At 30.2% G+C, this 144,179-nt stretch overlaps 3 protein-coding genes and 1 long non-coding RNA gene across 4 annotated transcripts; 3 read left to right on the forward strand and 1 right to left on the reverse strand.

Moving 5' to 3' along the window:
- Positions 1 to 13,706: 13,706 nt before the first annotated feature.
- On the forward strand, positions 13,707 to 103,330 carry LOC136979485 (glutamate receptor ionotropic, kainate glr-3-like). Its single transcript, XM_067275493.1, has 8 exons — positions 13,707 to 13,988; positions 23,925 to 24,028; positions 24,101 to 24,191; positions 24,271 to 24,429; positions 25,055 to 25,206; positions 27,379 to 27,604; positions 99,822 to 100,078; positions 103,135 to 103,330. The coding sequence occupies exons 1-8, from the start codon at positions 13,707 to 13,709 to the stop codon at positions 103,328 to 103,330; spliced, it is 1,467 nt and encodes a 488-aa protein (XP_067131594.1).
- LOC136979579 (uncharacterized) lies at positions 96,161 to 97,451 on the forward strand. Its single transcript, XR_010881405.1, has 4 exons — positions 96,161 to 96,263; positions 96,336 to 96,426; positions 96,521 to 96,679; positions 97,296 to 97,451. It is a non-coding gene; the product is annotated as an uncharacterized lncRNA (long non-coding RNA).
- Positions 103,331 to 108,410: 5,080 nt separating the features above from the next.
- Positions 108,411 to 111,309, reverse strand: LOC136979532 (uncharacterized). The gene is made up of 6 exons (XM_067275536.1): positions 110,980 to 111,309; positions 110,701 to 110,901; positions 109,165 to 109,272; positions 108,824 to 109,087; positions 108,638 to 108,758; positions 108,411 to 108,566 (listed from the first exon to the last, which is right to left on the reverse strand). Exons 1-6 carry the CDS (start codon positions 111,148 to 111,150, stop codon positions 108,430 to 108,432), a joined length of 1,002 nt encoding a protein of 333 aa, XP_067131637.1. The 5' UTR covers positions 111,151 to 111,309; the 3' UTR covers positions 108,411 to 108,429.
- A 3,055-nt stretch (positions 111,310 to 114,364) lies between these two features.
- LOC136979486 (uncharacterized) lies at positions 114,365 to 119,221 on the forward strand. Its single transcript, XM_067275494.1, has 6 exons — positions 114,365 to 114,625; positions 114,716 to 114,913; positions 118,303 to 118,407; positions 118,482 to 118,742; positions 118,805 to 118,922; positions 119,004 to 119,221. The coding sequence occupies exons 1-6, from the start codon at positions 114,365 to 114,367 to the stop codon at positions 119,135 to 119,137; spliced, it is 1,077 nt and encodes a 358-aa protein (XP_067131595.1). The 3' UTR covers positions 119,138 to 119,221.
- Positions 119,222 to 144,179: the final 24,958 nt, after the last annotated feature.

The raw sequence follows: 144,179 nt of genomic DNA on the forward strand, positions 1-144,179 counted from the left end.
TTATGTAAATTAACATATGTAAACTTGCTAATACAAAATGTAAAAGTAAAAATATATTGAAAAAATTTACCATCATTATTTTCTCGTAAGCCGAATCTGCTAGAGTTCCACAAGAATATTCATGATTCTTAACTGCATTTGAGAGTTCTTCAATTGTTCTCGGTACTTTTTCATAAGCGGGATAAGTCATGTAGGAAAAGAAAACACGACTGTATGCTGATATAAGCACAGTTGTTACCAGTAGCCAAATTCCAATAATAATTCATAAAAAATTGTATTTATCTTGATTTATTTCACGTCCTAGGAAAAAATTAATCTGAAGAATGTCATTTATAAATAACATTGAAGGTATGAAATGTGCAATAATGCACTTTTTGTATTTTTTTCTTATTTTTTATAATTTTGTCATAATATATTCGTTATATAATTATAAAAGTTAACAGAAAATAAGTTTAAACTCTAATGACTATCACACATTGTAGTTATTAGAGAAATTCAAGTCGGTTATCTAATAACAATTGACGAAGGAATCAAGTATCGGTAAAAAAAAAAGAATATTTTAAAGGTATACGAAGAACATGACCATTTATAGTAGAGCTTGAGAACTTCACAATCGGATTTTGACTTTCTGCACGTGATTGGAAAGTGTGCAGAAGATATCCTTCCATATTTCTGTGAATATTTCTTTTAGCACCACTCGAAGTATCTTATTTTTTTCTTTTTCCTACCTACTCTAATTTTATAAACTAGAATTTACTGTTTAAATGATATAAAACTCTTAATTTAATTTTATCATATTTGTTAATCATGTACAATTTAATTCTTTTTCTGTACAATTCGCATAAAAATTAAATTTGAATGATCCGTTATTAATCTTATTGTATTATTGTAAATATGAGAAAAGTAACATTGTGTAAAAATGTTTTACACAATGATTTTTGCATTTTCACATGACAGATTTTCTGGTTAAAATGGCCTTTTTAACTTTTAAATAAATGTATATCAATACGTTTCATGTAAGATGTGTAAAGTTTTATAAAGTGAATCATAATACTTTACATATTTGTATGGAATGAAGCAAAATTTATTATAATAACCTTTATTCTTAGTAAGGAGACCTTGTTACAGGGGGGAATTGGTTAATGTACAAGAAAAAAAAACATTGAGTACAAATGTTAAGTTAGTTGCATGAATATTGATAAATAGACCATATAAACATATAATAATTTCGTATAATGGACATTCAATTCGTTAATAATATGAGTAAAAAAATTAACAATTTTGTACATATTCATTTTTGTTAGATTGCCCAGCGTGGATCTATAATTTAGTTCATTATTTGTAGAAAATAGGACTGGTGTTTGGAATTTTTGTTGATAATTTTTCAAAGCAGTAGTCTCTGAGAAGGTGAAGTGCAGAAAAAGAATTAGAGTTACACCAATAATATAATCTTGAAAAGTCAATATATGAATTGTTTACAATTAAGGAGTGATGGTTAAGTCTCAGTCGAAGTAGTAAACGTTTAATATTTAAAGTTGTATCCATTGTGATAATGTTCGATTGAGCAGGTAGGCTTAGAATATGTAAATACCAAGGGTGGTATGTTGAATTAAGTATTGAGTTTTGATCACCAATCATCGAATGAGAAAACGCTGAGTCTATCATCATAGTATAGGCATATTTCCAATTGTCAGTATAGTTGTGAATTAGGGAGATAGATACTCCAAATGACTGTAAAACTTTATTAAACTTATAGCTCCATGTTATTTTGTTGATATTGTCGTTATTCATTTGAGTATTCATAATATGAAGTAAAAGTTTAATATTATCATCTGTTGTGTTCAATAATCGGTAATAGAATTTTATTAGTCTTTTTATAAAGAAGGGGAAAAGTTGACATCTGTTGGTTTCTGCACGTATTGCATATCCTGAGACAGTACGTTCGAGTTTAAATAGTTTACGTAAAAATATGATGTGAAATTTTTTCAAGTCATAGAATATATCTACGGCCCAAATTGGACTGGCATATAAAATAGCTGGCATTATTATTGAGTTAAACAGTCTCATATAAAGTTTTAAATTCGTAATTTTTAAACTAGCACTTAAATAGAGAGTATTATTAATTAGTTGATTGATTTTTATATTGAGATATTTCAAGCGCATCTTAAATTTACCGTTCCAGTTGAAAATCGTACCTAAGTATTTTATATTATTGACCAGTTCTAAAGGTTGATCATTTATATAAAAAGATTTCTCTAGATTTGCAAGTTTGATATTGTTTCTGAAAATAATTATTTTTGATTTAGCAATGTTAATCGACAAGGATATGGAATTCAGATAGTCATTGATTTTATGAAGCTTATGTCGTAAGGTAAATTTGGTTGGGGCCAATAGAACCAGGTCGTCGGCATATAAAATGTAATGAAATGTTCTTCCGTATATATAAATGCTTTCTGAATCTTTTAAAAATAGCTTATCTATATCGTTAATATAAAAATTAAACAGATAAGAAGACAGTGGCTCACCTTGTAGAATTCCTCGATTTATAGTAATTTCAGGATATCGCTGATTTACGTAAATAGTATTGATTTTATATGAGGAAAAAAGATTCATAATAGTAGTTGCAAATTTATTACCTGCCCTGTAAAGGTCGCTTTTAGCGTCCTAAGTCGAAAAGCCACGCGACAGAGATAATTGGACCCACCTGGCGTTGGGGCCATAAACGGCCGGAAAGATCAAAGGAGTACGGTTTCGTTTAGAGGTCAATGTGTGTGCTACGTGTCGGCCGGCTAAAGAAAAAAATGGTAACAGGGGACAGACGCGAATGTGAGCTATGTCGGCGGGAAATAGGGCGGACGTCTTTGGAAGCTCTCAAAAAAAAGAAGGAACTGATTGTCGCAGGTGGTCGCAGCAGGATCCCTTAAATTGGAAGGGTGGCGAAAAAACGAGGAGAAAGGGCGAGAGACCGGATACGTGGTGGTCTCTGACACTAGGTAAGCCTTTGAGGTGTATAGAGAGAGCGTTCTCCTCTTGGAAAGTCCTCCGGAAAAAGGTTAGTGCAGAGACAGACGGCCACGCGGTTGAGCCATCTCCGGAAAAGCGACTTGAGTTCCCCGAAGTTTAACAGTCCCCAATAGACAAGCCGACGTGCGATACCACATCTTTGTTACATGGCGTATGTATTGGTGTCGAACATTGTACATCTTGTAAATATTTGTTGTGTAAATAAACTGTATATATTTACTTGTTGAGTGTGGAGGTGTAGCTTTCCTCGAACCATCTTACGGACATTCTCGAGTCGCAAAACCCAGCTCGAGACAGAACATCGTAAAGATCGCAACGGATTAATAAGGATCTTCACTTGCCCCCAGCATTTTTAGTTTTTTAACCAAAGAGGGTACGTGTATAGAATCAAAGGCCTTAGTAATATCGATGAATGCGGCAAAAATTTTCCTTCGTTTTTTCCTTAAGTATATTTGAATTAGAGAAGTTAACAAGAATATAGCCGATTTGGTTCCTTTAGATTTGATGAAAGCAAATTGCAATTTCGAATTTAGATTTTGGTTTATAGTCCATTTTTGAATACGTGTTGCTAATATGGATGTGAAACATTTTCTTATAGTCGATAAAAGTGCGATGGGTCTATAATTCTCTGGTGCTATTCTGTTTCCATTTTTTTGTAGATCATAAGTAGATTGGCGGAATTCCATGATGACAGGTAAGCTGAGGAATCGTAAAATTAATTAAAAAGTTCAAGTAGTAGTTGCTTTCCTGACGGAGGTAATAGTTTGATGAATTTATTAGTAATTAAATCTGGTCCCGGCGATGATTTTAGTTTTAATTTCCCAATGGAGTATTCCAGTTCATCATAGGTAATGAGTGGATCAAAAAATTCATTCGTTAGGGTACTTTGGTAGTTGTTTAGTATATTTTCATTAATCCGAAATCTATTGAAATATTGAGACCATGTTGAAAAGTTTATATCTGGTTGACGTTCTGGACGAGTTTTCCGCAATTTTTGAAGTGATGACTAAAAAAGTAGATTATTATTGTCTGCTAGAATACGTTGTTGTAGGTTTTTAAAATAGTTTGATTTTTTTTTTACTTTTAGAAGATTGAAATATGATGTTTTAAGTTGTTTATAATGGTTAAATTGTTAAACTCAGAAGAACAAAGCTCTAAAACAATTTAGAGCTTTGTTCTTCTGAGTTTTAAGCTTGTAACAATCCATATCATACCATGGCTTCTTAAATTTATATGATATATTATATTTTGAATTACGTATCTGTATAAATTCTTTTAATGCTAGTTCAAATTGTAAATATTTTTCTATTCCCTCCGTTGGAGCATGGTTCAATAAATATTTAATTCTGTTACTAATTGAAAGTTGGTAATGTTAATAGTTATAGTTGGTTATTTGATATGATATTGGTTCAATCTTATATAGTTGACTTTTTGAAATTTGAATGGACATTCTTATGGGAAAATGGTCAGAGAGGTCATAATTTAATACTTGAATCTGTGTACATAAATTTTTAATTAATTCTGAACATATCATTAAATCTATTGTTGAACAGCCAGAGTTAGTCAGACAAGTAAATTCAGACAAATAATCATTTTTAATTCTACCATTCAGTATATAAAGTTGTAATTGATCCATATATTCTAGTAGTTGAAATCCTGTTTTGTTATATTTTTTATCTTTTGATTTAAGAGTGTTTTGGATTAATAAATTGGGTCCCTTATATTCCATATCCATTTGTTCTGCAATTCTCGCATTTAAATCGCCTATAATTATAACATAAGGAGTAATGATTTTCGATTGTTCAATGAATTTAAAGACGTCATTTAAAATCTGAAGTTGATCTGGAGGGATATAAATTAATATAATGGCTATCGATCTGTTTACCAAAAAATGAAAGTCTGAATTGGTAATTTGGATTGAGACTGCTATACAGTTATCAAATTTCTGTATATTTTTAATTACTCCTATATTTTTCTTAATGGGTAAGCTTAAACCACCGTACGGACGACCAGGGCCAACTGATTTATGCGCCACGGTTGATATATCACTATATTAAATGTATTTATTTTTTAATCCTTCCTGTGACGAAGTCAACCAGGTTTCCGTTAGTCCCATTATATCAGTATTATGTAATAAATAACTAAATTCAATACTATCAATTTTTTCAATAAGCCATTACAGTTCCAATTTATTATGTTTAGGTAAGATTTTTCTTGATATTTATTATAATCAGTTTCATTATTAAGTATTATTGAAGATTGATGATTATCGAAACTATTCAAGTCGTATAGTCTAAAAAATTCTCTGCATATACCAGCTGATTTATTGAAAAACTATAAGTTACTTTTTTCTGTTTGATTAGGAGTAAATCGTCTCGTAATTTAACCTGTGTATTTCGTTTTTTTAGATCAATGTAGTAAGGTAATAAAGCTTTTCTTCTCTTACGAGAATTAACAACCAAATTTACAGACATGTTTAAATTTTACCATGGTCCCAACGATTTATTTTGTTTTCGTTTATTGAAGGTGATCATAATTTGATTTCGCAATTGATCAGATTTTAAAGTCAAGCATAAGATATTGATTTTTGAGTTAGGAATATTGTGAATTAATTTAATTTCTTCTTTCATTTTGCATGGAATATTTAATGAATGATTCAAGGAATTCAATATGTCCTCTTCATTCCCGTCAGCAAATGTTTTCGAGTAATCATATATTATTAAATTATTATTATTTAATTTATTATGCAGTGCATCAATCTTAAACTGGAGAAACTCATTTTCTTTTCTTAATTTTGTAATTTCAGATTCAAGATTATCATTTCTATCTCTAATAGTCTGAAGTTTACTAGTATAGTCACTAATTTCATTATGGAAAGTAATAATTTCTTTACGGATTACAGAAAATTGATTTTCTATTTTTTCGTTACTAGAAGTAATCAAATCGACTAGCTTCGTCCAAGGAAGTGCAGTTGTAGTGTCCGATAGTTCCATATTTAAAGTTGCACATAAAGGATTCAAAGTAGAGTTTTCACTTACCGGAGTAGTCGATTCCACTCTTTGTGGTTGAGTATACTCGGTAATCAAATTGCTTTCACTTTCAGTTGATTTTGTATTAGAAGAAGATTGTGTAGTTCGGTTTGCTGGTAGTCTACCTCTTTTCGTTGGAGTTTTTTGAAGAGGACCTGGGTTCGGCTCGATATCGGACATCAGTAGTAGTAATTGAGTCAATTTTAAATCAAACAGTGTTGAGACATAAAGAGAAAAAGTGAAATGGGTAGAATATTTTTCGACGAAACAAGGTGCAATGAAAATCTCACCAGACGCCATGACGAACGGAGCGCCCCCCTCTACCCGGATAATAAAAATTTATTATTGAAATAAAATTATTACTTTTCTTGTAATTAGCCACACATCCGAAAAGTTGTTTGAAAATAAATACATTTTTATAATGATTAGTTGGGTAAGTAGATTATGCTGCTCGGATTGCAGGTGCACTTCTTGGTAAGCTGCAGTAATTACCATTTTCATCAAACAAGTTTATTTTCTAATTTTGTATATGGTGAAATATATAAACATGTTTCAGCTTCTTTGTAATGATATCAATAACTGTATAATACAGGGGTGGGCAAGCAAGAGTTCAGTGAGAGCCGAAATGTAGGTTTTGCAAAATGCATAGGAGCAGCAGTTCTATATTGTTGTGGCGGATTATGTAAGGCGCGCGATTTTATTATATGTTATAAATATAATATAAAACAAATATAGAATTTTTTTAATAAACATATTTTCACAAAATTATAAAAATGATATTACAAAAATAATAATAAAAAACAGAAATTAACACTTTCAGCAATAGCCGCATGTAACTGAAAAAGAGCCGCATTTGCCCATGCCTGGTATAATATATGAAATAATTTTTTTTCTGCAGCAACAAAAAATTTTAAAATATAATAATTTTAAATTGATTTTCAATGAATTTGAAAAGTTTCTCTTATTTAATATATCTCTGAATGATTAATTTGTGTTTGTTATTATCTAAAATAAACCATCTTGCATAAATTAAAATATTAAAATAATTGTTAAATTATAATTTCTAAGAAATTAAATTGTATATTATCTTATACTAGGATTTAAAATCATTTGATTTATAATCATAGTTTTTACATATCATTACTATTAAAAATAAATAAAAAATAAACCTTACAATAATGAAATGTTATGTTATATTTTAAAAATGTAACCTATATATTTGAAATTATATAAGTTATTTATTAGTTGGTTGTACTTTCTACAAACCGTTTACGAATTAGTATAAAAATTTTAATAAATTAATTAAAAGTAAAAACGAGCATTAGACTTACATAATTTTATGGCTGTTTTAATATTAGTTATGTATTTTTATATAATAAAATTTTTTTTGAAAATAATGTATATGTAATTACTTGCCTTGGGATGTTAAACTGAGAATGAGAAACCAACAAATTTTTTCACGGTCCACGAAGTCATTTGATGGAGAAAATAAACGTTTTCTTTAACAATAAAATCGCAATTGCAGTAACAAATGAAGAAGCAAAAACACAGATCCACACCAACAAAATATATGATAAAAACTAATTAGTAAAAAACGAGCATTTATTTATTGTGACGTCTTGACAATGCTGGGATGCAGTTTTTAATTTAAATGAGTTAAAATATATGCTCTCCATTTCAAATTAGTACTATTGTCGTGCCACTGTACATCATACTTTTCATCAGAAATAGAGTCATTTATCTAACTTATTTCATGATCCGGTCATTTTCTCACACATTTCAAGAAAATAATTTTGAATTGAAATAACGAGACTTCCGGTTTGTACAGGAAATTCCTATATAGTTCGTATGTACGCTTTCATGTCTGTTCTCGAGTTTCATGTGTTTTCATGTGTCTAACACCATTGTCGAGTTAAAATTGCAGCCCAATGAACATAAATAAAGTAAATTTAATAATTATAGTCATGTAAACTTTCCATTAGGTCTCTGATGGAAAGTTTACATTCTGAATGTGTAAATCCGATATTTAATAAAAAAAAACCTAGTAAATAAACAACAGATTGCTAATTAATATTGTAAATTTTCAGATATATAGTCGAGTCTGCATAAATCGTCATAAGTATAACTAGAAACCGCAGGTTAAGTAGTCAGTTTTCTGTGTTCCCAGATGACTTGCACATGCATTAATGTTAAAAAATTTTGGTATACTCGACACCGTTTAACTCATCACCACTGGAGAAATCGAAATACTTTTGATGTCTGTCACATGTTTAGGCGTCTGAGAAGTGATCATCCCTCCTGAAAAAAATGAATTCACACCGCACCGTAAACTATGTGGTGTTAACTCATTTTTTAAGTCGATATATTTATTAATATATACACATTAATAAAAATGCCTTGACATTTGATGTATTTCTATATGTAAAATAATAACATAAACAAAAAATATGCAATTTATAACAACGTCACGGCAGAATCCGATTTTTCATTTTCTCAAGTCATGCGTTGTCTGCAGCATGTTTCACATTTTTGTTCGAAACGTGTCTGAGAGCTAACAACGCTTACGCTGAAGGAAAGATACGAACTGGTGTCTGAATTTGAATGTAAGAAAACTTCGCAAGCCGAAATTGCAAAACGAAAAACCTTCCATGAGCAAAATGAAAGGAAATCCTAAAGAAAAAAATAAAAATTAAAAAACTTTGTCTCGGATTTTCATCATGGCTGTCTCGTAAACGCCAGAGAAATTTGCCGTACAAAGATATGGAAGATGCTCTGATGCGATGGCTAAAGCAAATTCGTTCATCGAATCTTCCTGTTTCGGGACCGATATCGAAAGAAAAAGCGATGGAACTGGCTAGAAAACTTGGAGTAGAAATCAACTGTAATGCCAGTGATGGATGGTCAGACAGATTCATGGCATGTACTGTATAAAGCACTATTCACTTTTCCTAATTTTAGTTTACGCAGTTTTTTCAATTTTCTTTTAATTGTCATACCGGATAACTCGACACATTTCCATTTCACCTTCGGGTGTCGAATTCTGCAGAGTCGACTGTATTCGTGTTATTGGAAAAGTCTAACATTAAATATCTTGTTGTACATCCTTTGCTAAATCGACAATATGAACAATTTTTATTCAAATTTTCGTTGTTTCATCCACACAACAAGAGGAGAAATACGTGGAAAATGACGGTTCCAGATATTTTCGAAATAGTTCACTAAATTGAAAATCCTCAATAAGAAGAATTTTTGATTCTTTCATGAAAAGATTCTTTTTCAGAAAATGAAAAGTTTGTAAACGTAAAAATACGGTAGCATAAGTTTACTCACTTCTAATGAAAATGGCCTTATTGTTGTCGTTAGTTTTGACAGTTGTTTAGATCCAGAAACAAAAAATAGAATTCTAGCAGCACCAACAGGAGAAGTAAATTTCACTACTTCAAATCTATCGTACGACGAAAAAAACAATATTACACCAAGGTTAGCTTCCTTATACACATAAATGAAACATTATAGATAATAATAATTAATTTCACATATTCAATTGAATAGCCTCCATTTATATAGATTATTGTTTAAATTCCAGCATTTCATCAAGCCATTAACGTCACAGCAAACAACCAGATTGTTTTTCTTTTCAAAAAAAGGAAGCAGAAACCTCTGACATTCTCTGTACTATGAGACCTGACATCATGTTGGAGAAAATTACGTTGCTGTTCTCTCGACCCCAGAAGTTCTGTTTTCTCCTTTAAGACAAGTTCAGATCTCGAACGAGATTAATCAATCCGCTTGACTCAGTCTGTGCGGTGTATCATCTTTTACCTCAAAATCAGTCATGGGATGTGGAAAGCTTGTTGGATTCTTATTCTCCCACACTTTCTTCATTTTCTACTACATGCTCATAATGTTGGAGTGATGAAAGAACTGGTAAACTTTCTGAATGTGGAATAGGTCGAATAGCAGAAAGAGGATTTGGGTATTGAACTGTTCCTTTTCTCTTCATTAACAATCCTGCATTTATAGTTGGAGTCAAACAGAAATAGCAATCATCTGTATGACTTATAGGCTCCCACCAAACCATAGGCCCAGAAAAACCCATAGATAGTTTTTTATTTGTTTTTATTTGTTATTCTCGTAGCATAACTGAACAAGAGTTGCAACATATATGTGGAGCCATGACTTATCTTGTTTCCCTACCTTTATATCAAAATAATGGTGACGGGCACTCTTCAGAAGAAGCGTCAGATTGTGTGTTTGTGACAAAATGTTATTTCATCACAAACGTAACAGAAATTGTTTACTAAATTTACACATTTTTGTGGCATTTTGGTATAACCAGTACTACACTTCAAACCAGGAAATATGAAAAAAGAAAAACAGAAGCGATATTAAACTCAATTTCAAAGCTACATTTATTATGTTTATAACCTACAAACTAGGGTTTGGGAAGTCTCGACAATCTCAATGGCCCGGGACACGAGACAACCCACGATCAAAATCCCGGGACGTCCCGGGACTTCGAGACTTCTCAGAATAAAATTAGAATCGAGTTCATTTTTGGTTAGATGTATCAATAAAAAAGCAATTTTAATAAAAATCAACATTTATTGAACATAAAATCAAATCCCAACATTTATAACGTTAATTAAAGTCTAAACAATTCGTATGTTTAATTCTTATAATCATAGATTCATTTTTTGACAGTAAAATCTTATAATTATAAAACCCACTTAGTAATCATACTAATCGTCAATAATCATCACCTAGTCTCTATTCATTAGTCATATAAATAATATAATAAACTATCAATTAAACTTTTTTTCTGATTTAATAAAATAGGCATTTAAAAAAATCAGAGCATTTACAGCTTTGTCTGACAATTTGTTTCTGATTTTTGTAATAATGCCTCCAGACAAGGAGAACTCTCGTTTTCAACAGATGTCGGTTTTATTGTTTTTAAAGTTTTATAAATTAGTTCCAAACTTTCAGTACGTTTTCCGGTTGCATCAAATAACTAAAACTCCTTTTTTAATGTTGCTCTTGATTTTTTTGCAAGAATTTCGTATACATTTTCTTTTATTATTTGATCGCCTGTTCCATTTGACTTTGAAACGACTCATAGGGTTCGTTGTGTACTGTAGAGCTACTAGTATTAGGTTTGGCGTCCATTATTTCCAAATCTGGCGTTTGGATACGAGAGATATTTTAAAAAAGTTTGCAATACAGATCTTCCGCAAAAGCAATAAGTGCAGTTTTATTCAAATTCGAAGTAAAAACTTCCGTATTTTGCGACTGACTCAACATAACCACACACAGCACTTCACCTCATAAAGTGAAATTGACGACTGACTGACTGAGCTGATAGTGCTGACACAGACAGTCACAAATCTCATAAACAAACGTCACAAAATAACAATGTGGCGGCGAACGTATTTATTGTGTACTCATTCAGTAAGTTACGTAGGAGTACCAAGTAATTACTCGTTAAGCTAACAGTTGGCATTCTCAATGACAGAGTTCGGGAAGCTAATAAACTTTATTATGACCTTTTAAAAATAAAATTATTACAATGCATTTTCGACAAGCGTGTCTCGAGTCTTGACCCGAAAGTCCCGGGACCCGAGACAATTAAATTTAGAAAAAGTCCCAGGACTTCGAGACACGAGACGTTCCGGTACCCAAACCCTACTACAAACATATGGAGAACGCGTTATGTTAGATGAGAGGTGTGACAACTTCCAAAAAATAAATTTCTCCCAAAATACAAATGTAAACCCTAAAAACATGACATGTCACTGTATCTCCAAAGCCTTTCAAGTAGTATTAAGATTCGCGATCCCGATCAGTTTTATTAATATTCTTTCTACTAACAGTCACTTGGCACTAACTTCTACATTTAGGTATTCGTGGTAGCACTCAATTATTGGTGTTCGCTACACTCAGGTTTTTTTTAGACCCTTTGGGGACTACAGCCTTGCAGCATAAAAACTGCACCCCAACATCAAACATAAAGGGTACTGTAGCTATATGTATGCCATTCAGAGGGATCCTACCTTTCTCTACTGTCTATCTCCTCTATTGTTTTCTACCAAAAGTTCTGGCAGCTGAAATGGGGCAACAATGCCATTGATTTTCAAATGGACATCATCTCCACCAGTGATCTAAAGAAGTAGGTTTATTTTAAGCATTCTGCAAGTCCCTATACCACAATTAATTATAACGACGTCATTCTGAAGATAGTTACCCCACTGTCTACACTGATGGCTCGAAATGTGACAGGAATGTCGGCGGCAGCTTTGTGGTTTATCAAGACAATGATGAGATCCACAATGAGCAATTTCGGCTTGGCCAAAACTGCTCAGCGAGTTTTGGCCAAGCTGAAACAGGCTGAGCTTTTCAGCCTGTTTCGGCAAAAAGCTGCCGTTTCAGGCTGAGCTTTTTGCCATCTTAAAGGCCATTCAGTGGTGTGAGTTTTCTTTCACAAGCAACAACATTTTTATTGCCACTAACTGTGCCTTAGCATTGTCTTTGGTCAAAAGGGAGAGAACTCTTCATGCCATCGATTCTCAGATTCACAATTGCCTTACTAACTCCAGGAATACATACTATATTAATTGTCGGGAACGAAGTGACGACTAATATTTGACTTCATGCATTCCTTGTCAACAATATAACTCTAGAATGAGTTGTCCGATCTTGATGAAATTTTCTAGAACGACTCATCATCACTGAAGAATGAACTGATTAAAATTTCAACTCTCAAAAATGATCCATTTTTGTAGAACTAGAGATAGGGTCAAAAAAAAGATCGCGTTTTCTTCAGTATGGATCATTTTTGAGAGTTGAAGGATTAATCGGTTCATTCTTCAGTGATGATGAGTCGTTCTAGAAAATTTCATAAAGATCGGACAACTCTTTCTAGAGTTATAATGTGGACAAGGTATGTATGAAGTCAAGTGTTAGTCGCTTCCTGCACGCACGCGTAGAAGCGTCATCTAGTGGGCGGAAAATATGACAAGCATTAAAACGGTAATTTTGAAAGGTAAATGTCATCGCTAACTAGATACACAACAAATATAAAAAATCTTTATAGAATAATAAGTTTAAACAAGTCTTTGTTTTTAAAACGTGTAGCAGCAGCGATCAATATTGATGGCTTTACGATTTATTCTCTCGTTCGTCTTCCTATCGTTAGTACGTAATTTCGATCTCTAAATGAAGCTGCACAGAGATTCCAGATTGAGATGAAGTCGCTCAAATTCGTCATCATCGACGAAATGTCAATGATTGGTGGAAGAATGCTTTACATGATCGAGAGAAGATAGAGGGAGATAAACCCCGAGAAAAATGAGCCGTTTGGTGGATATTTTATTTGTTTGATGATTTTCGTCAGCTTCCTCTTGTTAAAGATACTCCTCTCTACTTGAGTTTTTATTACAGCGTAATGTCCCAACAAGGTACGGACCCTGTTGGGACATTACATTACATTTGCATTTGATTCTTTTGAGAAGTTCATTGAACTTAGTAATTCTCATAGACAAAACAGCTCAAATAGTTTCTTCACAGATGTCTTACAACATCTAGCTTCGGGTAATTTCTCTGATACAGATCTGAACATTCTGACGACAAGAAATCGAGCCTATTTATCCAGAGATGAACTTGATCAGTTCCAAACGGCTATATCCAACAAACGAACAAGTTAAACAAAGAAACGAAGACTACATGCAGTCAACTGGATACCCTCTTGCTCGTATAGCATCTGAAAACACTTCAGATATTGCTCTGCCTTCGTCCAATAATGACTCAGCTCTTGGTCTCTTCAATGGTTCACTAGGAACTATACGCTACATTATATATGCTACTAATGCTCGCCCTCTAGCTCTTCCTCTGTTTATTTTAGGGAATTCGATAGCTATCGGGGGCTTTTCATCTATGGTAATCTGATTCCAAGAATCCCCATAACACGCTTTTCGAACGATGGCAGTATATTGCGATCTTTTAGACAGTTTCCCCCTTATCTTAGCATACTCGATGACTATACATAAATCACAGGGATTAACTCTTCCAAAAATCAAAATAGATATAGGGAGAAAAAAAGACAGCTATCGGTCTTACCTATGTTACATTGAGTCGAGTGAAAAAAATAACTGACTCAGTATTTTTAAAGAGTTACAATAAAGATCGCTACGAATCAATCTGTAAGTCCAAGGCCCGTAGTGAAAGACAGAATTTCGTGAGATGTTGGCATAGCAATTAATTAATGGCTTATTCTGACCTTATATTTGTACCTTTAAATGATCCAATAGAAATCAATTATATTCTTCAGAACGAATGATTCTTTGTTTCTTTTTTCCTCATAATCTAGAAAATAAAGGTGCGAGCAGCTTAGTTCCGACTACACGCTGCTGCAGCGTTATTTAACAAGTTAACTCGATTCGTTCCCATAATGACACTGCTGGTAATGGGAGAACTGAATCTCTGGCCAAGGATGCAGCCAATAACCACTTTCTTCCTGTCGAGTACTCCAAAATCTCTGCCAAGATTCATAAATACATGCTGAGGAAAGACCTTGTTAATAACTGGCTGGCTGACTGGAACAACAATAACTTCATTACCAAACACTTCTTTCCAAATTTACATGGTCTGCTCATCAAGAAGCGGAGGAATCTTAATTACCATAGTGTTCAGTTCATTACCAGTCATTGTAAATTCTATGCTTACCGACACAGATTTTCTCGCAGCAACAATGACCTTTGCCCTATCTGTGATGTTCCTGATGCACTACATCTATACATCTCTATCATTACAAAAGGACACAACTCGAAATCTTCATCAGAAGCAAAAACAAGTTTTGGCCGTATAGTTGCAACGAGCTTACTCACGACAACGACACCTACAATTTATTCCTCAAATTAGTGAAACAAGTAATTTCGGGTTACTCCGATCAATTAATGTAAATCTTTTTGGCTGTACCTTGTCTGTTATCCCGCGTTTATAATTTGTTTTTATTGTAATTATTATACACTGGTACTGTTATGCATTTATACTTACTGTTGCCTTTTATGTAACCACTTTCATTTAGTTGTATAAATTGTACATATCTTAGTTTACTTCTTGTACTAGCATTCAGCATTTTTACCATGTATTGTCATGTAGCTATTGATTTCACTACTTATAAATGTAATCTCATTATATTCTGTCTTGTATTTTCTGCCTGGGTGTGCAGTGCGGTGCCAGGCTATGTAATTTGTTAATTTACGTTAATAAATATATAATAAATAAAGGTCTATCTTCTCTTCCTCCTTCTTCCCCTCCCCTTTCCCTTACCCTCTTTTCTGCTGGTTAAACACTTTGCGTACGGCCGATGTTTTTCTTGTATGTATCTCCAAAGCAAGAGTTAATGGATCCTTTTTATTGTGAATTTTTACTTCAGCAGAAGGAAATACATAAAAATATGCTAAGTTTGACTGAAAATTAGCATATTTTAATTACAGGCTCAAAATTTTTCAGCCTGAAACATTTTCATTGTTGACCAGTGTATTAAGTGTAAATCAGCCTTTTTCCGATTTTTTTAATGTGCGAATAGGGCATGGTAAGTTTACCTGAAAGACGAAAATTGGTGCACATATATTTAATTACAGTATATATGACAAAAGGAGAGTACCGGGACAGCCGAGCAACTCTGTCTCAGACAGCTTGGCTTATCCCGGTTAATAAAATATTGTATGAATACAAATTTATGCAGTTCATAAACATTACCGTATTGCTGTCTACTAATTAGCTCAATTTCACAGGACATGTGGTGAATGTCACTACCATAGTCTCCTTATTATTTTCCATAAGTTATATGTTAGATCTAATACTCAAGCTTCTAACATATTATACAACTGACAAATGTTGTCCGCTGAAGTTTATATTTTCGAGAGTACCGTAAACAATTGCGTGTAAAAATAACATACAGAAAGCAAGGCTCCCTCATTACACAATACATTCACATGTAGCTTATCAGTAAACGCATTTACCGTCTAATCCGATACATTATCTAACCCTGGATAAGCCTATATATACAGTAAACGCATACATAACACTTCATTATAATTCTTTAGATTAGAGAAAATATTTAAAAGAACTATTTTTATTTTAAATAAACAGTTACTATTCAGTTTTGTTTTGTACTCATTCAGTCACGACATCGAAAACCAAGCAATATTGATCGAATAAGATGTGTTTTTCAGCAACAACGACATGGTAAATTTGTAAATTTGAAAACTTGATTTATGTTTATTAATTTACAATAAATTTAATGTATAAGAATAGAACATCGGAATAAAAAATGAAGTGTAAATACTTGCTTGCGCTACATGAAATTGTTTTATTTATTTATATTTAAATTACAATTCGTAAATTGTTTTAAATATATAATGTACAGTCATCGAATTTCAATGAGCTTTATGTAACTGTTAAGTGTTTATGATTTTGGTAAACAGTTATAAAGGCTACATGTAAACAATTCAAAGGTATCATTTTGTATAAGATTTTTAGTTTAAAGCGATTCATATTTTATTAAATTGCAAAACCAAGATAGTTGTGTACATAATTAATTTTATTGTCTAGTTATTGTTATGTTTATTTTTAGTGTTGACTGGAGACAAAAGTTATTAAAATGTACTTTAGTTTAAAATGATTGTGTACACCGCGAACCTGTCATTTGTTCTAAAATCAAATATACGTATTTTGATAAATCGAGTATTGTAATTAAGTGTTTCAAGGAGTTTATGAATCTGTCAAGTGTAAGATAACGCTTGGTTGTCGTTTCAGATTGCGTAAATCATAAAAGAAAACACAAGTAAATATTTCGTGCTGAAAAGAAACAAGTCAATAATTCTGTTTGTGTGTTGGTAAGCTTTGTGTTTTCTATTGGCAAAAGTAATTTATTTCAACTTTAATTTCAAATATTCATTACTTTCAAAACAGGCAATCAACATATATCGAATTTTAAATTATATAGCACTGATATAGAAATTCTAAAAGATGGATTATAATTGCTAAAAAAAATTTAATTTTTCCTTATTATTTTATTTTTAAAATAAAATAATAAAGAAAAATTAAATTTTTTTAGCAATTATAATCCATCTTTTAGAATAAAATAAAATAATAAGGAAAAATTAAATTTTTTTTAGCAATTATAATCCATCTTTTAGAATTTCTATATCAGTGCTATATAATTTAAAATTCGATATATGTTGATTGCCTGTTTTGAAAGTAATGAATATTTGAAATTAAAGTTGAAATAAATTACTTTTGCCAATAGAAAACACAAAGCTTACCAATATTAGAACTGATGAATTTATTGATTTTAATCTTCAGTTCGAAAAGTTTCCAGATAAAAACGTAACAAACCAAAATCATAAAATAAAATATAATTTAGAATGAATAATATAAGCCTTATACGCTCAATACGATTTTTGAGTACTGCACAACCATCACGAAAGATTCAGCTAGGAAAGTGAAATTATCTATATATTTATCTTATACATTAGAGAATCATATTAATAATTTTCTTATTATAAATTAGATTAATTAAAATTAATACGTTTTAATATTTTTTGTAAATTTGTTGATTTATACAGTAGAGACAAGCCGAGATATGACTAGGATTTTGCCGTTTGTGCTGTTGTTCCTCGCAAACAATTTGTTTACTTGTGAAATTTTCGGTGGTAAGTTATATTTTCCTACAATAAACATAGAAATTGACTTAAATCGAAGCTAATAACAAACAATTTTGTGATATATTGAGCCGTGTTATATAAATTTATGTAACATGGAAATTCTGAAATAGTTTTAATATTTTTAGAGAAGAATTTACTATTTTGTTTTTCTTAAATGCTTATACTTAATTTCTGTTATATTCTAAAACTTATATAAAGTAGATGCATGGTAGAAGAGTACATTATAATAGTAACGTTTCTTGTTTAATGAATTAAAGTACTTATTCGAGAGTATTCTTTGGAAATTTAAATATGTGATTTATAGTTACAACCAGGGCAGGATTTACATAAAGGCATTTGGGGCCTGTGCCCAGGGCCCCCACAAAATAGGGGCCCCCACAAAACTAAAAAAAAAATTATGTTTAAACATAATTTTTTTTCTATTACCGCGACAGCCTAGTGTGGCCTAATCATGAGGGCAACAGGCAGAGAAAACCAAACCCGGGGAAAAACCTATGAAACATCGGAAAATTTCGGGAAAAAATTTCACATAGGTAATTTTTAAGTTAAATTAAAATAATTAGTTTTACACAATAAAATATATGTATGTTTACAATAACCTTATTTTTAAATGAAATTTACAACTTCCTAGTTCAAATCTAATTGAAAGTACAGTATTTTGTGTAAATTTTCTAAATCATCAAATTTGCCTACTCTTAAAGAGGGGACCCCCACCGAATTTGTGCCCAGGGCCCCTGGATTGGTAAATCCAGCCCTGGTTACAACACAAACAACAGCAACTGACTACAGCATAAAAATAGTCGTCATTTAGAATTTTTAATTTTTCGATTCATCATAGAATTCAATGTCAATGATATCAAAACAAATAAACTGATTAGTGATATATTTCAATCTGGCTGAACTAGTTACATTCAGTACACAAATTATTGCAAGAACGTACAATTTATTAAAATGTTATCCAATTCAACAACTAGTCGCTTAACTTTTCCTGTAAAGTCTATAAACATAAGTTTAGAACACCAATGTTTCCTGTGAAGCCGCCATTTTTAATCTGTAGTTCCAAGGTCTCGGTATAGATTTCATACTATCTACATGCAGTAAACTGCACGTTCGTTCGAGTTCGAGCCAAAGAATTCCTTTTATAATTTCAAATAAAGTATTTTTTCATGTAAAGGTTACACTGACACATAATTAAAGGGTTTAACAAAGTAGGTTTCAAAATGAAAAGTTGTCAATGGTTCGTAGAATAAAGTACGAGAGTAAATTTATTTAGTTTTGAAATGCAAAATTAGAGAAGAAATTTAGAGATATCTCTAAAAATAAGAATATATTTAGTTTTCTATATCTATATTAAGATGCACTTTTACATTATTACACAAACTTCTAACAGGAGCTCAGATTAAACACTTTTAGAAATTAAAATTAGATGAAATAAAATCCATTCACACAAACAACAAATTATGTAAATTAAACCTTTAAAAGTACTTGCAAAAGATAATAGCTTCCTTTATTTAATAACATTTTTATGCATATAAACTAAATTTATTTTTATAGAAAATTAATAAATATATTTATAAAAATTTATTAAACAGTTGACAAAAAATGAAAATATCTACTTCAACTTTATTTATTTTATAATAAAATGATCACTAAGCAACAATTATTTATTAGAATATGCTATTTGTAGTATATCACTTCCAATTATTATGAAATATTACATTAAATGGTGAAAGTTTTAAGTTTCAATTACTACATTTTATTTAAAATTTTAAAGTGTGTTTTTATTCCACAAATAATATTATAACATTTATTATCTTTAATAAATCTGTAATGTTTCTGTTATTCTGTTTAATAAGTTACATAATGTTGTGATTATTTGGAATCTATCGTGGTATAAGTGAACGTTTTTTATATACTCAATTAGTCACCTCTAACAACGGGTACAAGTTTCTTCTGAAACGCAATATAGCCCACGAGCGTTACACGGAGGACTGAAGAGCCTGGTGACCAGATGTCGAATGACATCATCTCAATTGCTACGTATCCGCCGCCATCCCATAGCCAACTTATAGCCACAACAGTTATACAATCAGTCAAAAAATTAAAACTTTACAACAAACAGTCTATAAACTAGTACTTATCTGAGTATCATGTTTCAATGTAAATTAACGAGGGTTAATTAAAACCATTTAAATGATACATACTGCAAACATTTTAGAATATGTGTTAGATATTAAAGCAGTTTAAATACTGGATTTTTTCTTTCTATCTAACAACATGAAAAATTTAAAAGAAATCTCTATTAGTAAATTGATACTGTTTTTTTCCAATTTCACAAATAATGTTACTTCAGAAAATGGAACATGTTCACAATGAATGACAGTTTATGCAGCAATATGAATTTATAGAAGCGATAATAATTATAAAATTGACTGTACAAGCAATCTTGTATGGCTGTTGTTCTTAATAAAGGAAAACATAAAATAGAAGAGGAAAGTAATTTCCTCTGGTCTTCTAAGCAAATAATTATTTATTATATTACACATTTCACACACAGCAGAAATCTTCACAACAGTTAATAAATATTAATTAGAATTTAATTAACATAAATATTTTAAAAAATAATTGACTACTAAATATTTCATATGATAATTTCATGTAATTCTTGTGATAAATATATATATATATATATATATTTTAAATCTGAAAAAGCAATGTTAAATGTCCTAGAAACATTTGTTTAAAAAAGGTCTAAAATGTAAGCAGATCGTTTTTTCTCAATGTATTGTTCTGTACATTCAGAAAGTGAGTACATGATCAAACAATAAAATGTCACCTTGAGATAAAAATCTTTAAAACAGAATCTTTAAGGCTAAATTTTGATAATGAGTAAAATCGTCATTACATCTGACTCTACTCGAGTTACACACGATCCCCTTTAATCTTTCACCCCTGGACCTTAAACTATCACAATTTGATGCCATTAATCTTAATACAAAATCCTTCATTAAAAATTTAAGACAATTTCCACAAAAGACACAGAAATCGTGAAGCTTCAAACAAGTTGAACAAAACCATGTAACCCACATGCACGCAGTAACATCTACACATACAGAAAAACTCTAGAAAGGTTTTTCTTTCATTTTTGCATTTTTCGACGTTTCAAGGGTCTCAGAGTCCAAAAAACGTAAAAAACTTTAAAGGAGAATTTTTAACCAAACGACACACTCTACTATACGTCTATATAACAGCCAGAACAGAAAGTAACAGTGTAATTTTAAACATCGATTCGAATATTAATTTAAACGAAGTTTAAAATTTTAATCAGACTTACAAACGTAGAATGATTGATCATGAAAATGTTTACGAAAACTTCAAATAACAGAATTTTAATATATTTTAAATATTTGAATAATTGCGATTATACTTATTGATTTTTGGAGACTGTAAATAGGGAATTGTGGAATGACCTCAACTCTATTGTATACATTATTGGAACGTACACATAACATGACTAACTCATTCATTGGGTTATGTGTAAGTAATAATGGGTTAGTGAAAATAGAGGGTGGCATACCCCACTATAACATCACTGAAATGCTTTGCTATTGAACTTATATATGTCCTCAAACTCTTTTCTCGCATTAATAGATTCTTCTTGTACGTGTTAAGTTGCAGTTGCTGAATTTTAAAAACACACAAATTGGGCAATTTGAAAAATTGTAGATTTGTAAATTTCCACTTTTGTTGTCTGTCTGTCTTTCCGGAATCACGAGAACAAAATTAGAAATTTGAGGATTAAATATGGAAACATTTGCAGCAGCTGGCCACATTCAACTATAAAACAATTTTCAATGTAAACCACAAGTAACGTCATTTCAATTTAAAACTTTTTTTCTTGAAAGCACTAAATATATGACCAGCACGACTCTGTTATTAAAGAAAAAGTATGATGTTAAGAACTAAGTTCCTACTAATTTGAGGTGAAAAGCATAAATTTTAGTTAAATAAATTAAAAATAAGATTCAAAATTGCATCTTCGCATTGAGACGATGTCACAATAAATAATTGCTCATTTAATCTAATCTAATGATATTTTAAAAAACATATTTATTTATTTAATACAAGATTTTTTACTCTTTGTATAATGAATAGATCTAGGGAATATATAGTTGGTAATTTACATATCCACTCCGTTATATATAATAACTAGTATACAATATTGAATATATATACAGTAATTAATGCAATAATCAATATACAACAACTAAAAACCAGTAAGAAAACTGTGATGACTTGGTGCTGTAATAATTGATGAACACATTACATAAAAAATACAAGAATTAGTTTGTGTAAAAAGTATAACAACAGCTCTTTACAGCTGGACAACACCAAATTAATGAGAAAAACTGAGTTTCCAAAAAACTGAAATCTCCAAATAAAACTGAATTCAGCATACTTTATAATAATGAGAGATGAAGAAAATTTAAGAGAAAAATTTATAAAAATAGGAAAATAAAATTAAAAAAAAAAAAAACATTCAACACATTAGTAAAAGAATAAGTTATTTTTGGAAATTCATTCTTTGACAATCTAAATTTACTCAATACTGTTTTTGCTCGTTCGAATACTCAGCACAGACACAAACAATATGAAAAGAATTTTCGATTTTCAATTCATCAGAAAATCACAGCATCAAACCACTTGAGATAAAACACCAAATCTCTTCTAACTGACAAACTTTTTAATTAAATTAAACTAAAATCTTACTTTAGATACTATTTGTCACAAAACACATTTTCGCTGATTGATACAATAATTTTCTTTCAGTTAAAGTTTATTTTTAAACCTCTAGTAAAAGGTACAAAAATGAAAAGCATAATTTAATACAGTAAAATCACCATTGAATATAATTAACTATAATTCCATTTTATATATAACAACTATAATGGTAAAAAATACATTTATACCTCGATTTTCGTCGATAATCCATTCGAAAACAATTAGTCGAAAAATAGCATTATATTTAGATTAAACGAGTAATTATTTATTATAACATCGTCTCAATGCCAGGTTGCAATTTTGAATATTATTTTTAATTTATAAATAAAATTTAAATAAAAAAAGCATTAATAAAATTTGTTTTTTTTTATTGATATTAAAGTAAAAAGCATAAATTTTATTTATGCTTTCCACCTCAAATTAGTAATAACTTAGTTCTTAACATCATACGTTTCCTTTAACACAACGAGAAACAACGCCTCGCTAAACAGAAAAACGCTTGAATCGTTCTTTTTTTCGCAAAATTAACCACAAGGTCAGGTAGCACGACAACGAAATCCGAGACAAATTTTTTGCGTAAAGAATCGAGAAAAACTTAATAACCAAAATTTGACAAAAATTTCTAACATTTTTCCGGGTGGTTTATGCATTAGTGATAGTTGTGATAGTAAAATTTGGCAGTTGAAAATCGAAAAATAGAAAGATAGAGGGGTATTCATACAAAAATCTTTCCCGTTTTTTATTTTAATTGAACAATCATAACAAGTTTCATTTTATTTGAAATTATTTAACAATTGCTGAATCATTAGATGTATGTTGCTGTAGTTGGTATTTCCTGTAGGTTACAATAAATAAACATAGCAAAGATGTTATCTCTTTAAATTTCTGTTTATAAAAAGTTGACTTTCTTTTTATTTTCTGTGATTAATTAAATCGTGATTAATATATATCGAATTAGATTTAATCACAATTTTACTCGTTACTAGCATTGACAGTTTTTTTAAAATCAAACTTTACGCTATTCTCAAATTTTGTTTTTGCTACTTCATATTAATTGATATTATAAAAGTTTATTCTAAACAAAATATCACTACCACAAATTTTAATTTTTTTGCCTGGACAGTAACGCAACATTTTCCTTAGTATTTCACATCAGACTTATAACATTCAAATATATATCAATATAATAAAGTAATCATTTAATTAATATTATTTGTTATAGTAGATTTCATGAGGAAATCACTCAATAGAAGAGTAAATAAAATAAAAATCACTGGAACACCTGTAAGTTTAGTTTAATTTTACCTTAAAAATATTGTTAAAAATATCTTATTTATATTTTTTTTTATAAAATATTTAGCTTTCTTCTTATTTAAAAGTAAAGAAAATTAATAACAGAGTAGCATTTGATGGTATCGATTTTAAATTTCTTTGTTCAGTAATTCAGAATTTGAAAAATGTTCAGTAAGTAAATTTATTATATTTATATATAACACTACATGATAATATACAATTTTTATTAAATATTTTACGTAGATATGAAATTATTGAACCCGTTGAAAAAGTATTTGGAATTAAATTAGACAATGGCACGTGGAATGGTGTGATTGGAAGAATACAAAGAAAAGTACGAATAGTAATAATAGTTCAATTGAATTTGTGAAATCAATTATAATTATCTACAGTCTTTCTTTTATGTATTTAAGGAAGCTGATCTTGGTGCAATCTCGTTATACGCAACGTACGACAGATTTCAAGTAGTGAAATTCACAGCTCATGTCAGTGGTAGTAGAGTTATATTTGTCGTTTCTGGGCCTAAACAACTGTCAAAACTAACGACAATAATAAGACCATTTTCATTTGAAGTGAGTAAACTTATGTTATATATTATATTATGTACTTTCGCTAAAATTATGTTTATTAAAAACAATCTTTGCATGAAAGAAACGAAAAATCGTTATTTCAATTCAAGAATTTTTCCTAAAAGGAGTTAGATGACCTTCACGAAAGTATTGTAACAGAAAAAGTATGATGAACAGGTTCAAGACACTTCGGTACAAATTTTAGGTGGAGAGCATTTTTATCATATTTTTAATTTATTTTAAAATATAATAAAAAATTGCAACTTAAGCTGTAAAGATATTACAATAAATAGTTGCTCGTTCTTTTATTTATTAGACTACGTATGATGCTGTTTTTATTATTTTTCTTTTCTGAATTTTACGTATACACGACAAAGAAAAGTACTGAAATCGTGTCAAATTTGATCCTTCTTGAATTGAATATGAAACGATTTGAGGCTGCTTGAATCATAATTTAAAAAAGGCAATAAAAAATTCCGTGAATATGTTTGTATGTGTGTGTGTTGATGTCTATATCACTTACTATTTTACTATTAGGTAAAGATTAATTAAGAAACGAGATTTTGCATGGTTGCTTGTACATAATACTATTGAATTTATGGAACTATATGATTTACATATTTTCTAGGTATGGATCTGTGTTTTTGCTGCTTTATTCGTCACTGCAATTGCGTTTTATTCTATTGTTAAAGGAAACGTTTATTTTCTTCATAAAACGACTTCGTGGACCATGAAAAAAATTTGTTGGTTTTTGATTCGCAGTTTAATATCTCAAGGCAAGTAATTACATATAGAATTTTTAGAAACAACTTTTATTATATAAAAATACATTATTAATATTAAAACAACTATAAAATTATATAAGTCGAATGTCTATCTTTACATTTTTATAAATTTATTAAAATTTTTAACATAAGTCCCATAATTCGTCATTTATAAATTTATTTATTTTGTAATTTATTTTACAATAAAAATGATACGAAAAGAAAGATTATCAATCACATAATTTCAAACATAAGATAGTATATAATACTAAGGTGTATATACTGTACAAATATAAAATTTAATTTCTTACACATTATAATTTAACAACTATTAGTATTTTAATTTATTAAGTATGTTTACTTTATTTAATAAAAACTACAAATTAATGTTTTAGAAATTTATTAAGGAACTAAAACTATTCAGATTAATAGAAAATGTATTTAAAATTTTCATTTTTTGAAATGTTTTCTACCTCCATGGGAGAAGTAAACAAATGTTATACAATTGTAAATATTGAAACCGAGAACCTGACACATGTTTATATATTTCATCATATACAAAATTTAAAAAAAATAAACTTGTATTTCGAGAAAATGGCGAAGAATTGCAACTGAAATTTTTTTGCACGAATTCATGAAAATGATGATTTCATATATTTGGATAAGACATAAAATAAATTTAGAATTATTCGGATATTTAAAATATAATTTTCACTAATAATAAATAAGTATTTCCTTTATTTTGAGTAGAAGAACATATAAAAATTAGTAATTACGAGTAATTTCATCTACATTGTAAGTAATCACACGTAGTTAAGTAACTGTTAATTCATAAAGATATGTTTATTTTCAGATATGCGACTAATTACAAGAAAAGTAATAACTCTATTTTTAAAAAGAAATTTCGATTCATATACATAAAGTATTATGATTCAGTTTATAGATCTTTATACATCTTAAATGAAATATATTAATACTAGCAGGTAGGCCCGGCGTTACTCGGGCAAAAGTAACCATAGCGAAGATTAAGATTGTTACATTATAGTCAACCTTACCCGTTTTCACATAATGCAAGAATTGGGTCCCCCTGTTTCCAGACTAATTAGAGAATTTTTAGATGGATTTAAAAATATGTTCGATTTCCCGCAAAAACGAAAATAATTGCATCTGCGTCTTGCACGTCGCTTTTTCTTAACAATTCCATTGTTACGTAACACTTCCATTGTTGATGGAAGTGTTAAGCCTTAATCCTGTCTCTCTCCCCCGTGGGGAGGAATTTAGAAAAATACCTTCTTAGTGGCGTTCTCGTTACGTACCCTAACTGTGTACCAAATTTCAACTTTCAACTCCTAACCGTTTGGGCTCTGCGCTGATTATTATTATTATTATTATTATTATCAACTTGTCCCGATTATATATACAGATACTTTTGATTAAAATTTTTCAATTTTGAAAAGATCTACAAACTTAAGATTAAATTACCTTTTCACATGAAATAGCAAAACTCTACTCGTGTGGAACTGAAACATTTTTGTCATATCTACAAAAATACAATAGCACCAAAAAATTTAATTCTGATAAGTAATTGTTCAAAAAATTAAATAAATTGTACAACATTAACAAATATGTTAATTAAAATGTAAAAATCACAAACGTGAATAATGAAATCGGAAAATTTTACTTTGTAAAATGGATTGGAGTAGATAGGAAAATGAAAGAAGAAATAAATTATTGCTAGATCCTTAAAGTAGTCCTTCAGTAAATGTTAACAGGAATGTAAACGTAAATTGTTATATGAATTTGTAGTGGCAGGTTCTTTTGCACACTTTCAAATCACTGCAAACAGACAAAATCCAATTGTGAAGTTGTCAAGCATACGACCCTAATATCGGCGTTTTTTTCGTATACCTTTAAAATACATTTTAATCGATACTTCATTCCGTCCGCAAGTGTTATCAAATACAGTATCCAACTTAAATTTTTCTAAAGACTGCAATGTGTCTTATGTGAGTTAAAACTTATTTAGTGTTAACTAAATCACTATCTTACACTGACACAAATGTACGACGAATATATAATGATCAAATTATAAGAACTTACAGAAAATACAAAAGGTGCATCATTGAACTTTTCATATCTTTTATATTGTTTTTTTATAGAATTCTTCATATTAATTTTTTCTAGGAAGTGAAATAAATCAAGATAAAAGCACTTCTTCGAGAATTATTATTGGAATTTGGCTTCTGGTGACAACTGTACTTATATCAGCATACAGTGGTGTTCTCTTTTCCTACATGGCCTATCCCGCTTATGAAAAAGTACCGAGAACAATTGAAGAACTTTCAAATGCAGTTAAAAATCATGAATATTCTTGTGGGTCTTTATCGTTTTCGGCTATGAAGAAAATGATAATGGTATATTAATTCAATATATTTTGACATATATTTTATATTTAAAAGTTTACATACGTTGATTCACATATGTAAGATACATCATTTCGATAGCAAATTGGAGTATCGTGTATAATTTTATTCTATTATGCAATATGACCATATAATGAAAAGAAGCCAGAAATGTTTTGTTTAAAAGATATAATTATTTAATATCAGGCTAATGGAACATGTTTTTATCTATTATAGGATGCCCCCAAAGGTATGGTCAGCATTTTAGGTAATTACATAAGAAATAATCCAGATAAGAGCTTCCCCACTGTAAACAAAGGAATTGAATATAGTTTACAACATAAACATGCATACATTACATCTACGAGTATTGTAAATTCATTATCAATTGAGCAGAAAGGATCATTAGAAATTTCAAAGGAATCGTTTTTATCTTATACACTAGTATATCCTATGAAGAAAAATTTTAAATTTGAAAAACAATTTAATAAAATGTGAGTAGATACTTTTATATCATTAAAATGTTTCGATCAGTTAAATGTAAACTTTTATGTTTAATATTTCACTACTTATTTTTGGACACTAATTTTTTTATAGAATATATTATTACCTCATACATCATTGCTTGTAAGTAATTAAAATTTGATATATTAATTATTTCAATGCAACTAAAGATTTGCGAGATAGAATAGAAATCATCGGTTTACATCTTTCTTATCCATTTTATTCTTTTTTATTAATGGATATTAATAAATTGTTTAAATTGCTTCTGGACAGGCCTCAAATAATATTAATATTATTGGGTGCCTGTTTAGAAGCAATGTGAAAAAATTCAAAAAATTTTATGTTTGCTCACAAAATCGTGACATTCTATTCAGAGAAAAACAGGAAAAAATGTATCAATTCATTTTAAACAGTTAAGAAAATTACTATTTATTAAATATCAGTTAGCAGTGGTGCAAAATTAATTTTTTATTTACTTTTACATCACTTAATAACGCTAAATGCCGAAAAAATACAAGCACATGTAGTAGATGAATCTCAGATTGACGTGGCAGGAAACACGATTGTATGCCAAACAGTATTTTCAGTATATGATAAATAATTTTAAAAATTTAATATAAAAAAACATTCAAAATGCTCAAACAGAAATCATTAGAATTACATTCGTTATCTTCCTTCTGAGTAGTATGTCTTAGGGTGCTTACCGATTAATATTCAGTTTAAAAGTCCAGCAACCATTTGTTAATCTTTTTCGGCATTATTCAATAGCGCAATCTCTTATGATATTTTATTTAAAAATTTATATATTTTTAATAATCATAAAATGTCAAATTTTACAGTAGTTTCGACAGTATAGATGGGTTTTAAATAAATTGAAAATGCTAATGACTAGTAAAATCTTTATAAAATCTAACCGTAATAGAAATACTGACGATCTCTTTTATATCTTCATCTTTATAGAATTTTCACTACTGAAATTTAACAGCATCAATTTTCCAAATGAGCAAACTTCCCTGTAAAATTTCGGGAAATTTTCGATACAAAACACAAGAGTTATTTAGTTTTAAAGAGGGTGCACAAAATCGTGCTACACATACTGCCAGTAATATCTATGCGGTAGACTAATATCCCCTTAAGGTTTTTCGAACAATTGCCATATTTTTTTCTCCGTTGTATGTAACAATAAAAAAAGTGAAAATAACTTTAATAACTACGACATCCACGTACAGATATTTCTTACTTATAAGGTTTTATGAAAATGTTCATTACGAAACAATAATATCTTACATGCCTTTTTGAAACAGTTTATATTTCGTCACTTCATTGTACATGATAATTAGCTAAAGTGGGTTTTCACAGATAAATATAAAATCAGTTTGTAGAGTTTTTCTCTTGAAGCTATTCGTAATTAATATCATAAAAAGAAAGTTTTATTTCTAAAGTTGATTAAAGTGATGGCTTATGACAACGGAATATATGAGCGATCTGACAAAGGGATAGTTCTAAAAAGGACTTTCTATAAGTGAACTGTTCATTATTCCGATATTTAAACAGCTAAAAATAATGCAGAATAATGCTCGTGGCTTGCCTGTTGGTCATGCATGCACCATCACTAAAAACCAGTATTGAGTTGTTTCATACAATCGTCCACTGGTCTGCACCTTCTTGTATTTGTAAACGGACGAATTATTGATTTAAAATTACTATAGAATATATATAATACCGAACGTCATTTATATTTGACATTTGCGAATTCTGCTTTACACAAACGTTGCTAGTTATTGTAGAGATAGCTTTTTGTCCTTAATGTTGTCTTGTATTAAATACGTCTACTTGGGTGTTTTTTCAAAGTCAAGACTTAAACTTATTGTGTGGATTGGAACAAAGAAAACAGTAAGCCGTCTGCTTCAACCGTTTATTTATTTTCCCAAATTTGTCACGTTGTTTTTCATTATATTACATTAAAACTACCTTTTAATGTAAAAAGTAGGTTTAACTTTATTTTTTTTTCTTTTTACAAACTTTTACTTGTGCATTTTTTCCTGTTCAGATTAACGTTCAATTAGATTTATTTCTACCTGAAAGTGTTTAACACATTTCGACAGAACATTAAGACTAAATGCTTATAAAATAGAAGAAAAGTGTACATCCGTTAGTCAAAGTTCTACTGTAATTAAAGGAATTTTTCATTTTTAATACAAATTAAAAATTGTGTAACAATCTTATTTTCTGTATCTTTTAAAACTGTTTTTGAAGAACAGATTATTACCAATCTTTAAAATCATTTTGTATTAGAACATTACTTAAATGACAGCCATTAACAATTATTTTCTTAAATGTATGTTTATCGCTATGTAAGGACAATAAACTTTCATAAATTTTCTACCAAAATTAAATATAAGTTTTAACGATTTAAAAAATAACTTATTAAAAACATTTTGACAAATGGTAAATAATATAGCAGATAATTAAATTGAATTTTAATTTTTGTTTCCATGTAGAATTAGAAGATTAGTAGATAATGGTGTATACGAAAAATTGAAAAGAGACGATATTCCTGCGAAGGGAAACAGCAACAAAAAAACATATCATCCACTTAGTATCGAAGATATTTACAGCGCCTTAATATTATTGCTATGTGGATACTCTATCTCTGTTATAATCTTGCTTGTTGAAAAACTATTAAAAAGAAAATAATTTAAATTATTTTAAGTAAAAATAAGAAAATATCAATATCTGAAAAATTATACACAGTATTATACCGGTTATAATATTGTCTGTTTTGTTCTCGATTTCACTGAAACGACCCCGTGGCACGAAGACTTGTTCAGTCACCTGCACGAATTACTTCAAACATTAATGTTTTATCGTTACATTTATAATTATACTAAGCTTACATTCTTTTATAAATTTCCAATTTTGCTGAGCACATATCTCTATGTGTATGAAGAGGGAATACCTTTCAAAAGGAGTTTGTATAAAAGGCTAGTCTGTATATAAAAGTTGAGAATGTGAAAAAAACTCAGAAAAACTGCATGTGGCCAGCTGTTGCTGAAGTGCAACTCTTATCCTATGTTTAGTGGTTTAATCTATTTGCCACTGATGGATTATTCTGTAGACAAACAAGAGATAGTAAATGTTAATTAACTCTAATATTCTATAGAAATTATTCTTAAAAAATATCTTAACAAACTTCTATTCTCTTGCTTGATATGTTGCTTATAAAACCTTTAACACGCAAAATCAATTATTATATATTTTAGAGAGCATTCTATGTTGGGAACGGTTATACAACTTATAATATTAACTGTATACTATCCAAATGTGATATGTTAAAATTTGTTGGAAATTCAATAAAATTAATTTAATTCAAATCGAATTCTGGTTTTAGAGTAAAATTATCACAAATAAGTGAACAGGAAAAATTTCATTTTTAAATTTTACATTATTCATTTATGGTTTATAGCTTGAAAACTTATAAAACAATTTTATAATTTATTTTTGTAAAAGATACATTATGTTAGTCTGATGTGACTTAAGGGCGTACGCGGCCATAATAAATAAAATTCACACCAAAAAAGAAGCAAATTAACTATAAGCCTTCTATGAAAAATGCAGTGGTTTACTTTTAAATTATATGAAATTTTATAAACGTACATTATTTTTTAAATTTAAAAGTTAATATAAGCTATTTTTAAACAAAACACCTCCCAACAAGAAAGAATTGAGTTTACACGAGTCCTTACACATCAAACCTTGACCTTGACGCTCGAATAACTGACAAAATTTTTAATAAAACCGGAATTTGAAACGTTTTACCCAGGAAGAAACTTCGCAATATATTCGCTAATATTGTTAGATTTTGTGAGAGAAAACATTATTGTCTAAAATACGATCAAAAGTCAAAGTTCCCTCAGCATTTTTCAGTCTAAATCGAGTTTCAGTGACAAGGAAATATCGAAAATCGGCATTTTCCGCAGCTCAACCTTCTCTACTTTTACACAGAAACAAAAACGTAAATAATTTTAGAAAAATGTAGATTCTAGTTATTTTTGTAGAACTTCTTCCCGGGTGATATTACAAACTGCGACATTGTCAGTCATGTGTAGAAAACAATCACGTGACAATACAAATTGCCTCTGACATCACATCGAAAGACACGTGATAACCTACTTTCTACCATGATTTATATTTAAGGAAAAGAATAATTAATAAATTGTTTGTTAGAATAGGTTTATTAGCAACACACATTTAAAAATTGTATGGACTTAATAAGTTCTAGTTATTCGTTTATATCCAATTCAAAAATATTTATGAAAGGAATTGATATTCTTATTTTAAATTCAATCCTTGTGAATTAATTTCCTTTTTACCGAAAATTTCTATACTTCATACTATATTCCATTACAATTTACAAAATAACACGTAAAGCTTTATAATTGAATATGCATGTAAAACATTATTATACACTTTAAGTGGTTTCCATTAATTGCTAAAGTGTATGTCAATAACTGAAATTCATAAATATGGCTGTTAAATAAAATATAGAATATAAATTACTTCTATTAATTTAAAAATTTAATTTAATCATGGACTCATTTATTGAAGGTAAGAAGACTTCAGCAATAATCATTGGTTAAGGAGAAACTTCAGGAAAGAAAATATATATGTTGATGATACCCATACGCTTAGAAATTTCATATAATTAAAATAGTAAAGTAAATAATTAGTGGATTAAGATTATAACTAAACAACTACATTTCACTCATACTTTACTTTAAACATTAACTTTAATTGAACTTCCAAGTTGTATGAAGAAAATCTTTGAATAGAAACAAATTAATCGTATATCTAAAAGATAAATACGTTTTCTATGAATTAATATTGGCGAAACATTTATTCGTTTATCGCACATTTTATATTCAAATAGTATCACTAGTCTCTACTTCACGACTGGGTGCATAGGTAGACACTAGGCACTACATCACTACTTTTATTTAGGAATCACTTACACACCATTAGGTTTCTTGCATACGCTCCTCTTCCCTCGACTACATAACAGAATATGAACGTAGATTTTTTTATTTTACAAACTTTTTATATAATGGTAAATTACAAGAGAAGCCAAGAAGAGCGTTAAAAGGGCGTATGCACGAAACGCTTATCGGTTTGTAAGATATTCCTGAATAAAAAGAGAGATGTTAAAAATTTTTGGGAGTTTTGTTAAGATTAAGAATAATTGAAAAAATTTATAGTTGGGCATGAATTAGGTCTGTATATACATTATTAATATAGGATGTCCGATATTTTCGAAAACTCAGAATCAGAAAGAAAAAGGATTAATCAGAATTATTTACATTTAGTTGTGGAGAGGTATGAAAGTGTTAAACCATCTGTTAGAACAGGATAGATTTAAAGTGTTGCAAAAAAAAAAAAAAAATTAGAATTTGAGGTGGCAATGGGGTATATCAAGGTTTAGCCCATATTTTATTTTATTTATTATTCTTAGGTCAATTTTCAAAAATCGTTTCTATTCTCGCTGTGGAAAAGATTAGTCAGGCAAAGCTTATTTTATATTCTATTGGATGTTGTTTATGACATCAGCAAATTTTGAAATTATACACCCAATATAAGTTTATATTTTGGAATATTTTTGTGGTCCCCATCTATTGAAAGAGTATATCGAAAATTTCGTGACATATTTGAGTTTTTACGGTAACTGTTCGACACCTGTTTAGTCACCAGTCTTTCCCTGAAGTTTTGATGGGAATAACCCACCAACGTTATCAAACAGCTGTTCTCAAAGACATTAAGCTCAGTACACGAAATTGCGTGTCACATGATCCGTTGAGATTTTTTGTTATAAGAAAGATAATTCGTTTCTAAATAATACCTAATAAAGGAAATAAAGTATTATTCTAACATTTTTAGAAATGCATTTCATAAATTGGTGTATTAAAATTTTTAAAAATTTTTTGTGGAAGTTTTTCTGTGAAGCACAAAAAAATAAAGTGAGATTAAGCTTAGCATATTATATAAGAAATAAAATGAAATTAATATAAAAATTATTACAAAATAACGAAATACATTCGAGTATTTACAGTAACTAGTTCAGATAAATGGCCAGATTGCTGAGTGGTCAAGGTTAGCAGCCTGCAACCTTGGGGACCCAGGTTCGAATCCGGACAGGTTGAAAAATCCCCAGAAATTTTTCAGGGGGTGGTCTGTCTGGTTATGTCGTTCCCCTGTCCTTGTTTGGAACAACCTGCCAAAGCTTACAATCAGCTGTTCTCAAGGTCATGCAGCTGTGTATCTGTACTCCAGCAGGTGTCATGTGTCTCCTTGCCAGTTTTGTGTTATATGAAAAATAATAAGTTTCTAGATAATACAAAATAAAATAATTAAATATTTATACTAAAATTTTTAGAGATGTATTTTATTATTGTTTTTTAATATTTAGTACATACACACAGTACATTCATGTTTATTTTATAACATTGTATTTTATAATTATTTTACATTTTTTTTATTACTTGTAATAATTTAAAATATGTCTTTATGTCAATGAATTTATTTTCATTTTATGTTTTGTAATGTTTTTTTTTCGTTTTAAAATTATGTTTGACGAATGGCAGCTTTCCAACACGATGACAACGCATGCAAAGAAGCCACCCGTTGCCCCTGTGGTTCCCTGTAAACCTGGCTATCCAGGAAAGATGCCATTCAGGAACCAATTTTGAAAAATTGAAAAGAAATCGAAAACCACCAATTTTTTAAATTCAAATAGATAATACTTTTCAATAAAGATAAGGGATGGGTTGACGAAAAAAAGTTTTAATTATAGTGGAAAAGGAAGAAAGAGGTTAAAAGTATCTACAGCAGTATCTACGCAGCTACCAGTGTATTATTTCGCCATCTGTTGGCATAAATATAAATTTCAGTGACTTTTTAGTTACTTATTTTTAATATCTTCGTAAATGTGTATAGATTTTCCTATAAATATAATCAGTGAATTTTCTCATCTTATATAAACCTTATCACTCTTTTTTTTTAAATTAAGTGACGGAGTATAAGAACTGTCTCAGATATGGAGTATTGTAAACGGTAGTATTGGTCGGACGCTTTAGTAACAAAATAAATTCGAATAAACAGCTGCATTAACAAACGAACTATATCAACCCGAAGCAGTGTAATTCGTGAAGTACACACCCGCGAATATTTGTCACAAAAGAAATGTTGATTGAAAGAGGAAGGGTTCTTTCTGTCGCAGTATCGCTTCAAACTATAACATAAATATTGCTCTTTTTAATGTTTTAAAATGATAATAATAGCTAATATCTATTTTTTGTAAAATGCAGTGAGTGCTTGTTTACAAATATATATGTTCCAATGACTGTCAACGTGAAAACAATTGATAATCTATATGTATAATAGAGATGGGTTGATAATAATAATAGTAATAAGCGCATAGCCCAAACGCTTAGGAATTGAAAGTTGAAATTTGGTACACGTTTAGGGGATGTTATGAGAATGCACACTAAAAAGAGATTTTTCGAAATTTTCCCACAAGGAAAAGAAGAAAAGGGTTAAGTGTTATCCTCAAGAACTCGGTTTTTACTGCACGATTTTGGATCCGTATTCTTGTGTTTTTGCAGAATATCGAACATATTTTTAGACCCAGTGAAAATCCTTGAATGATCCTCGGAAGAGGCGAAAGCTAATTTCTGCACTCGGTGAAAATGGGTAAAATCAATCTTAATCTTCCAATTCTACCAATCTTAATCTTCGTTATCGTTACTTCTTGCCCGAGCAACTCCGAGCTCATCTGCTAGTAGTATTAATATTACCTTTATTAAATTCAGCTTATTGCCTTTAGAAAAGATAACCAAAAATATTTACGGCAATGTTAATGACAAAAATATAAAATGTCTACGGTTTAAGTGTTTGTAATTTATGGGGTACTATGTCACATAGAATATGATGTAACAATGAAGATTGACCACACTTTACGTTGTCTCTTATCCCTGCGTTATGTTCTTTACATCGGAGCAATGTTCATGTAGAAAATTCAAATAATTTAGAGTTGCAAGTGCCTTTCACAGCCTTATGTTTCACAATTTCTATTGGAGCCAAAGCAGCTACGAGACTTATATTCTTCCCTTTATTTAATCCATACGCGATGGTTCTAAACGGTTTTTTATACTCATGCATAAGTAACAGAATTTAATCTCATAGATACCTTTAAAAATACATTTTATATAAAATGCATTAGTTTGTTGAATTTCCAAGAATTCTGCCAGTGAAACTAAATTTAATTACTAAATATGTACTATATATCTATATTCTCCACTACTGAAAAACATATATCATGATCTGCCTAAACCTAAACTACGTTTAGGTTGTAACTTTTACTGCAGATTAATTGTTTCTAGAATAAATACTTTCAATGCAAAGTGATGCACAATTCCGAGAGATACTTTCAAAAACCATTGTATGACTATATTCTTATAATATGGGTAGAATATTCACCATATTTCTAGATTTCTTGAAAACTAATTAATTCCTATGGAATATTTTAAAAATATTTTCTAAAATTGTTTACGTTACGTGCGATCTTGATGTAATGTAAAAACACAATTAGATAATTAATAATTAGGTAAAAATTATTTATTCTAGTAAACAGATAAATGCGTTTAATTGTAAATTTATTATACGGGAACATACTTATGTCAACAAAGCATATATCATGTACAAATTAAAGTTAAAATTTAAATATGCTTTCATTAAAACAATACTAATGAAAAATTTAATTTATGAGAAACCTTAACTTATATAACTAGCAATTTTTATTAAAGTTTCCATTCAGCTACGTTCCGTAGATTCACACACTGAAGCAACGTGGATTCAAACATTGTAGAGAAAAATTGTATAAACTGTTTTCTTGCACTCTGCTGGACCACATCCCTGATATTTGGTATAGATTCCTAACCTAGATGCATTCTGTAAGTTCCTGTAAATAGCGCAACAGAGGACTTCGATATCTGAAATTCAAAAAAGTTTACATTTTGATGTATTCCATTTGATTTGTTCAATTTATACTCTGGCAAAGTGCTTTTATTTTTTACTCTGGCAAACGATACCTCTTTTCGGTGAATATGCATTGTGTCTTGGATGGAATGACGTATTCACAGGTGATGCGAAATTAAGGAAAATTTGTTTTCTTGTACTAGTTCTTACTTATTAAATCAATTTGACTTTATCAACTGTATGATTAAGACACTAAGGAACAGATATAAAAAAAATGACCATCGAGAATAATGATCTTGTAAAAAAGGTCTAATTATTTGTTTTTCGTTTATTTTTGTATTGTTAATGATAATTTTTTAACTTTTGAATATAAATGTTTATTATTTTGCGTTTGAAAAAACAACACTTTAAATTTGAAGGGATGTTTCGAAATGTTCAGTTTGGATTTGTGAAAAATTTAACTATAGGATGCATATCACGTGGTCTATTGTTAAGTGCCTTATTATTACTTGTTTTCCATAAAGAATTTGAAAAACGTTTTGCGAAATGTCTACGATAAAAAGAACGGAAATTGATTTAAATATATGGACAGTAAGTACATAGAATTGGCATAAATACTAAACAACTATTAACTATATACGAACTCCCAATGCAAACCGAAAGTCACGTTATTTCAATTCAAATACTGTCCTCTGAAAGGTGTTAGATGATTGGTACGACTCAATTACCGACGGAAAAGGATCCTGTACAAGGTCAAGCCACTAGTAATTTCAGGTGGAAAGCGTATACTTTAAATGAAATTAATTATAAATATGATTAAAACACATCTCGGAATTGTGACGTCACAATAAATAATTGCTTGTTTATTACATACATTTGAAATTTATGATTATGATGCCTCGAAGATAAAAAACAATCAGTCTTCTTGGATTAAAAAGATATTACTTCAATTCGGAAATAGCCTTTTTTTTGCTTATTTGTGTCTTACGTGAATAGAATGTTAGGCGAAGATATAAATAGTGAGTTAACTATTTCTTTCAAATATTAGAGTGCCTAAACTACACCCAACCCTACAAAACATTAAAAACATGTAAAAAACAGGGACATATTTCTACATTAAAAGTTAAATACAGTGGTGCCACGTATAACGTACGCCTCGAATAACGGACGCTGCGAACAACGGACTTTCTGTTTGCCCGTTACGTGACTCGAGCAACGGACTTGCTGCGAACAACGGACTTTCCGGCATAATTGGTGACTGCTCCATGGGTGCGTTCTTTAATAGCGGTCGCTCTGCGTCTCCGCTACTACGGGAGTGCGCTGCTGTTTGTAGGCATTTAGGAACGACGGTGAAAGAAAGAAAGATAGCGGCGCCCGCACTATCGATAGTGTCGTAATGGAGGAATCTATAATTCTAAAATATGAGCTTTAAAAGGCAAAAGAAGGGTCCCAATTGTAAAATTTAACCATAAAATGGATTATTTGTTGAAAGAGCATTCGAAATAGCCTCGAAAAAAAATTCGTAAAGACACTTACATCACCACGTGCGCTAACTCGCGCTTTCGCAATTTCTAAATTCTCATTCATAAAACCACATAATGGACCTGGAAACGAAACTATCTGAGCCATGGAGGACGCCATGTTGCTTTCCACCGTAAACTACTGCTACAAGCGGCCGTTTTTGCCGTTCGACGGCGCGCACTCCCGCCGGAATTTAGGAACGCGTTCCGCAGGAATTTTTAAACGGATGTCGCTCGCGCAGAGTTACGCGGAGGAATAAAAGAACACACCCCATTTTCATTTTTTAATGATATAGTACGGTTATTTTATGCTGCGGAACGAATTAGATGTTTTAACATGTGTTTCTATGGAAAAATGCGTTTCGTATAACGGACGTTTCACTTAACGGACGTGCACCTGGAACGGATTAAGTACGTTATATGAGGCACTACTGTATAAGAATTTAGATACCATGTTGAAACGTTCACCTCAATATATTCAATTATTTTGAATTTAAAGAGTTCCATTTCTAAGCTGATGTAGGAAGATTAAGATATGCACTAATTATACCTAAATTGCTTTTTTTCTGTGTTAGGAAGCAGACATTTGGTTTGTTCTTCTATTCATCAATCCTGATCGGTTTGATGCAATGAATATTTCTACAATCCTGTTATTTATACCATCCATTTTCGGAATTAAAGCTCGACAAAAAATTCCAAATTGGAACGCCATGCTGAGTACATTCTCCTTGCAAGTATATAACTACGTTTACAAAATTAATATATATTTTCTATATAATTAATTAACTTCTTTATTACATCTAGATATGGATCTCTTTACGTTTTACCATAATAATTCCTGGTTTTACTTTACACCTGATATTAAAAAAGGAGTTAATTTCGCAGGAGAGTGATACATCTTAGACTAGAAATAAAATATTTTGGAATTTAATATACACTATTTTTTATGAAGGTATTGCGTTTTATTTAATTTTCGATTAAAGTATTAATACATTTTACTATATATATTAACATAAATTTAGGAATATCTCTTGATGCATTTAAAAAAATCCGATCAAGATCATTAATAGGAATATGATTGATAACCGTTCTTATTTTAATATCCAGTTATAGTGTAAGTTTAATGTCTTTCATGACGTATCTTATAGGCATATCTGCTCCAAGAACTTTTGATGAGTTGGCTTTTGCTGTGCAAAATAGTAAATATCTATGCGGTATTTTAGGACGAAAAGGCATATGAAATCAAATTATAGTTAATACAATGTTTTTTTATATCATTTGCATGATCCAATTATATTATTTGGTTATTTTGCATTGAGTTTAAGTATTGATGTAAATGGGCATTTGGATATTCAAATTTAAAATAATATTTAATTAATATTAAGAAAAACTTCTTCTCTTGGAATAATCATAAGAACAATGGTTTTCATCACAGAACTGGCCATATGTTGATTATTTAATCAGAAATTTACAATTGCGATAATATTTCCGTGGAAATGCTGTTTGTAAATTATTATTATTGGCTGTTTTTAAACAGGTTTAGAATTAGAATAAAACTTATTCTATTTAATTAATTTTTTTCTCGAATTATATGATTTTTTTAAATTTCTTCCAGAAACTCGATGCGAAATATCATTTTTAAATGTTTAATGCTCATATATTTACTTTAAACTAAAATATAATTTTTTTCAAGGACTCAAACTCTGACAATATTAAAATCATAAGAGAGCATATAACAATAGCAACTTTTACGATGAATCAAAGGCAATAGAACGAGTGAAGAGAGAATGTTTTGCCTTTATAGGCTGTCTTTATGAAATAATTAAAGCAATCGAAAATGAGAAATGAACTGTATTATTCATTTATACAGATTCAATTGTAACCTTTGTTGTAGCTTATGCCGCTAGGAAAGAATTTCCATTCAAAGAGAAAATGAGTAAACCGTAAAAACACTTTTCATATAACTAAAACATATTTATTTACTATTTAATGATACCCGCATTTACAGAGTAATTCATTTATGCGAATCTGGAATTATTGAGAAGAAAGATAATGCTGAATCTTCGGTATTATTTACAACATCGGAACTCGAACCTTTAATAGTTGATATCCTGATCAGTCCCTTAGTGTTACTTCTCATCGGATATGTTCTATTCTGCATGGCTATAATTGTTTAAATAGTTTATACAAAAGTAATACGGAAACAATTGCAACGTTCAACAATTGAAGTAAAATGAAAGTAATAATTTAAATAATCTTATAATCTCAGCTCAAAGTTATTCCTTCAAATACTGATTGTGAATTTAAGCATTACAGCGTTAAAAAAAATTAAATTTAAAAACTCCAGCAAAAAGTTGCTTAAATTTTACGGTGACATTTAGTGGCGCCATCTATTTAACATCTAAAAATCTATTTTTAGATTTTAGATTTATTTTTAAAATCTTTAGATTTTTAACTATTATAAAATGGCAAAAAGTCTAATGTTCTGGGTTTAGATAGGTTTCATAAAAATTTATAAATAGCCTACTAATAACGAGTAAAATTCTCAAGTCAAACTTTACTGGAGGTACACGCGACCACGTTTATCCCTCTACCTTTAATCATCAAAATATTACAGCATCACTACACTAAACACGCACAGCTCTCCGCAGAATTTCAGAAATTCTGGACAAAAGTTACAAGAGTAATTAAGCTTCAATGAGGGAGAAAAAATCGTGCCTCTTACACACACAAACATCCATACTGAAAAAGTTCACGAATCTTTTTCTATTTTTCGACGTATCAAGGTGTCCTAAGTCCAAAAATGTAAAAATCTTGTGGGAATCATATTTGTCCGATTGCCATTTTTTTTCTTCGTTGTTTATAACAGCTAGGAATGTAAAAACCATAATACAACAAGTAAATAGATAGTTATAGTTATGTATACAGGAGAACTTTGTTAATCCAGCACCCTACAATTTGGAATTCTAGATAATTTGGCACTTTCTGGAAAGATAATCCGAAGTTTTAAAAATCTGATCTGGAAGTATTCCGCAAATCAGAACCGTTTTGCAATTCAGAGTGTTGTGCTAATATACCCCTAAGTCCTGTCGTATAAAAAATACAGGAGAAGTTAGAAAACTTATAATACTTGTAACTTTTTAATAATTATAAGTTATTTTATGCAGTCAAACTTGCATACGAGTAGTAGTTTCTAAAACACTTATACCCTATAACTTGTTACAATTTTGTTATTCAACACAATTTGCGTGTAATTTGTAACTTGTAAAGCCTGTACAAGCTGCAAGGGTTTTATGATGCAAGTCCCTAGTTAAAATATCTACCAGTGTATTTTGTACGGAATTTGAAATTATCATTTTTAGTTTATTGCTGTTATTATTAATCTCTTAATTGCAAGAATGCTGTTTTAAGTAAGCCGAAATTAATACTGTAATTAAATATAATTAACTCAATATAAATATATAGATATAAAAAGTTAAATAAAATAACACCTTGTAATTCTCTCAAACCTAGCTATATGTGTACTGAAGTTATAAATAAAGTGCAAAAAATAGTAACTGCCTTCTGAGAATTATTAATATATAGTGTTTAAAACTGTTTAAACCGGGTATATTTAAAAATTCGCTATGCTAAATATATTTCACGTTTGTAAAGTGCTTCACACGTGTTATGATTAGAAATATATGAATCCTTAGTCTGTATATTAACACTTAATACATTAGCAAATATTATTCGCTTTACATTGATGTAAAACAATAAAAAAATCATTCACATAATAATGTGTAAAGTGCTTGTCCGTTTGCTTTACTAAGAATTGTGACGAAGTATAAACACAATCACAATTCCCGTTCACTTAAGCATAAAGAAGTGTATTTTCCTGACAAATTTATAAAAGGAACAGGCATATACATGAATTAAAAATTTAACACATGCCAATTGGGACTGCTAGTAACCATAAAAAGTAAACAATTTGTAGTTATTAAGAATGAAAATGTTCAATGTGTAAGCCCTGTTTGTTTACTAAGCAGTAAAATGTAAAGTGGTGTGAGAAGCAGTTAATCGAAGAGCTACTGACATGTATAATAATTCATTTCTATTACAGTAATACGGTAAAACCTGTGTAAACCGGAATCGCAATGTATCAAATATGTTTCTGTACAGCAGGTTTCAGTTTTATGTTTTGTTAATAAAAAAAAATAAATATCTTATATTACTTGACTCGATAAGAAAGATCCTAACCGAAAAATAATTAGATTGGAAAAAACGTTTTATAAATCTATCGTGACTACAAGATACACAAGGAATTCTGCTGTCATTAGTAACAATAGAATATAAATGGCACATTAAAATAATTAATGTTTACATCATTAGAATGAAAATATCACATCACGAAACAATACGAGGCCATCTATTAAATTTTTTTTCTGTCAATTTATCAATATGTCTGGAAACGTAAAAATATTATTATAATTTTAAAAATATATTTAAAATTATTAAAATATTACATGTTAAAGTTTTGAAGTGATTTTTGCGTTTTAATTACATTCAGTATTTACATTTAATAATTTAAAATAAAAAATTCATAAATGATTTAATTATTTATTATAATTTTAGATATTTAAAATATGTGTAGGTATATTTTAATATATTTTTCTATTTCACAAATAGAATACTTTTGTAAAACTGTACAATACAAACTTTTTAGTTATGATAATTAAATATTAAATACTTCTTACGATATTTAAGTGGTAGTATATAACGTGCATGTAATAAGAAACTTATATTTTAAAAATCACTGTAACTGTTATTGGGCTGCAATTTGAAGAAAATTGTAGACCTATAAATACCCACTGTTCTCTGTCCGTAATCTCGAAAATGTAGTTTTACAGATAAAAGAGGAAGTCGAATGTGAAACTTTTAGGGGCAGGACCCTCATTAAGTATATACAGTGGTGATATTCAGCGGGTTCGAACAGGTTCGGCCGAACCCGTTAAAATTTTCAGTTTTTCGAACCTTGTTAAACACACGTAACATTTCTCAGTGGTTTTGTTTCTTTTAAAAAATATATTAAAATATACGTATTATATTCTGTAATACTACTAAACCAGAGCCTTATACCCCGTTCGCACCGAGCATTTCAATCTAGATTGTAAGCAAGGTGGGGGACTATGTCTTGGTGCGATCTCTCTCGACCGTTTCAATCTCGACCGAAACGAGGTATAATCGCGATCGATTCAAGAGAGTTCTTGAAACTAGATCCAGTCATAAGAGGGATCCCACAATCTCACGCGCGTGAGATAATATAAGATGGCTGTGGAACACGTGTCGGGCTATGGACAGCGAAATAAAAAGGATATCGTATTACGAGAGATGATGGCATCTGTCTACCATGAGTAGTGCCATTCGAGGTGAAAAATTTCTATGTCTAAAAAAAAAAAAAAAAAAAAAAAAAAAAGAGGTCGACAGCACTAATATAATATTGATATCTGGTCTTCGCCCAGGGCTCGTTACGTTCCAAATATGCCACTGATTATTAGATATATCGCAAGAAAAGTTATTGTATTTATTTCTAGCCAAAACTTCCATTTCGTTTGTCGGTGATTGTCAGGGAAAAATTTTCTGCCAGCGAACCCTTTGTTAAATATTTCGAATATCACCACTGAGTATATACCAGCTTCCAATGCAAAAAACGAAGACACAATATTTCGATTTAAATATTTTTTCTGAAACATATTAAATAGATGACTCTGTTGTTAACAGAAAAGTATAACGTAATTTCAGGTGGAAAGCGTATATTTTAAATTAAATAAATTAAAAATATGATTAAAAATTACAGCACGGAATTATGACGTCGTCGCAATAAATAATTGCATTTCGTATAAACTTGTTTGCTGCTATAATTACAGTGTCTGACATAAAGCCATTGACTAATGTAATATTATATTTCTATTACTGGATTCTTTCTTTTCTATAATATTAATAATTGCTTTAACGATAAACAATTGCATGCAATTTCTTCTCAGAAAATAATACACTTATAATTATTTATTATAGTACTTATAATTATAGTACTTATAATTATTTATTTATTAAAAAAATAAGATTTAGTTTGAGTAAAGAGAAATAATTACGCTTCCATATAATGTAATTATTTAATTTTTAATTTTGTATCGAAATCTTTTGTTTTGATAACATTTTCATGCGAAGTTTCATTTATTGCCCTCATTTGTTCTCCTCGCATATATGTATTAATTCGGGTTAGCAATAAATTAAACTATTTCAGACAACTATGCCATACCTTTCATCTTTTATATGTAACAGCATGGAAAGTAAGAATCGAGAATGTTACATTATTTTTACAAAATTATTCTGTCGTTGACCTGAATTTCTTTTCACAACGTATTGATTACCGTTTGCAGCAACAAATCGATTAATGCACTGAGCTGACATTGATCTAAAATTAGATGTTTACCGACGTTATATATTTATCTAACTTTATTATACTCTCTATGTCTGCATTAAAGCAACTTCGTATTTCCTGATATCATTGAACGTGCTTCACAATATATATTATTGTATCGACCAGGATTAAAGTATTGTTACTTAATTCATTTATTTAAGTAAGTTTGTTTCTAATTATATTTTTTTACATATTTTTATTCTCATTACATTTACGATATGTTATATATTGTATAACAGAGGGAAAGTATGGCGGCCTGTCAAAAATAACCCCCTTAAAGATTTTCACATTTTTGGACTCCGGACACCTTGAAACGTCGAAAAATGCAAAAATCTTGATTTTTTTCTGTACATATTGACGGTAATGTATGCTGGGACATTATTTTGTTCATCCTATTTAAAACTTAATAAGTCCTGTAACTTCTGTCCAAAATTTCTAAAATTTTGCAGAGAGGTTTGTGTATTAGGAGATTGTTGCTGTTAAGTTTTGTGATTAACGGTTCAGAGGGTATGGAGATACAGGGGGTCGTGTGTATATCTAGTAAGATCGGACTTAATAACGGCTTTACATATTATTCGATTTTCCAGTTTTGTAAAAAACACATACCTACCTTCAAAATTAAGATTTTTGTCATTTTCCGTAATAAAAACAGTAAAATGATAATCATCTCATATGATATTTTTCGAATTAAAGATTTTTTTAACATTGAGCATAAGATATATAAATTTCATTCAATTTCATCAATATATAAATATATAAATTTGTATTTATGTAATACATTTATTTTTATTCTTTAACTTTACATATTGTATTCATCGTATAAATAAACACTAATTACTGAATTTAAAGTATCGTAAATAGCGTAAGAAAGAAATATGAAAAAAGTAAACGTATAAAAATAAAAAACATTCATATTATATATAACATTATTACATATAAGACACGGTGTAATAAAATTATACTACACATAAAATTATTACACCGTATGCCATTCATTGAAAGACATTACATTATTCTTAATAAATGACATAAGGTGAATCGACAAAAAATGAAAGGATAGAATTAAAAAATAAGAATATTAGGAGTAATAACACAAATTATCACTAAAAGAAATAAAAAAAAATCCTACAACTAGTTGGTTAACTTTTCTGTCCACATTTGGTGGCGCCATTTTTTATTATAATTTATTTTAAAAGTTTTGTATGTTTAACTATTATAAAATAGCGAAAAGCTTAATTTAGAAAATAGAGATGAGTTTTTATTTTATTTTTTAACTTGTAAATTCTAATAACAAGTAAAATCGTCGTTGATCCTGACTATACAACAGATACACGCGACCCCCCTTTATGTCCCTCTTGATCTTTAATCACCAACTTTTAACAGCATCAATTGCCCTAATAAAGAAACCTCTTTGCGAAATTTCAGAAATTTTCGACAAAATGTACAGGAGTTATAAACTTTATATAAGATGAAAAAAATTGTTTTATACACACACATACACACACACACTAACATCCATACATACATTAAATATCCTCGTAGTTTTTCGCATTTCTTGATGTATCAATGTGTCATAAGTTCAAAAATGTAAAAATCCTCGTGGGTCAAGAAAAGACCTTCGAAGACTTTTACATTTGACTTTTTTTACCCATCGCCATACTTTCACCCTGTTATACATAACACCTGAAAAAGTAAAAATACTGAATGCATTTAGTATGTGACAGAAAGTCTGTTATAAATGTAGTCAAAGCTATTTCTTCAATAAGAAATTCTTATTGATTGATGGACGTAGAAATTTTGACAATATCACCAACATTTGCAATGGCAGAATAATAAGCTAAAACAGACTTTCAACCAATTTAATTCTTATTATTACAACATAAGTACAAACTCAACATTCACCTCTTTCACATATTTGCAGTTAGGTGTGTGCAACTGATTTTGTATTTCTATATTGGCGAAGCTAAAAAATGAAACACGATTAGCCCATCTGTTGCTGAGTGAATAAAACTCCTGAGCATTAGCCATGGATTTCTGGCTAACTAACGTGAAATTTTTCGAAATTTTTTCATATTTCTAACACTTAACGAGCAATTATTCATTGTGACATCGTCACAATACCAGACTGCAATTTTTAATCATATTTTTAATGTATTTAATTAAAAATATATGCTCTCCATTTCAAATTATCGTGTCTTGCCTCTGCCCACCATACTTTCCTGCGAGCAGTAGTGTCGTGCCGGTATTACATCTAACTCCTTTCAGGGGAAATGGTTGATTGAATTAACCTGACTATCAGTACTGTACAACATAAAAGTTCGTGTACAGTTAATCGGGCCCTCCTACCCTTACATTTTCATCTAGTTAACTGCATTCTCGAGATTAAGGACAGACAGGAAGACAATAGTAAGGATTTATAGGTCTAAAACTTTTTCAAATTGCAACCCAATAATTTTGTTATTTAAATTTAAACAGAAATAACATCATCATCTATTGTTTTTATATACTCAATAATAATACGTAATCGAAAAATATAATCACAATAGTCTTTATAGTTCGACACATCCAGTAATATGACACATCGAGTCATATTACTGGATGACACATCCTAATTTAACCAAAAATTTACTGGTTAGAGTACACTAACCTGTAAATTGTTGTATTATTAAGTACGGCGATTTGTACTTGTATGTACTCTACATATATTCTTTTATCAAAATCCAGTAATCGACATTCTCCGGTCTAATATAATCAAATTAAATTACGGGGATTCTACTGTATTTATAATACAATATCAATATTATATGTTATTTAAAATAATTTAATTATAGTATATTTTACGATTTTTTTACCTTCTTTAATAAATTATATTTTAAATTTACTAGTCGAGAACAAGTTTAGAGAAGAGTTTTTTGGATTTAGTTCAATTAGGATTTAAAGGAACTCTGTAATAAATATGCTTAGGCTCAAAGCAATTTTAATAATTTCTGTATGCCAAATATTTACAGAAACAAGTAAGTATAATATAATTTTTTAAATAAAGAGTTTTTCATTACAATGATAATATGTACGTGTATGAATTCATATTCAGTTTGCAGATCGTCTTTTAATTCATTTTCACTTTTGCAGCTGTTACGTATAACAGAGGAAAAGTTTGACGATTGATCAAAAAATGACCCCCTCGCAGGTTTTTATATTTTTAGACTCAGGGAACATTGAAACGTCGGAAAATAAAATAAAATTCGGGGGTAATTTTTGTATGTATAGACGTTCATTTGTGGGAAGGGCAGGGTTTTCTTCACCCTATTTAAAGTTTTGATTATTAGTGCAATTGATGCTGTTTAATTTTGATGACTAAAAGTCGAGGAGGTGAAAAGATAAGAACAGTGTATCTCCAGTAGGGTCATAATTAATTAAGATTTTACTTCTTATTAGCATTTATAAATTTTTATGAAACCCATCTCTATCTTAAAAATTAAGGTGTTTACCATTTTCTAATAGCTAAAATTTTTAAAATTTTTTACATAAAATATGATAACAGATGGGGCTAACAAATGTTGCCAGGAAACGCATTGCTGCATTATTTAAAATAGATGCCAATCTCATAACGCTTTACCGTATAAAATTTCCATTATTCTAGTTTAATAAACTGAAACACATTTTTTACAGTTTTTAAATGACTTTTTATATTATAATGCACAAAACATGTTACTAATCTTTTTTAAAGATTTATTTGTTAATTATTTTTGGGAAATTTTGATTAGGTGGAGCAAAGTGCAAAAATAAAAGCGAAGTAAGAATTGTTGCTGCTGAGGTGCGTGTTATTATTAAATCTTTTGTAATTTAAATGGGTTAATTAATTTTTATGCACGTGTTATAGTTACCAATTTATGTTGAAACGGATGAAGAGAACAATAAAGTTATTGATGGAGTTGACTTTGATACAGTTAAATTAATGTTTGAAAAATTAAAATGTGTTCGGTGAGAAATATAAATCTTGACAGTTATTTCTTTTTAAATTACTATTAATTTAATTTACTTATTATTTATTTTATAAATGATAATGATAATTTGTCAGCTATAAAATACTTCAACCCGTGGAGAAAGTCTTCGGGACAAAACTCGAGAATGGATCCTGGAATGGTTTACTTGGAAAAATACAACAACAAGTAAGGTTATATAACGAAAATGATGATTATCAAACACAATAAAATTAATTTCTCTTTATTGAAGGAAGCTGAATTCAGTTTAAATTCCTTATACGTTACCTACGAATGTTACCAGGCAATGGATTTTACACATTCTTTTGACTCTAATGAAGTTATTTTTATAGTATCTGCTCCTAAAAAAGCTTCTAAATTAACAACAATATTTATACCTTTTACAACTATGGTAGGTATATGAATGATTAAATCTTATAATAAATATATTTTTATTATTTTACAATGATTATTTTTAAATTCGATACTATTTTAATTATAATTTTGTCTTCAGGAACACGTAAATATTAGTAAATTTATTTGTACTTTGTTCATATACAAGAAATCTAATGTAAATTTAATTTCAGGTTTGGTTGTTTGTTTTTGTAAGTATATTTGTAACAGCAATATCACTGCATTTTCTATATTCAAAGAGGAATTGTTATATTCAAGGTAGGAAACGAATATGGTCCATCAAAGAAATATTTTGGTTTCTTTTTGCAACTTTGATGTCTCAAGGTAATAATTATGAAAAGTAATGTATACATATATATATATTACTTTTTCATATATAATGTATAATTCAATATATAATATATATAACTTAATATATTATATATTGAATTATGTATTATATATGAAAAGTAATATATATATGTATATTATATAATATATATATTATTTTAAAATATTTTCACTCAGATAAATATCTTAAATTAAAAGATAATTCTCAAATATGTTATTTTATATTCCTTGGAATGAAAAATATTGATGTAATTTTAATAATTCTACATTTTTGTCGGTAAATAGTACTTTTTCTTAAGAACTTGAGGCCTTGTATATATGATGTATATATGAAAAATTTCAGAGGACACATTTAAACATGTTACTCGTGTAAATAGGTGAAAGCTAGCTGATTTGGTGGAGATAGGAAACTTAAAATCCCATTTCTCTGATACTAGAGTGAGGTTTCTGACTTTTAGGAGTAATCAGTTAATCCTGTGTCAGGAAAGCTAGGGTCGTCCGCCTGTGGTTGATGGTGTCTAAGACAGAAATGACAAATGTTTTGCAAAGGAAGCCGTTTATTGGATTGGAAGGTAACTTACATAACAACAATACGTTCAAGATTGTGACAGTCAATGAGGATCACGTTGACAGGTTTTGGTTACTCGTAGGGAGGTTCTTGTGACGTACTGTACGTCAATATGACGGCCAGTGAAGATTCAAGTCCTGTCAGAATCAACTGGAGGATGGACAGGGGGCCCCGAGGCAGTGTTACGAAACCGACAAAGAGAAAGTTGTGCAAGTCCTTAGTGCACAAAAAACTTCGGTTATCCGAAACGAAACTACTGAGTGGAGGATCTCTCTGGCGCATTGACAAACGGTGTCAGCATTATCCAGAACGTTAATTGATCGAGTGCAAGGCGTGATTCGAGTGATTGTCGGAGAGATTACATCAATTACAGTTCCTTTTTTGCTCATTTTGATCATTCGTTCTCCCTCATTCACGCTTTCCAAGTGGCTAATCCCTTGTTATTAAGTGTAACGGAACTCCTACTTGGATTGCGGGATAGGTCAAACTCGAAGCTGAATTCGATCTTCAATTGGAAATGAACGACTTTTGTTCATATTAAAACTGCGGCGCAGAGTCGTAAATAGACTCTGTTTTAATTAATATGAACAAAAAGTGTCCAACTACAAACATTTTTTTCTAACCTTTCTAAAACAATTAAATATTTTTCTAAATGAACCGAGTTTTCGAGAATTTCGTGACGGCTCAGACCAGTTTGAGATCTCACATAAACAATAATTTAACATATGCCTATAATAATTTATACATATGCCTTTACAAAATTGTAGCTACAAAAATTATTACTAAAAATGTATGAGTACTGAATTCACATGTCAATAGGAAATGTATCTTAAACTACCTGTTTAACTATGAGATTCTTTATGAATGAAAGTAATTAATCTTCTGCATGGAACTTCAGCAATGGTGATAGACCTATATTTGTAAATGTACTGACATTCTCAGAAACCTGTTGTAATTTACGGGATCAGCTAAAGATTTCGGAACAGTATCACTACTGTAATTGAACTATTTAGTATATTTGCATCATTATTGTGATGGTGAACCAAGGCACTGATAGTCTTTATCAGTGCCTTGGTTCACCACCAATGATTTTTTTGTTCTCGCAGAGAACAAATAAAATCATTAGCAGCTTCACGAACTTTAATTCTGTGTTCATTACGAACTGCAGTGCTACCATCTTCTGGACAGTTTGTCAAAACAATATCCAAAAGCTCCCTAAGCTTTCTATAGACAAACGAGATGTCCAGGCCTGAACTCTCAGCTCCTGTGACAAATGAAGTAAATGAAGTTAGGTTAAAGTCTTTTAAACTAACAAAAAGTAACCTACAAATTACCTAACTAATATAAAAAACCTGAGAAACAATTGAAAACGCTAGATAACCAAAAATCCTCGAAAATACTGCAATGCAGTATCGAAGTTATGACACGAACAAAACAAATGAACACTGTTAGTTGAAACTAACAGTGAAAGCTAAACACCTAATATGCTAACAAATTACAAGGAGAAAACTATCTAGAATAAACTAAAGCTGAGAAAAAGCAAACTAACTCAGGAACACCCTAAACACAAAGAAGCTTGACAAATATATAGAAATTAACTTAACCAGTCCTAACTAAATGGCAAACCTGACCAAAAACCCAGGGAATATGGAAAATTCGAAAAATACTGCATTGCAGTAAAATTAGATAAAGTCAATAAACTAAAAAACCGCTACACTTAGATACACCAAAATTACATGGTGAGCTAATAACCTAAATATCTAACTAACTACAAGGATGAAAGTTTCTCCTAATTGAAAGAGAACTTAATTATTAACAACTAATAACTAAGAAGAAAACACCCAAAAAGTAAAAAAAGCCAAAACCAATAAAAACGGAACAGAAAGCGCTAAATAACCTACACAAGAAAACAATACAGGGTGAGGCGCACGTATTCAGCCCAAAACCTGAACGGCTGACAGACGACTATGACAATATTATGACAATTCTATATGGTGAATAATGGCGTTTGCGAGATCTACAATGGCCAGTAGATGGCGATCGGCTTAAACTTCATTTTTTGTGTGTGTGTGTGTGTGTGTTTTGCAGTTAAAATCATGGCGTATTTTATTAAATTAATGATTATTAAACTTAATGATTTAAGCATGTACAAATAATATTGTAAAGAAACAGACGATTTTAGTCCAGAAATTATTTAGTTACTCAATTTTTTAGCAAGTGATGTGAAGTGCCTATAGAATTTACATATATTTGTCTTCATAATAGCTTTTCTTAAGGTAGGTTTGTTCTTCCACCGTATCTTCTACCATCAACAGCGTAATACGTTTGTAAGTTTTCTAAAAATTAATTTTCCGAGCTGCTTTCGAATTTACATAAGCCACTACTTCCCTCGACAAAAGTATGTGGTAGTCCTATCGTCAGATCTTACGGTAGGAGACACAACGCTAATTAAAAATAATTATTTAGTGTTATTAAACATCCTATAAATAATTTTAAACACTTAAACAGTTGTTGAATGTATCGGCCATTTTTTCAACAAATATTCGCGTGAGTCAGTGCTGATGCTGTGCAATGATTCACGTGATGTTATGAACGAGCGTCTTTACTTGGAATTACAACGTAAAACGTGTACTTTTGCTTGCCGTACAAGTTTAACGTTTGTACTTACGCCTCAACCTGTAATATATCAAAAAGAACAGAGAAACTAACTGTTTCTGCTTAGCAAATCCAAAACAGAGACAAAGCTATTTAAGACATAAAAAAACGAAAAATATAGCTATCTGAAAACGGAAAACAGACTCAAAATCGACACAGACTACCAAAACTAATCAAAATGACAGAAAATAGCGCGGAAAAAACACTCAATACAACTGAAAATACGCAAAACTTAACCTCAGCAAAACGTTCACCAACACAGACAAAAAGCAGGCAGAAAAATCAATGCAGCTCTACAGACACTTTTATGGCAAGGCGTACTATCAATGAAGTGATGAATGTAGTTTGGTAAGGTATTCTCTGCCTAGCCACGTCCACTGCAGCATAAATATGATCTATAGATGTGGCGGTGGTCCCTGGTGCACCTTACATTCGACAAGATCCCACAGGTGTTCAAAGGGAAAGAGTTTCGGTGAAACTGTCAGTCAGGATGTAATTCAGTTCAGGCTTCAGTTACTGGATGTAATTCAGTTCAGGCTATTGACAGTTTACCATGTTATGTATGGTTAGGCATTATCTTGATAAAATGCTATATACAGTGTGGCCTGCATCATTGGCCGAATCACAGATCCCACAATTTCTGAAATACTGATATGCTGTCAGAGTACTGGAAATGTGTACCAGGGCTGTCCGCTGATCAAACATGATACTCGGAGTGAGACCGAATGCTGTTCGGCAAAGGCTGGCACATAGCTTACTCCGGGATACTGCCACACATAGTATAATTTCTTCCCAGACAGAAACGGACATCATACGTAAACAATACCAAATGCCGCTCAGTGGTTCAGTTGCAATGATGAAAGCACCAAACTAAACTACAGCCCTGTGTTGAACAGATGCCTTGTGTGCAGCCCAATTTCATGCCACATATCACGTATGGTTTGGATGGACACAGTTGCGTACGTTAAAGCCGTGACATACGAAGCCGATAAGTGTCACGAGCCTTTCAGGTCTCTTCGGACCGTTTAGCGAATCTGCCAATTTGCATGCTCTGTCACGCGCTAGTGCAAGCCACTCGCTCTTCGGCGTATTCGCAAATGTTCTTGGGTCCATCATGACGTCCTGCCAAAAACGTGTGTCACGCATCGAAAATCTTAGGTCGCATGGCTCGAGAATATGGTGTCATTTTCTAGCCGTTAATTGGCGGTATTCAGCTTGCTGTCATATCCGAGGCATTTTTCTATGCTTTTTCAAATGTTTGGGTAGTGATAACAGATAGCATTTGCGGCCTGAGCTGGTTGCTCTTGGTTGTGCCCAGCGGTACCAAGTATGCACTGTATATTATGTGTGTTAAATAAAATGATTGAAAATGATTGAGCTGGTTGTTAAACTTTATAGCCTGCAACTATGAACCACATAATCGGATGCAAACGCACAATTAATCGTTTGCATATCGCTTTAACCTCTACTGGTCATCCAGTCTGCATGTGACTATGCCCATTTCTTTTTGGTGTCGCAATTTTGCTTGTGAGGAGTCCACATTTTCGTTGATAATATTTTAAATAGATTCAATGAACTTAATTATATCAGATACAGATGAAAATAAACTAAATGTTGGATTTTACTTTATATGCAAGTGTGAGAAATAAGTATTTAGTAATTATAATTCATTGGAAGTTCATTGCGAGTAAATATTATCTTTTATTTCCTGGCGTTCAGTCTATGAATAATGAATATACGTTGCTCAGCCATCTGCGTGAAGCTGTATGTCAAAAGCGATTATCATTGAGGAAGGACAAAATTAATTCATTGTCATGACAACTTGTCCGGGTATCAGTCATTCCTTCATCAGTCATTACAGTAATGACATTTCTCATGAATGTCATTACTGTAGGTAAAGTTCGAATCGTATTTTCCGATTTCCGTTCTATGGTCCGGCAAGAAGAACAGCTTACGACTCCTTGAGTTTCAGTTTAGGTCCGTTTATTTGACGATTATTTACATTACACAGCAATACTTCTTACTTTCTTCTTACAACACAATCTTAGGCCAGACTTGTTTCTCCTGGTTCCAACAGTTGCGTTACCTTATGTTTAATTTTTAGATCTGTTGGCCGACAAATCCGGAGCTGAGCTGAGTTGAGAATTCTATCGGGTCCGCCTCCGTTGGTCTACCTGTCTTGACTTGTCCACGATGTCACACCAACCGACCCTTTGCAGAAAACGTGCTCTGACTAGTGAAAACTTGACGTAGATTGTCACTCCTTGATAGGCTTCCTTGGCACTGTGCTTTTCCAAACTCCTTATTTTTCTGATTTTACCTTTGGATTCTTTCATCTGTTTCTTGAAATGTAATGAAAGTCGGAAGGTTACAAGTTTCTGTCTGTTGCAGTAGAATTCTCTTCGACGACAGATCTTAGCAATGCCATTATAAATAGCTTTCGAAATAGTTTGTAATGAAAGAAACTTTCTTTAAAATCGTTGTGTAGTAGATTCCAAGTGAAAGTTAGATTGATCTGTTACTTTAAATCATAACTATATAACAATACTATAAAAAATTAGTAAAGTGTTTCAGTTATTTATATAAAAGAAATATGATCAGTGATATTTAAAAGTTTCTTAAAATAATCAACAGAGATGGAAACAAAATATTTGTGTAAGTTATGTTTAATGAAATAATACTTATTTACTATTAATTGATAATAACAAACACGATGCCGTTACTATTTTAGATATATAACAACAAATCAACATTCCAGTATAATAATTTATAACAATATTTCACAGGCGGTGAAATAAATCACGTCAGAAGTAGTACTACAAGAATAGTCATTGGTACATGGTTATTAATAACAGTAGTTCTTATATCAGGATATTGTGGAGTTCTGTTTTCTTATATGACTTATCCTGTGTATGAAAGCGTGCCTACAACTATCGAAGAACTTGCAGCTTCTGTGAGAAAAAGAGAATATTCCTGTGGAATAATGACTGATACCATCGTTGATAAGTATCTTTTGGTAACATTATTTACAGATTTTAAGATCGATATTTATACAAAATTTTGATTAATCTAGTGAATTCGAGAAAGCCTATATTAAACTAAAATTTTAACAACTAACTTCATTTTCTAATGTATATCTTATATGCACAAATTAGGAATAAAAAATGTTTGCGAAACTCGACACAAACCATACAATATATTTAGTATGAAAACTATTCCGTAGGTTTAAATATATCAGATGAATGCATTAAAGGCTATATACCATTAACTTTTTAAAAATTTAAATGTTGCATATACAGGGTGGTTCTACAAACAACTGGAAGGAGTAGCTTGCACAAAGAAAAATATTAATCATTTAGCAATGCCGAATTGGAAATGCCATTATCATGTGGTAGATAGCGTTGTACGGCTGCAAGACATTTCATACATTATATCAGGATACTGTCATTTGTATATCGCCAACAACGGTAGTAGGATCGCTGAGTTCACGAACACGGAGTTGGCTGATATGCACTTCGCATACGGAGTAGCGGACTGCAAGGGCAGTGCCAACTGTGCAAACTGCTGTACCAGGAAATGTACACGAGGAGAAGAGTGCCAAACCAGCAATTTGCACTATTGCATCAGAGTTTGTGTGACACTAGTTCTTTCCAGAGGCTTGCAAGTTGTCGAAAATGATAAGCAGCTACTCACAATATCAAAGATAATGTTAAAACATGATGTTAAGTCGTGCTAGCAAACGACCAATTGCTCTTCAGCTTGGTTCGTCCCAATCCATCGTATGAAGGTTCTGCACGAAAACCAATTGCATTTATTTCATAAGTAGCATACTCAGACACTAAGGCCTCAGGATTACCTTTAGTACATTGCATTTGCGCAATGGTACTTGCAGAGTTTCGGGTTCTGCCGCACTGGCGGCAGAACTCAAAATTTTCTTCTGTGTTGTTTCACAGACGAAGCCTACTTTACACAAGAAGGTAGCGGCAAAGTACATAACGCGTACGCATGGATGGTGGACAAATCTCATACTATGCGAACACATGCTGCACAAAACCTGTGTTTGCTGGTTTGCTGTGAATGTTTGAGCCAGCATTGTCGAAGATCATTTCATTAGCATATATTTCTTGTTTGGACAGGTATTATCGAATATTTCTGGAGGACGTCTTGCCAAGGTTAATGCCCGAACAATTGGTTTTGTAGTCGCTGCGTCATGCAATATAGTTCCAGCACAATGAGGCTACCACCCATTTCAGCAATGACGTTCGTCATCACTTAAACATGACATTTGGATCGCAGTAGATCAAATGTGATGGTATCGTTCATTGTCCTGCAAAATCGCTGGATTTAACATTACTTTTTGAGGGATCACATTAAATGATTGATGTACGGTACCTCTGTTGAATGTGATAGCATGCATCTCTGTACCTGCTTTGGAAGTCTGAGAGACACGCCAAAAATTTTCCAAAATGTATACGATTCTTTGTGCCTACAATCAAAAGCGCGTTACATGGTCAGTTACATATTACAGTTCATAGTTGCATCTTCCAATACCTGTGACCTCAATGATTTTCACAAATGTCTTGTAAGTGAGGAAAAGCATTTTGTTATCTGACGCACTGTTTTTTTATTCCTTGCCGTCTCTGACGACACTAGCACATGAAGATGGCGTTTTCGACTCGACATAGCTATATGATTCCGATTTCTTTGTGCAACCTACTCCTACGAGAAATTTGTACAGGCTTGGCTAAATCACTTTGTATACTGTATTTAAAACTTCTAAATTTATTTCTTTAAAAAATAATTAAAATGGTTACCTTGGATGCTTCATGCTGTTCCCTCTGGATATATAATACATAAACTTATATAGAAAATATAATGTATTCTAAGTATATTTTAAGTTAACAAATAGTTAGATATTTACGTATATACTACTTTTAAAATTATACGAAAAACTACGTAAATTATTTAAGAAAAGTTTCTTAAAATTGTAAAAAATAGAAATGTTTATACCGTCGACTTTCCCATGCTCAAATCCTTTAAATAATATTGACAAATCATAAATAATTTCGCCGTTTATCATAATGTATTTAACAAATATCAAATATTTTCAGGACATGAATGAAGAATCAGTAAAAACTATAGCAGATTATATCAGAAAAAATTCAGATAAATGGTTCTCTGATATGGATGCCGCTATTCAACTTGTATTAGAAACAAAGTTTGCTTATTTTGCACCGAAAAGTATATTAGAATTCTTGGCAAAGATAAAAGGAGAAGATCGATTTGCACTTTCCAAAGATTATTTAGTTAATTTTATGGTAGCATATCCTATGAAGAAACGATTTGAACTTAAAACTGAATTAAACAAAATGTAAGTTCAATTAAATTTGTGCTTTATGAATTTATGAATTTATTGATATTTTTAAATCTGAACAATTAAGTTGTGTAAATATTGTGTCCGCATTTATAACACTTTAGCCGAACAGATATTTTTTCGAACATTTGAACCAACAACGTTTATCAGGAAAATTTTCTTATATATGTTGCAAATTTCTGCTTTTAAACACAAATTGCTTTGATACATTCACGAATTTATTCGAAAATTTCAAATAAAAATTATAATTTATATATTTTTATTGCAAGAACAATGAATATTTTATCATTGGAATAGCATTACTAGACAGAGAAATCTGCTTTGCTGCCTACGTCGTTCGAACTCCCTTCTTGCTTCATTTGTTTCCAATAAAAAAACTATACATAACAAGCAATTATTTATTGTGACGATATAACAATGCCAGGTCACAATTTATAATCATACTTTTTATTTATTTAATTTAAATTATATGATCTCCCTTCAAAATAATATTGTCTTATCCTTGTACATCATACTTTTCCTGTTTATCATCAGTCATGCCGACAATTCATACTCTTTACACGGGAAAATATCTGAATTGAAATAAAAGGACGTACGAATTTGTAACTGAGGTTTTTGTATAGTTATCCAGGGCATTCTGCCTATGTGCTTTCCATGTCTTTCCTCTGTTTTCATTTATTTAACTAGGTTGTTGAGATTAGGCCTAAACAAAAACAGACAGATGGATAAAAGGACGATGATGACGGTGGAAATTTATAAGTTTGTAATTTTTTCAAATTGCAGCTCTACAAAAATGCCGATAACTCGTGTACTTCTATCTGTCTAATTCCGAGTGAGGATTCCGAAATGCAATCAAATTTTACGCCTATTCGAAATGCACCGTGACATTCACTTTACTTGAAAAAAAAATTTTATTCAAATTACATAAGAATTTTCAAACTTTTTCCATCAAAATCAAACTTGGAAGAATCTTTAGAATTTAACAATTCTTTTCATTCGAATTGTATATCATCACTTTGTTTTGAAAGTTCCATAGAAAAGCAATAGTTTGAAAGTTCCAATTCTATAGTTACATGATTGTCTTCACTCATTCGCCATACGAAATACACTCACATGTTTCTAATATAGACTATTAACAAAAATTCACGATGATTTAAGTCAAGGTAACTTCCGCTCGCTTCTCTTTCTTCTGTCAATCATGCACTAAGTGGTCAGCCTAACCTTTCCTCCTCTGCTCGTTTGATGGCTTTTTCGGCCCAATCCCTTACATCCTTTTTGTTTTGCTTTCCGCTCTCGGGCCAATCCCCTTAATATTGCTCACTTGATGAAAATTTTCTGACGATTTTTAGATATTTGCTGCTGCTGTTTCTGTTTTTTCGTGAGAGGAAAAGTTGTCGTGAAGATTTTAAACATTTTTATATATTGTTTAGTTTTATAATTTTCCGAAGAATGTTTTAAAAACTTTTTGTTTTTATATATCAAAAATATAAATTTAAAAGCGTTGTCGGTGACTGAGTGTACCAAACCATTGTCAGTTGGTCGCGGGATCGCGGCTCATCAACGTGCTAGCCATACCAAGTATTTCGAGCTTTGATGTCAAATACATATAATTCCTCATATTACACATTTTTTCTTCTCTTGGCTGCAGGGACAGTGTTTTGCAATTAGTGTAGTAAAATTTCATTGTATACGTAGAATGTTTGTTTGTATTTTAGCTTTCTGCTTATCTTAACCACACAGTTACTAACCCAGAATTGGTGCCATTTTACTTCTACGGAATCCTGCATGCAGAATCATCTTACTGAAAAATAGCTTTTCTTGTGTTCTGTTTTTGTGCGAAATTACAGCGTTCCAAATTATGCGCAGGTTCAATACAAAAACTTCACCTTAATATTTATTATACAAATTATTTCTTGTTTATTTTCAGAATAGGATGGATAAGAGACACTGGCATTTATATGAAGTTGGAGAAGGATGCTATGCCACCGTCTACAAAAGAGTTCTTTAAACACACTTTCCATTCTTTTTCCATTGAAGATACTTTAAGTTGTTTTATTCTTCTCGTTGTAGGATATGCATTTTCTATTATAGCTTTTATAATTGAACTAATATACAATAGAAAAGTTAAAATATAAAACAGATAATGTCAATCATTTCATCTAACTTTAAAAACAATATAAAGTTGCTATTGTTATTTCTTTCTGAAAGCACTTTAGTGTCTTATGGCAAATAAAACTAGATTCAAGTTTTATTTTGTATAATAAATTAAACTTCGATGAAACTAGAACATTTCAATTTGTCGAATTTAATATTGTATGCATTACATAGTCATTGTATAATATGATAAGATATTATAATATTTATATTACATATAGAAATAAATATTAATAAGTCTATAAGGTTGTTAAATTTTTAGAAATTCCTGAATATGTATCTTATTCTTAATAAAAAAATTGCTTTATTGATGAGTCTAATGTCATTAAATGAAAAGAAATATTTTCATTAAACATTCATTAAACATTTATCAATATTTATACTTAAAAGAAGTTTATTCAATAAAAGCTTAATTATTTAAGTAATTTACTAAATTAAATATTTTAAATGACCGAAGTATACAATAAATATTTGGATAATTAAGATATGAAAAAAAAACTATAGCCCAACCTCTGAAAACATTTTTAAAAAAATATTGTTTTTCAGAAATGGCTGTTATTGAAAGTGTCATTACTCGTATGTTGTTTTACATAGGACTAACAAGTAAAGTTTAACGTATGAGACGGAGTTTTAATCAGTTATGAGATTTATGTTTAAAATGAATGTTAATTATTTTCGTAAATTATATGAATTTCCATACATTAAAATTCAAAATTACATTAATTTAACACATAAAGTATTTAATAAACTACAATTATAACTAACTTAATTCGTTCCTAAAAGTTGTTCGAAAACCGAAACAAACTTTTTCATATATTTCACGTTTAATTATTGATTTTTATTACAATTTATAATGTATTAATGCAAGTAGTCGATTCCTTATAAAACGAATATTCCCAATTAAATAATACAATTATTTTCGCAAATCTGCATGGATAGACTGTTATTTAAAGGTTATTTTAAAAGAATTTTCCTAAAACAATATTTAATTTGTTTAACTGCTTTAAAAAGTTTGCTATACAAGTCTAATACAGTCATACATCTTCATTATGTTTAACGTTGTATGGGAACATATTATAATAACAAGTGTATTAAAACTAAGAACTCTTACATAAAGATTTGTTTTAACTCCAATATAACTAGAAACTCATAATTATACAATGGATCTTTATTGAATTCAATTTGATATATTTTCGTTAAAATCACCCATTTAGCAACAGTCTCTGTTTACAGGAGCCAGAAATTAAAAGTTTTACACTATGAAACAATGAAGCATACATTAGTGTTAAATCGATAAGGTTTAAAGTTTTAAATACATTCTTATATTTATCTAATTAATTTATGACTTAATTAATATATTTTAATTAATTATTATACAGTGTTTAAGTAAAGAAAATGAAAATACGTTATGTAATCTGCAATTTAATTAAATGTATTTAATTTATTAAATAAATATAAAATTGTCAATTTTTTACTGTTCGTGATAAATATTGCTTTATATATGGTTGTATATTGTAATTAAATTTCGAAATACAATATCGAAGACACGAGCTCAAGCTACATATTACACTTAGATTAAAAATTTCATCCTATTTCAATAAATATTTAGAAAAAATTTTATTATTGATAGTTTAACGATGAAAATATTCAATTACATAAATATTATAATTATATTTTCGTGTTGTTTGAATAATTAATTTTCCCAAATTAGATACAAATTAAAAAATATGTAGGCCTATAATAATAAAATTAAAAATATTAATCTTTACAAATTTAAAATGAAACCCTGAAAGAATATAGAAATTATTTAATAAATAACTTAAATTTACTTTAAAAATCTAAATATAAAGTAGTTTGATTTAGCAGGTTAAATAACACACGTTTGTTTCTCGTAAATCATACACGTGTTCTAACTTAAAAACAATTATGTAGATTTACTTTGAATATTTTATAATACTTTAAGATCTATTTTATTAAACAGAAATTAATTATTACAAATTAATATAGAATAAATTAATTTGCAGCGTATTTGTTAAGTTCTTTACGAGAAAATTATCGAATTAATTTCTTACGTAAACATTAATATTTCAAATTTCAAAACTAATGTTTTTGATATTAACAATATGTAGATTTTCATATAGTTTTTTAAAGAAGATTAATAAAGATGAAACTCATGTTTATTCTCTTCTTGCAATTGATGTAGAAAATTCTGTTTTTAAGAATAAACTATTACGTAAAGTAAAGCGTTAATTGGCAAACAAAGAAACTTTGAAAATGAAACTAAAACATTCAGAGAAAAATAAAAAGGCGTATGAACAAAATCAACACAAAACATATTGGATTGAGAGACATGCAGGTTTGAAGAAAAAATTTTGCAAACACAATTATTTGATTTTACTAGTATTAATTGTAAATGTCTCGTGTCTTTGTATGTTTGTTGTGATGATTAATGGCATTACTATTCTACATTTTTTCAATATTTTAATTTATTTTCCAAGTTTCTTTGTTTGCCAATTAACACTTTACTGCAATTTGTTTGTTAGAGTGAATATTGTTAATCACAGAAGATTTAATTTTTGATAATTTTGAATTATAAGAACGAAACCAACAATATATTTTGTTACAGTGTAATTCTTTTTAGTGAAACCGCGAGAAAGCTTACAGAAACGCAAAAGAAACCTATCTTCATGCCATCTTCAGACACATTTTCATATTAATATTAGTGACAATTAAAATTAATATATGAAATTAATATTAGTGACAATTAAAGTTAATATATGAAAGTACTTATGTAGTTATTCGCTTGTTAGGTAATACGAGTAGACAAGTAAAATACTTTAGGTACCAGTCGTTGTTGAAGACGACTCTCAATTAAAAACAATTTTTCAGTGATTTTATCCATTCGGCTACCAATGAGATCGTTCTTTCCTGAAATTATTTTTACAATGATTAAAGCTGCAGATTAAATATAATTAACTAAGAATCGAATTCCGTGTAGACTAATATTAGAAGCACTTACTTGTCATTAAATTAAATATTGTACTGTACGTTTGAAGAAGTAATGGTGTTATTTAAAATTTACAAAAGCAATATGCGTAAATCAACAATTTACTTTTCTTGGAAATACTTATCAAATTTAATTCCTATATCTAATACTTATATTAAAGAAAATAATATAATGGATGTAATATTGAATTGAACGTATTTGCCAATACACTGCATTCGTTTTTATATAAGGTAAGTACAACGGTGTTTAGACAATACTTTTGCAATTTAGCATTGTTCCATTTATAAAAGAAAGCTGTAAAATGGAATATACAGCACTTTCAGAAATGCAAAACACACTATTAAAAACATTAGTATTGTTGAGAACAAGAACAGGTCGTGTAATCTTCAAAACCAGTGTGAAATGAATTTAAGATTCGTACATGTACTGTAAGATTATAACATTACAAATCTTCATAAGAAAGTCACAACATTCAAAATTTTTTTTAAATTTCCGAAAGAAATACACATTTTTGTAAAAAACGAATACCTTATCTTTAACAATTAGTAACCGTTTTCATAATCTGTCTATTGTACATTTTTCAATAAGGAAAAAGGACTTTGTCTGTACATGGACACGAACTGACCCTGGGTATAATTTTAATTTAATTTTTGCTGCTATCAAATCATTTGAAATCGATCTTATTGAAGAATGCGACTGCCTTTAAATTCTGAAAAACACAACAAAATAATAACACTTGCTGACTAGATTGTATAAAGTTCACAAAATTTCGTAGAAATATTTCTATGGTTTTTAGCATTTTATGTACTTTTATACATATTTTATAAAAACACCTAATGCCACAGATGATACAACTTAGTGGGAGAATATTCAATGCATTAAGCTTCCTTATTATTTATTAAGAACTTATACAGTTAAACCTGTTTTTGTGCGGTCTTTTTCTGTGCGATTTTTATTTGTGCGATTTGTTTTGTGCGATTTTTTTGTGCGGTATATGAAAATTTCAATCAAATTGAAACATAATTGACTCCTGTAAAATTTTTAAAATCCCTATTGGTTGTTTTCTATGACATCAGCAGGTTTTTTCATTTTTTATTCAGTAAAATTTTTTTCTCATACGTTTATTTCGGTCCCCTCTTATTTTAATAGCATAAAAACCATAAATATTATGTTATATTTGAACAGATGCAGTAAGTTAGCTCCCCTCCAGCTTTAGACTGCAGGTGTGAAATTTCACGCCTTGTTAAATGAAATAACACTTCCTGCAGCTATATTTATCAAATAAAATCATTATTTAACGATTATTTTTAACTTTTTAATGTTAGATTCGTATTTAAGTGGAAATAATTAATTAATATAAAAATTAAAATTCTTAGAGGATTTTTTCCCCATTAGGTGTTGCAAAAAAACGCCCAAGGAGTTAAAAAAGCAATTCCTAGTTATTTCGTACGGTTTCGAGTTATTTTCTACGTGAGACTTTTTTTATGCGGTCCCTATTCACCGCATTAAAAAATATTTTTTTAATTGTGTTGCGAAAACTATTTTATATAGCCACTCGTGAAGTTTCGCGCGATTTTTTTTTTTTTTTTTTTTTGCATTTTCTTTTATGCGGTCTCTATCCCCCGCATAAAAACAGGTTTGACTGTATATACCACATTAATATTCAATATTTAAAAAAAATAAATTTAACGCACATTTCATGAAAAGCACATATGAAGAACCGAAACTGGCCGAAAAATTGAATTGTATTTGTTACGGTCGCTTGCTCTAGCATTTTTTGCTATTTTGATAGTTTTAAATTGTTCGTTATTCGTAGTATTTTTATAAATCGAAAAGCAAAACAGAAGTGACTTTGAAGCGTGTTATTGTACTTTCATTGTTTCGTTGATGATTATATATTTTGCTAGACATATAATGTTATATATGTTGGAAGGATATGTTACTTGTTTAAATTTATAAGTCTTTCGACAACTATAAATGAACGAATTAAATGAAATTCGAGGGATTTCTTACAATGCGAGAAAACAAGTACAGGATATTAGTGAAAACACACAGAAATGTACGAGGTTTTCGAGATGATTGACGAAAGATGAAAAGAAGTGATTACTTTGTATAATTTGTCACAATGCTTTACGGCAAAGATAATGTACTTGATTGCATTATTCAATATCCGAAGATAATTTACTACGCAAGTTGTACAGTATTATAATTTTACAACTTAGTTGTACAGCAATAGTAGATTTTAATTTTTTGGATTATTTATAGGATAACGAACCTGAATCGTTTCCTTGCAATATTTCATCTAATCTGCTTATTTCTGAAATCTGTTATAGAAATCTTTTATATTCTCTCTGACATCTATAAAATTTATTATCAGTTATGAGAGACCTGGAAAATCCAGAAGGAACTAATTGTTGCTCTTAGATTAGATACGTAGCTGAGGTCAAACCGATATTTTAGTCACGATTTGTTTTGATTATACAACTAGATACAGACAAGTTCACCAATATTCAGTTAATACTGTCAGTAGTAGTCGTTTGGGCCACTTTAATCACAACATTCTCATAGGATAACATGTATGTCCCACTCTAATCACAAAATAATTATTTCGACATGACTTACCATTCGATATAATTACAAAAATTTCCGCGCGCACGTTCTAACAAAATTTTATAAATACCTTTTGACATACTAACTATAAAATGTGATTGGTTGATTGTCGGCATATATAAAATTTTAACATACGTTAGAATTTATTTTAACGCCAGGATCGAACATGGAAGCATACGGTTTTATTTTTACCTACGACAGAGACAGAAATTATTCTGTTTCTCCTCGGTTGTACAAGTCTCTGGACGGCTGTATAGCTGCGGTAAAGAATTTTTCGCTCGATATTCCCGATAATTTTCCTGTTGTTTTGCGTTATTTTAAAGTTAACGGAGATATATGAAAGAGAGATGGAAAGTTCGGTTTTGTAATTGTTGATGAAGACGGAAGAATTAACGAAGTTAGTAATAAATTATATTATTCGTTCGAAGATTGTTTGGATGTTATGAGAGAAGTTTACGTTGAAAAGAATAAAAAGAATAAATTAATATTTAGAGAGATAAATTGTGGATTGAAACATAATAAATTTGCTAAAGTCAGTAAAATCGATTGATATGTATTTTAAGCATCCGAGTAACTGCATAATCGCTGGACCGTCTCAATGTGGAAAGACTACGTTAGTAAGAAAAATTATTCGTTGTAAAATTTATGAAAAACAGTTAAAGAAAGTTTTATGGTGTTATTCTGCATATTTGCCGTTTTTTCGAGATGAAAAAAGTATTACATTTATGTACGGCTTACCTGAATCTGTACAAGGATGGGATTTAGTAGTAATCGATGATTTGATGCACGAACTCAGTTCAAAAACTGCGTTTCTGTTCACGACAGAGTCTCATCATTATAATGTAAGCGTGATCCTGATAATGCAAAATCTGTTTCCGAAAAATAGAATTATGAGAGATATTACTTTAAATACGCATTATTTGATTTTGTTTAAAAATAATCGAGACGAAAGTCAAGTAAGCTGTTTGGGACGCCAGGCTTTCGCAGGAAAATGTAATTTTTTTATGGACGCATATAAAAAAGCGAAAGAAAAGGATTTTGGTTATTTGCTGCTAGATTTTCATCCTAAAACAGACAAGAAACTTTCGGTGCGGGATTCGTGTTTTCCGGACAAACAAGGTATTTATTGGATATACTTACCGATAAAATGAAGAACGTAAAGAAAAATTATCATATGTTGGCGCATTTAGCCAAAACTACTCCCTCTCAACGAAGAGCGATATTGAAAGAGGCTACTTCCGATCAAGTTAAAGTTTTGTGCAAAATATGCGATAATTTTCTGAGGGGAAATATACCTGCTGACGTTCATAAATTACGAAAATATAAAAAAGTAATCAGGAAATTAAGCGAAAAACGAGTTCCTTTAAATATCAAGAAAAAAATTTTGATTAATCAATTGGGCGAATTCCTTCCTCTTCTACTGGCGCTGTTATTGTCTATGGCAGGAAGATTAATCGGTAAAGTAATAGGAAAAAGAATCTAATGGCGAAGCAAATGGCTCTGGTCCCTCCCGAGTTGTTAGCAGGATATCAAATTAAACCTGAAATAAGAATTGGAAATAATATCGAAGAATTACTCGAGAGTACCGATTTATCCGACGATAGTAAAGTTAAATTATTAAGTCAGTTGATTTCGAGATATCAGAGAACCGTCCATAAGCCGAAAGAGCCCGTCAGAGTATCCGTTGTGCCCGATGAAAAACCGCCGGAATCACCCGAAGAAAAACCACCTACCTCCAATAACGGTGAGGATGCGTTTATTAAACAAATAACTATATCTGTACCGCAGCTATATCAAAAATACATTCCTCATTTAATCGACAAACTGAGACAAAACGACCATGGATGGAATACAAAAGGCGAATTAACAGTTAGCGGCACTTCAGTTTCGGGGAGCCACATAATTGATCTGTTATCCCATTTGACTCGGAATCGAAAAACATCTATTGCGCCTATTGGTTTTAACGTGTTTTGGGAAGCTGTAAGAAAATTAAATTTTCCTAGAGAGTGGATAGGAAATAAAAGTTTGTCGACTCTACCCGAAATCGGCGAAAAGCCGAGATATCAACCGATACAAGTCGAAAGTCCAGAAGAAATTTTTTCTACAGTTTCTCCGAGAGTATTTTACCAGTGGAAAAAGTCATCGAAAAAGAGGAAGAAGAGTCCGGAATGGAGAAACTACTGAGACGGTTATATTATAACCCGAAATCTTCGGCATCGTTTGGAGGAGTGAGTAAACTAGTTAAAGCTTCTAAATTTCCGAGATCTACTGTCAAAAAATGGCTGTCTTCTCAACCTGTTTATTCGTTGCATAAACCTGTAAGGGTTAAATATTCGAGAAGAAAAACTAAAGCTTTTTATCCTAACGACCTATGGCAAGCCGATTTAATTGTGTTACAGCAATTTTCTAGATATAATAACGGTATAAAATATTTATTAACAGTAATTGATGCAGTTAGTAAATATTGTTACGTTGTGCCAATAAAGGATAAAAAAGAAAATTCTGTCTGTCCTAAGTCTGTCGCGGAAGCGTTTCAAATTATTTTTAAACGGAATGTTCCTAAAAATATGCAAACCGATAAGAGAACCGAATTTTATAATAGATTAGTAAAAAATTTGTTTAAAAAATATAAAATTAATCACTATTCGACCCATTCGGATACTAAGGCTTCGGTGGTCGAGAGATTAAATAAAACTTTACGAAATAAAATATATAGATTAATTACTTATCGTAATTCTTATCAATATATCGATAAATTAAACGATATTGTAAAAGGATATAATAATAGTTTTCATAGAAGTATCGGGATGGCTTCATCTGAAGTTAGTCTTTTGCATTACGGTTCGATTTTTGATAGGCTGTACGGTATAAAAAGGAAAAGTAAATTTAAATTTAATATTGGTGATTTAGTTCGAATTTTGAAAATACATAAAACATTTATTCGCGGATATCTGCCGGGCTGGACGAAGGAAATATTTGTTATACACGATCGATCTCTATCGCATCCTCCAACTTACGTATTAAAAGATGCGAATAACGAGATTCTAGAAGGAAGGTTTTATACCGAAGAATTACAAAAGGTAACAAAATGATGCAATCAGATTTTTTCGAAACGCTGATAAGTAATGCAAGTATGGACCTGTTTCCCGGGAATACGCAGTCGCATTTCACGGTGAAAATGAGTCTTCCTATTAATTTACACGGAAATTGGACCGTCGGTCTTGCCGAAGCTATTATTTCAAGAAACTGGTTTAATAAATCTAATCATAATAATCAGTATATTGTGAAGATCGAAGAAAGCGTGAAAGGAGAAGATGAGCCCTTGCCGGATAAATCATATATGGTTCCATTAACTTCTATTAAAGGTGATAAAACTGAATTGTTCGATATAATAAATTCAAACATAGTTAGTCTAACAAATTCTAATTTGGCAAAATTTATTTTCGATAAAAATAATCAAACTGTGGATATAAATATAAAAGACGAACACGAGTTATTTATCACCGTAAAGGATTCGTCGAAAATAACTTTATATGCTAAACTTACCTAACGAAGATACTGTATTAAGAGGTACTTCGACTCATAATTTTCGAGCGTCGACTCAAGACTACTCTAACGAATATTTTAATTTAGTGGAGAAAAATAGAAAGAGAGAAGTAATTAAGAAAGTTTATAAAGACGAAAAAATCTTTATTCCTATCAGATTATACTTGTCTCCCGAAAAATTTCTTAGCATTTTTAAGTATATAAAACTGGCGCTGCTGCCTAATAATAAAATTATTTTAAAAGTTCCGTGAAATATTTCTGTAGAATTTGGAGATGAATTGAAAGACTTTCTCGGATTTACAGCTACAAAATTTTTACCAGGCGAATATATAAGTCGCTATCCCATCGAAATGTCGGCAGGAATTTCGGAAATTTTTATTTACTCGAATATTATTTCTTCTCATCACGTAGAAGATATAACGGCGCCGTTATTAAGAGTTATACCCGTCATGGGCACGAAAGAAGATCAGATAGTCAAAGTTTATTCAAAAACTTTGTATTTTCCTATTAGGAAAAATTTCATTGAAACAATCAAAATCGAACTGAAATCTGCGAGCGGAAAAACAATATTAATTTTATCTTTTAAACAGTTATAAATACCGGTTAGTTTAATATCTAGCGTTAGTTTGTCTTTAAGAAGTGCAAAATGAAGCTCGATCCAAAAGCTTGTATAAATTACTACTGTAATCAAGCAGGAGGTACGTTATGGACTCCCGATTTATATTTGAGGCAACATTTGACAGGACGAGATTATATTGCGGAGTCTCAAATTCAGCGCGGGTATGGATTCTTCTCGGACCTCTTTAGAAAATCTGTACTGATTCTGGGCCAGATCGGAAAATATCTGGGGCGCAAAGCATTAGATTTTGCGTCGGGTGTCGGATCGGACGTAATTGCAGAGAAATCATTTAAAGAATCAGCAAAATCGCATCTAAAGGATATTGGTTCTGAAATTAAAGATGATGTAGTTAAAAAAGTGCAAGGCGAACCGGGTACAAAACGAAAGCGACCAAAGAGACTAAAGCAGACGCAGAATAAAAGACGGAAAGTACACGATATATTTTCGGAATAAGAAAATGGACCCGAATTCCTGCCCCTGTATCAAAAGCGAGCTCGACTTATTTAGCACCGTTTCGACGCAACTGGCCATCGACAATATCGGATAGTCGTGCTCCGATAGAATTTTACATATCCGGTTCTGGCGAAAATTATATCGACTTGCATTCGATTTATCTCCACGTTCAAGCAAAAATTATTAAAAACGACAGAACGAACGTCTCTGCCGAAGGAAAGGTTGCACCTGTTAATTATTTTTTTAAATAGTTTATTTTCTCAATGCAGTGTGTTTTTAAATGATAAACAAATAATTTCGCAGACTAATTACTACTACAGATCTATTTTAGAAGCATTATTATTTTATTCGAAAGATGCGCAGGAAACTTTTTTAACAAGCGCATTATTTTATAAAGATACTGCACAATATATCGACTTGTTAGACGATAATAATGAAGGATTGGCTAAAAGATTTAATATTGCTAAACAAAGTAAATTAATAGATTTAATCGAAAGGCTTCATATCGATCTGTCCAATCAACCTAAATTGTTAATTAATAACGTTGATTTAAGAATTAAATTAGAAAGATCTAAAGACAATTTTGCTCTAATGGCAAATAGCAATAATTATAAAATAGTTATAAAAAACGCGTCTCTAAAAATTAATAAAGTAGACGTTAGTTCGTCTGTTCAAATTGGAATAGAAAAAGCGCTGCAAACAGGTATCATAAAAATGCCGTTTCGAAGAACCGATGTAAAAGTCTTTACCTTAAGTAGCGGAATACAATCTACTAATATCTCAAATGCCGTAATCGGGCAACTACCTTACAGAATGACCATCGGTCTAGTTTCTAATACGGCATTTAATGGAAATGTAAAATATAATCCTTTCAATTTTAAAAATTACAATTTAAATTATATATGTTTATTAAAAGACAACCAAATGGTGCCGCCTCAACCATATACCCCAGATTATGTAAATTCTATTTACGGAAGAAATTTTATATCATTATTCGAAGATATAGGATGTATTAATAACCATAAATTTACAAATATATCTTACAAGGATTATAAAGACGGATACACACTCTATAGTTTCGACTTAACACCGGATCGATTAGCCTCCGAATCACATAAGAGCATAAATCAATTAGGAAACATCTCAATCGAATTTAAGTTCACGACAGCATTACTAGAAACTGTAAACGTTATTTGTTTACTCGAATGCAATAATACTCTAGAAATCGATGCTTCGAGGACTGTTTTCGTCGATTACTAATGAACACCGTCACGCTGTGGAGGCTTGCATCCAGCGATCCCAAAATAAAAGAAACTTTTGGAGGAGTTTTTGCATCGGATGATTTACCTGTTTGCATCGCTAAGTATAAATCGTTTATAATTAACTTAGACAAAAGAAATAAACCAGGGAGCCACTGGATATCGGCATTCTTTGACAGAAAAACCTGTTTTTATTATGACAGTTACCGAATGCACCCATCAAAGCCTAATATTATTAATTTTATAAGACGAAATTCTAAAAATTGTTGCTGGAATAATAATGTTCATCAGAGTTTATATTCGATGAATTGCGGTATTTTTGTTTGTATTTTCTATATAAAATGAATAGAAACCAATGTTTAAATGAATTGAGTAAAACGGATAAAGTCTATAATGACGAATTTGTACAAAACTTTGTTAAACACCGTTTGTATTTAGCGCGCTCTCTTACTGTAACGTATAATCAATGCTGTAATTCAATGAAAAATAATAAAAGCATTTAAAGTGTAAAAAATTGGTTTATTTTTTCGAAAATAAATTACAGTTGGGGGTATTGCCATATATCTGTAAATAAAAACCCAAAATTAAAAAATAAATATAATATTATTTACCAATTTTTATATAAGAATAAAATATATTTACTATGTTTGAACATATATGTCTTATATGAAAAAACATCGCACAGCGGGCAGTGGGGGAAAAAACGAGTATGGTCCATACAGATGTTGTTTAATGGCATGGCACCATCCTGCGGCCGACGACATTCGTGCGGATAGCCCGTCCCATGAATATCACACACCGTTTCCTTTGTCCGTTTTTTGGGAGGAAGGCAGTTGTGAGGATATTTTTTCAGGTGGTTCGGGCACGGAACTCTTATTTCAGAAGATTTTGGTATGCCGAAATCTTCCAGATCGAAATATGGTATGTATACGTTATAAATTTCACTTGTTAAATCTAAAAATTTTTTTTCAATTTTTCCTCCCTTATAATAAAAAATTTTATATTTTAAAAATAAATCGTATAAAATTCGGCAAACATTTTCACTTTTCTCCCACTCACCAAAAAGCCCTTCTTCATACGCTAAATAAAGACCGTGTAAATGGTTGCCAAATCTTACATTTATTTTATTAGAATAATTCAACCAGTCGAAGATAATATTTTCATTATAAAAATCAATTTTACCGAATTCGTTCCAATTGCGAGCTACATACCCTATTTGGCGACATAATGTATTAAACGCAAGACCCATATCCTTGATGGTAAATGCTTCGAGATCTATAATTACGCCTATATTACATTTCTCCTCCTTCCTTGTATATAAACGGTGGTCATCCACGCAGGATGCGAGTCTATCCAGTCGTAATCTAATTTATATAAATATATATTATATAAAGAATAAAGAAAACTATGTTTTTATTTTAGTACTCACATTTAAAATTGTAAGATCCATCACAGACCGCCAGTATATCAGAATTTACATTATCTAAAGCTAAAATATTTATTTTTTAAAAAAATATATTAATTAAATGTAGATATATATAAAAAATATACTTACAAGCCATCTTGTAGCTAAGATGTTTTAAGTTTGATGGAAACTTCTGAGTTCCGAGCGATATTTATACAAAATTCGAGGGTATAAAAAAAAATACCTTAAACTTTCTAGCGACCGAGGCCGTTTCCTTAAACTTTCCCTTAAACTTTCTAGAGACGTCGAAAATAAATTAGAGGTTTATAACCTGTGCTGACACGACACCGTTTAATCGTCGAAAATAAATTAAAGGGTTATAATCTGTGCCAACAGGTTGCTGAAGGGGTTATGAATGACACAGTTAGATTATTTTCGCTGTCGAGAATGTTAAAGGGTTTATAACCTGTGTCGACACGACACAGTTTAGTCGTCGAAAATAAATTAAAGGGTTATAACCTGTGCTAATACAACACAGTTAAGTCGTGGAAATTTTCTGAAGGGGTTATGAATGACACGGTTAGATTATTTTTCCTGTCGAAAATGCTAACACGACGCAGTTTCCTGGTCAAAAATAAATTACGAAATTAGTTTGTCACTTTTTCCGAGGCTAAAGGGTTTACTAAATTAGATTTTTCTAGGACAAAAATTTACGAAAATAGTTTGTCGACACTTTTCCCGATCAAAAATAAATTTTTCTAGGACAAAAATTCGCCAAAAGCTTTACGAAATTAGTTCGGCGACACAGTTTCGTGTTAGAGAGCCGTTGACTTTCCAGTTCTAACCGGTACAATCCGGTTAGATTAACTCTACCCCCGCCCTAAAATACTGCTATATATACTGGGACCAGAAGACTGTCCGACACATCTTGTCTACTACAATACAACACAATTAAGAAAACATATCGTCAGATGCTGGTAAGAATTTATTATTTTTATTATTTTAAAAAATATTTTTATTAAATAGTATGTAATTTTTAATTTAGAAAATGAATTTGATTTTAACGTAAAACAGAATGTCGTCTAAAAAGAGAGGTCCAAAACCAAAAAATACCGAAGATCAGCAGACGAAAAAGCAAAAATTTGACTTAGACCTAAGCGTGCATAATACCAAATGTTTGAAAATTCTGCCATTTACAATCAAAATATATGAAAATCAGATAATGGAGGTTACAGAATTTCAGTCTACTGCATATATTTCGCTGACAAAGACAAAAGGAAACTATCCGCCCAACAAATAAAATATTAATGTTAAGGATTTTAAATTATATAAGAAGGCTTTCGATGCAATGGGCGAACATTTAGACGAAAATGTTTAATTTTATATTAAGAAAGAAAGCTTTTAGAGGGTATGCGAAAACATATAGAGCGTTTATTGCAGAAAATGTTGATCCTGCTGTCTTTTTTGAAAAAATAACGCCAACTGTTTATAATAATTTAGCTAGCGATAATTTTTTGTGTAGAAGAAAATTTTTGATAAATTTAAAAACTAAATTTTTAAAATATTTAAAAAATGATATTGCAGAATATCAAGATGTATATTTTTCTAGCCGTGTTGAGCATGTTTCATCCTCGTATATGATTAATGATAAATTAATTAATGCTTTTGATACAATTCTAATTTATATCGATGAATTTATTAAGTATGGATCGGGATGGATTCTAAATGAAATTATATTTTTAGATATTAATATTGGCATATATAAAAATAAAATTGGTGGCTGTGGTAATATTATTCTTCCTAAATCTTTAGTTAATAAGCGTTGTGTATTAAATATAAAATGTTCGGACAATCAATGTTTTCTATATTGTATAATCGCACATTTGTATCCTGCAACCGGCAGTAACAAAAATTCTGTATATTTATATAGAAAATATTTAAAATATTTAAATACAAATCGTTTAAAATTTCCTGTAATCGTAAAAAAATATTCCTATATTTGAAAAAATAATTGTCTGACTATTAATGTTTATGGGTACGAAAAGAAATTAATTTATCCTATCTATATAAGTAAATTTCAATTTGAAAAAAAAGATAAATTTATTGCTATATAAATCACACTATTTCTTGATTAGGAGCTCTAATAGATTAATGTCCAATAAATCTAGTTTAGCAAGAAAATACTGTAAAAAATGTCTAAACGAATTCAAAAGAGAGTGTACTTTAAATGATCACATTAAATTTTGTTCTAATCATAAATATCAAAAAGTATCAACCCCAAAAGGTGAGAATGCGATCGTAAAATTCCGGGCGATAGAAAAGAAATTATTCTTTCCTGTACCGTGTTACTGTGATTTTGAATCAATTTTGGAAGAGGTTTCTTCCGATGAAATAGATCCGAGTGTTAGTTTTACTAAAAATATTGAAATTCATAAACCTATATGTTATTCTATTATAATTATTGAAAACGAAGATAAGATAATATATAGCAATTTTTATTTGGGCAATAACGCCATTAATAATTTTCTAATTGATATCCAAAACCAGCTAAGTAATTTATTAGATATAATAAATCGCAACGTCGAAAAATTAATTTAAATAGTATTTCTAATATTTCTAAACATATATGCCATATTTGTAAGGAAAAATTTAATGATGAGGATCTGCGTGTATTGGATCACAACCACCAGACAGGTGAAATCCGCGGATACGCCCACAATCGATGCAATTTGAATTATCGATTAAAAACATTTATCCCGATTATACTTCATAATTTTTCGGGTTATGATTCGCATTTAATTTTTAAAAATATTCCTTCCAAATTATTTTCGAAAATTAAAATTATCCCCATACATTCCGAAAAATTTACAACATTTTCATTAGATTATTATAAATTCATTGACAGTTTCCAGTTTTTAAATTCTAGTCTCTCCGTTTTAACCGAAAACTTAAAAAATGCGAATTATAATTTCCTGATTTCTAATCGTTTTTTTTCGTCGCAGCACATATAGAGAATTATTGTTAAGAAAGGGAATTTTTCCATACTCTTACTTTAAAAATAAGCGAATATTAGACGAAAAACAATTGCCTCCTAAAAAATGTTTTTATAACGAGTTATCACAAGAAAATATTAGCGACGAAGATTACGATCACGCCCAATTAGTTTGGGAAAAATTTAACTGTAAAACTTTTAAAGACTATTTAAAATTATACCAATATGTCGATACTATATTATTGGCGGATATATTCCAGAATTTCAGAAAATTAAGTTTAACGTATTATAATTTAGATCCCGTATATTTTATAACTGCACCTGATTTAACATGGAATTGCGGTTTAAAAATGACAAAAATCCAATTAGAATTATTCAGCGATGTTGAAAAGTATTAATTTATCGAACAAGCCATGCGAGGAGGAATTAGTTTGGCAGGGAAAAGATTTGCGCGAGCAAATAATCTGCTAATACAGCAAACATACAATAAAAATTTGCCTCATAATTATATTCTGTCGATAGATGCAAATAATCTTTACGAGTTTGTGATGAGCGCATACTTACCCGTAAATAATTTTAGATGGCTACACAAAGACAAAATAAACACTTTAGACATACCTAATATATCCGATAAAAATAGCATAGGATATATCTTAGAAGTCGATTTAAAATATCCCGAAACTCTTCATGATAGACACGATGACTTACCGCTTGCCCCAGAGCATATTTCGATCCCGTACGATTTATTATCTAATTATCAAAAAACAGTATTAAAAAAATTAAATTTAAAGTATGTCAATACTAATAAAAAATTAACTCCTACTCTTTTCGATAAAACAAACTATGTAGTTCATTATAGAAATTTAAAATTTTATCTAGAAGAGGGTTTAATAATAACTAAAATTCATAGAGTATTGGCGTTTTGTCAAAGTCCATGGCTTAGAAAATATATTCATTTTAATAATAAAAAAAGACAAGAATCAACTAATGATTTTGACAAATCGTTTTTTAAATTAATGAATAATAGTTTTTTCGGAAAAACCTGTCAACTTGTGAGAAAGCGTATTAATTTAAAGGCAGCTACAACATTAAATCAATATCGTAGATATTTGTCTAAGACGTCTGTAGAAAAGTTTCAAATTATAAATGACAATCTCACAATTTTTAAAATGAAAAAACTTAATTTAATTTTAGATAAACCAATTTATATAGGTTTTTGTGTATTAGAATTGAGTAAATTGCATATTTACCAAACATTTTATAAAATATTTAAAAATAGATATGGTGAAAACGTACGCTTATTATATAGCGACACAGATTCCCTGACACTTCAAATATATACAAACGATGTATACGAAGATTTTAAATCATTTCCTGATATTTTTGATTTTAGTAATTATCCAAAAACTCACAAATTATATAACGAAACGAACAAAAACAAACTGGGTTATTTTAAAGACAAAACTCAATCGAAACCAATAATCGAATTTTGCTCCCGAAAACCAAAAATGTATACATATATTTTCGATAAACAAAATAAAAAACTGCTAAAGGTATTAAAAAATCTGTTATAAAAACATTTAATCATGATAAATATAAAGAAATATTATTTAATACAGAACTATTAAGACACAGACAATACGGAATTAAAAGCAAAAATTATGAGGTAACAACATATCTCCAAAATAAAATTTCCCTTTCTCCCTTTTACGATAAAAAATTTATTTTAGATAATGGAATAGATGTGCTATTGTTTGGTCACTATAGTTTCTACTTTTAATTTGCAGATCTATCATCACCGCAATATGGGTTCTTAATAGTATATAAAAGAAAATATACTTATGTAATACACCGCTTTAGTAGTAAAACTTATTCTTGTTTAAAGGAGGCGTGTATTAAAGCGACATCATTGAAAATGTCGAATAATAAATCATATAAATGTAAATTTTTTGTAATAGACGATAAGATAACTTTACCGGTTTTCGATAAATATTTTATAAAATGTGAATGTATGGAATGTAATAATAAATAAATATTTTATTTTTCTAGAAATTATATATTTTAAAAAACTAAACAAAAATGTAAAACTTCCAAAACGGATGTCTAGTGGAGCAGCAGGATATGATATTTTCTGTGCTGACGGGTTTGAAATAAATCCGAATGAACAAAAATTAGTTTTTATCGATCTAGCTGTTGAAATGCCACAAAACTGTTATGGCCGCATTGCTCCAAAATCTTATTCGTCTTTGAAGAAAATTATAGTAAACGGTGGAGTTATCGATTCCGACTATCGAGGAAATATCGGAGTTCTGTTATATAATTTCGGATCAGAAATTATTGTGTTTGAACCTGGAGCAGCTATTGCACAATTAATTTTTGAAAGGATCTTGCATTCTATGTTTTTAGAAACAAATTCATTGAACGGTACTGACAGAGATGAAAAAGGCTTTGGAGAATGCACCGATATTGTTTTTTCTCAAAGTTTTGAAGATTGTAACGATATTGTTTTTTCTCAAAGATTGTAACGATATTGTTTTGTAGTCGGGGTTAAATCATGTACTCTATATTAATGTACTCTATATTAATGTACTCAAATAATGTAATCAAATAAAAAATGTTTTTTTATTTCTTTGTAGTTAATGAACCATCACTCATCGACTGGGAAGCTTTCTCATCTTCGGCTATCAATGAGAACACAATAACCCAATTTCAAAATTTCGTACACTGGGGAACAATCAGCAAGCGACGCGATCTGTCTCATAGGCTTATTTCGGATTATGTGGATAGATTAAATTGGGAACACATATGGAAAAATTACAAATTTCCTACCACGTTTATTATATCGCATCTTGATTATGCAAAATGGGATTTAATTTGTGAATATCAGCAATTAGACGACATTTTCCTTACAAATTTTTCAGATCATCTTGATTGGAATAAAGTCGCCGAATTCCAATCTCTTTCAAAAAAATTTATTATCGCCTTTATACTTAAATTTGATATTAAAAAAATTTTAAAACACCAAAAATTAAGTACATCGACTTTACGCTAACTACAAGACCATCTAAATTGGATTTTTGTTTCTCGCTATCAAACCCTTGACGAAGAATTTATTAACGAATTCCAAACTAAACTTTCTTGGTGTCATCTTATTAAATATCAAAATTTAAGCAAGGAATACATTGTTAGCAATCGCAAAAATTTATTCTTGTACTTAATGTCAGAAATGTGTCTTTGTTTAGACAAACTGAAGGAAAAATTGTAAACGTTCTGTAAAAATAAAAAATCTTTCAAAATAATTCCAGTGTTATATTATTTCAAATCACACTCACTTCGTGATATAACTCGACAATTTTGTTATTAGAACGCGCGCGGAAATTTTTGTAATTATATCGAATGGTAAGTCATGTCGAAATAATTATTTTGTGATTATAGTGAGACATACATGTTATCCTATGAGGATTTTGTGATTAGAGTGGCCCAAACGACTACTACTACTGTCCTTTATTCCGCCTGATAATAGTAACGACGTTGATTTCAAAACAACTTGGTACATGAAAACTAACTTGATTTTATGCGTAGATTTTAATAATTGAGGCAAAATTTCTCTATCAGTTTTCAGAAAATAATAGTTCATGTTTGTCTAAGTTGTTTATTGCGAAGAAATAAAAACGGTGATTTTTACTTACAACGCAACTAAGGGAGGCTGTGTAATAATTTCGTCATAGTGTCACAAGAAATATTTTTTCATATTGTAAATGATCGATGTGTTTTATCAGAGATAGGCTCTGATCACTCATCTGTTATTCTTTTAATGATCCCTTTGATAATATTAAGAATTCCTACTAGACAATATGCTGGTAAACGTGCAATATGGAAGAATGAATTTAAATATTTATTTGCTGTTAATTTAAAGAAAGATTTATTATATGAATATGAAGGAAACCTCACATCTAACGTTCTAGTGAAATATATAGCTAAGGTCACAATCTCTCTAGATTTTATTAATAACGATATATCTGTAAATTCTTAATGGCAAACAACAAGTGTTCGGTATGATAGAAAGTGAAAACTTGTTTAAGACAGTGAAAAAAATAAATACAGATTAATTTTATGATTCCTATAAAACTTATTTAAATAAATATAAATTATGTCTTATTATGTTTTATTTTTAAAACATCTATAGCAGATAAGTAACATGCAATAAGTCTAAAATATTTTGGTAAATAAATAAATTTTTATTATATTATTAATTATTATATACATTATATACATGTGTTAATATAAACTGTATTAAAACAAAAGATGAGTTATGTTAAAATATAAATACAATCAAACGAAATTAAATTAAATAATAAACGGTAATGCAAATAATTTAGCTTATTTTATTAAATTTACAATACAAATTTTATATAATTTTATAAAAATATAACATTTTGATGTTTTCGAAATTCCTAATATACACAGTTAAGAATTTAATTACACTAAAACTAAATAACAATGTATTTTAAATTATAGTTAAATTATTATTTCATTTTTTTGTACTATCGAAACCGTGTTGTTATTTGTATTTGGTGTACTGGCACAATGAAGTGACGCTTAATCAACACTGGGCGAGTTTTCCATCATTATTTAGTTAGGTTTAGTAATTATTATTTCATTTTAATTAATTACATATTTTTACAGCTGTTGTAAACGATACGTACGAATGGAAGTTAGCTGCAATGAAGGTAAGATGCAAGATGCACGCATTTAGAACATAGCTGTTCTTTATTACACTTGTCTTTTTATTTATTTCAAAATCTGAATTTTGTAACACTTGACGAATCTGAGAATAAAATGACAGCAGGACTTCATTTTCGTGTTTGTTGCTCTTCAACAGAAATTCAAATTTCGGTATTTTTAAAAATACTTTCAAATTTGCTTTTGTTTGAATAATTTTTAAATGGCTAAAGACAGAAGTTATAACTACAAATAGAAATATACAGTTGAATTTGGTTACGATTTCCTAAGGATCCAAATAAAAATATTTCTTAAGAGGGAAAGTTCTTGTTTAAGAACTTTGTTCTCAGAGCATCCATTCAAACCGCCAACACTAGAAAAATTATCGTATTCATTGAATCATTTTTTTTATAAATCTGTTTTTTTTTTAGTTCAGAAAATCTGAACTTGCTGTTAGAATTAATTTTGGAAAAAATATTTATTTTAATTTCGAAAGTTTTGTTTGAGGTACAATATAGGCTTAGGGAATGTATTTACATGTATAGGCCTTGAGTGGCATGTACAGTACTGTGTCTCACTTCCAGGTCGATACAGGTATGTTTTCCCTGTTAATCTATCATAAGTATTATACATGTGATACCTGATAACAATTAACATGTTTAGAGGGTAAATTATTAAGCAAAAACTTTTTCTCTTGACATGAAACTGCCATCGACAAATATTAATGTCAAATACAGATAATGGTGGACAAAGATTTTAGTATATCTAAGCAGGAAAATCTCTTGAATGAAAAGTTTTGATAGAGAAAAATGTACAAATTTCTTTACGGTAAAAAATTTATAAAAAATATAAAAACTTTAAAAGTTAGACTTTTTGCATGGAAATACTTCAAATGCAGGAAATATAACTCTAGTGACATTCGATAATTCGTCACTACTTTGGTCACATAAATGCCAGAATAACGTCTTTCTACTGAACCATAAATAAAATTTCACGGTTTTGACTGATATGTAATAAACAGTTTTTCTTAAAAAACAATTTTATTGATTGTTTCCAAATTTTGTGTAAAGAATTCTAATTGTCTCAATTTAAATACTTATAGCATAGTTAAGCCAATAGACAAATATTTCGGACGATTACTGGAAAAACGAACGTAGAGTGGAATGGTTGGAAAAATTGTAAAAAAACATAAGTGAAATGATTCTATATTAGACTAAATTAAATTATTTAATGCTGCATTATATAAAATTTATTTACGGATTTATCTGTAGAAAAACAAAATATTTATCGACAATTAGTAATTATTTCTTACTCAACACGATAAAAGTTTATTAATTTCTCCCAATTGTTTCAAGAAAACCATTCGTATCTAAAATAAAATTTCATGAAATCTTTCTTTTATATCTGCTGATATATCGTTAATTAAATGTGCAATTAGTTTAAAAAGACGCTGATTTAATACAATTTAACAGAAAAGCGATCTAATATTACGTTTACTCTCATTATCTATGCTTACTAGACAAGAAACAATCATATTTGTTTATTATAAACAATAACAAATAAAAAAAATTATTAGTATCAAAAAAAACTGTATTTTAATTCTATTATGAAGATTTTCATAATTTTAAGTGACATATATATGAACGAAATTCATGTAATTTAATTGGTAGCGGGTTTAAACGGATTAATGAAAACACCTGGTATGGATTAATCTGACGGAGGTCAGAAGTAGGAACTCCGTGAAAAAGTTTTACAAAAGAAACTCTTTAGGTTTGTTTCAGCACAGTTTTATATGTTTTTTACCACAAAAAAAGTGTTAAATAAACCGTAGATTTTCGGAGGATAGCAAAAATGAAAGTAGAAGTAGAAGATCTTAAATACTTTACAAAAATTGCTTTCAGAACAACTTTGACAAGTCTTATGAATGTTAGAATTGTAAAGCTGCAGTACGAAATTTTTTTACGTACTGTAAAAAAATTCTGTGTTCTATGATTTAGTTTGGTTTGATTTCAACTACAAAAAGTTTCTACAAGGAATTTGTCAGTATTTGGAAGTCAAATAACATCACAAAACCCAGAAAACTGCACGAATTAGCCTGTTTTCAGGCACATCTCTATGACCAACTACCAGCATTGACTGATGTATGACCTATTAATGTAGTCATCAGTAACGGTTATGGGATATCACAATTCTATCCATCTAATAACTTTAGACACCTAGTAACTTAAGCGATAAATAGAGATGTAATGTGCATATTTACATTCATTTTTTGTACCCAAGAGTTTGAAAAGCCTGCGATGTTTAATTTTTGTAAAGAAATTTAATTCTCAAAATATTTCAAATAATGAGGCAGGATAATGTCAGTTATACACGGAGTTGAAAATAATATTGGCACACTTTACATATTACAAAGATTAATGATCTGTAACTAACATAACTGAAACCTTTAATGGTATAATTTGGAAATTTTTAGAAAATCAGAACGAAAAAAAAGGAAATCGCAAGCGTCAGACGAAATTAATCAAACACCAATATAAGATCACTTTTTGTTTATTAATCAGAAATACGACTGCCTTTTGCGGATAATACAATCGAAATATGTGGAAAAATTAAAAGCATATATAACAAGAATAATATTAATTTCAATTTTATACCATTCTATGATTCTCACAAACAAATCGTGCTACTATTTAAACACTTAGTATTTTTCCATCTTTATTTAGTTCAAGTTCAACTAAATAATGATGGAAAAACGCGAAGTGTTTAAATAGTAGCACGATTTGTGTTTGAGAATCATAGGAAATTAGAAAACACGGTTTCAAAAAATTGAAAATTTTGTACCATTCTTTAAACCAGTACTTATGCTAATTGTTTGACAAATGTCAGCGATAAAAATATACTTCTAACTTTTTTGAAGAATTTCCTACGTTGAATAATATTCAAGTCTGGTAATCGAGATTAGAAGACTACATTTTTGAGTTCAGTTTCATATTTTCCGAACCAACATAGCATACACCCACTAGTGTGGATAGGAACATTGTTATCCTGAAAGATTTCCTCGTCATCTGAAAACCGTTTGAAACCTAATGTGAAATTGGTCACAGCGAATATGCAGGTACTTCTACGTTGTTACATTATATTCCAGCACAACGTTCAGACTCAAGGAGTTAAATGAAATCACTCCAAAGTACAGGACTTTCTGCCATGCCTGAGATTGGGTTTTATCTGGTACATAACATCGTAATATCCAAACAGAAACTTAATTTTTTGAGACTAGGAAGCAGATATGGCAATATAAAAGTGGATGTTGACAACTCATTTTTATTAGGCAAATAAACATCAAAATGTCCATGAGACATGTCTTGCATAGAACTAAAACGCAATCGTTTCTCAGAGTTTCGTTCTACACTAAATTTTTCATACAGCTCGCCATTGCAGTAAACTTCGAAAGTTAACAGAAATATTTGTCCCGCTGCTACTAACTTGCAGAAACCTTCAAATGTATGAAATCGCGACATATCATCGAAGTAGTCAAGAAAACTCTATTTTTCGGTATTTATAAATTTATTTATTTATTTAAATTTAGGTATTATCAGATAACGTGATTTATGTTTCGAAAAAAATTAAACTTAGATTTATCGTATCTCGTAATCTCATAATATTTGAAACTGGACTTTGTGTGCAATAGAAGTCCACAGTTCGCAAAGAAACAAAATTTAGCAATTTTACCAAATTAGCAACAACGAATAATTGAGAATCTTACTGAAGTACCGAGAGACAGCTATATCTATCAAATTGCAAAATTTTCGCGGGTAATGGGCAATGCCACGGGTAACAGCTAGTTATTTTTATATAGTCGCGGATTTAAAATATGAATACCAAAATTTAAAAATACAGTACATTTTTCGTTTTTAATGCATGTAAAACAGTTTATTTTTGTTGAAATTTTTGTCTTCTATTTTTACAAATAAATTATGTGACAGTACAGAAATATTTTTTTACTAGACAGAACTGTTAAAGAAATATTTTACCAAAACAGAACCAAGAAAAACGCGTGGAAAAATTTCTAAAAAATTACACACGTTTATTCTTTACTAAATGTCGTTAGCGCCACAGCTAACTGGCTACTTTTGAGCCGATATAAGGTTAGCAATCGGCAGTACTTTTCTCTTAAAAACTTGCTCTAACTTATTATGTTGTAATTGTTCTGATAATATACCAGGTGGTTATAAAATAAGTTTGTTTACTTGGAGCTGACCGTAGCTCGAAGCAACGAAGCGAATAAACGGTAGTCGGTATACTAACTATTTAGAGAAAGAAAAGAAGAATAGAACAACGAAAAATTTCTATAGAATGTGATATGCACCTGTCGCTTGATTAGTTGTTATAATCAAATGTTTAACGTTAGACAAAACTGAAGTTCTTTTAAAAGACAGCATATCACATGCGCGGAGCACCAGTCTTATGCATCACATTTCCAAGTTGAGCGTGTCGTGTATCGCTGGAATACCGGTATGTACTGCAGTCTAGAACAACAGAGATACCGATATTGTGGAATTTGAACTGGATCGTTAACGCAATGACGGCGTAACCACATTAACTGAGACATTTTAAAATAAATACCGGTATGATATCAGTTTTCACTCTAACTCTTTCTTTTTGTATTACACATTACATTCAAATTGTATAGAGCCCCTTATCGGAAATTTTTTAGTTCCATTCCTTTCCTTGTCATTAAGTGAACCAATTTGTTTTTTTATTTTTTTATTTTTGGGTTATTTCTTGAAGCTACTAACAGCTCCAAATTCAGATGCTTACTTTAAAACCAATTGACATTTCAGTAGTATTTTCAAAATGATAAAAATCAAAATTGTTTAATAAATCTCTTTGGAAAACACAGCCGTTAAAAATCCAGTAATTCTTCAGAAATGGTACGTCCCGGATACGTCAAGACACTGACGAACCTTCACGCCCTTGTGCATAGCCCCGACTAAAGTAGCACCTATCATTAGAACGTCATCGTGAGTATGTTCAAATCTACTTTGAACTTAAAAATGCTTTGTTTTGAGCGTTGTGCCTACAGAGATGGAAGTCTAAGAAATATATAAAACCCGTTCCATCATTTTAAAAAACTTTTATTATAATTTATTTTTCTCAGCGATTGGAAAACGTAATGTAACTAACTTTACAGAAAACTAATATCTCAAAATTTATGTAAGCTTTATCGCGAAAATATAAATATATCTAAGTAAAACTGAATTTCTACAGATAAACATAAATTTTAAAACATAATTAGAACATGTACATATTTTCATAGTCTTTAAGGTATAATAGAATTTTTACAGTGCTACAATACAGGATAAAATTAATGAATATCAATTCTTAAGCTTATCGATACAAAAAAACTATTACTAAAAATAAATAAAGTTTCGTTGGCATAAAATATAATTTAAACACAAAATCAGGGACGTGGTTTGAAAATAGTTACAATTTCTGATGCTAGACGATTAAAATGGTTTCACTGTCGCAGCATTGTTATAGAAAGTGTTCAATATACTATTAAAATGTTAATTTATCAGTTTCTATAATTACACAGATTCTATTACATTCAACATTGCTATTCACGCAAACTATTTTCTACTTTAAAAAAAAATTGTCTTATGTTTTGTGATGAAAAAAATTCAGATGTCGTGGTCACAGGAATAATTTTATAATTCACATTTGAAATTTATTACAATAGCCATATAAAAATGAGATCTTTTTTCGTCTGTTGTCATGCATCAAAACAAATATATTTTATCGTGTTTTGTGGTATCCAAAATAATAGATATGGCGTGCTTTTATACAATACTCGGAATTCTTATAAAAGTTATTTATTTTAAGATCATAATAAAGTCTGATACTAAAATCATTGTTTGCAACCTGAATAGTCGGAGAGCATCTGGACATTTCAGTAACAAACTTAAACTTAAATTATAACTATTATTCAGTAATCTATTTTATTTAATAAACTTCTGATTACAGTCCACTCCGCATAAGTCGTCTTCCGGATAACTCGACACCATCGGTTAATAGTCAGTTTCTGTGGTCCCGGCCGACTGACATAGGCATTAATGTTAAAAAACTCCGGTTTACTCGACACGTTTAACTCATCACCACTGGATAACTCGACATACTTTTACTGTCCCACACTCTGATAAGTCGTCATCCCCTACTGAAAAAATGAATTCACTCCGCACGTGTGGTGCCAACTCATTTTTTTTAGGAGAGGGAGTCGATTTATTTATTAATATATAACTAATATATTTAATATATTAATATTATTAAGATATATATATACATATTAATAAAAATGCCTTGACATTTTATGTATTTTTATGTATAAAATAATAACAGATAAACAAAAAGAAAATATACAATCTACATCAACGTCACACCAAAATCCAATTTTGCATTTTCTCACACTAGAGGCATTAAGAATCCTTACACGTTACTTGCCAATAATTAACAATTGCGAAGATTATGTTTTCAAGGCGTTTCTGATCGTTGAAAAAGAAAGTCGAAAGAGTTAAGGACTCAAAACCAACAACACTAAACAAATTTTTCAGTTTTTCATCTACAGAGTAATTGTAAATGAAGGACACAACGTATTGTAAGCCGATACTACTGTATAACGCACTACTTTTTTTCTAATTGTAGTTTTGTAGTTTTTTTTTCCAACTTCCCATTAGTTGTCACATCGGATAACTCGACACATTTCCACTTCCCCTTGGGGTGTTGACTTATGCGGAGTCGACTGTATTTTCATAAATGATAAGTTTTATAATCTAAAGGCAAATAAGGTGATTAAGATTATTTTCATAGTACAATAAACATTATTGATATATCAGTTTATTACTTGAATTCAATTGAGGTAATAAATTATTTCTGATTGAACTTTAGCTTTGTTAATTTATTAAAATTATTCAGGGTAACACTTATATGCATGACTTTTTGTGTTTTTATTTTACTGCGTTCAAAATAACACACGGAACGTTATATTGACAGATGCAATTTTAATCTTTCGATAAAATTTTTGAGTATAATCTTTCAAAAGAAACAATTTAAAATTTCAGAATTGCAGATATAAATTTATATAATAAAAAAATACATAAAGCAAAGTCGGTTCTAATGCTACCATTTCTGTGGTGTATCGTTGGTACCGTAGCTCTATTTTTCATGAACTGAATAAATTTTAGATCGTTACTCTATGAAATAGATTGATTGTCTTGCTGCCAGGTTGTCATGATATTTACTATTTCTCGGCTGGCGCACTCTACGCTTCATTTACTCAGACACTGTCTTGGCTTTCCGTGTACAATTTTCACTTGTGGCTAAGATATTTTGAAGTCTTCTATGAGCTTATTCAAACTTCTCGGCCATTACTGGACTGGAGGATGCAGGGCGCGCCGAAAAGCAAAAATATATTAAGAAACTGTGTATTAATTTCTTCAGATCTATTTGTTAAGAGAGACCTTAAATTTTTATTATCGATCTCGTTTGCCATGTCCAATAGAAATACGTGTTTCGTACAGAATATCAAGCAGGTTATTACTTGAAGAATAAAATATTACAATCTTTAACATGTTACATTTCTAAAACAACACGAATCACTTCTGATTCAGAATATTTCGAATAGTGTACAGATGATATAATGAGTGGTATAACCGCTCTCAACACACAATGCTTTGTGAAATATATAAAAATTAATTCTACGTGCATATCAAGTAACCTTATAGATAATTAAAAAGATTACTTATAAATAATTTTTATTAAAATTTAGAGTTAACATTTAGTATCTCTTGTTTCTGTAGAATAACACATTACTGGCGAGTGGAAGAAACCACTGAACACAGGTTGAGAGATACACTTCAACAACAGCTGGCAACGCGTAGTTTTTCCTGGTTTCTCTACAAGGACGTCGCCAGCCAATGGGCCAAGGGGGGCAAGATGATATAAATTGATAGAGAACATGAATTGTATGTAGGTAAAATAAAAACGATTTATACATTTTAATAAGCTTAAGAAAATTATTTTAATTAAAACATAAACTTCTTGGGTTTTTCGCGCGGGAATTATAAATCGGGCAATAAATGACTTAGCATTTAAATAATTTTTTTCGCATGTCTAGAGAGGTGCAACTGCCCCTCTGCCCCCCTCTGGCGACGCCCTTGTTTCTCTACGTTTTCCACTTTTATATAGGGGCTTGGTTTTCATACGAACTGCTGTTGAAAGTAATTCATTTTTATATAAGAAATAAAAAGACGTAGTCGCTTCCAAAAAACTTTTGGTGTATCACAAAATTTTCATCCAGCGAAACTTTAAAATTAAAAAATTTATTAATAATTCGCCGCCAGAGGGAGGACAAGACAAGCTACATAATCTACATTTTTCAGCGCAATTTTCAAGTAGATAAAACGTCTGAAGCTCCCGAGTGGAAGTCATGGATGCAACCTAAGACGTCCTAAGATCACCAATTCCGATTTTTGAAAAATTATTGTAATTTTAATTGGATTCTTTCCTATGTTTTAAAGAATACTTTCCTGGGAGGCTGTGAAGCCTACAAAGAAAGGTCGGGTCGTCCTGAAGTTTTTATTCTAATGGAACATTTTAAGGAAATAAATGGTGATCCACCAAAAGTTTTTTGGAAGCGACTATATCTTTTTATTTTTTATAGAAAAATCTTCATCCAGCGAAACTTTAAAATTAATTCATTTTTATTAGATCTGTAGACGTGTGCTTAGCAATAAGAAAAATTTATAAAAGAAAAACAGCTTTTTCTGACTATAACTGTAAGAATAAGTATGTAATGTTTCGATTAAATCGATTGAACAGCTCTCGTAACACGCCTTTGTGCCAAGTGTTGTTACAGTAAAATCAGGAAGAAAGCAAGTAATATGGCGACTGGGTCTACAAAAGCGTCATCTACTGTATTTTTGGGATACTATATGTTACCAGATTACCTCCTATGGAATTTCGGGACTTTGTGTACATATGTGAACTGAGGAGACCGAGATGAGTTCAACGATTCCCTACTTTTGGACCGGAGACGAAAAATAAGAAAGTTATCATAGTTTTTATGTTATCATACTTTTTTAATGCTTTCATGCAGAAGGCACCATAGTTGCTAGTGCTGCCATCTCGCGTTAAAGTCTGCAAACAAATTTAAAAAAAAGCATTTTGAAAGGCAATAAATTGCACAAACAGTTAAATGCCACTTCCGTTTTTCCTTTTGTTCAAGTAATACCGTGAATCAATAACTAGTGATGTTAAACGATCGGCGGCCTGCCGTCGGCTCCCCTCCCGGGGGGAGTCCGTTAGGAGCACAAACAGTCGAACGTCACTTCCTTTTTTCTTTTTGTTTAAGCAGCGCGACTCCCGATCGCGATAGCGCAATCGGCTCGTAGTACTAGCCGACTGCGAGCGATAGCGAGACTGAAAAGCCGTAACTCTCGCGCTTGTCGAAGCGCGGTCGACGAGCGCGAGGGTTTGCAAAAAGGACTTAACTCGAACTGTAGACGATCAGTGTGCTCGTGGATCAACATCTGCCTTTGTTGAAAGTACGTATGGCCGACTTGCCGGACTGCCTGTTAAACACGTGAGACGCTTAGCAAAGAGAGCGACGCGAGTCCCGATTATCGCGCGATCGCCGGAAAAAGTATGATAACTTTCTTATTTTTGCCTCCGGCACAAAAGTAGGTTACCGTTCAACTCGTCTCTGTCCTCTGATGTGTGCTTAGCAATAAGAAAAATTTATAAAAGTAAAACAGCTTCGTTCGATTATAACTGTAATAATAAGTATGTAATGTTTGGATTAAGTCGTGCAGGTGATTGAACAGTTCTCGTAACACGCCTTTGTGCCACGTTGTTACAGTAAAATCGGGAAGAAAGCAGGTAATATGGCGACTGGGTCTACAAAAGCGTCATCTACTGTATTTTTTGATGCGATATAGATGTATAATTTTTTTTTTATTTTATTTTGTTTTGCATATTTTCTATACAGATTGTTTACGTGTTGCGTTACGTCATCCTTTCAAATAAACCAATCACCCTCTACATTTTTTTACTGCCCGAAAATCTTTATTCTGAAAAACTTTTTACCAGGAGGTTTTACCTGCTTCTAATGGAAACATAACGAATTCTGTTTATATTTCGTTAGCTCCTATTGAACAGTCACGCGTGAATGAATCATCTATCAATAGAAAATTGCAATATTATGTAATAACTTTATTTCTATCGTGAAATAATAAATATGATAATTGTTTTATTTGAATACATCCGTTAATTCTTGGTGCAACTATAATAATAGCTTCAATATGTTTATTGACTACTGTGATTAATTCTTAAATATAAATAGTTTTTTTCATTTTTGTACAATAATTTAAATTATTTTCTTTTTAAAAGTTTTTCAACGAGCAAGATTATTACAGAAATAGAATATGTACTGTACATAATAATAATATTAATTGCCTTATCTATAACGAATATTTGTGCTGTTGAAAGAAAAAAAAATGGAATTTCAGCGATGTAATTACCTCGTAATTTTTCAAAAATATGCTGTTGAAGGGATAGCATTTTTAATCTCGTTCTTTGGAAGAATGAAACATACTAAAAGTTGATATGAAAATAAATGACTGTATTTCCATTGTTTAATTCTGGTACACATCTCTCACGAATCTCATTAAAAATTAATTTGAAATTATAATTCGTTTCCATAACTACAATAGCAATAAACAATTTTCTGCATATTTATATCACATTGATTCAAAGACACAGAAAATTCTTTGTTACTGACAGGTAATGGTGAACAATGACACCTTTTCTCTTTCTTTCACTTTTCGGATATTTAAACTATGTTTTGCCAATGGAAGGTATGAACTATGAGTAATATTTATGCATTTATTTAATTTAAATTTTATTACTTTAAGATGAGAGTTTTTGATTTATTGACTTATTCCAATTTATTTTATAATGTTAATGAATGAAACATGAAAAAATTTCTAAAGGCAAATTATCGACAAAAGGAAAAAATATTATATCCTAAAATAGAAAATATTTCATATTTGTTAGTAAGCAGCGAGGAAAATATTACAAAGAAATTAAACTATTACAACTTATTTCTTAAATAATCAGTGGTGTATTTGTGCAGTGGGGCCTCAAATCAAGAAGACTTCAAAATTCAGATCTCAAAATAAAAATAAAAAAATATTAAAATTAATTATATTTTTCACAATAAAATTAATTAATAATTTGGCAGTATTTTCTTAATTAAATTACTATTAATTATTTACCAAACAATAGTGTAATCTATTATAATAATTTACAAATAAATTTTTATTATTCGCAGATTACTAGACTTTATAAATAGAAATTAGTAGTAGTTTAAAATCAAAGTATTTGTTATATCCATGGATTATTGGATTTTTCTTAACACTTACCTATTCAAACTTAATAATTCTTGTAGCAATAAGTTTCAATTTTCATAATTAATGCAATCTGAACAGCAATGACCTTTTAAAGACAGCCAGACAGTTGTAATCTTATATCGGTTAATTTTCAATCTTATTTCCTTTGTTTGGTCCACCAATATAGTGCCTATCAGAGTAAACAACGTGCGCGTAGAATGTGCATTACTGTATAAGATGGATGAGTAGTGAAAATATTTAAAGGGTCCTAAAAATTGAATTGTGCCTGGTGTGCTCAAGTGCTAAATCCGCCACTGTAAATAAATGAGTAATTTTATGAAAATTTGAATGTTGCCTCATGATTTTCTGAGAAATTTTTCTTAAGGAGTAAAAATTCACAATTTATATTATTCAACGATTATTTATTTCGAAAATCGTGTATTCAACTAAAACACAAGATACAAATAATATATGATAAAATTAAAATCATTTAGACACAGTTTATAAATGAAACTGCTATTAATAATATGTTATTAAAAAATTTAAGAAAACTCAAAAAATAAATTATTCTCTCTAAAATGTTATTTATATAACATTTAATAATAAACAACATCCGAAAAATAATCTGCGCTCAATTTACAAATAACCTCTACTGTTCGAATGATGCAAAATTGTGTGATCCATAGGGAAAGTTTGAATCCAAAGAATAAATTACAGTAATATATATAAAATTAACAATAACAAATTAATAAAATATATAAAAAAACGTAAGAAAAAAGAAAAAATTACATTCACAATATCAGTTGTTGATTGTATGGGCATAATACACTATTCTCTAATAAGGTCCTTTCAACCATATATTTTCACGCTGTGGGTAATACTGTGGCATCAGACCATAAGGTTAGTTCTATTAATTTAAACTTTTTTTTTCAAATTCATCCATAATGTTGGTGAGTGTACCGGTTTCATAATGCTAGCTTTTTGTCATTAAACTACTGAGTCTTCTCTTGCACCATTAAACAAATCCGTACAATACTGTTCTTTGTGTTATACCTGTACTCTTTAAAACGTTTATTTAAATCTCGAAAATATCAATCACATTTTTCATTTAAAAAAAAAATTATAAAAATTATTTTATTTTTAATATTTAACAGTTAGTAATGTCAGGTGACGCCAGAATTAAATCTATATTATACAATAAATCAATTACTGTGCAGTAATTGCAAAATTACTCCTAAATTACAGTAAAATATATATTTAATAATTCAGAACTTCTATTATGAAAATACTGTTACATTATTATATAGTTTTGTACTTAACGATTGCAATCTTTTTTATATAGAAATAAAAATTAATACTTTGGTTTCTTATAATTTTTCAGGTAAGAGAATATAGTAAAAATAACTATATTTATATGAAATAAACAGCATTTATTATAAGAACTATATTTCTCAATTGCAAAATCGAAAGTATAATTATTGTTGAAATTTCTTTCATAGTCGGTCAGTCACGACAACAAAAACCATACAATATTGATAGAATAAGATGTGTTTCGCAGCAGCTATCACGTGGTAAATTTGTGAATTTGAAAATTTGATTTATTTTTATTAATTTACAATGAATTTGATGTAAAATAAGGGAATATCAGAGAAAAATGCAGTGTAAATACTTGCTTGCTCTTTATGAAATGTTTTTTTTAGTTTCATTTAAATTACAATTCGTGTAAATATTTTAAATATAACATATACAAATCGAATTTCAAAGAATTTTTTATAAATATTACGTGTTCATACTTTTTGTAAATAATGCAAAGTATCATCTCGTATAAGGTTTTAAATTTAAACCGATTCATAATTTGTTTAATCGTAGATCCAACATAATTGTGTTCGTCATTACATCTACTGTGTAGTTATTGTTAAATTTACATATTACATATTTTTATATTAAAATAATTTTAATATAATTTAGACATTTTAAAACTTTTAATTGTTAAAGTTTTTCTATATTATCGGTAGGGATGGTGGGGAGACATCAATTCCATTGTATACATTATTGAAATGTACAGTACATAAACACAAAATGACTAACTTATCCATAAGGATATGTTTAAGTAGTAATACCTTACGAAAAATGCTTCAGAATGTGAAATCTGAAAGTTATACCGATTTTTTTTCCTTATTAATTCCCTTTTTCCTAACGAACAGGGAACGATATTGCTAAAAAATGTTAACCTTCCTTATTATTAATGGAAACATTAGCTTATCTCGACACTTTTTCCCACACAAGAAGACTTAAAGTTGATAGTTACCATCCGATTTCGTCACTTTATTTAGATCCGAGGGACAACTTTAACCTACACACACACCTTTACCTTCCAGATCGTTAATCACGTGACAATTTTCCCACTGCGAAATTATAAAGGCCGATCCTCTCCTCTCTCAGGGGAGACGATCGTCGACTAGGACCGCGTCACAGTGGAGTTATATTTTTACCCTTGTGCCTATTTACCTACGGAATACATATACGAATTATCCAAGAGATATGGAACCTCCTTTGTGAACTCTCTCTCTTCCCTTCGCGTATTAGGGATTATAGCTCTCCTCAGTGTTAGACTTGGTGTAATGTCTCATTAGTTATCAAATAAACTGTTGTTTCATTGTTAATTGGTGTCTTCCTTGCTCGAATATCGTCTGTCGCCTTACCGACAACTTTTCCTCTCGTCTTCCCCGCGGGACTGGAGAAAACAATCCCGTCCCCGTGGGACTATTAACGTAAATACGCCATCTTGACAAGTGAAAAGTCAACGACCTGTTGCCGGAAAGGGTTGATACAACTTCCTCTACCTCCCCGGCAGTTCACAATTGGAATTCCCCACTAAAACATCATTGAAATGCTTTTTCGCTGAATTCATGTAGGACTATGTCATCAAAATTATTCTCTCACATGTATAGAATCCACGTGTCTTTCTCGAGTGTCTTTTACGAAAATAAAATAACACACTAATTTTATCTAATTTAATGATATTTCAAATAAAGTATCTTATAAATTTTATCTCGTAGTATTTTTAAAAGAATAGAATACCGGATGTCAATCTGTAGTGGTGTTAGACTTAATGAAGATTTTACTCGTATTAGCATTTACGGTATTTTTTTATAACACATTTCTCTTCAAATCGTTATGCTTTTTGCCATTTCATAATAATTAACAATATAAAGGTTTGTTTTAAGTAACATATTATAGCAGATGGCACTACCAAAATTTTAAATTTTTTGCTTAAAAATTACTCAACTTTATACTTTATATTTAACACATAAACTATTAAATTAACGAAAAGATATACATATATATAATAAGATAAGCATTTAATTAATATCATTTGTTATAGAACAAATCATGGAAAATATACCCAGTAAAAGAGTGAATAAAATAAAAATCACTGCAACACCTGTAAGTTTGGTTTTTAATTTACCTTAATAAATGTTTATATAAAGTACATCTAATTTCCATTTTTTAAATATATTAAGCTCTCTTCTTATTTAAAAGTGAAGAAAATTAATAACACTGTAGTGTTTAATGGTATCGATTTTAAATTTTTAAGTCTAGTCATTCAAAATTTAAAAAATGTTCAGTAAGTAAATTTATTTGATTTATATATAAAAATACATGATATTATACAATATTTATAAGATATTTTACATAGATATGAAATTATTGAACCTGTTGAAAAAGTATTTGGAATTAAATTAGATAACGGCACATGGAATGGTGTGATTGGAAGAATACAAAGAGAAGTATGAATAGTGATAACAGTTCAATTGAATTAATTTGCGAAATTAATTATTTAATTATATTTACCTACAATAAAATTTTATTTATATATATAAGGAAGCTGATCTTGGTGTAATCTCGTTATATGCGACATACGACAGATTTCAAGTAGTGAAATTCACAGCATCTACTGATACTGCTCGAGTTATATTTGTTGTTTCTAGACCTAAACAACTGTCAAAACTAACGACAATAATAAGGCCATTTTCATTTAAAGTGAGTAAATTTCTGCCATATTGTTCACTTTTTCTAAAAATACGTTTGTTTAAAAAGAATCCCTGCATGAAATAAACGAAAATTCGTTCGAATTAGAATGTTCCCGTTGCTGAATTATTTCGAAAATATCTGGACCTGTTTTTTTTTTTTTTTTTTACCGACCGAACCAACCATTGCCATTGTAGTCTCGTTCGAACAAACGAAGTGTTTGTTAAAAAGCTTTTATATTTCTCACGAGTCAAAAAAGTAAAACCAAATATTCAACGTTAGACTTTTTCCATTGATAAAAATATATTTAAAAAGTTTACAATATTAATGTGCAATCGGCTCTTTATTTACAATTTAAGCTATTATATTAATATATATCATGTTTACACATCGCTGCCTAGAATAAGTATGTAAAATTTTCGGTTTGTACCGGAAAACACATTACATCAATTCAAAAATTTTTTTTAAAGGAAACGTATGATATACAGCGGAAAATCACTACTAATTTGAAGTGGTAGACATAACCTTTAAAATTGAATAAACTAAAAATATAAAAAGTTTCAGGGTACTATGTCACAATAAATAAGTGCTTATTCATACTAATTTGTTTTCATTATATATTTTGTAGGTGTGGATCTGCGTTTTTACTTCTACCTTCGTTACTGCAATTGCGTTTTATTGTATTGTTAGAGGAAACGTTTATTTTCTCCATAAAACGACTTCATGGACCATGAAAAAAATTTGTTGGTTTCTCATTCGCAGTTTAACCTATCAAGGCAAGCAAATATATTAATTTAAAAAAAACAAATTTTATTACATAAAAATACATCATTAACATGAAAATAGCTATAAAATTATGTAAGTATAATACACGTTTTTACATTCTTATTAATTTATTAAACTTTTCAACACAATTCCTAAAAAATTTGTTGAAGGTACTTTGAATAAAATATATAATTTAAAATATACTGTTTACATTTTAAAAATATAATATAACATTTTATTATTTTAAAATTTATTCATTTCTCTTATTTCAATAATAATGATACGTGAAAACAAAGACTGTGATTTACATGATTTTAAATATAAAATAATATATAATAGTTATGATAATATTATCATACAAATATAAAATTAAATTACTTAGACAACATAGTTTCACTACTATTAATAATTTAATAACAGTAATCACTTTATATAATTACTAGCAGATATACCCGGAGTTGCTCGGGCAAAAGTAACGATAGCGAAGATTACTGTAACATTATTACATTATAGCCAATCTTACCCGTTTTTACCGAATGCAAAAATTAGGTCTTTCTGTTTCCAGTCTGATTAGAGAATTTTTAGATGGGTCTAAAAATATGTCTGATTTCTCGAAAAAACGCAAAAAAAACATCTGCGACTATAAATCTTGCACGTCGCTTTTTCTTAACACTTCCATTGTTAAGGAATACACTACTTTCATTCGCACGTGGTACCCTAATAAAACGCAGTTAAAAAGAAAAAATTGCATCTAAAATTATATAGTACAAACCGAGAACTTTAGAATAAGTCATAATTCTTTTCTTCTCTCCCGCGGGAGAATTTCTAAAAATCCCTTCTTAGTGTACGTTCTCGTGACGTACGCTAACTGTGTACCAAATTTCAACTTTAAACTCTTAACCGTTTGGACTCTGCGCTTATTATTATTTATTTATTATTATTATTATTATTATCATCAACCCATCTCGATTATATTATAAGATAAATTTACCTTTCAGAAATTCCATAAAAACCAAAAACTTTCTAAATTTATGTAAAATCTATTTAAAATTTTGTTTTTTTAGAATTTGTTTTTTCAAAAGAAGAGAGAAATTTTATACGATTGTTAATATCGAAACCAAAAAGCTGACAAATGCTTATATATTTCATTAGATTAAAAATTAAGAAATCCACTTATGTTTCAAGAAAATCGCAAACAGACCTTTTAACTGAACTTTCTTTGTACAAATTCATGAAATACATGTCATAAAAATTAAAGAAAGTCGTATAAACCACAGATTTCTTATGTTCGATATAAATGCAAAACAATCAAATTAAATTACGTTTTTACATCAAATAGTAAATGACTGGTTGTTTCAAAACAATTTATTTCTCATATATACAAAAATTCAATAGCACAAATGACAGATTAATGAAATTTACTTCTTATACTAATTATACGGAAAATTAAGTAAATACTACAAGCATAACAAATGTGTTAAAATGTAAAATTCGAAATTTCACTCCTTAAAACAGTAAATTTCGCTTTGTAAAATTGATTGTAGCAAGTAAAAATAAATAAATAAATAAATAAATCATTGATAGACACTTAGAGTGGTGTCAAAAGTAAATCAAAAATAGAAAAGTCAAAATACGATTGTGAAATTCTCAAAAAATATGGCCCTATATTTATATTCTTCATACACGGTAAAATAGTATACATATTCGATACGTGATTTCTTCCGTAATTGAATAACAGTCAACTTTAATTATTCTAAAAACTATTATTGTGTTATTGTCTTGAGTTAAAAATTACTTTTTTGTTAACTGGAATAATTTTATAACGAATATACTACGACAAATTATAAAAAATAAAGGAAGGTACAAAAAGGTGCATTACTGCACCATTCATATTTTTAATGTTATATTTTATGGAATTCTTGATGTTAATTTCTTGTAGGAAGTGAAATAAATCAAGATAAATGCACTTCTTTGAGAATTATTATTGGAATTTGGCTACTGGCAACAACCGTACTAATATCAGCATACAGTGGTGTCCTGTTTTCCTACATGACTTTTCCCGCTTATGAAAAAGTACCGAGAACAATTGAAGAACTCTCAAATGCAGTTAAGAATCATGAATATTCTTGTGGAACTCTATTATATTCGGCTTTCGAGAAAATGATGATGGTAAGTTCTTCAATATCTTCAATATATTTTTACTTATACATTTTGTATTAGAATAATACGTTGGTTTTCGTAAGTAAGATCGTGTCGGTAGTAAAGCGGAGTATTTAAAAATATTCTAACAATATAGAAATGAAGTGGGAGGGTTCTCAGTGAGTTTTTTTTTGAAGCAAATTTAACATAAGCTAATAAAACAAGTTTCTGATGGTTATTATTATTATAGGATGCTCCGAAAGGTATGGTCACTATTTTAGGTGATTACATAAGAAATAATCCAGATAAGAGCTTTCCCACTCTAAAGGAAGGAATTAAATATACTCTACAACATAAACATGCATACATTATATCTGACAATATTGTAAATTCATTATCGATTGGGCAGAAAGGAATATTAGTAAATTCAGAAGAATCGTTTTCAACTTGTACAATAGCATTTCCTATGAAGAAAAAATTTAAATTTGAAAAAGAATTTAATAAAATGTAAGTAGTTACTTTTATATCGTTATAAAGGTTTGACTATTTAAATGTAAAATTTTTCATTTTGTTATTTCATTGCTTATATTTGTACACTCCGTTAATTATTTAATATATTATAACCTCGTGTATCGTTGCTTGCATGCACAGTACATAGAAAATGATATTTGAATTATTTTCATGCATTTCAAACATTTACAAAGTAGAGTAGAGATTATGAGTTTAAATGTTTCTTTTTTGTTTTATTATTTATTTATTTGACAATTGACTAATATGCACTAATATTATTTGATGCCTGTCCAGAAGCAGTGTGAAAGAATTAAGGAATTTTTATAAATTTCTTAATAATAATAACATTCTGTTCAGAGCAAAACAGAAAAATTGTTTTAATTTATTATAAGAATTTAAGAAAATTCCCATTTTTGAGAAATCACTTAGCCAAGTTCCTGTAGCAGATTAACGTGGCAAAAACAAGATCATACACCAAACAAGAATTTCTGTATTTCATAAACAATTTTAAAAAATTCATGTCAAAAAGAATTGAAAATGCTCGCACAGAAATTATTAGTATTAAACTAGGGCTGTCGGAGTCGTAGAGTTTTGGTGTTTTAGTCGGAGTCGTCAAAAAATTCGCCGAATCCGACTCGTTTTTACTTCCCAACTTGTTATGTATATAAAACGGAAAAGTATTGAAATCGTGTCAAATTTGACCTTCTGAATTTCTTGCAAATCTACATGTTTGGAGACCTCCTGAACCTTCCAATAAATGTCAATTAAAGAAAAAAAATTTAGCGCGCGTGTTGGCATCTAATTTCTTTAATTTCTTAATTCTCTGTTCTGAGATATTAAACAATATCTGAGAATGAATAAAGTTTAAGGAGCAAAATTTGGCACCGTAACTAATGTACAAAGGGGTATTAATGGTATAAATTTTGGTTTTTAATTAACAGTTGACAGGGTGAAGAGATAAAACGGGACATGTGTTATATCTCGAATGCGATCGAACTTAATGAATATTTTACTCGTTATTCGCATTTACAATTTTTTTTTAAAAACAAAAGTCGTCTCTACCTTCAAAATTAAGCTTTTCTTCATTTTATAATCGTACAATGCCGTTAAGATGTTCTCGCGTAAGATGTTAGAATGTGTATAGGGGCAAGATTTAGTTCAACCATTTCGAAGCTTAATAACTCCTGTGTTAAACAATTCGACTTCAATTTAAAATCCAGAGAAGTTATTAGGATTCAACCAGTTGAACAAAATCGTGCCCCCCGCACACAGTCTAACATTCATACATACAGAAAAAATCCAAATCTCTTGCATATCTCGACATTTCAAGGTGTCCCGAGTCCAAAAATGTAAAACTTTGGGAGGAGTCATTTTTTTATCGATTGGTACACTTCCCCTCTCTCATATATAACTGCCTGGAAAGTAAAAATTATCGAACACATATTTATATATTTACTGAGTCCTTACTTAGAGTAGTCTTTTAGTTTTGGAATAAAAAGTAGCTACGTTATATCTTTATTAGAACTCTATTTACTTAAATGTTTTATGTTAAGGTCATGTTACGACATCACACATTCCGGTTTCTTTTTTGGTAACAAGTCCGCTCCTGGTTGAAGTCGGAGTCGGTAGATTTTTACACGACTCCATAGCCTTGATTATATCTGTTATCTTCATTTGGAGTACTATGTTTTAGTGTGGTTAACGATTAATATTTTGGTTGAAAATTCAGCAACGAGTTGCATAAATTTTCCTGCAACATTTGGTAGCACAATCTGTTATGATATTTTATTTCAAAATTTTTATATTTTTAACTTTTATAAAATGGCGAAAAGCTTAATTTTAAGGATAGAGATAAGTGTTTTAAAAAATTGTAAATCCTAACAAGTAAAATTGTTATTAAGTCTGGCTCTACTGGAGATTTTCACGACCTCTGATTCTCTCTATTTTTTCGACCTTTCACTACCAAAATTGAACAGCATAAGTTCCCCCAATAATCGAACTTCTTCGTAAAATTTGACAAATTTTCGACAAAAAGTACAAGAGTTAATAATTAAAGAGAGTGAACAAAATCGTGCTACACACACAAACATTTATACTGTACACGTATACTTCTCTAGATTTTTGACCGATTACCATACTTTCCTTCTGCTATACATAACAGCCGTGAAAGTAAAAATTACCTTAGCTACTGTGACATCTATGTGAGGATAATTTTATATGTTAGGTTTTACGAGAATGTTTATTAAGCCACACATTATATCTTATGTGCGTTTTTGATATAGTTTTTACTTCATTGATCATTAATCACAGTGTTTATCATCATATTACATTAAAACTACTTTATTGATAAAATACATTGAAACAAGTTATACTTGTGCATTGTTCCTGTTCAGATTTACGTTCAATTAATTTTATTTTTACTTAGCAAAGTTTAATAAATTTCAACAGAACTTCGAGAATAAATCAGTGTAAAATAAAAGTAAATTGTAAATATTCCTGCTAAATTTTTACTGTAATTGAAAGGGTTTTTCATCTTATATACCGATTAAACTTGTGTAACAATCTTTATTTTAGACTTCTTTAAAACTGTTTTTTGAAAAGAAGAACAATAACTCTTAACTTCTCAAATAATTTTTTCTTAAAACTTTATTTAAATGACACCCATTAACAACTATTTATTGAAATGTATGTTTACCGATCTATAAGAACAATAGACTTTTGTACTTGTAAATTTACTACAATATCAAATATGAGTTCTAATAATTTAGAATGACAATTATTAAAAACATTTTTGACAACCGGTAAATAATATATCATATAATTACAAAAAACTTAAACCAACACCTTAATGTTCGCTGAGAGATTTATTAATTTAACTAACGTTTTTGGCTTACTCAATAAGCCATCTTCAGGTTTTAACTTTCGTTAGTTAAATTAATAAATCTCTCAGCGAACATTAAGGTGTTGGTTTAAGTTTTTTGTATATTGAATTCTGCTGGGTACGAGTGTGGTTTATACGCATATAATTACATTGAATTTTTATTTTTATGTAGAATTAGAAGATTAGTAGATAATGGTATATACGAAAAATTGAAACAGAAAGATTTGCCTTCAAAAAGAAGCAACAACAAAGAAAAATATCATCCACTTAGTATGGAAGACATTAGCAGCGCTTTGATATTATTGTTGTGTGGATATAATATTTCTTTTATAATTCTACTTGTTGAGAAATTGTTAAAAAGAAAGTAATTTAAATTATTTTTTTAAAAAGCATAAAACAATATCAATACCTGAAAAATTAAATACAGTATTTCTGTAAACATGTTTAAGCTACAATTGCAGTTGCACAAAGAAGTAACGATAATTTTCAGATAAAGCAATTATCATGTGTATTATTTCACAGTTTAAATAGTTATTATATTATATTATATTATACTATTGTGAAGATGATTCACCGACGTGTGACTATCCAATAGGAGCTAACGAAATATTTACTTCTTAAAATAAAATAAATTGACTTGGTTACGTTATTAATACAAGCAGCCAAAAACCTTCTGGTAAATACTTTCTCAAAATAAAGATTTCCTGGCACAAAACAAATGGAAAGGGTACTTCATACAATGAAGTCACGCAACACGTAAACAATCCGTACAGGCAATATGCAAAATAAATAGAAAATTAATTTATACATCTAAATCGAATTATACAAATAAATATAGTAAAGGGCGCAGTCAAGTTTAAAACATAAGATGTGTACACGATTGGCGACCGACCTGGTGCGCCAACAACATTTGATAAAGTTCCGAAAGTTCAGTTAGCAGTAACTGCTGATCAGGTTTGTCGGTCTAGACCACATTGATCAGGTCTAGACCACCTTGATCAGTCTAGATCAGACACCTTGCAACGATTTAGATGGTCGGTGGCTGGTAGCTATCTTTCGACGCCGAACAAACAGAGCCCTGGGTCCCGTTTCGACTCAAGCTTTGATGCCTTGACTGCTGTCGAAGCCGAATTCGATGAATATTTTCTGCTGCTAACGAACTGTCCGGACAGAGTAACGTCCCCGGGCGAGCCTCCTGACAACCCCCGTCTATCTGTTCTTTTTCACATTTCGAGATTCAACTCCCCCTTTCCCGCCTCGACCTTTACCCTCTACACTCGTCCACGGCGGGTCGGATGACCAACTGGTGTTTATCCGTCTAAATTTCAAAATTTCAACAGTCGCTTTCTCAACCCTCTTCTTGTAACGGCGACCGTTGCCAGCCCAAAAAAAAGGAGGGAATTGTGTCCACTCGATTCCATCCCGACAGGCGTTTTCGTAGATTAGGTCGTCATATTACCTGGTTATTTCCGATTTTACTGAAACTACCACGTGGCACGAAAACCTGTTACAAGAACGTAACTGCTCGACTTACTTCAAACATTGAATATTTATTTTTACAGTTATAATTGAATTAAGATTTTTTTCTTTCATAAATTCAAACTATGCTGAACACACAAACAAATCTACGAAGAAAGAATAACTTTCACTAGGAGTTCGTGTGAAAAACTGTTTCTTTAAAAAAGTTGGAAACGTGAAGAAACTCGAAACATCTTTACTGGCAAGGTGTTACTGAAGTGAAACCCTTATCCTATGTTCAGCGGATTAATCTACTTGCCAGTAATAAGTTATTCTACAGAGGAACAAGGTATACTGAATGCTAAATAACTCTATATAAATTATTCATAAAAAATATTTTAAAATCTTAGTGATTTTCTATATTGTTGCTAGATATGTTGCTTATAATAACTTTAACATGCAAAATCAATTTTTATGTATTGTAGAGAGCATTCTGTTTTCGAAACTGTTATACAACTCAGTATATTAACTGTACACAATTCAAATTATTATTCGCAATTAGAAATGTTGCGTGTCGTTGTACAAACATGAGAAGTTAATAGGCCTAATATTTGCTGCAAAATAATTTATTAATTTTAAGCTTGCTTATTCGTTCTTTTAAATTTATGCTTGTTATGCCATCTCACAGATAGTCAATAACCAACATGTATTTGTGGCAGGACTCTGAAAGTTCTTTACTTGTCAGAACCTGTAATATCTTGAATAATTGCGTCGATGCTGTCTTAACTTGCCCAGTAGCTTCAATAACTGCAGTATGTCACGTTGTGCAAATTGGGCAAAAATAGAAAATATGAGGTCATAAAGTAATAAAAATATGAAGTCTGCAAGTACGATGTTTTTCTTCATAAACCTGATTGTTAATGCCAAATGAACTGCCGAATTATCGGGCTTGATACCGCTATTAAAGCAGCCGAGGTAGACAAATTAAGAATTGTTTAGAGGAAAAGAAACATAGCAACGTATTTCGAAAACAAACTAGAAATGTTCGAGGCTACGGGTGAAAAAACACGTAACATTTGTCTTAAATGCATTAAAGACGATTCCACCCACAATAATATTTTGTATTGTTTTATTTAAAAAACGAAAATTACCTTCTCCGTTAAAAGTTTGATTTAAGTTAATTTTTTCTGTAAATCTTCGTCCGATGGCGATAATTATAATTAATTAATTCTTGAAGACAAAGTCCTTCCCAAATTAAGGGATCACCATTTATTGTGTTTCGGACATTACATTTTTGGCGACTGACCTTACCTTTTAGGCTACTAGCCGCCAAGCATTCCTTTAAAAACACAAACATATAGCTAATTAAAAATATAAACATTTTCAACAAACAGTTACTGGTGATGTACGGACGTCTTCTATTCTCCATCATACCTTCTTGGGGTTGTTTCGGCTTTTATCTACAACGAAATAGGCGCAGGTAAGGTCAGTCGCCAAAAATGTAATGTCCGGAACACAATAAATGGTGATCCCTTAATTTGGGAAGGACTTTGTCTTCAAGACTTAAAAATTTATAGAAAAAATTAATTAATTAACAAGCTTTAATATATTTTTTCTATTTGTAAAAATTTTTACGTAATTTAAAAGTAATTTTAATATGTATTTTTTACAGCATTATTAATATTATGATTTTGGACGTTGCGGAACGTATTAAATTACTTTCAAAAATGAAAATAATATCAAAAATATCTTGAAATCAAATGATATCCTAAAAAATTGATTATATCCCGGGATCAACCCGGGAAACAAGTCACTTTTTTCCGGGATCTCGGAACAAGCAAAAGACCGGGAAATGAGAAACCCTAGTGTTCACATAGTTAGTGGCTTTTGTGTATCTTTTTTCAATTATTTTACTATATTTAGAATCTGTTTCCTTCACGAACTTTCCACGTATACAATCTTCTCTTATGCCTTTGAAACAAAGTTTGTAATCACCATACTTTGTTCATTGCAAACTCAATTAAAATTTCTCCTATCCTGTTTGTTCTTCCCAATTTATGTTTCCCAATATTTTTTTTTGTTTTGTTTACCAAACAGAGCCTTCATATATTTTTCACTTAATTTATAGTTAATTTTTTAACTTCTTAGTAATATTTACTTAAATTCTAATGTAACATTATTCAAAACATTAGACATACAAAAAACAATAACACAGATGCTACGATCGGACACGAAAATGAAACTATCTATGTATTCAAATAACTATTGTGTATACGTCCACTGTTTATGGTAATCAGATGAGGCGATCAAGGCAGTGTCTTCACCAGAGGAACTAGAAGAGAAAAACCATCTATGATAAATAAATGAATTATAAATTTTATAGTAGTTTATGCCGCAAAATTGTTTATATATTCGAGAATAACCGCTTCGTTATTTAACATATTTTATGAATACATATGCGAGGGTATAAAAGTCGAAGAAATCTTCAAACTAAATAGGTTTCGTGTCCAGCTTTCAGTATTAACTTGAAATATTATTAAATATTTTACAATTAATGCAATAATTTTAGTTAGTATATTGCTGTATTTTAACTATTTGCATAAGTTTAATAATTTATAGTTTGCCAATAAAGTATTTTTCATAAATCAAAAAACAAAGTCGAAAAATTCAATTCTGTGTACGTATTTTACAATATAATCTGTTTGATACTCATTTGTTTTTGAAATAACGCTTTGTAAAAAATTCGCCGATTAAACAAAAAATGGAATATGCGTAACCAATTGCAAGAAGAATGAATGAACTCATCATATCGTTTAATATTAATGGATTATAGGATGATTTTTCTGTGTGTTTCGATGGTGGCATCGTATCACTTGTTAATTTCTTATAAACTCCAGAATCTCTTAAATGTCCAATTCTGAAATTGAAAAAGTATTATCAAAATTCTTAATCATATAACGTATTTTTAACGTACTTTTTTAAATAAGTAAAACGAACATTTACTTATCCAGAATATAATTAAAACTATTCAGTTCATTAGTTTAAAATACTGTTAACTACTTTTAATATCGACTTGAAAATCAGATCATAATTATATAATTCCAAATGATTAGAGAACTCGATAATCGAATTGATAAACACTTAAAAATGTATAATATTATAATTCAATCACTACAGGATATATATATATATTCGAAATAAAGTAGACATTATTTTTATATAAAATAGTAATTTTGGAAACTTTTTGAGTTTGAAGCTTTACATTAAACAACTTTACACATACCGATACAAATACAAGGTAACACATAACTGTGGATACATAGGAGTTTTAACTGTGGATAGGAGCTTTAAGTAATTTTGTTATTTTCGTTCTGCAAATATTTCTTTCGTGAAAATATTGTAAATAATCATCATTTTTAGGATTATTGCATTAATTATGCAAGAGAGCACACTACTTTGAGAAATAAGATGTAATCTTACTTCCTTTACACTCTAGCATTTTGTAAATTGTTTTAGTAGACTACACTTTAAGAAAAAATTTGACTGTTATAAAAATCTAGCAACGAGTTGCTTAACTTTCCCAGACAACATACAAAACCATCTATTAAATTTTAATACTTAAAAATATATAAACGTTATTTTATTATAAAATTGTGGAAAGCTTAAATTTGAGGGTAGAAATAGGTTTTATAAAATTATTTTTAATCAGAATAATAACTTAAATCGCCATTGGGAAAGACCCTATTAGAGATGACACGACAACCTTTATTTTCTCACCCTCTACTTTTAACTATCAAAATTTAGCATCAACCCTCCAATACAAAAATTTCTCTGCAAAATTTAAACACACAAAACTATTAGAAAATTTGTTTTTTATTAAAAAGTATGTTGAAATTTTATATATACATATAAAATTATAAATTATCAGGTATAAATGATTAAAATATATATAGATTTATAAAAACGTAAATTAAAACACTGTTTAAATTTCAAAGGAAATAGGGCATATTTAGCTGATAACATAAAGCATACTATTTTTTGAACGATAATATTCAACTCTGCTGATAAATTTCATATTATCGTTGGTAGATGTTTGAAACAAGTTGCTTTTTTCAAGTTTCCAAAATATACAGTTTCCATACGATGCTGAAAATAATAATAATAAAATTATAAAAATTTGTCATGGAGCATGTTCTAATGAACAGATGTGAACTTACTGCCGATTGCTATTTCATTTTCAAAGGGGTTCCATGAGAAACAAGTAGCCATTTCAATATTATTAAAAGAGTCAAATGTGAAAACGTCAGTCTTTGAATTTCTTAAATCGGTTATAGTAACCTGAAGGTCATAATGATAGCTATTTAGTACATATTTAAAAAAATATAAACTTACATTGTACTTACTTTTTTTCCAAACAGATATGCTATATAATATGGATTAAGAAAAGAACATTTTACTGCTTTTAAAACGTCAGAAAATCTGTTTTTGGTTCTAGCGACTGGCATTCTCATATCATATAGCTGTGCATTATGATCATTATATACTACGAAACACTTCTCCAAAGAATCATGACAAAAACACATCCTTACACGATCGCCTTCAAACCTCACTGATGACTTCTTTTTAAACATAAAATTATTTTTTAATCTAAATAGGAGTTTCTCCGACTGAAAGAAGAGCAAGATATTTTAATAATAATATTAATGGTAATAAAAGTATAATTAAATAAAAAATCCACACTTACTTCTAATGACCATATTTTGCATTCGCCATCAAATTGTACTGTAGATATATACATTGGATTCCAATAATTCCAGTCGCAGAACGTCACGGGACTCCAATCTATTATTGGCTATTAAGAGTTATAAAAAAAACGACAAAACATTTATACTTTGAAATGACATTAGTCGGTTAATCCTTGCTTTGTTCTAACTTCGTCACTTCATTATCCAAGATTTTGGTTAAAATATTTTTTTTATCACTTAATCCGTATAAAAGTGCCGTTTACCAAGGTTACTGATGGTTAAAAACAGATATTACGAAACAAGAAAACTTAAAATTTGGGCCTATTATTTATCCTATTATATTATATTAATTATCTATCCTATTATAATGAAGCGAAATTGAAATTTATTTTTTCAGTTTAAACAGAATAGTTCGAGATATGTCTTCAGCGTGGGTTGAATGTATTAAAAATACAAACCATATTTCTTTTTAAAAATCAAGTGTACTGCATTACTTGTCCATCGCATAAAAAAATGTAACCGGCAACATTTCATTCACCTCATTTTATTGAAGTAATTAGATTTAGCTAAAAACATCTTACTTGTAAAAGTTAGAATTGTAGATTTAGCTTTCAAGTAATAAGTACTGTGATTTATAGAATACGGAGATGTGCAGTAGATAGTTCTTGTATTGCGTATACTAGTGGATAATCATAATGATAAACACAATTGAAAAAATATATATACACACACACAAACACATTATCTGGTAAACTTTAAACACGTATGCAGGTTTTTGCAGCACAGACTCAATGGTAGTGTGGGTACGCATTTTCATAATCCTGTATACATATTTGCCTTTAATTGCACTTATTAATTTCATAAAATTATGAAAGTAAGACTCTTTTCGTAAAAAGAAGTATTTGTAAAAGCATTATTTTTTTAAAAAAAAAAGTATCGTTGCCGTGTCTGAAATCTGGCGAAACATTGCCAGATCTGACAACATTGTTCTGTTACCAGGTAGTGGCTAGAGAACAAAATGCAAGATCAAATGAAGAAAGGAAATTTTAGTCAGCTTTGCACAACGGTAAATAGACTTTATTATCCGGGTAAAACACGAATTGTCTTCTTGATTTATTTATCCATTATTGAATAACGTCAACAGGAATTACTCGAGACTTCGATAAAGCGTGCATTATACAGATAATCTATTAATGTAAACTATCCTAAGTATTTTTGGTAAAACACGTAACAAAGTTGGCATGACACCTCTAAACAACAGTCCTATCTACATTGATCACAAATTAAACTTTGAAAAATACAAAATATTGAAAATAAACAAACTTATTTTACCGAAATGACTATATAAATAGTAACTACATATTTTACTACTCTTACTACTATTTTTTTTTTTTATAAGAGTAACAAGCAAAAATCTAATCTGATTATAAAACTTCAATATTGTAACGTGTAAATAGTTAAAAATTAAAATGTAATGTTTGAAATAATAAGAAAAATATAAGAACCCGTACATACATGTACACGTATGAACTTACCGTTGGCGCTATCCATCGAAGCGTTAAATTAGAATCAGTTTTTTCATAAAGGCATAAATCGTCACCAGCAACCAGTAAATATTCTGGAAAACTTGCTATCACATCGGGAATCCACATACATCTACGAACAACTGATGGATACGCAACGGAATGTAGCAGTTTGAATTGGTCATTATCATCATTATAAGTCAAAACGTTCAACTGAATTTTGAATAATAGAGATAGTATATTAAAAATTATGGATTAACAATTCTAAAGTTTTAAAGAAATTCTACTTACAGTATTACCATTTACACTAGACGATCCAAAAGCGCATTTTTTACTAACTTTAACGTGGCCAGAAATATTTGATGAGATTTTGGAAACTGATAGGCTGCTTAATGTTTTAAAGTCTTGTTTGAAACATGATTCAGAGTTTACTTCTATTAAATTAATTGTATCGTTTAACATGATGTTAGTTTTGTTCACGATATCAATTTTTCAAGCAAGTTCTCGTATAACGATAGCAAAATTAACGATTTAAAACAGATTATTTTATAAAATACTTGCTTAAAATAAATTATTTGCTTCACTCGTAAAAGTAGAAATTAAAATTGAAGACAATTCGTCTTATAACTAATCCTTGCTGTTAAAATTTCGTCACTCTGAACAGCGCGATAAAACAAATTTTTTAATGTAATTTGCATAATGAGCAATAAAGTAGCCGTTATTCTGGACAATTAATTAATAAATTTTAATTTCTAAATAATTTTATTTTAACGCAATATTTTATATATAAATATTTAATGTAATTTAAATTTTAACCGAATATTTTAAAACATAAGAAAATTATACGTTACGTAATTTATATTTATAATGTTTAAAATTGTATCATTAAATACAAATACAATCTTTTAATTCTTTTGACAAATAAACCGAAGAATTTAATGATTGAATTATGGAAAAATACTAACGTTATGTTACACTATGTAAATCATGATGATTGAATTTTCTCTGCTTCGTTAATGGAAAAGTAACAAAACAATTCAAAAATTGCTTGATTTAAAAATATAATAAATGTTGGAGACGGCCAAAAAGTTTAGCAAATAATGTATCTATATTGCTGATAACTACACACATAACTTTAACATAGTTTGTAATATTTGTGAATAGAGTAAATTGTGGAAAATGCTGATAAAAGAAACACATTGACATGTATTGAAAAAGATAATTACAAATAATAGTAAAAAATCTATAATATTGTTTTAAATCTAAGAGTGTACAGGAATCACAAATATAAAATTTCTTTAAAAACTACGATAGTCTTGTTATATCGCGTATGTAGGAATACAAATCAAATAAAGGATATATCAGAAGGCACGATATAACAATAAGTTATTCCATGTAAAAATTTCCTAAGTACTTTATAATGTGCTTTATTTGCGGGACACGATATCTCATAAGTCGCACACATAGGTAAACTGTAATATTGTGGGTTTTTTTCCGTTTCAAAACAATTTTGACTCAAGACAAACCGTGGGAAATCATCATAAAGGTTTTAGGTAGTAACAGGTGACAATAGAGATCATTCTCAAACACCCAAAGCGAGCAGCAATTTCGCATACCACCATTGGAGACTTTTCGAAAAAGTTAAGAGTACAGAATCAATAGAAAACAAAGATCCTTCAAGACATTCTTCACCTCTACCATCTTCAAAATGTATAAAATAATTGAATATTTGGTTTGAATAACTGCGCACCAGAGCAACAATTTCGTGAAACATAATTTGAACAGCTACGAGATCCTATATATTCGCACTGTTGTAAAAATGCTATAATTAATATTATACCAATGAATAAATATTTTTTATTTTAATTCCTTCTGTTATAAACACGGTTGATTATTATTTTAAAAAAAGAAAACATTACAAAACCCCCACTAATTGCAACATTTTAATTTTCTATGGAGTATTGTATACCATGTATTGTACAATAAATAAATTTATCAATAACGAACTCTGCTTCATATCAATTTCGTTCTTATAAAATTTTTTCGATAGTAGTTGTACACATTGTTCGAATATAGTTGTATATTTGAATTTCCACTTTTAATCTATAGGATGCGAAGCATCATCCTGATTCTATGGTTCATTTGGTATTTTCCTATGTACAAATGACATTCTTTATCAAAAATGCATGTACAATTGTCCATATTTAGTTCAAATTATATTAATTTATAAATACTGAAACATTGGACAGGTTTCAAAAGGAAATTATCATGCCACAATTAAATGCAAATTAAGTCTTAATATTAATTGTTTTTCATATGTGAAAATTATTAATTTAAATAACTATTGCTGCTTATTAGCAAAAAACTATATACAAAAAGGATAATAAATAAATAATAAATATACAAAAAGGATTAAGTGGCAAATAATGTTGCGATGGAATGTTTACAAACACAACTGTAAATCGTGTGATTTTTTCTGCAAGAAATTTCATTATAGGTTAAAATTTTCCGTGCGATAAGAAAAAAGTTGAAAATAATCACTGTTTTAAGCACTGTGGATGATAAACTAGTGATCGAAATTAGCCCAGTAAATTATTTGGAAAGTCTTATTCAAAATGATATAACCAAACTTTTTATTACAATTTTCTCACCAATTCAATCGAAACATTACACTAAAATCTTCGTTTTCTAATTATTTTTATTTAAATATTGTCATGTATTGTTGCAACTATTTGGGCATGAGCTTCTAGGCTATATTGCCCCGTGGTAAAGTGTCACGAAATTGTCATGTAATAGTAGTTGTATGCGTTTATGATGGTTGTTATGTGGGGAATAAAGTTCACTGAGAGGTCTTTTAAGGGTAACTGACCTCTATTCAGGCGTTACAAACGTAAAAAAACTCGGAAAATTTCACATGGCCAGCCCGTCCTGTCGAGGCGCGAACCCACGACCGAACTCCCAGTTTCCAGGGAAAAGACCGCTTGGCCACTGTTGAGCCCTTTTATTTAAATTACAAAAAAAGCTGTCCTAAAAGGGAGTAATTCCTTATATTGTCTTATGAGCATTAATGTAAGTAATGTAAGAATTTTCATAAATTAATATAAATAAAATTTTGAAATATTTTAAAATCTAGATAATTTAGACTGCAATTAGAAAAGTAAGCAAACCAACGACAATTTGTTTGCCATTGGTTTGAGTTTATAAACTCTTTCCAACTAAAAGCAATTTGCCGAAAATTCTATTTTATTAAAACTGAAATTAATTTAAATGTATTTTTTCGAAATATAAATAAGTTGTTACTGCATAATTTATTGAGTTTAATAATTTAAAAAAATTAAAATACCTAAATAATTAGAACTTATTTTTTGTGTTACATTTTAGTGTTTATAAAACATTTAATAACAATTTGTTAAGAATCATATATAAAAATTATATTTCAGAAAAAATTAATGAAAAATATACATTTCAATTAAATATCCAATCATAAATTATATTTAAAAACTTATAAGAATTCTTCACCTTATAAGAATGCAAATCAGTTTTACTCGACATCCATTAAACTCCTATCAGAAGAAAGTTTATAAGTATTACAAGCCCATCTTTCTGAAATTTTACAAGTTTTTACTCCAAATTTATTACATTTTTTAAAGAAAAAATAAATATATTAAATTTAAAAATGAATGTTGCTTCGAAAAGTTCACTACCAAATGACGAAGAAAGCACTAGTTCCGATAAAAAAAGAAGAAAAATTGATTTTAGTAGTTTTCGTGTAGTTGAGAGTATTGAACTACGTCGTTTCTACAATGAAACTGAAAAGGAAGCAAATGTAAATGTATTAGATAGCATTTACGTGCCGTGTGTTACGAGTGAACTCAGCTGTAATTTAAGAAATGACGTTAAATGTACTTTCGGAGTTACTGATGGAGAAATGAATGCCGTATGTAATCAATTTACGATATCTTTCTTTTACCCATTAACAGAAATTTTGGTGTATAATTATGAATTATTTCTTTGATAAAATGTGTAGATTGAAACCATACATTGTGACAATGAAATGAAACTAAGTCACTTGTATACGTTTGAGAAACCTGCTGAAAAATGTAATGCTTCATGGATTCCAGATATACATGGAAATCTTCCTGAATATCTTCTGGCTGCTAGTGATAATTTATATCTGTATGAAGATGTAAATTCTAGTTTAATTCTCAGAGGATTTTTTGGAAACGTAAGTAATTTCAAAAATTTGATATATTTTATATTTATAGCTTTACTTTTTGCATCTTTTACCGTTATAAATCAACGTACTTACTATATATATAAAGACAAGAGGAGACATAAATTTAGAAATGAAAATTTTACAAGATAATTTTCATGGTAGTTGTTACATCAGATTTAGTTTCATCTCTTGCTTCAAAGATTAGTTATTCAAAATAACTTATAATTTTTAAATATTTATAATTATTTAATTAAGATATTATTATGTATAATTAGCGAAATTCAAATATATGTAGTATGTATGTAGTTTACTATTTGCTATAGTATGCTATAATATACCGAGTAGTTATAAAATAAGTATAGTAAAACCTGTCTATAGTGACCACCCACGGTTCCTTCAAAAATTGGTTTTTTAGACAGATTGTCATCCAATACACGTGGTCCAATACACATTTCTGTACGTATTTTGAGAACTTTTTAGCCATTTCTACTAAGCAAAAGTGGAGGTGAGCAAAAATATGCGATTTTTTTCAATGATAGAGCTATATTGGTATTTATTTTATTCCTATCGGATAAATCGATTTAGAAGAGTCGTCGTGATTTTATAAGACAGATTTAATACCAATATTATAAACATTAATACAATACTCGCATTTTCTCCATTATAATGCAAACTTTTTTTCCGACTTAATTCAACTTGGTTCTTTTCGTTCGCTCCTTTAGTTACGTGTATTACGTTATCGACATACTCTTGTTCGAACCGACCCGGGCCATTAGTCTCGAGTTTTTCGTGTTGTACTCGAATTGACGTCATTGAACTTACTCGTGTTACTATGACTCACATAATTGGTAGTCTCGAGTTACACCCATCGAGAGAATTCGAAAGGCGAGCGAAAATACGTCATATTCACTTGGTTACGTATGCCCTTAAGCATGATGGGATTATTTACAATGCGTCTGGGTTTGCGACTATAATGATTCGTCCAATCAACTTAACTGTAACAAGTTGTAAACAAATCAACGTGAATTGAGCGGCTCACTTGCCAAATCGATTAACTTCACAAAACAAAAAGAATAAAAATTCATGATTATTTTTTAAAATTTCCTTTAAACTTTTTTAAATTTAAAGAAACATTGAAGAATGTATTTTTATATATCGTTATATTTTTTAATATAACGATATATGAAATTAGTTACGTAAAAAATTTGAAAATAATGACTATTAAGGATTTACAAATCAAGTTAGTCGATTTGGCCTGTAAACGGCCTCAATTATTACAAAGAATTGCCTTTATCCCTTGGTTTAATTAAGTTAATTAAATATCTACTAATGTGAGGTAGATAACAAGGATTTATCACACCAGTGATAATACGCACAAACATTCAGGTATCAATGTAGTACTGTACATTTAATAAAACAAAAGGGGGGTACTGTACATTAAAAACCCGATTAGATGAGTAATTAACATGAAATAACCAAAAGGCATTTCGGACTATCGGAATAGTCCCTCTTCAGTTCTTATTACGCCCAATATAAAAAGGTTATATAATACTGAAAATTATACAAGACAAACAAACTGCTGTAAAAGTATGATCAGTGAACATTAAATGGGTGTAGAGGAGACAGACATATGCCCTTAATAATTTATAATAATAATAACATAAATTATATTATATAATTGATCAAAAAATTCGTTGTCTTTTTAAACAACGTCTTTCATCTCTTTCTAATGCTTCGATTGCGATAAAAATAGTATATTTGTCAGCCATTTTCACTTTCGTGTAGTGATCTCACATGCTCGACTCAATGTGAGTAGCAATTTACATGGTGGGATAGAAGAGCACGTAAGTTATAACTCGAGACTACCGATTTGACGTCAAAGTGTGAGATGGTACCACGTGACACCTTCAACGCGTTGGGAGTTGTAACACGAAAAACTCGAGATTAAGGGCCCTGAGGTGGGTTCGAACAAAAGTTTAGACTAATTCATTATATTAGGAGGGGGAAACGTTGTTGAGATGGGTTCGAACAATAGTTTAGACTAGATAAATTCGCGGAAGTGGTCGCTTATTACAGTTGTTGTATGTTGTTTCGGATCAAAAATCGATGCCCGCGGTCGCGTTACACAGGTGGTCGTTTAATACGGTAACTTATACGAAGACTATATATATAAACTATTCCCTGACAGAAATTTTTCGCCCGTTTTGACAGGTGCCTGTCGAATGCAGGTGGTTTTCTAAGCAGTTTTCACTTTATATTAGTAGCTTAAAGGAATATCCCAAATAAAACCTACATTGATACATTTACAATTTAAGAAGAGGAAAGAAGGGATTTAGAAAAAATTGCCGATAGAAGGCGCTACGATGCTTGGCGCTTCAATCACTATTGTAATGAAATGTGTTACAGTCAGTGGCGTAGCGTAGTGGGGGCGGCAGGGGCGGCACTTTTAGGGGGCGGCAAAATTTCACAATAAATACACAATACACATTACACCTATACAATACACAATAATGATGATTGTTCTTTGCCGAAAAGTTCTTTAGAATTACTGTATATTTTAGTCTTTTGAATTGAGATACCTATATAAGGGGGCGGCAAAATTTTCCTCCGCCCCGGGCGGCTGACACCCATGCTACGCCACTGGTTATAGTGGAGGTGTCTCAAACCTAAATGCTTTAATTACAAGATAGCATAACACATCTCTTTTGATGGGTTACATAACACTCGTTGTGCAGAGCCTAGAATATCAATATGTACAGTAGTCCAGCACAATGGAAATACCAATATTGTAGAAGCTGGACTGGATGGTCAACGCCAGGCAACAGCGTAATCACATTAACTATATTTTTCAATAAATTCCGGTGTGTCATCGGATTTTGCACCTTAATTCTTTCTTTTTGTAATACGCATTACATTTCAAACTGTACAGCACCCTCTATTGACAAATGTTTTCTTATTCCATTCTTTTTCCCCTTCTTAAATAGTAAGTTTACCAATTTCGGTTTCATTTAGGTTATTCTTTCAAGCTACCTACAGCTTCAAATAGACACTTTATAACTACTTGGAATATTATAATTTATTGATTTAATGCATTTATTTTCATATGTGCACTTGTAATGGCAAGAAATTATTCTTTATTTCTTAATATTATCTCTGTTTTGAAAAAGAATTTATAATTTTGTTTAAGATTTTCATCACATTTTCAACAATTCACATCTCAGGAGAAAGTATCGATGAGCCATATTTACGAATTATTATTCTGCAACTATAGTGCTTCAGAGATTTTCCATATATAGTAGATAAATGGCAAACACACCTTTCACAGGGCCAATTTTACATCGATAACAAAACAATATTCTTGTTTATTATTTTGAAACGTTGCTGTATTACTTTTACAGGTTCAACGAAATAATCCAATAATTTCATGTGGATGGTGTACTCATGATCCTCAGTATGTAGGCAGTGTGCAGCAGAATGGTGATTGTAGTATATGGTCACTTGATGTAAGTTGTTTCTTATATATTTGAATGGATTATAAAATTCCCATTTCAAATGTATTTTCATTTATTTACAACAGAGAAAAGACGAAGTCATTATTTTCGACCTTCAACATTTTTATAATTCAAATTGGAGTAATGTTGATACTAATGTAGGAATGTGTTTTTTTCAAGGTAGTTTCAAGCATTGCTTTATGACGTATAATGGCAACACATTGAATTTTGTAAATGATATAAGATGTCCTGCAAATTCTTGTGTACACAATTTCGAGAATCCAATTTTTACGGTCAAAAGCTCGCTTCTTCGACCTTGGCTTGTTGCATGTGCCGAAAGAAAAAATGTAAATTAATTTAAATATATTTAATGTTATTTACAATTAACGTTTTATTCTAAATTTTCCAGGTGTCAATTATAGACGTTAGATTTCCAAATCAAGTATGTTCCTCAATGTCTTCCTTTGATCCATATGATAATGCAACTTGCTTTTCGTGGTCATTGCATGGCGAGATTGCAATTGGAAGTATGAGCAATTTTATAAATGTTTTATTTATTGACCTTTCTAAAAATCAAAGCTAATATGGGAATGTATATTTTTAAACAGCCGAAGAAGGAAAATTTATATTTTGGAGTCCAGAAAAAAATGAAATTCAAAAGGTCTACGACATCAATTTCGGATATATATACTCCATGGAATATCATCGCAGTGCAGCAGACATTTTGTTTGTTTGCCATTAATGTTTCTAATACCTATTTTATTCTAAAATGTAACTGTAATTTCATATCCTTCCATAATGTTTTGAAACTTTTTACTGAAAAATTATCTTTTATTGACGTTATATGTATTAACTTTGTAAAAACTCTTTTATATGTTTTTACTATTACTTTGTAAAAACTCTTTTATATGTATTTAACTTTGTAAAAACTTTTTTATGTATTTTATAATGATATATTAGCACAGCTTTTTGATACCCTTCTATGTTAAAAGGAACTTTTGAGGGTTTTAATCGAAATTTTTTCAGAAATACTTTTACATAAATTTGTTTTCGAACCATATTACTGTGTTACGTGTATAGATATTTGAATTTTCAATGTGTTCATTATTAACTATTTTCGACATAATTTCAGATAATAACGGAAACTGTAGTTACAACTTTTGTCGCCTTCTGAAATAAATGACTTTTTTAAAATATAGTTTTACATTAAGAATTTTTAAACTCTTGAGAAAAACTATAAGACATCCTGTATGACTGTGGTAAAAATATAATAAAATATTTATTCAATTATTAATATAATAATTTCTTTGTTATATAATTCAGTCGTTTTATAGATTTTAAAATATGATTGTGTGATTTAAGAAAACTAATACTTGTTTATTGCTGCACTAGGTGCTACTTATAGTAAAAATATCTGCAATTACAACTAAGTCTAACTTAATCAGAATTAGCATGTATATAAACTTATGAACCATTATACAAGAATCGCTTATTGTAATCAAAAATTCTATTATTAATAGCATAATAAATATAAGTTTCAAGTTAGTTACACGATTATCACCGATAGGTATAAATTGATAGTATTCATTTTTAAATATTTTAAACAGTTAAGTCATACTGTGTGTGTGGTTAGTTAATTAAACAAGAAATTATTAATATAAAATTATAAAATTTTTCAGATAACAATTAAATGAGTTAGGAAACCAATAACATAATTTGTTTTATATAAAAGAAAAAACGCCATTGGATTACATTCTTAACCTTATGTCAACTGGAAGCACTTTTTATTGATAACTTTAACCCTTTCCTGGCGGCGATCAACAGAACATTTTTGACTAGAATTCGTCATGCGACGCATTTTTTGCATTTTTTGGATAATTTTAAATCGCGATATTTCGCTTCAAATTCGTGCTATGTTTAATCTGATTTTTGTGTTTGATTAAAAATTTTACAGTTTACGATTGTTTAATTTATAGTTTAATACAAATTTAAAATATTAAAATTTGGAGTTTACGACAAAAAAAAAAAAAAAAAAAAATTCATTTACAGAGAATCGCTGAACTTTGTGCATCTAGTAGGTAGACACATCTATCTTTTTTTAAACAAAATAAACCCCATCTCTCTAGCTAGAGCGGGGAGTTATTGCCATTATTTACACTATGTCTGTAATTACTTAGCAAGGAGTCCATTGTTATCGTAAAGCGACACGTTCAAGTTTATCATCATATATTTGTGCTTAAAATAGTAAATATTTGACACTTTTTATATATTTTTTCAATGCTTTATACAATAATACACTAAAATAAGCGATTAGTTAATTCTTTCCTGCAATTACGCAATATCCGGAAGTAATGAGTTTCCCGGTAAATTTTTCAGCTAGACGCTTTTGATAAGAAATCTTCTTGTCTAAGTAAAGTCAAATAACATGAAATCTAGTAGAATTATGGCCCTAAAAAATATATAGCTATTTTTTAACGTTTGTTTACATTCTGACTTTAATCACGTGGACTGGATCTTCGCGGAAAAATCCCGACCAGATGGGTCTAAAAAAACTCTCATTCGTTGAAGTTGATTCATTCATAATATAAATTACCAATTAGAGCGTAATAGGCGTAGAAACAAAAATTTTAAAGCCCATTAACAGCAAGTAGATCTCCCATAAACTTACTATAGGGAGGTCGAGTTTCCCGGCAATATTTATTGCTAGAAAGTTTTAAAAAGATATTTATTCGCTTAAATATTATCGAATTAGCTAATTTAATGTCTAAGTGCATTAAATTAGTTAATTAGAGCTAAAAAAACGATTTAAAAAGCGAATTTATTGCGATTTTTTACATTTTACTTGGAAGGTTGGAGGCGAGGCTTTACGGGGCAGGTTTTTCCTTTCACAAGTCTGTGATTAGTTCAACTGTTTAAACTATCCTACAGATTATTTACTTTCTTCACCTCAAAACATAGACATTTTTACTTTTTTCCAATAATTAATAATGTAAATTTATTTATTTAACAAAATCTCACAATCGATGACGTCATATACAATTTTAGCTATGTGCTGATGTGTGATAGAGTTTCTTAACCACAGATAATTTATTTAATAAAGAAATATTTTTCACAACTAAAGACAATTTTAAAAAGAATAATTTTGTTAAGATTGAAGTTTTTATATCGTAGTCGAATTGAAAATTATTGGACTTCCTAACAGTGTTCTTAACTTCTCTGCGCCTGCACCACACCGGCTATCTATGGTCCCGCATATGAAACCAAAACCCAATCTTGATATACTACAGATTTGATGTTATAAAAAAAAATTGATTTATGTTCCCTTGTTAGTGGGAGACCTCAGAGAGTTTTTTTTTTTGCCCATGGGATATTGCGTCATAAGATATGTGGAATAATGTATTAATAAGTATGTATCCCATATTCAGTAATAAGAATGTGGCATAATTAAATGTTTTCTATTCAGAGCGCTCTGTAATAGTAACGAATAATCAGATTGTGTAGTCTGTATAAGAAGGTTGATTCCAAAGCAAGCGAAAGAGCTTTTCGTGAAACATATTAAATTCAGATACTTTTCTTAGGGGACCAATACAAGAAATGACGTGAAATAAAACAAGAAAAACACTACGGAAAGTTATTTATTTGTTTTACGTCAGTCTTGTACACAGGCTGGATAATGATGATTGTATTGTTGCTCAATGTGTGCTCCACTTTTTAAATTTAAATCATATTATCAAATTAAATTATTAAAACGACGATAAGCAGTGTGTTTCACCTAACCGTTGAGATCAGGTGTTATGCGCAACAGCTCTTCACTCATATACAATGGGTGAACGGTTAACAAACATAATCCGTTCCAAGACTTTGTTTGCTATCCGAATTGTTCGTTAACCGATTATCGATTAACCATAGATTTTTATGGAAATTTAATTAATTCGTTCTGGAGAACCGCAAAAATGAAAATATATATACTTTCTTACTACGTTTATTTATATGCAATAATATGAAAACACATATCTACACTGTCTTGCATTTTTATTAGTCATGTTTTTTCCGTTTGAGAGAATTAAAGGATCTGTCTAATGTCGATTGCTTTTCTTTCTTCGGGATTTTTCAGAAGTAATTAATAGCGTTATAATCATATTATAGATAGTAATTAATAGCGTTTAATATCAGATATCGGCATTATCCTCTTTTTCAGAATAAACTGCAACTTCAGTAACTGCATCATGCCAGGTTGTGCAAATTGGGCAAGGATACAAACGAGTTCTAAGTCTGCAAGTATGAAGTTTTTCTTCATAAACCTGATTATTAAAGCCGAACGAGCTGCCGAATTATCGGGCTAAAAGCTTCATACCGCTATTAAAGCAGCCGAGGTAAACAAATCAAGAATAGTTGAGAGCAAAAGAAGCACTGCAACGCATCTAGAAAACGAACTAGAAATTTTATACGCTACGGGTGAAAAATCACGTAACATTTGTCTTTTGTTAAATGCATTAAACACGATTTCACCCGCATCCATTGAATAGGAAAGGGCATTTTCAGTAGCGGAACTTTTCATTATTAAAATAATAACTAGATGGAGTGATCGGAGTATTGACCATCTTTGGTTTTCAAAATCTTATAAATATTTACAATAATATTTTGTATTATGTTTTATTTAAAAAACGAATATTATCTTCTATGTTAGAAGTTTGATTTAAGTTCAGTTTTTCTTCAAATTTTCAACTCAAATTAATGGCATTTTTTTTGTAAGCAGTTTCCAACAAACTTTAATAAATTTTTTCTATTTGTAAAAATTTCTACGTAATTAACAGGTAATTTTTGTATTTTGCACAGCATTGTTAATATTATGATTTTGAAGATTGAGGGACGTATTAAACTACTTTTAAAATAAAAAATTAATTATATCATTCGATTTCAAGATACTTTTTATATTTTAAAAATAATTTATTTTATTTATTTATATATTTATAACGCACACTGGATACACTCCTTGATGCGGGTTGCAAAACCATCTCCCAAAAACAAAACACTTAGATACAATGAACATAAGATCAAACAAAATTATATATTATTACAATAATAAATTAAATTAATAGCAATTTAGATAAATAGTAAGGTTTAAAAAATAAATGCAATAATTAGTTAAAGTTTAAAGTTAAAGTTTGGGAGCATCTGTCAATAAAATACAAAAAACCAATAAAACAATCAACCAAAAAAATAATATAATAAAATAAAAAAAGCAAATTGCTTACCTATAAAAAAGCAATAAGTTAGTAACGAAGACACAGCGCTGACAGATGCTGTCAAACAACACCAGCAGTAAGGCCAAATTTATAGTAGAGGAATCACGCCTCCTAAGAAAATGATCAAAAATATTATCCAATTTTAAGAAATAAAGACCTGGTAAGAACTTCGCAACCAAAAATTTCAACACGTAACACTTTAGACGCCCACGTTTAGCCCAAATATGCCAGGCATCCACAATTTCGTTCTCAACACAAAAGTTACACGATTCTCTCGTATAATTATTTAAAAAGTTCAGTGAATTACACCTAGCCTGTATAAATAAAGACAAAATATTAAGGAAAACATCTTGATTATATAAAGAATTATCAAAAAAAGTGGCATTTAAATCCTTATACCAACAATTATATACGCTATTATTTATTTTTCCATTTATATTGTGTAAAAATTTATCAAAAATGTTAACGAGGAGAAGAGACCAGTCTATTAAATTCAAATCATTATTAATAATATTAATACCATGATTATTACAGGTATCAATAAAATGACGTGTCTAATTTATAGACTTTTTGTTAAGTATAAATTTCAGACAAACTTTACTCAGACGATAATCATCAAGATAAGAAATTCCGATAATCCAATTTCTTATCCTACTAAATATTATAAATTTTATAGCGGTCAAAGCACATTCTATCATAATTAAATAACCTGGTGTACAGCAAGGTAGATAAATTAAGTTTTTAATGAGTTCAGTCTGTATACCATCACCATTGGTCGAGTTAAAACCCCAAATCTCTGAAGCATATAACAAAAAAGGCAAAACCACAGTTTTCAATAAACGTAAATAATCAATCAAATTACATAATTTGGCAGATTTCCCTAATTGAATAATTTTATTCATCAATAATCTAGCATGATTTCTCTTATTCATGTAATGCGTACGGAATAAACCATTAGACGAAAATGTAACACCCAAATATTTGTAGTTAGAGATAAGTTGAATTGGAGAACCCTTAAACCACCATTTATTCGCCCTGGCACTCTTACCTCGTCTTCGAAAAACAACAATCTTAGACTTATTCAAATTCAATTTCAAACCATTTTCATATAAATAAATTGTCAATTTATCAATCAATCTTTGAAGTCCAACCACAGAGTCAGATAAAATTACAATATCATCTGCGTAAGCTGGTATTTTAATTTGGAAACCATCTATTTCTACACCATCACCGGAAGAGTTAATACCACCAAAGAGATCGATCAAAAAAATACTAAACAAGATTGGGCTCCAAATACAGCCCTGCTTAACACCAGTCTTAGAGAACATTAATGGCGAACAGTTACCTCTAACTCTTACCATAAGCGAGGAGTTTTCATACAATGCAACGAGTAAGGATAGAAATTTATAACTGAAACTATAACGCAACATCTTTGATTACACAAATTCCTACAAACTCTGTCAAACGCAGAAGATAAATGGACAAAAAATGCATACACCTTCCTACGTTTCCGTAAAAAAGTTTTCTGAATAACCGTATACAAGACAAAAATATTATCCAATGTGGAATAACTAGCCCGGAAACCTGCCTGATTTTCATGCAGTACATTTTTAACTTCTAACCATCGAGTCAATCTTCTATACAGAATAATACAAAACAATTTCGAAACACAAGGTGATAACCAGATGCCATTATAATTACTAGGAACATCCTTCCTACCATTCATAAAAATCGTAATTAAAATACTCGTCTTCCAAGACTCCGGTATTATCCCAGAATCAAAAATCATTGAGAAAAGACTCAGAAGATGTAGTTTCAACGTCTCAAAATTCCATTGGGATCCCGTCAAAACCTGAGGCTTTATTTGGCTTATATCTCCTCAAAGCATCATTAAGCTCACTTGGAGAAAATTCATGGTCCAAAAGTTCATCATACCAATTCCTACAATAATTAAAAATTGAAATAACCGCAAAATAAGGGTCCAAGGAACCAAATAAATTAAAAAATGTGATGAAACTAATCATCAACAGAAATAAAGCTGAAATTACAGGACTTGGCCTGCTTAACATGTCGGAAATAATTCCAAAAACGTCTATTATCTTTCTTAAAACAATTCTGAATTTTACCAGCAAATGATTTTTTTTTTTTTTTGCAAGCAAAACCGCTTCACCAAACTTCTTAACATAACAAAACGCAAACGATCAGTAGAATCATTACTCTTTCTAAAAGATCTTCAGGCTCTATTCCTAGCGCTAATTAACATCCTACACTCCGAATCGAACCATGAAAAAGAATTCTTATGTCTCCTGATATTAAATCCCTACTTACAAGCCAAACTAAAAAGACAATTACTCAGGTCATCCATTGAATCAAACTTATTCGAGATACATATTTCCTCCATAGCCAACATTAATTCACTCTTTCTAGATTCGTCCCAAAAAAATTTATTAATCCTCCGTCTCTTCTCTAAAGAGACCGTCTATCATTGCCACAAGCTAGTCGTAAAATCAAAGGGGGTCGGAATCCAAAAACTTATACATCGTAAGAAAGAGAACATCTTTCCAAATTAACCGAGAAACTATCACCAAATCAATAACAGAAGAACCACGACTAGAGATAAACGAATATTCACCCTCTTCATCTCTTAAACATCTCCCATTAACAATAATCATATTTAAATCATCACATAAATGAAGCAACTTTCTACCACAAGAATCAATCACCAAGTCTTTCGAATTCCTATGCAAAGGACAAACAATATCAAAAAAATTGCAAAATGCGTCAGAAATTATATTCTCTAATCCAATCCTAGCATTAAAGTCACCAGCAATCAATATATTCCTATTATCTAATATCAAACCAGTTAAAGTATCAAAAATAGACTGCCAGTCATTTTCCCGAAAAAAAAACAAAACATACCAAAATATACCAAGTTCGGCGCCAAATTTGACAAGTATTAGAAACTCGTCTTGATAAACAACAACACAGGGGAAAGAGGATCTTAATGCTAATAACCAGCCTGCACAATAACGACCTTTTTTCGCATGCAACTTAAAAGCCTTTCCAAAATGGGGATTATAACCTTGCAGACAATCAGTTACGTCCGAATTTCTATTAGTAGAACCATACCAAGTTTCAGAAAGAAATATAATATCATACTGCAATAAATACTTCCAGAAAAACTCAGGTTTATTAAATAAAGCAGCACAATTCCAAATTAAAAAAGAAGTACGAAAGAAGAAAAAAAAGTAAAAAAGTAAAAGAAGTTATTAAAAAGAATTCGGCAATTGCTAAGATGAAGCAGGCTTAACCTGGTTACAGTCAACATCGTAAAAGTACTTCGTTCCATCAATAATAATTTTATCAAACTATTTTTACCATTCTCGCTCCAAAAAGTTTTGATTGTTTACCGAAATCCCGAAGCTTAAATCTAATATTTCTCAATCTAGGAGAAAAGTCATAATTTACATAGACACCATCCGGTTTTAATTCCAAAATTCGTTTCTCAAAATTCAGTTTTTCATAATAATCAACAAAAGTACAAATAATTAATCTAGGGGAACTAGCCTTTTTCTTTCCCACTCTCATTGCAATACCAATCTTAATGTCGGGCATCTATAAGACTCGCGTAGCAAATTCAACTATTTTATCGTTCGTTTCTGGAGATGATTCATCCCGGACCTCCTCTAAACCGGAAATGACAACATTATTTATTCGACGTTGGTTATCCAAAAAGTTAAGTTCACGAGTAATATCATTGACCTTTTTCGTAACATTACTTTGATCGCTTAAAGTATAATTTTTATCAGCCAATTTTTATAATATTTCTAATCTATTATCTAAGTCAGCCAAACCCCCCAAATTTTTTAACCATTCGAATACATAATTTAATCTAGAAATAAGTTCGTCGACCTTAGAATTAATGGAGAAACGTAAACGCAACAGAACACGTATACCCTCTTCGAGGTTGAAATTTTCTCCTTCCAGAAGATATGAAAATTTTTCCTCCTCGCGACTCTTCAAAGATTTCTTTTTACTACTAGTCTCTCCTTCCTTGAAGCTCGGTAAATACGACTTTCTTTTCGGATTAACTGCCATAATAGTAAAGACTTACCTATAAAAAAAAAATAAGTTAGTAACGAAGACACAACACTGACAGATGCTCCCCTTTTAAAAATAATTAATTATATCCCGGGAGTCCCGTGAATCAGGTCACTTTCTTCTCGAAATCCCGGAAGAAGCAAAAGACTGGGAAATGAGAAACCCTAGACGCACTGAGTGATATGTGGCCTGAAAACTAAATATTCCTCACACTGTGTAGAAAATCATCTGGAACTACTACACATGAAACAGATACGTAAAAAAATTAATTAATTATATGATACTTTACCGCCCATTACACACTAAGCAAGGCGATAATTAATTGATATATTTTTTAAAGTCTATACATAAAGTAATCAGTATTCAGATAAAATTTTGTATAATAATAATAAAAGTTAATTAATTGAACTTGTAGTTGTTAGAAAACAATTCAAATCAATTTAATTTTCATATTATATAATGTAGACAGAGTTTCAATATTTAAATTTCATATTTTTTCGATCCTTCTAATCCTATGTACTGTAATTAATGACGATTATTCCAGGGATACCATAGCTCTCGGGAAATAATTAAGGCAATATTGTAAAGAAATGCGATTAAAAAGAGCTAAGATTCTGAAATTACGATATAACCAATTAATAATCACTTATAGACGATATTATACACGATAAAACACTTGCATGTAATTACAATGGTGAAATCTTCCAGACAGTGGTGAACAATGTTTTTTAAAAATATAGTTCATATTCACAAACAACATGATAACATAAATGGCAAGGATGACTAGTATGAAGTCCGGTATCTGAATAAAGATGATAATACAAGGTTCAGTGAAAAAGTTCCGGAAATTATGATCCTGCACTGTAGTAGCACGAGATTTGGCAACGTATAACTAACCACCTTCAAAGTAGACCCATTCCGTACAGACACACTTTTTTCATCGATCCTATCATTGTTCAAAGCAGGCGTGGAATGATTCCTTCGGAATTTTCTGAAGTTAAACCCTTGTGTTTGATATCATGCCCTCCCTCCTTGTATATCGCGTCCATTTGCAGCCCATTTTGAGAGTAGAGAACAGTCAAAAGTCATGTCTTTCTCGATGTGTTTCTCGATGCTTTGTCGTGATGGAGAAACCACTGTCCACGTATTATCACCGTAAAAATTGCAGCAAGGCCGACAGTATCTCTGCAGCAGTTTTCTTCAATTTGCACATGAAGTTGAAGTTTGCAAACTGTTCGAACTGATAAGCACTCACTCCCAAAAAAGACGCTGCAGTAACGACTGTGCAAGTCTAAACTTGCACAGTTGTTACTGTATACATTATCACACTGCGAATAGACATGCTGAGCTTCCCGCCACAGCAATGCACAGCATTATCTAATATCAGTTCTCTAACTGTAGGTAAATTCCAGGAACTTTTTTACTGCCCCCTGTATGAAATTTTTTATAATAATACAGGTTTACATAATAAATATCGTTTCCGTAACTTCTGGAAGTTGATATATAATATGCGTATGTTTTGTCAGATGGTAAAGACTACATATAATACCAACTACATCAGAATAAAACTAATGATTCAGCAATTGTTAAAAAATTACGAATGGAATTAAACTTAGAATGATTGTTCAATTCAAAGAAATAACAAATTGTTTTCTTCTATATATAGGCAAAATATAAAATTAATTTCCTACAAAATATTTTAAAGTATATTTAATTACATATAAAAAGAATTTTGTATTTTTAAGATAAAATAATACAGAAAAATAGAATTTTTTTAGCATTTATAATCGACAATTTAGCATTTTCATATCTCTGCTATATAATTTAAAAATGGATATAAGTTGGTTGTCTGTTTTGAAATTAATGAATATTTGAAATTAAAAGCTAAAAGAAATTATTTTTGCCGGTCCAAAACACAAGAATAGAATAGTACAGCTGATTAGTTCATTGATTTTAATCTTCAATTTGCAAAGTATTTACAAATAAGCTCGAAAACCCAAAAACATAAAATAAAATATCGTTTAGAATGAATAATATAATCGTCATAAGCTCAATACGAGTTTTGAGTGCTGCACGGCATTCTCGAAAACTTTAACTAGGTATGTGAAATTATCTATATTTTTCCTTATATATTATAAAATAATTTAGATAATTTTCTTATTTTAAATTAAATTAATTGAAATTAATAAGTTTTAATTTTCTGGTAAATTTGTTGATTTATACACTGAAGACGAGTCAAGATATGGCCACTAAACTGCTGTTTGTGCTGTTCCTTGCAAGCACTTTGTTTACTGGTGAAACATTTGCTGGTAAGTTATATTTTTATACAATAAACATAAAATAAATCTTAAATTTCAACTTATAACAAACAATTTTATAATATATTCATCTGTTTCATCTATTTATTTATATATGTTTTTTTAACCTAGAAATTCTTAAATGTTTTTAAAATTTTTCAGAAAAATTTACTATTTTCTTCAGTTTTAAATGCTTTTACTTAATTCTTGTTATGTACACAAACTTACATAAAATAGATGAATAGTAGAAAAGTATAGTTTAATACTAACGTTTGGTAGCACTATGAATTGAAGTAGATGTTAAATTGTATTCTTTAGAAATTTAAATATATGATATATTGTACGTCATAGACACCATCTTATTATGACGATTTTTTGCGGCCCCGGGCCGGGTACTAAATATTAAAATAAAGACATGCAAATATTGCTCATAACTACTGTATTTATTTGCAAGCAAGAAATATATAAATATAAATACATATATAAAACACTAGTTTTTGGACTTGTATACAAATATTCGTGAAAGTAAATTACGCGTTAAGAGACAGATGTGCTCGTTTTTTGCAACGAAACAATTTTAATCTAGGTGCAATATTTGACACAGCTAAACGTAAAACAACTTTAGCATTTTTCAACGTTTTGAAAAAGAGCCGCAAGATCAAACATTTGTTTAATTAAAAATACAATAACTTTTTCTTTTAATAACAATAATTTTTTTAAACTTTACCCGCTGGCAATCACCTTACTTCTGCATGTAATAATAACTTTTTGTATTAGGAGTCCATGTCTTTATAATGAATTGAAAATAAACGGCTGTTAAGAGCACGGCTTTTAATCAAGTTTATAATTTTGACAGAATCCTGAAGCACATAATTTAATTCCGTTGATAATTTTTTTGCTGTAATGGCCTCTCGATGTATCACGCAGGGTGTAAAAGTTACATGATTAGCAGCGGCTTTTTGAAATTATTTAAAACCGATGTTCTCTCCTATCATTGCTTTTGCACTATGTGTGCATATTCCAAATGCAATTTTTTCATTCTATATCATCAGTTTTAAAATGTTCATTAACTTTCCTATATACGTTTTCTCCCCTGGTATGTTTATCCAAAGAACGACAAAATAACGAATCTTCATTGGTGTTTTTTTGTTTATAAAAGTGTCTGACGTATCCTATACAGTAATTCCTCGGTTTTCGTTGATTTCGGATATCGTCAGATTTTTTTCGCAAACAATTGTTTCGGTTTTCGTCGGCGTGCTGAAGTGACCTCGCTGTTAAATTAGCGTTATTTCTCGGTGTGTGAACATTTCCCCGTAAGGGCCCACCATTGGCCAATGGTTCCGTTCCCTGAACGCTGGGAGTTCGGTCGAGGGTTTGAGCATCGCCAGGGCGGGCTGGCCACGTGAAGTTTTCTGGGTTTTTTCCACATTTGTAACGCATGAATAGGGGCCAGTTACTCTTAATCGGATTTCCCGAAAGGCATTATTCCCCTCGATACGACCATCATAAACGCATACAACTACTATTACATGACAATGACGTTACACTTTACCACGGGCGATATAGGCTATAGGCTCGTGTTCAACTAGCTTCTGCAAGACAAGACATTATCCCACGTGTCTAGCCAAACATTTCCATTGCTTTCATTTTAAATTAATGCTAATTATCTTATCTTTAATCTTATTGATTTTATCTCTTATACTAATTACTGTTCTATGTTAATTTCTTATTGCTGTTAGTATTTAACGCTATATTAATTCTCTATAAAAAGTGTTTTTGGTATGTATTTTGGAGTATCTAGAACCGAATTAATTGGATTCACATTGATTCGTATGGAAATAATTGCTTTGTTTACGTCGGTTTCTGATTTCGCCGATTGTTTTCGGACAGATTATCGACGAAAACCGATGTATACCTGTACTAACAACTCAGCCGTCTTCGTACTATCAGTTGTTTCGTCCAACTGCAATGCAAATTATCAGTTTTGTTTAATTTTAGCAATAAATTGCTCGAATTTGTCGTTGCTAATTTTAGTTATTTTGTGACATTGTAAGAGGGGGAGAATGGAAGTAATTAAGTAATTAAATAATTAAGATTTTATTTTACTGCGTTACGGAAAACGGAGAGAAAAAGGGGCAAACAAAAGGGCAAAGACGAGAGAAGACCCACCCGAACAAAACCCACACACATCCTATTTCTCCCAATTTCTTAACAAATAAAACCGATTAAATGTCTCCGATTTAAACAATTATTACTAAGGTCGCAAGACAAATCCTGACCTTAGTCACTACCGACAATTAATTCCATTTGTTTGACAGTTGTCATCTCGATTTTGAAATAAGACGAGTAACAATGCCGGATAGAAAGTGTCAATAATTCATCGACACTTCCGATTCTTGACAGTTCGTATCCGCAACACCCGAACATAAGTCGAACTTAGAACATATTACATCATCCGATGCATTAGTCAACTCTCCCGAAACGGGTAAAAAAGGGGTTAACCCCCTCAGTTCTCACAATTCTATTGGCGGAAATATTGTGTGATAAAGGAATGAAATGAAGAAATATTTCAGGAATTTACTTCCTGAAATATTTCTTCATTTTAATAGCAGCAGGTAATGCAAGATCTTCCCCAATAGTATATGGCTTTTTATTTTTAGTAGTCAAATATGGAACTTCGTATGATACCAATAAATGTTTTTCGTTGAGTCATAACTTTCTCAAAATATTGTTTATTTTTATTTGAAGATCTTAACAGTCGTTAAAAATATTTCTTTGGTTTATTGACGTAAGAGGGATTCTTGGATTCAATTTGCCTTTTTAATTTTGATGTTTTCATACTCTCCACAGCCAAACGTTATTACAAATTAAACAAAGAAGTGGTTTCTTGCCATCGCAATTATTAAAAGTGAAGCCAAATTGTAGAAATGTCTTGTATATTTTACACAGTTTAGGTGCCTCATTCTGACTACTGGATCCTGCTTGAACAGTGTTTGTAGCATTGTCCTCTGTGTCATTATCTTTGTTAAGCAAGTTCAAACACATTTCCACAGTTAAGATAAGATAGTCTAAAATATAAATAAAATAGCTTTTTTTATAATTGTTCAAATAAATATTACCTTCGATTGAGTAAGACAATAAAATACAATATTTTGTCTTTAGCTATACACTCGTTATGATAAAGCGGAAAGTAACGACATACTGAAAACACACCAATCTCTTCTTGTCGTTGGGTACGAGCTTCAAGGATGTAGCGCCTGTAGCGATGTAAATTGATAGTACTATTTGAGATCAATAAGAATTTATTTCTTCATACATGTTGAATTATGTGGTTATGCTTCATAGACATAGGGGAAGAAAGGGCAGGATTGAAGGTTTAACTTTATGATGTAAAAAGACATAAAACAACATAATATAAAGCTTTTACTTTAATCAGACTCGACAGAGATCTTAGACAGTTAAAAAATTGTGTAATTAAAAATAATTAATATTAAATATAAAATCTGTTAGGAATCATGAAGTAAAAACGTCAAAAATTCCATCTTGCCCTCACCTTGAAGCAAGATGAAATTCAAGGATATCGCTAAATTTTATAATTGACGCATAAAAAACATGAATCTTTTGTGTCTGTACATAATTCATGTGCCCACCCACTACACACTGGACACTGTACACAGTTATCTGTGGGTGGTTCCGCATATGGTTCTCCACATAATATACGAAATACATCATTTTGTGAGGACTGCTCCGAATTTTGTACTATATTCTCATCTTTTTCTGTTTTCTCCTCTTTCCTTTACCTTTTCCTTTGCCCTTAACTTTATTCTCGTAGGTTTCTATCTTGTTATTTTTATTTTCCTTGCCTTTGATGGCCCGATTAAATAATAACTTTGATTTCTCTTTCATCTCATTTTTTTTCAATAGCATCTTTGAATGGAAAACTGGTTAGGATTTCTGACATCTCACTTTTCGCTTCTTTATTGTTGGAGTAACTTTTGGTGACGGTAGAATTTTAATTGGAGAAATATAATACGAGGGGATGGTTGTTCCAAACTCATATCAACAACACCTGAACTAGTTTTAAGCATACTATCTTCTGACATCTTATTCTGTGTATCATCAAAATTAAGTTGCTCTTCTTTATTCTGTTTTCTTTTTTTCATAATCATGCCCAGTGGTTGGTTCATCTGTAACATCGTTTTTAACATTAGCATTGACGTCACATTGGTGTTTAGTTACTGGAGCATTATCATTAATATGAGCTAAATCTTTTGTAACGTCAGTGTCAGTATTTTTGTCTCCCTCATCTGTCACAGTGGCAATTTGTTCGCCCTCTATCACTGGAGCGTTTTCATAAACAGTGGTCGGCGCAAAGTCTAAATCTGTAAACAAATGTCTATTATATGGGAAGATGTCAGCCTTTCTGAACCCACTAGTGGTATTTTGTACAGTAGCACTTTTTTCATAGGCAATGCATACAAGCCTAGCTATATCAAACTGGGATACCCTTCTTCCAGAATGATTCTTTTGAAAAGTGTCTAGGGCTTGCTCAAAAACCACTTTGAATGAACGGTAAACTTACACGTCCAATGGTTGCAGCTTGTGGCTTGTGTGAGGGGGAATACTCACCATAACTATATGATTTTCTCGTGCGACATTTAAACCTTCCAGGTTATCATGAATAGTGTGATTATCTAAAATTAATAAAACCAGTCTGTCTGCTGTTGGTCTTGTTTTCTTAACAAATATTTGTAGCCAGTTGTTAAAGGTGTTAATGGTTATCCAGCCAGAATCAGAACACGAAGCTTGAGAGCCATTAAGAGCTCCGTCCAAAAGATGTTCATTCATTCTCTTTCTTTGTCCAAATATAAAGCAAAGTGGGATAAAGTTACCAGTTGCACTACATATTTTTTGACGCTGAGCTTATTGTTGTAGTTCTACCTTCATCCATCGCCATCTCCATCGTTTCTTCAGTACAAGAACCTCTGTTGCTCTTTCTTATATACTTGTTCACCATCTAAAAACAATTACGTCCTCAATTAGTTAGATAAATTGAAAACAGAAATCAAAATAATTGCGCACGGGCAACATCAAAACTATTCCATCTTGCTCTAAAATGCAATTTTCCATCTTGCCTATATGCCCATTGCTAATAATAATATCAACACTTTAAAAATCCTTGAATTATTTTCCTCTTTAAATATCAATTCATGAAATATATCTCTAATAGGTACAGTACTTTGTATAAAAACAAAATAGTAATACTAACCTTCTGGGTACAAATCATCCCACTGCATATGTCCAATGATTTTGTAATAATCTGCTGCGAAATAAGAAATCCTTGCACACGTCACCTGCTGGCACCAACCGGTCTGAGTCGCCGTTCGTAAATACAAGATATCCGGGTGTCTCTCTGTGCATGGAAATTCGGTACTTCGTCGCACGGTTCGGGGTGGGTAAGTAGTTTCCATCTTACCCTCCCTTCCCCTATATCGGCAAACAAGAACACATCAATTCTACATTAGTTGCAGTAGCAACATATGAGAATTTGGCACATCAATTTACCTATTGTGTGTTTGTTAATAAAATGCCGAATTACAATGCGTCAAGCAATGATAATGTACTGTATATGGTTGTATTTTTTAATATCCGAAGATAATTTACTACGCAAGTTAGCCAGTATTATAATTTTATAACTGAGTTGTACGGCAATAGTAGGTTTTAATTTTTTGCATTAATTATAAAATAACAAATCTGAATCGTTTCCTTGTAAATATTTCAGCTAATCTGTTTGTTTCTAGAATCTGTTATAGAATCTCTGATATCTCTAAAATTTATGATTTATTTATTTCTGCGCAGATTTTGATAATCGAGGGAAGATTTATCTACCAGTTTTCAGAAAATAACAGTTCATGTTTGTTTAAATAGTTTATTGCTACCAGATAAAAACGGTAATTTTTACTTACAATGCAACTAAGGGTAAAGTGTAATTGATTTCGAAATAGTGTCACTCGAAATATTTTTTCATATTGTAAATGATCGATGTGTTTTATCAGGGATAGGATCTATTATTCTTTTAATGATCCCTTTGTTAACATTAAGGATTCCTAATAGACAATATGCTGGTAAACGTGCAATATGAAAGAATGAATTTAAATTTCTATTTGCTGTTAATTTGAATAACGATTTATCCCCTCACATCCAACGATCTAGTGGAATATATAGCTAAGGTAACAATCTCTCTAGATTTTATTTATGACGTTAAATCTGTAACTTCTTAATGGCAAACATCAAGTACCTGGTATGATAGACAGTAAAAAGTTATAGAAATTGTTTAAGACAGCGAAAATATTAAATACAGATTAATGTTATGTTTCGGGTAAGACTTATTTAAATAAATATAAATTATGTTTTATTATGTTTTATTTTTGAAACTTGAATAGCAGATGGGTAAAATGCAATAAGTCTAAAATATTTTGGTAAATAATTAATAGTATTAAACGTAAAAGTTTATTGTGTAACTCAAGAACTCCTTTGGAAAGATGGTTCAATTATTATGCCATTGAATTTTCTAAAGAACATTCTTTACTTTTTAATGATCAACGATTGTGGATGGATGTGAATAAGTGTCTGCAATATACAGGTATGCCTCGCCTTTCGTCGGTAATTGGTTCTAGGAGAGGAGACGTAATTCGAAAAACGACGTAAGTCGAATTTACTTGTGTAGTTACGACGGAAATTGAAACTACGGTAAAAAACGCCAATAATGAGCACTAAAAGACTGCTAAATAAGACGATAACACATAAACACAGATGTTTTCATGTTTCGTTCTCTAGGATTTATAATGATTATATTAACATTTACTATAAATGTACATATTTTAATATGATTTTATGTGTTTCTAACGCTTTTCTAGTGATATTACGACTTCAATATTTGTGGCGGACAGATGTAAAGTCGAATAAAATGACTTAATCTTGACTTTTATTTTTCCATATACTTTTTTGACAAGCGACGTATAATCGAGAACGACGTAACTCGAGGTATACCTGTAAACGGAATGTTTTACAGACTTTACACTGGAAGAGCTAAAAGGCGCTATTAACCGTTTTAAATCTTGTACCTCACCTAGAATTGATTTTATTAGATCAAAATATTTCAAGTGTTCTTTTGAAAACTTTCTTCTTACAACATTCGAGGGGTTTAACGCTATCAAAATAAAAACAAAACTTCTACTCTTCCGGAAAAATAAATTGGATCTTTGGTTATTCTAACCTAAAAAAAGGAAGTGTGTATGACCTAAAAAATTATTGGCCTACATTTTTGGATCATGTAATTGGTAAACTATTTACGTTTTTATTACAGAAAAGATTAGAAGATTGGATTACGAAATATGATATTCTGTGTCAAGAGCAAGCACGTTTTCAACCTGGCCGATCTTCTCAGGATCAAGTATTTGTATTAAATGCATTGATGCAATTGAAATTGCAAAAAATGGAAAACTTCATGTTTTTTATAGACTTTAGATTTGTTTTGATACAGTTAATCATGAAGTTTCATTGTCACTATTAAAAAGAATGGATATGAATAAACGCTTCTTGGTCTTATATATGACATATATTGCAAAGCCACTGCAACAGTAAAGATTTTATCTGAACCGACTGATTCATTTGTTACTGACATTGGAGGTTAGCAGAGTGAGAATCCTACCCACTGCATTTTAATTTATGTTAATGGTTTGACACAAAGTATATACTAATTTTATAAAAATATAACATTTTGATATTTTGAAATTTTTAATATACACAATTAAAAATTTAATTAGGCTATATTAAAACTAAATAGTAATGTATTTTGAATTAAACTTATATTAGTTAATTGTATAATATTTATAGCTAATGTAAACGATACGTACGAATGGAAGTTAGCTGCAATAAAGGTAAGATGCACGATATACACATTTAGAACATAGCACATAAAGGTAAGATGTACTTTATTACACTTGTCTTTCTATGTATTTCAGAATCCGAATTTTGTAACACTTGACGAATCTGAGAGTAAAATGACAGGAGGACTTCATTTTAGGGTGTTCGATGCTCTACAACAGAAACTCAAATTCCGGTATTTTTAGAAATACTTTTAAACTTGCTTTCATTCAAATAACTTTTAAATAGCTAAGAACAGAAGTTATAAATACTAAGTAAAAATATACAGTTGAATTTTGTTAAGATTTTCTAAGGAACCAAATGAAAATGTTTCTTAAGAAGGAAAGATCTTGCTTAAGGCCTTTCCTTAAAACCGCCGACACTAAAAAAATTATTGTATTCATTGAATCATTTTTTTTATAGATCTGATTTTCAGATCAAAAAATCTGAACTTGCTGTTAGAATTTTGGAAAAAATATTTATTTTAATTTAGAAAGTTTTGCTTGAAGTACTGTACAATATAGGCTTAGGGAAATGAATTTACATGTGGCATGTACTGTGTCTCACTTGCAGGTCGATACAGGTGTGTTTTTTTCCTGTTATTATATCATAAGTATCGCCAGGACCATAGATATAGCAATAATTTTTGCTAGTGTGTATGTTGGAAGAAACACTGGAAAAAGCATTATAAAAATTTGTGCTAAAAATAAATTAAGATCCGCCTGCTAAAAAACACACAAAATTTACTGAAATTCACTCTGAGATATTCTGGTTTTCCATGTACTATACCGTGTAATCAATTACTGATGTAAGGAATTTGTAATTCTAAGCACCATAGGAAATTTTAAACGAGTCATACATGTGGTACCTAACAACGATTAACTTGTTAAGACGGTAAGTTATTAAGCAAGAACTTTCTCTGTTGACACGTAACTGCCATGGACAAAGATTATTGTAAGAATAGATAATGGTGTACAAATATCTAAGTGTATCTAAGCAGGAAACTCTCTTGAATGGAAACTTTTGTTAGAGAAAAATGTACAAATTTCTTTAATGTGAAAAATTATATAAGAAAATTAAAAGCATTAGAAGTTAGACTTCTTACCTGCAAATACTTCAAATGTATAAAACATACCTTTGGTCACATGCATATTCCATAATTTGTCACTACTCTGGTCACATAAGTGTCGGAATAACGTTACTACTGAACCATAAGTAAAATTCCATTGTTTTAACTGATATCTAATAAACAGTTTTGCTTAAAATACAATTTTAATGATTATGTTTCAAAATTTATCTAAAGAATTCTAATTATGTCTATTTAATTAGTTATTCCATAGTTAAGCCAATAGACGAATATTTCGGACGATTACTGGAAAATGGAACGTGGACTGAAATGGTTGGAAAAGTAAAAAGAAAGGTAAGTGAAATAGTTGTACATTATACTAAATTGAAATATTTAATGCTCCATTAAATAAAACTTATTTACGCATTTATCTATGGAAATACAAAATATTTAAGAGCAATTAGTCGCTTTTTATTATCCCACACGATAGAACTTTTATTAATTTTTCTAATATAGTATAAAGAAAACCATTTGTATCTTCGAAAAAATTTCGTGAAATCCTTTTTTTGTGTATGCGGATATATTATTAATTAATCTGCAATTAGATTAAAAAGAGGCTGATTTAATAAAATAACACAATGTAAAAGAGAATCGATCTGTTATTATGCTTACTATCGTTAACTAAGGTTAATATAAAAGAAACAACCATATTTGTCTATTATGTAAGTGTGGGGTTCGGGGCCGTCAAGATGTTTTCTTACGTACGTTTTTGATAAGGTCCTGCCACCAGGTGTGTTTTATCGGACACACCACCGATTTGGATGAAGTAAACGACTAAGGCGCGAGGGTAAGAGTCACTCTGAAGTCCAGGAATGAGCCTCTCAGGAGGAAGAATATAGAGTCAGATATAAATAATTAAAAGGAATTTATTAGCAAAAAAAACTGAAAGTTCAGAACAGAGTTATCAAATCTGATCTTCGGAAATTCGCCTATCTTTATCTATACAACGAGTGGGGTACCTAACGGGGGGTATTCAAACTACGCGACTCACAACATACCATTTGAACAAGATGTCTTCTTTCGTCTATTTCGACAGTTGGTCAACCTCTTGATCCTGTTTCACTCTCGCTCTTTCTTGCTTGTACTGTTCTGGTACTGCCTGGATGGGACTGCACTTTCTGGCTGCTTAAGTCCTGTGTCTGTCTGACCGTCTTTGGTCTATTTTCTCTTGTTTGTTGTCCTGGGTCTGCTCTCACTTATACTCTGTCTTGAGCACGAAAACTATACTGGTGAGAATCTCTGTCTCTCTGACTATGAGGGTGATACTCCCGTGTTGAGTATGGGAATTATACTGCTCTTTGTCGGGCTGGAGCTCTCCTTTTTAAATATTTCCAGCATGGAAAAATTTAAACAAATATCAAGCAATGGGATCGGTTATTGTATATTTTAAAAACAATAATCTCTAAAAAATTGTAAAATTTCTTAACAAGTCATCAGTGATGATTCATTTCTGGTGTCATCATCGGGTGACGATCTATTTGCGGTTTTGTCATTGCATGATTGTCTTCTGAGATGATTGTCTTCTGTTGTTTTTCTTTGGCAATGACATCTAGTCCTTGCAGAGTCATCATTGAGTCGATGTGACTCATCTTGTTTTTGGGGCAGTCCTCATCATTACTCATTGATTGCATTCTCATTCTTCCTATGGCATGTTGTGAGATTTGGATAATAAACTCTTTTATTCTAATCGTTTTAAATATTAAAATTTAGAAAAGGGGAGTCCCTAGATTGGTAAAATAGGCGAATTTCCTCTTACAACTTCGGTTGTTATTTAAAATACAATCAAAATTTACGTGAATACATAATTATCAAAAAAAAGGTAAAAATAAGTGATTACGTAAGTATTATTATATTACAAATGTTAACATGGATAATTTTAAAATAGAATAATTTTAAAAAGAAATATTAAATAGAATAATTTGAAATAGAATAATATATTACAAATGTTAACATCGAGGTATTTTTGAAGGGGGGAAATGGTGGTTCTCACATAAGGTAAATATTAGCAAAAGGTTTATCAGAATTAAAATAAATTCTATTTTAGTTTTATTGTAAAGATTTTCTTAAATGGCCTATTTTCTGTACATTAGTATAATTTGATTTGAGTGGCTTCAAACGGATTAATAAAAACACACGGTATGGATTAATCTGAGAGAAGTACAAATCTTCTGAACAAATTTTTAAAATGAGAGGATACGAAGGTGCATTTGTCATTTGTTGTCAAACAATACTTTGACGAAAATCTGCATAACAATACTTCTCTAAATTCGATACTCTCTAGTCTCGTTTCTGCACAGTTTGATATGTTATCTGCAACGAAAAAATGTTATATAAACCGTAAATTTTAGGAAGGCATAGAAATAAACGATTTGAGATATTTTATAAAAATAGTTTACAGGTCTATGTTGACAAGTGTTACGAATGGTAAAATTATGTAGCTGTAGACAGAAATTTGATTTAAATACTCTGGAAACTTCTGTTCTCTGATTTCGTCTGGTTCGAATTCACCTGCGAAAAGTTTCTATAAGAAATTAGTCAGTATTTAGAAGTCAGATACGTGACAAAGCCTAGAAAACTACAGCATCAGCCTACTGTCAGACACATCTCTAGGATCAGCCATCAGCATTAAGTGATGTACTCGTGTAGTCATCAGTAAACGTTATAAAAAATATCACATTTCTATTGCACTAATATCTTTACACCCCCGTAAAATAAATGATAAACAAGATTATAACGTTCATATAGGCCCATACATTTAATTTTTGACTCTTGACAGTTTGGAAACCCTGCGCTGTTCACTTTTTCTAAAGAACTTTAATTCTGAAAATAATTTAAGTCAGGCATGCCAAAGATACGGCCCGCAGGCCATGACTGGCCCGCTAGACAATTATTTGCGTTCCGCGACATCAATCCAATAATGCTAATTGTTTATGCTTTTATTATTTTGATACCAAAGAAAAAGTTTAAGTACAAAATATTTTGTACTTAAACAAATAATACTTAAACAAAATTGTTGAACTCAATTATTATTATTACTATTATTATTCTTTTTGTTTTTATTTTTATTTATTTATATTACGTACAGATGTTTATTTTATTTTATTTATTTTCGTGCTTAATTTCTTGTTTACATTATGTTTTGTCTATTTTATCTTTTGAATTTCAAATTGAAGTCCCGCTTGGCAAGATCATTTATTGCACAATTCTCGCTATTTTGTACATAAAATGTGTTTGTATATAAAATTTTTTCGCTATATTAGTAAAGTACAGTTTACGTTTGTATTTTGAGTATTGCGATCCATATTTACAGATCATTTTTACAGACCTGCTTGAGGCCTGTAAATTGGCCGAGAATATTTGTTCTGTGATTAAAGTTATTGCTGGAAAACTAGAAATGGTTTTTTTATGTTATTGTGAAATTTCGGGTTATTAAAAAGGAATTTTTCGAGTCGGTTTCTTTTCGGCTACCTTTTAGAAAAATCTTCGCTACAAAAGCAAAAAACGTCTCGCTTGCTGTCATACTGGAGACAAAAAATTGGCACTTAAGCAGTTAGAGTTTAACACCCCTGCTTTAAGTAATCATAGTGTGTAATGAAATTTGTACACGCAGTTCAGTAACATATTGGCAGACTTTACATATTAGAAAAATTAATCGATAACAAGAATGAAATTTAATAATTTGAAGACAGTTATACGAACATCTTGTTTAATCCATCTAACCTCCTTGGGAAGTTTTCAGCTTTATATCCACTAAGTAGTAAGCTAATAGTATCCACTAAGAATGAAATTTTTAATAGTATACTTTGGACATATTGAGGAAAGCAAATCGAAAACAAGGAAAACACAGGGGTGAGACAAAATAATTTGAACACCGACAAAACATTACTTTTTGTTTATTAATCAGAAGTACGACTCTTATTTGAAGTCAATACAGTCAAAATACATAGAAAAATAATCAAATACAAATCAGAAATAACATTAATGTCCATAATCAAATTAATATCCTTGGTAATTTCTTGATGGGAGTGAGCGGTGAAAGTTTTCTTTTTACTTTTCCTGAATAACCCCCCAAGCTCAATAATACTTAAGTCTGGTGTGAAAGATTGCCAGGATAGATGGTTAAGTTTAATTTCATGTTTCCCGAACCAACATAACCTACATCAAGTAGTGTAGATAGGAACATTGTTAACCTCAAACATTGCTTTGCCATTTAAAAACAGTTTGGATCCTGATATGAATTTGGTCACACAGGTACTTCTAAGTTGTTACATTATATTCCAGCACAACGTTCAGACTCAAGGAGTTAAATAAAATCACTCCAAAGTACAGGACCTTCTGCCATGCCTGAGATTGGGTTTTATCTGAAACATAACCTCGTAATATCCAGAAACACCATCGAATGTAGGAGACACAGGAAAAGTTGTTTTATTGCACCATGTCACATATTGTCTAGAGCCTATGATTTGGTGCTCTGCGCTACTGCACCTGCTGTTTGATATTTAGTGATGAGAACAAAGGTTTGGCTATTGCAGCCATGTCATTGATATCGGTGTGATCTTTACGCAGTATACATCGAGCGGTTTTCACTGATACTAATACCCATTCATCAACAATCATATTCCGTTGGAGGCCAGCTAGGTCTGAAATACTTGCATCCCAAAAACAGGCAATTAGATTTTTCAAGAAAAAAATAATGAAGTTTATGAAAAGTGATATAAGCCACAAAAATCAGAAAAAAGGGATTCCCGAAATATTTTGTTCAATTTTTGTATGAGCAGCATATTATTAAGAAATAATCTGAAAATTAATAAACATTATTGACTAAAATTATTTAGCCATTATATCTGAAGTTGTAATACACTGCACCTAATGCAACACACTTTTTTACGACTTCAGATAATTTTATAACCTGAAAATAACAAATGTAATTAACTTATTTTTCTGAGACTAGGAAGCAGATATGGCAATTGTTCCATTATACATTACTTTGGATCGTTACTCTGCTCTAGAATTTTCTACTGCAATAGCATTTCAGTCAACTGTATTTATTGTTAAAGCTCCGGAAACGATTTCCAACTGGAAATCGAT

This window comes from Centruroides vittatus, unplaced genomic scaffold (assembly GCF_030686945.1).
Source record: "Centruroides vittatus isolate TY-2023 unplaced genomic scaffold, ASM3068694v2 contig_628, whole genome shotgun sequence".
NCBI lineage: Eukaryota > Metazoa > Arthropoda > Arachnida > Scorpiones > Buthidae > Centruroides > Centruroides vittatus.

What these genes read in the sequence shown, in the direction of transcription:
- LOC136979485 (XM_067275493.1), top strand. Translation starts at nt 13,707, where the DNA reads ATGAACTTGATCAGTTCCAAACGGCTATATCCAACAAACGAACAAGTT. An exon ending in CAGAATTTGAAAAATGTTCA is followed by an intron (nt 24,029 to 24,100) that starts GTAAGTAAATTT and finishes TATTTTACGTAG; the next exon opens with ATATGAAATTATTGAACCCG. An exon ending in TAAGACCATTTTCATTTGAA is followed by an intron (nt 24,430 to 25,054) that starts GTGAGTAAACTT and finishes CATATTTTCTAG; the next exon opens with GTATGGATCTGTGTTTTTGC.
- LOC136979532 (XM_067275536.1), bottom strand. Translation starts at nt 111,150, where the DNA reads ATGTTAAACGATACAATTAATTTAATAGAAGTAAACTCTGAATCATGT. An exon ending in CTAGTGTAAATGGTAATACT is followed by an intron (nt 110,902 to 110,979) that starts GTAAGTAGAATT and finishes TTCAAAATTCAG; the next exon opens with TTGAACGTTTTGACTTATAA. An exon ending in TTCGATGGATAGCGCCAACG is followed by an intron (nt 109,273 to 110,700) that starts GTAAGTTCATAC and finishes AACTCTTAATAG; the next exon opens with CCAATAATAGATTGGAGTCC.
- LOC136979486 (XM_067275494.1), top strand. Translation starts at nt 114,365, where the DNA reads ATGAATGTTGCTTCGAAAAGTTCACTACCAAATGACGAAGAAAGCACT. An exon ending in CTGATGGAGAAATGAATGCC is followed by an intron (nt 114,626 to 114,715) that starts GTATGTAATCAA and finishes TAAAATGTGTAG; the next exon opens with ATTGAAACCATACATTGTGA. An exon ending in CATGTGCCGAAAGAAAAAAT is followed by an intron (nt 118,743 to 118,804) that starts GTAAATTAATTT and finishes TAAATTTTCCAG; the next exon opens with GTGTCAATTATAGACGTTAG.